The sequence below is a fragment of the Coffea arabica genome, chromosome 9c, assembly GCF_036785885.1.
Source record: "Coffea arabica cultivar ET-39 chromosome 9c, Coffea Arabica ET-39 HiFi, whole genome shotgun sequence".
Lineage (NCBI taxonomy): Eukaryota > Viridiplantae > Streptophyta > Magnoliopsida > Gentianales > Rubiaceae > Coffea > Coffea arabica.
The window spans coordinates 7,023,724-7,167,902 of record NC_092326.1 but is presented as its reverse complement, the minus strand read 5'-3'; the positions used below and the strand labels follow the sequence as shown (position 1 = coordinate 7,167,902).

At 36.9% G+C, this 144,179-nt stretch overlaps 5 protein-coding genes and 2 long non-coding RNA genes across 8 annotated transcripts; 3 read left to right on the top strand and 4 right to left on the bottom strand.

The window, feature by feature from the left end:
* The first annotated feature begins 57,344 nt into the window (after positions 1-57,344).
* Positions 57,345-61,620, top strand: LOC140014364 (uncharacterized). The gene is made up of 4 exons (XR_011821138.1): positions 57,345-57,483; positions 57,626-57,670; positions 61,118-61,198; positions 61,326-61,620. It is a non-coding gene; the product is annotated as an uncharacterized lncRNA (long non-coding RNA).
* A 9,795-nt stretch (positions 61,621-71,415) lies between these two features.
* Positions 71,416-73,119, bottom strand: LOC140014096 (probable LRR receptor-like serine/threonine-protein kinase At3g47570). The gene is made up of 3 exons (XM_072064491.1): positions 72,243-73,119; positions 71,794-72,131; positions 71,416-71,692 (listed from the first exon to the last, which is right to left on the bottom strand). The coding sequence occupies exons 1-3, from the start codon at positions 73,117-73,119 to the stop codon at positions 71,627-71,629; spliced, it is 1,281 nt and encodes a 426-aa protein (XP_071920592.1). The 3' UTR covers positions 71,416-71,626.
* A 625-nt stretch (positions 73,120-73,744) lies between these two features.
* On the top strand, positions 73,745-74,488 carry LOC140014095 (uncharacterized). Its single transcript, XM_072064490.1, has one exon. The coding sequence runs from the start codon at positions 73,745-73,747 to the stop codon at positions 74,486-74,488; it is 744 nt and encodes a 247-aa protein (XP_071920591.1).
* A 16,942-nt stretch (positions 74,489-91,430) lies between these two features.
* Positions 91,431-97,403, bottom strand: LOC140014094 (uncharacterized). The gene has a single exon (XM_072064489.1). It carries the CDS (start codon positions 97,401-97,403, stop codon positions 91,431-91,433), a length of 5,973 nt encoding a protein of 1,990 aa, XP_071920590.1.
* Positions 97,404-100,677: 3,274 nt separating this feature from the next.
* LOC140014002 (uncharacterized) lies at positions 100,678-106,806 on the bottom strand. Of its 2 annotated transcripts, XR_011820853.1 has the most exons (4): positions 105,593-106,806; positions 104,523-104,622; positions 101,755-102,957; positions 100,678-100,941 (listed from the first exon to the last, which is right to left on the bottom strand). It is a non-coding gene; the product is annotated as an uncharacterized lncRNA (long non-coding RNA). The 2 variants fall into 2 exon arrangements; XR_011820852.1 differs by lacking the exon at positions 100,678-100,941 and having other exon boundaries at positions 101,338-102,957; positions 105,593-106,797.
* A 20,680-nt stretch (positions 106,807-127,486) lies between these two features.
* LOC113709145 (uncharacterized protein ycf23-like) lies at positions 127,487-133,722 on the bottom strand. Its single transcript, XM_027231899.2, has 9 exons — positions 133,383-133,722; positions 132,034-132,099; positions 130,607-130,681; positions 129,684-129,746; positions 129,491-129,550; positions 129,063-129,152; positions 128,871-128,978; positions 127,875-127,997; positions 127,487-127,788 (listed from the first exon to the last, which is right to left on the bottom strand). The coding sequence occupies exons 1-9, from the start codon at positions 133,602-133,604 to the stop codon at positions 127,657-127,659; spliced, it is 939 nt and encodes a 312-aa protein (XP_027087700.1). The 5' UTR covers positions 133,605-133,722; the 3' UTR covers positions 127,487-127,656.
* On the top strand, positions 133,606-139,032 carry LOC113708371 (cation/H(+) antiporter 15-like). The gene is made up of 4 exons (XM_027230833.2): positions 133,606-133,698; positions 135,650-136,030; positions 136,332-137,333; positions 137,797-139,032. Exons 1-4 carry the CDS (start codon positions 133,606-133,608, stop codon positions 139,030-139,032), a joined length of 2,712 nt encoding a protein of 903 aa, XP_027086634.2.
* The last annotated feature ends 5,147 nt before the right edge of the window (positions 139,033-144,179 follow it).

Sequence of the window (144,179 nt, the reverse complement as noted above, 5' to 3'; positions counted from 1 at the left end):
TTGTGTTTTGAAAGAAAAAAGTAAACAAACCCTTTTAAAGAACTTTTAGGTCTACGTAACCAAAGAAAGGGATCGGGGGTCACATTTGATAAGGGAGAAGGCAAAGGCAAAGCCTAAGGCACTCCCTTACCCTAGCCAAAGTTAGTTGCGTGACTTAGCCCCACTTTTCCTAATTCTTCTACCCAAAATATGCATTGCATGTTGGATGTGACTAATGGATATGAAAAGGAAAGAAAAATGCAATCCTAAATCTAAAATGTCTCTTATGAGGCTTTTTGGTCTCAACCACATGAGTTGTGGTGGCCAATAAGGAAAGTCCTCACAGAGGTCGCAAATGTGCAAATGAAGACTCAAGTATGAGTGCAAGTGTGAAAATGTAAGAAAACGTGCATGTGTGCAAATGTAAGACAAGTGCATGTGTGCAAATTGAGAAAATAAAGGTGTTTGTGTGCAAATGGATGAAAATATGATAGTAGATACATATAAATGCAATTGGGTGCAATTTGTGAGGTAGAAAAACAAGTGACAAGAAGAAAAATGTGTGAACATGGCATTTGTATTGAGAAAGATATAAGTAATGAGAAAATATCGATAAAGAAAGTGAGGAAGTGATATGATAAAAATGAGAGTGTATGAACCCATAGGAATGCATCAAGTCGGGTACGGGAATGACTCCTAACTTCACGACTTTAATTTTTCCTTTGATTAGAAGGAAGAACTAGCGTGCTAAGGCTATTTTGTAGCCACACTCGCTCGTTTCCCTTACCAAAAGGGGACTCTCAAGCAAATGTACCCTATAACTAGCATGAGGATGCAAAAACCTAAAATGAAGGGGAAAGGATTGGAGGAGCATGCCAAATGCTAGAAAACTAAGAAAAATGTATGAAATGTAGTGAAACATGCAAGCATGTACTAACGAGAGGGGACGGCCTATTGGGTTTAGCATTGGACTAGCCCTTTTCTAAAATTCTCTCACAAGCATTGGACTTGCGAGAGTTCAAAGAGAAAGACCCTGACCAGCGTTGGACTAGCCACGGTGACGCCACACATTCATTATAAACCAAATAAATCATGTGAAGGCTAATAAAGCAAATAAACACATAAATCACATATTGCACATAACACATAAGCATGGTATCTAGATGCAAGACCCTAAAAAAGCAAGTAACACGTAGCACGTAGGCATGCAAATCACTAATGAACCTATTACATTGGCTAACTAAAACAAATGGGGAAGGGGAAAAGTGAATAAAAATGCTCTCCAAGCCCTATCTATTACAAGCCAAGAGGTGTACACATACCCCATAAAAGAATAACTTAATAAAGCTAAAGTAAATGAAATAAAGGAATTAAAGAAAGGCAAGGAAAGCAAAGTAGACATGCAATTCTCACTTAGCACGTTGGATCACATAGAGGAGAGACAAAAAAAAGGATAAAAGAAGTTATACCTCCCCATTCATGACGTTAGTAAAGTAAACAAGACTCAACTTGGGCTAGAGTCACCAAAGAAAGGGATAACTTGGGCTAAAACCATCAAAACAAGGGATTAATGCACCACTTTAAAGATAAGTAAAATGAAAGGCAAAAGGGAAACTCAGAATCCCTTAGGAACTTCAAAAGGGGTACTAACAAACCACCAAATCCTCCCTAATTGTGACTTAAATGTAATCAAATAATGCTTAAAGACCAAGAAAACGGAATGACCCATCCAATTCCCAAATATAGCATCTACTAGGGACCCAAAAGCAAACCTTAATCAATCATTCGAGTCTAATCGAAACATTTAAGAACTTCAGAGGTTCAAAAGCAAAGACGAGTCAAGTAATCACAAATAATCACATACATGTTGAAGCAATTAAATAACTTAAACAGCCATGTTCGCAAAGCTAGGGCCTAATTGAAAGGAAAAAGGAAGTTTGAGGGGTCAATTTGATCGATTTTTCCAATTATTTGGGCCACAGTGGAACAAAAGAAAATTTGAAGGGTTAGAATGCAAGTTATGAAAATTTTTCCATGCATGCAATGGAATTCTCTTCGTTTCTGCTGGTTCCTTACCAGGTTTCTCAAATGCAATCCTAACGTAGCTAGAATATCAGCCAAACAATCAAAACCGCAACACTAAACCAAATCCAACCACAACCCAACAGGTCCACAACTAAAAATGAAATCATGCAAGTTCTGGCAATACAAAGAAAATTCGGAACTTTCTTGTTCTCTGCTGCACTTTTCATTCAACAATTTTTGCAACTCCAAGAAACTTTCGGCCAGCCAGATTCATGCCAAGCCTTGATTTCCAACATGGCTACAACTTAACAACAATGAGATTCTTGGAAGACTTTCATGCAAGTTTTATGCAACAAAAGAAAACAAGAAAGTTTCTACAATTAGAGCTCACAGATTTCTGCAACCGAAAAATCATCACGGCAACCCCATTTTCATGCGCAAAACAACAATCTTAAACATGAATTTGATCAGAACTTTTTCGACCAAACATCCCAAAACTTAATCTAAGCAATAAGGCTCACGATTTCAGCATCTAAACAAACCAAGACATAGAAGGGAATTTGCACAAAAATGCTAGAAAATGGCTCGGTCAATCCTGGTTTGTCCATTTTTCAGCAATCATCTGGTCATAGTTCAAGTGTTTAAGACCCAAACATGCAAACTCCAGCACCAAACTTCCACTCACTCCCTTCTACACAAGACTGACTAACAGATTAGAAAAGGCTAAAACTCAGCGCATGGTTACGGCCAAGGAAAACGCCAGAGTAGGTGCGGCAACCTTGCCCTGCTGCAAATTTTCCAAACATAAATCTTAACATGTCTTAAGCATGACTACCTATCCCCTAACCATCCCAACCCGCAGGAACCAAGCCAAGAAAAACGAGGAAACACAAAAGAAATGCAGTATGGTCCGAACTTGGCTTTCCTATTACGGGTTTCTGGGTTTGCAGAAGGTCATTTAAGACTCAAACAACGCACCCAAAAGGTTTCAACAGATCCCCGGCAAACAAAAATGAATGCGAAAGAAAATCAGCAAGATCGAACGAATACAAGCTGTACAGAATAAAGCAGGAAACCATCGGAGGGCCAAACGGATAGAAGGAGAACAAAACAAATCAGACAAAAATGAACTCAGCAATGAAAGTTTCTAACTTTTGGCAAAGTCATCTCTGTAAGCAAGTAAACCTGACCAACTCGACTCAAATGAAACTTTATCCAACAGCACCTTCAAATAACAGGCGACAGCGATCTCTAATGCACTCAGGAAAAGGAAAAAAAATGCATACAGATCTCCAAGATAATCATACCCAGAAGATACGCATAGCACTCCATACCAGTTTCCCGGATAGTAATGAAAGAACATGCTGATATAAACGAAACGTGAGTCAAGAAAACAATAGCTACCTTCAATCCAAATCTGATGCACTGTGAAGACGCTCCCTGGAAAAAGGTCCCGACTTTGAAAGAAATTCTTCTAGGTTGCTCTTTTCCTTCCATTGATTTTCGTCTCCGGCCTCCTTCTCCGAATCTCCTCAGTTGCAGCGCTCTCCTTAGCGCTCAGCCTGCGGCTCTTTCGGCCCGTAAGTTTTCCTTTCCTCTGTGTTGTTTTAGCCCAGCCGCCAACCTCAGCTCTCCTCCGACGCTAGTGTTCTTAGTTGTTCCTGAAACCCTCACTCTTTCTTCCTAGCTCTGCCCCTTTTCAGCCACAGGCCCCCCAGCCCGTTCCTCTTTTTTTCCTCCCGGCTCTCCCCTCTCCGAAACTCTCTCTAGCCCTCCAACTTTTCCCTTCACTCTTTTCTGGTTTCTTTCTCGTCCAAAGCTTCCTCTGTGTTTTTCCTACCGCCGTCAACCCAAGAACCCCCCTTCTCTGCTGTTTTCTTTTCTTTTATATTCAACACATACTCTCAAACCCTCACCTGAAAGGTGAGGATGAGAGTGGAGGTTTTTGCTGGGCATCCGATGGGTGGCACATCTGCCGCATGCAATTTTGTTGCGCGCAGTTTTTTTTTTTAATTGATGATTCAATAAAAACAAAAATAATATTTTAAATAAAAATCAGATAAATAATAAAAAAACTCGGAATAAAAGATAAAAATAAAATTCCTAACAACAAATGATGTTTGATTAATGATTTTCTTTTCTTTTTCTTTTCTCTTTTTTTTTCTTTTTTTCTCTCTTTTTGTTCTTTTTTTCTCTCTTTTTTTTTAATTAAATAGTGAAAAGGAAAATAAAACATATTTTAAGGAAAATTTTTCTCTTTTCACAAATTTTATGCTAAAAACAATCTTGCAATAAAATAATTAGTTAAAAGGGTAAAAACGAATACAAAATAAAAATAAAAATAAATAAATAATAAAAAATAAAAATAAAAAATAATAGGCCATAATAATTTGAGACGTACCAAAAGTCTAAACCTAAAATCATGGAATCAGATACGAATAACAAAGAAATGAAATTAGGACAAAAATAAATAAAATAAAATAAAATAAAATAAATGAAATACAGAATAGTTAAAAATTTGGTGTCTACAGTTTGCCCCTCTTTGTCTGAGTTTTGGAAAAACTTGAGACAAAGAAGTAGACACCAAATACTTACCTGCCTTATTCGGCTGCGAATGATTCCAACGATTGCCGCTCTTGAAACGAGGACTGACCTCTTTATCAAAATGTTGAAATGGGATTTACCCAAACAGAAATTTAAACGGGACTGACCCGAACAGGAATTTAAACGGGACTGACCCGAACAAGGAATTTAAAACGGGACTGGCCCGAACAGGAATTTAAAACGGGACTGACCCGAACAGGAATTTAAAACGGGACTGACCCGAACAGAAAATTTAAATTCGTGAAATGCTCACTAGTGGGACTGACCCACTGCTAGTGTCGATGCAAATGAAATGCTAGTATGTATGAAAAAACTGCATAAGACTTGCTCGAAAAATTCTCCAAAGAATTGCCACAGTGTGTTGAATTGGTCAGTGGGATTAAACCCGAGCCTGCCATGAAAATCGGGTGGTCAGTGGGATTGAACCCGAACCTGCCTTGAATTGAGCGGTCAGTGGGATTTAACCTGAGCCTGCCTCGATGGTGAGTCGGTCAGTGGGATTGAACCCGAGCCTGCCTTGAATTGAGCGGTCAGTGGGATTTAACCCGAGCCTGCCTCGATGTTCGGTCAGTCAGTGGGATTGAACCCGAGCCTGCCTTGAATTGAGCGGTCTGCGGAATTTAAAGTAACGACTAATAGAAATATGTTTTCCTTGTCACTTCGACTCAAATGGAGATTTTAAAGTTTAATCACTTCAAAGTTTCAAAATTTTAAGAGCGAGCATGAAGTTTTCAGAAATTGATAAGTATCTTAAATACTACTTAAACGAGTTGCATTTACTTGATTTTCTTGAAGCGAAACTCCTATGTTTTGAACTCTATCGAGTTTTATATTCATAAATGATATTTTATTGCAGATTTGGACTCTAACAAATGAGTTGGATCTGAACGTGACTTTTGAGAGGCACTAGACCTTTGGTGAGTGCTTCCAAATACCTGATTGAATTGGACACTTGTTTTCAATACTTGACCAATGTGATCGAATGATATGTGATTGGTATGACCGGGCAAGGGTATACTTTATCGCACTTGTCCTAATGTGATGTGTATTCGTTATTATTGCAATTGACTTGATATACTTGTGCATGACTTGTAAGTACTGAGGGGCAGTATGTACCACACTCGATCTGAGTGGGAGGTACTTCTTATTCCCGTCTCTGTACTTTTATCTTGATTCAGTCGATTGGAGATGTTATCTCATCGAATTCTTGGGGACCCAAACCCCATTGACTAGTTAATAGAGTCGAGCCGGCAAGGGCTTGGTCGATTTGATAACGAATCATGGGTATCTAGTGTTGTTGAGTGGAGTGTTATCTCCTCGACTAATCGGTATACTCGAGTATTACCACCAGTGTTTAGTTGGTGTTCGGGCCCGGTAAGGGGGTTGAATGGTGGACGGATTGGAGTTAAGCGAAGTACTATTGGATTGGTTATTTTACTTGAAAGTTGACGGAGTGTCAACTAATATTTGATCGAACTCTGGTGAAGCAATGGGAACTTGGCTCCTGAGAGCCATCCGTATCCTTATACTTTGAAACGATTATTGCTTATTGGATTATTGTTTCTTTTGAAAAATAAAAGCACTTTACACTCGCTCATTTTGAGATGTGCTACTTGAAGTGTTATTGCTCGCTTTTATGAACTTTTCATGCCCATTATTTTGCTACGTGATATTTGTACTTTTCAATAATGGTCAACTTGCTATTTGGAACCTCACTGGGCTTTTCGTACATTCCATACCATTTGTTTTCCTTACAAGGGGTACGAGCGAGGCGTGAGGCTGGTACACGCTAGCGTAGTCTAGTAGTTTTTTAATTTTGTGATTGTACTCGCGCTAGCGCTCGACTAGGGTTGATTGTACTCGCATTGTAAACACTTTGAAGTATTTTGGTGTGTAGAAGTTTTGTATCTGGATTTAAGAATCAATATATATATTAAGTTGAAATGGATGTGTTATTTATTTTCTATGGATATACGTTATTTTTCTTGAGTTATGAGTGAGTGAGTCCTGGTGAGAGTTGGACAGGCGACCCGCCGAACCCTGGGGTACGCCCCAGAGAGAGGTGGGGCCGTCACACTTGAACACCACTTTATTACCTTAATATCCTTGTTATTATTTCAGAAATATCATCCCTCAATTATCCTAGAGAGGGCCGAAAATGTTGACTAAAAATAAAGGAAAAAGAAGAAAAATGAAAGACTTAATCTTGTAGTGACAAGTGGCAACCATCTAAGGATTGTTTGACCAAGCAATTTCCTTTATTTTTATCATCAAATTCACTTCATTTCCTCTTCATTTCTGCACATTTTGGCTGAGTTTGAAGAGAGAAAACACCAAGTGAGAAAACTCCAACTTCCACCTTGAATCATCTTAGTTTGAGAGAAAACAACCAAGCCAAACCGATTAACCTTTCCTTTTAGTGCTTGGAAGACTTGGGGTGCTGAAAGTTTGGGAAGAAAGGGGTGTGGTTTGCACTTACAAGCAATTATTGGAAGGTATCATGGCTGCCTTTCCTTTTCTCTTCTTAATCTTGCTAAAGTTTGGATAGAAGCTCTTAATCTTAGTTTATGATGGTTAATTAGTGAGTTTTGCATGATATGGTGGAATGTTTAGCTAGGGTTTGATATTTTCAGTTGTGATTCTTGTTTTTTATCTAGTATATGATGTTGATGAGCTTGGATAGGGACTTGGGTGGTGATTCAAGACATAAATGTGATTTTCAAGTATTGAATCATTAAATTTCAGAAATTATAGGCCAATCTGTCCTGTTTCTGACCTGTATATTCGAGTATGATAGAAGCTGAATCAGGTCTAGGTCAAAACATGAAAGTTGTAGGGAATGGAGTTATATAGCTGTTTGTAAAATTTCAGTTCAATCAGAGCACTGTAGCATATGAAATGACAAAATTATCCCTGACTACCAAATGCCCTATTGCCAGGCAGTGTTCTGTTTTCTCTGAGATTGCACATTTTGACCTTGAAAATGAATGAATGGGCTATCGATGTCTTCATAAGACTTGTAGGTCTATGTCTTACCTTCGAAACGGCATAAAGTCTACCCCTATCCGATAAGCGTAGCTTCATTTGTGACCAAAATTCTATAAGATGTCAAATCTACTGTTTAGCTATTTGCCTTTAAAATTGGTTTTCGGTCGCATTGCTAGACTTGTCTTGTAATTGTATGACATCGAGCCTAGTTGAAGGGCTATTGTGTTAAGTTGCTTATGTGTGAATTTGGATTGAGTTGAGGAAAATAATGAAGCCATAAATGGCTTAAAAATAGCGAAATACAAAGGGCATGCTGCCCAAATTTCTATTACTTGCTTTTATGAATATTAGTGAGATGTAAGGTTTGAGTTTATGGTTAGTTAGATCTTAAGTTACATATGTATCCTTGAATGCATTTCACTATTAGTATATGAGTTGTTTTGACCAAGATTTGGTATCAACTAAGATGAAAAGTGTTAGTTTTCTCTCGAAAACTTTGAATTACCTTTGCTCACTTCAATTTGGGATTGGTTATTCTTAGGGTTTGTTGGTGATCAAGGGCATTTTGTTTAAACTGTTGAGTGTTCCTTGTGTGCTTGTACAATAAGTGACTATGTGACTATTTGTGAATATTTGATTAAATGTTAAATGTTTTCAATGATTACTAAAATGAATTTTTGCTAGGCGAGTGTGTACTTTATCGCACTCGACCTAAATGAACGTGAAATTTTCAATGCTTAAATAATTAAATACTACTTGTGCATGAATGTAAGTCTTTTGGCTGAACCGGGCCCTTGCCATTCGTTGCCAGTCGACTCGAGCCAGAAGCGGATTCGGTCGAATGGCTGGTGACCCTGGGATAATGCTTGGTATATTCGAGTATGACCACGAAGAATGGTGGAGACTGGCTAGTGAATTGGCTAGTGGCGGGAAATGAAATCAATGAATGAATGTCAAGAACATTGGAGGAGTTTTCACTTGCAAATGTTTTTTAGTGTTGGAGGAATAAGGAAAATGATTGGCAAATGAATGAATGAATGGCTCCACGTGAGCATATATCCTTTTAATGAATGTGTTATCATTGCTTTTATATGTTAAATGTTTTCTGGATTATTTGCTATTACATGTTTAATGTCCTAGATTTAATTGCTCGATTATGTGTATGGAACCTCACTGGACTTTTAGCTCATTCTTTTAGTTTTGTTTTTCTTACAAGGGATACGAGCGAGGCGTGAGACTTGTACAGGCTAGCGTAGTCTAGTTTTTTTTTTTTTGGATTTTGCAATTGTACTCGCGCTAGTGCTCGACTAGGGTTGGTTGCACCTGGATTGTAAACACCTTGATATATTTGGGTGTGTATAAGCCTTGTAGCTGGATTTAAGCATCAACATATATGTTAAGGTTGGAATCGTTGTTTTATTTTTTTTCTATGGTTGTAAGTTCTTTTCTCGAGTTAAACGTGAGTGAGTTCTGGCGAGAGTTGAGCAAGCGACTCGCTAAACCCTAGGGTATGCCCTAGGGGGAGATCGGGTCATCACAACCTGAACATAACAAGAAATATCAATAATCTTCTAGAAAACAAGGCCAATCAAAGGGCCAAAATTAAGTAAGAAAAAAGGGTTTTCATCTCAACCCTTGGGAGGAGGGTTTGAGAAGTTTTGTTCCATTTAAATAGTTGAGAATGTAGTTTCAGGGTTAAGAGAGGTAAGAAACAAAGAGCAAGCAGCGGAAAAGCAGAAGGGGATCGAAAAAGAGAGAGTGGAGAGAAAAAAGAGAAAAAAAGGAGAGCAGAAAATTTTGGTGAAAACCTTGAGTCAGCCTTGAGTGCCTTGCCTACTTCGGGTGCAAAATCCGACTTTAATTTCAATCCCTTGGATGATTTTTTTGTTTCTGCACCATCTTCGATCAAAGAGGAGGAACTTTTGTTTTTTAAACTCCCTGAAAAAATGACTCTAAGCCTCTCAAATCGCAGCCCAAACTTCCCTACCAGAAAACTCTTTTCTGCAGAAAACATGTGTAGGGCTGATTGAACAGCGTTGTTCATCATTAATTTCCAGCTTCGACTAAGACTTTCGGGGTGATTTCTTTGTTTCTGCACCTTCTCCGACCATATTGGAGAAACTTTTGTGTTGGGTGATTGCAGGAAAAACAACTCCAAATCCGTCGAATCGAGGCCCAAAGTCGCGGAACTGTCAACCCTTGAAGAAATTTTGCAAAAAGAACTGGGTTTCCAGTTGTGACTTTCCTGCGTCTAGATCCGCTTCTTTTACGGTGTAACACATTGTTTCGCTTTTTTAAGCATCAAATGTAATCTTTTTTCATCTTTTTTCGTTCACATATCGCTGTACTTTTGAGTAATTTTATTGTGGCCCTAAAAACTTTAGATTTCTTTTAATTAGGTCCCTAATTTAATTATAATTTGGACCCTAAATTTTATTTTCTTTTAATTTTGACCCTTAATCTTTGTAATAATTATATATTGACCTCAAAAACTTTCTCAATTTTTACAATTAGGTCCCTAATAGCTTTGATTTCTCAAATATAAGTTATTTATCTTCTTTAATTGTTAATTATACTTCATTTAAATGTTTTAATTGATAGATTTCATAGTTATTTCCACTTCTTTATAATTTATTTGTTAATTAAATTGGTGTCTTGACCATTTTGTTGATTTTGGAGTATAAATAGAGCAAATTCAACCTCAATTAACCACTACTTCAAGGAAGGTATCTTCTAGTATTATTTTAAATGCTCTTATATGCTCCTATATGCTTTTTATATGTGAATGTATGTTTTGAGTGCTTTTTCTTGTATTTAATCATTTTTATTCGTTTTTAAATTTTATTTTCATTCATTATATTTACTTTTTGATGATTATTTGGAGGGCATTTAAGTGCCATGTTGTAATAGATAGATGTTCAAGACATGTATTTAGTTAGGTTATGTAATAGATAGATTTTAATTTTGCCAAAAATATAATTAGTTAGATAAATGTAATAGTTAGGTTATTATTTTTTAAATTTCCTTTGTTAGATTGTAGTTAACGTTCCAAATATAATAGTTAGTTCTTTGTGCACGATTCTTTGCTTGTGTGCTTATATGTTTATTCGCTTTCTTTAGGATCTTTATATCTAAATATTATACTTATGTGTTATGTGCTCTGTGTGCTTTATATGTTTACTTGCTTTAATTATGTTTTATATAATTTATTTAGTTATAATAAATGCATGATGTCACCACACTAGTCCAACTCTAGTTGTGGCCTTTTCTCCCAATTTCTCACTAGTTTAACACTAATGATAACTTGTAGAAATGGGTTAGTCCAATACTAGATTTTTTAGGCCGTTTAGCAATAAAATCACCTGTTTGTGTAACATTTATTGCATTTCATGCATATTTTTCATTTTTAGGATATTTTCTCATCTTGCATGATATTTTCTCTATATATTATCTATGTGTGCGAAATATGACATTTAGACTTCCATTCAATTTAAGAAAATAGAAATATGATATTTCATTTGCTTGATTAGGTTAGGAGAGTCACCCTTCAAATATAGGAAATGAACGAGTATGCTTTCTTAGACTTAGCACGCTCTTTTTTTCTCTATAAAAAGGAAAATTGAGTCACGAGTCTTAGTCCCCCATATCCATTATGTTTCATTTACTTCTTTTAGATCATGCATATTTACATATTATAATTTTTCTTTTCTTTGAATCTCATCTTTTGCATATTCATGGCCTCTTTTAAGAATCACTTTAGGTATCACAATTAATGTGATTTGCACTAATTAAATTTTGAAGAGATATTTTGACGCTCTCGATATTCTTTGGATCTAAATTTGCAGCCATGTAGAAACATCCAAATGTGATAAGTTTTATAGGTTAGATTAGAAAAATTTTCGACTAAATTTCACAACTAACCTTGGTTAGGTTGAAAGGGTGCCTCAAGTTTGATTCTATTAAATCTTTGCATTCCCTTTCTTCAATCGTGATTCCCGAATTCATTTATCTTATTTTTAAAAATCTAGAGTCGTCAAAAAAGGTTTTATCTTTTTTTTTTTATCAAAAATACATTTTTAGGTGATTTGGTACACCTAAATTTAATACCAAGTGGTGAATCCTATTTTTTTCTTAAAAATCCTTTTTATACTATTATTTTGAACCCAAATCATCGCATTTTTTTAAGTCCCATTTTAGGCCCTTTTTCTTTATTTATTTTATAAAATCAAAAACTCATTTTTTCAACCTTATCATTTTATTTAAAAAAATGTGGTGCTACAGCTGGCGACTTCGTTGGGGATTTTCAGAGAGTCCAAACACTTGGTTTAATCGATCCTTTTTTTTCTCTAACATTTTTACATATCACATTGGGATGTTTAGGTTACATTTTTCTTTTCCTTTCTTTTTTCTTTTTTTTAGGATTATTGCATTTCACACATGCAACCGCCTCTCACTCTCCGTATATGTGATGAATAACTTGTTTACTTTCATTTATATTATCGCACTCTTGCATTTGGGGTGGGAGAATGTCGCCCTAGAACCTTCGTGCATTCTTGATAATGTTTATCCCTCCTCTTAAAGGAGCACTTCATACATGCATACGTTATTTCTTTAAAATCCTTCATATTATTTTCTTTTTAGTGGTTGTCACACTATTCCTTCCTATTAGGATTATGATCGATCCATTTGAACATGTGACCATGGCACGACGTGCACGTAGTAATGTCTAATGGATCACTTGAACCCCCGACTGAAGGCCTTGGGATTGATGACCCTTAATCTCTTGGTCTAAAAGTTTGGGAGTCTGAAACCTTATCGAGTCAAGATGCATTAGTAAGTCCCAACTTCATGCATCCATATTAGAAATTATCTATGATAGATCCAACCTTACTCAATTAGGAACACTAGATATGAGAGGAGGGATTTTATCTCTCTTTCTTTGCTTTACATTTTTGTATCATTTTATTGTTTCAACGTGTTATGTGTTCTTTATCTATTGCACTAACCTCTCTTTCTTTTCTCTTCTCGTGCATTCACCAACTTTAGAAAATAAAAGTCCTGGTATGGTATTCTTTTAAGAACCTGCCAAATTAGATAGCTTGTTGTACATCTAAATTACAAGTTATTACATTTTAGTGTCCTAATATTGCACTTCATCTTAGGCCTACCCTAGTATATAAAAAGAGGGTTCCTCCAAGTCATGTTTAATTTCCGTTATTGCATATTTACTTGATTTAATAAACTAGCATCATGCATTAACCTTAGAGGAAATGCCACTTAGGGAATCCTGCATTAGTAATAAACTATCCTTTTGTCTTGGATACATAATCCAAGGAGACTTGTATATTTATATTTTTGTATCATCCAAAAGGGTAGTGCACAAGGTAAAGTAGGATCTGATCCCTTCCATGATGATGGCATTGAAGATGATGGACCAACTTTTGCACATTAGAACATGAGTCTCTAATATTCACTTTTTGGTCATTTTGTTAAAATTGGTAAAATTCCTTGCGTAAAGGACGCTAAGCTGAAGAAATTCACAAATGATTTCTCATTTTGAGATAATAAATATATCGAGGCAAAATCTTGATTTTAGAAGACTCATAGACTAATGGATTTCAACGAAATTTGTGAAATATGGAACTACAAATGGGCTGGCAATCCAATCGATTTTCGAGTAAATTGTCAATTTCATCCAATCCATTTGATTAGTTTATTCACTTTTAGGACAATCCAATTAATTTTGAATAAACCATCAATTTCATCCAATCCATTTGACCAATTTATTCATTTTTAGAACGATCCAGTTAATTTTAAATAAATCATCAATTCCATGCAATCAATTTGACCAGTCTATCCATTTTTAGAACAATCCAGTCAATTTTTGAATAAATCATTAATTACATCCGATTCAATTGACCAATTTCTTTTCTTTTAAGGTTTCAATCTATGGTTCACTGAAAAGACTAATCGAGACATTGCAATCCTCTCAAGAGTAGGTTATTTAATACTAAATTGACTTTTAACATCCCTTTATGTGTTAATCAAAGTAATCAACCTATTCGAACTTTGTCCTTATCCTATTAAGTCATATGTCTCCCACCATTCCAATTAGTCAAATTTTCAAATTGATTTTCACTCGAATGTTAGTAAAATGATTGAATCTGTCAGGTATTATATGGTGCATACCCCAAAGGATTGCATTTTTCATACTGGGTCAACCCTTGGCACAAAGGGCTCCCCCATAGGACATGCATACTGATTTTACAATTTTGCTTATTAATTCTGGGTATTTTTTTTATTTTTTTCCCTCCCTTCCATTTATAAAAGATGTTTCAATAAGGTAGAAAATATTTTTTCTATATCTGATAATAATTTTGGTCTAATAAAGTTTGAAAATTACAAGTATTACTTAATTTTTGGGCAGATCCGACAATATGAAAACATGAAAAATCTATCTGAAAGCACTAGTCTAAAGCATCTAAAAGATTTCATGATATAATTGTTCATAAAAAAAATCTCTTGATTCATTGTTCCTAACACATTTTGTCTTAAAAGAAAAAAAGAGAAAAAATGTGTATATGTATGAAAGCGTGTCCTTTAGAGAATTTTTCTTTTCTCATTTGTATTATAGTTGAGTAAAAAATTTCATTTCAAACATTTGCAATAATAAAGTTTTTCATTTAGATAATTATTGTTTTGTATATATTCACGTACGTTTCATTTTTTATTTGCTCATTAGGAGATTTCATGATGAATTTTAAGAAATAAGACTAAATTGAAATTTTTTAATTTCTTGCCCGAAAATTCACAAGTGTATGTTTAATTTTCTAAAATTTTTGCATACACTAGATTTGTGGTCCAAACTATTCAATGGGAGCTCTCAAAATCAAAAGAGGTAACTCAAACCTGTTAGTTTGTCTCAAAAGACCAACTACAATATCTTCTCTTTCATTTTACAATTCATATTTTGTCTGCTTCTACCAAATCTTCAAAGTCAGTCACACTGGTTGACAAATTTCAGAGTGGGACAATTTTTATTCTAGAAATATATCCACTGTGTCTAATCAGACTCAACCCCCATCTAAATGAAAGCAAAAATATACATTACTCTTGTTTGTTTTGAAAATTTGGAATGATACTTTAGGTGTTCGTTTATCTATGTATACAGATTTTATCATTTGTTCTCCCATTTAAACTTTTAAAACTACAATTTCGTTTCAAATAAGAGTCTTAGTAATCATAACCCCACATTGAAAAAACTTTCAAATTTTAAAAGGGAATAGATTCTCCTAAGGAGCTATTCTTTACTTTGGTTGTCATGCGAATTAAGAATAATGTTTTGGTCATCGTTTTTATTATTTAAATACTGTTTATCCTTTGCATCCTGATTTGAGATTAAATGGGTGGTTCATTTCAAAAACACTTATGATCGCACTCCATACTGGAAAAAGAGATTTGAGAATTTTTAATAATAACAAAGATACTAAAATTTTATTTTTGAAAGGGGCACGAAGTATTCAAAAAAAAAAGAGAAAGAATAAAGAGGGGGTATCTATATTTTAGAAGTTAGGAGGTTTTCAGTTCTATCATTGATATTTGAAATTTTGGTATTGGGAAAAATATATATATGTGAAAAAAATTCATCATGGAGTATTCTACATGAGTTTGAACATAACATTTAAATTTCTTCATTTGAAAAATACAATTTCTATTGTACATCAATTCACATTCTATGTTAGTATGTGATTATTTTCTAAATTTTAGAAAACATGGTTTTCTTGTTTTGTCCAAATAATGGATAGTCATTCAAACAAAATTTTTTGCAATTAAAATATGTCCAAATTAGGGCAAATTTTTATAATACATTTGTGAAATTTCGCCCAAGAATCAGGTAATATGCCTTCAAATCTATTGTTCAAAATTTCACTTTGATAAGACCGCTCCTTTCATGAGTAGTAATTGCATAATTTTTCAGAATGAAATAAAAAATTTTTGTGAAAATTCAAATACTTGTTGTCTTTGAAAAATCCATTGGTACAGGTATTTATGGTTGAAATCAACAAAAAAAATGAAAGTCAAAATCTTGTAAAATTGAAGGTCAATCATGAATAAAAAGGAACAATAATACTACATGAAAAAGTGAAAGATTGGCTTATTCATTCAGAAGGAGCATATACTTCAACAAAAAAAAAGCCCTACACTAAGGCAAAGTTCAAAAAATACAATTTTAAAAACTATCTCAAATCTACTGTATGATCTACTTTCATATGCCAACCTTTTATTTTATTGAATTTGAGTTTATCCCACTATCCGTTATTTTGTTGGATTTGGATTTTATCCTACAAACTTTTTTTTTATTAGATTTGAATTTTATCCCACCAATTGTTATTTTGTTAGATTTGGATTTTATCCCATTAACTGTTATTTTGTTGGATTTGAATTTTTCCCACCAACTGTTACATTGTTAGGTTTGGATTTTATCCCACCAATCTTTTATTTTATTTGAATTTTATTCCACAAACTGTTATTTTGTTGGATTTAAATTTTATCCCACCAACTTTTATTTTATTGTGTTTGGATTTTATCTCATCAGCTGGTATGTTGTTAGATTTGGATTTAATCCCACCAATCGTTATTTTGTTGAATTTGGATTTTATCTTACCAACCTTTTATTTTGTTGGATTTGAGTTTTATTTCACAAATTGTTATTTTATTGGATTTGAATTTTATCCCACAAACTATTATTTATTGGGTTTGAATTTTATCTCACAAACTTTTATTTTATTGGATTTGGATTTGATTCTACCAACTGTTATTTCGTTGGATTTGGATTTTATCCAACTAACTGTTATTTTGTTGGATTTGAATTTTATCCCACCAATATTTATTTTGATGCATTTGGATTTTATCCTACCAACCTTTTATATTTTTGGATTTGAATTTTATCCCACCAACGATTATTTTGTTGGATTTAAATTTTATTCACCAATTCCTATTTTATTGGATTGAATTTTATCCCATCAACTATTATTTTGTTAGATTTGAATTTTATTCCACCAATTATTATTTTGTTGGGTCGGATTTTATCCCACCAATATTTTATTTTACTAGATTTGAATTTTATCCCACAAACTGTTATTTGGTTGGGTTTGGATTTTATTCCACCAATCGTTACTTTGTTGGATTTGGATTTTATTCCACCAACAATTGGGTTTGTGTTTCGTCCCGCTAACCTTTTATTTTATTGTGTTAGGATTTCTTCCCATCAATCGTTATTTTTTTGGGTTTAAATTTTATTCCACTAACTGTTATTTTGTTGAAATTGAATTTTATCTCACCAACCTTCATTTTGTTGGATTTGAATTTTATCCTATCAACTTTTATTTTACTGGATTTAGATTTTATTCCACAAACTGTTATTTTACTGGACTTAGTTTTAACCCACCAACTGTTAGTTTATTGGATTTGGATTTTATCCCACTAATCATTATTTTGTTGGGATTGGATTTTATTCTACCAACCTTTATTTTATTGAGTTTGGATTATATCACATCAACAATTATTTTGTTGGGTTTGATTTTTAATTCCATAAACGGTTATTTTATTGGTTTTGGATTTTATCCTACCAACCATTATTTTGTTGGGTTTGAATTTTATCCCACCAACCTTTAGGAAGCTATGAGAAATTGTTTAATTTGAATTTTATTCAACCAACTGTTATTTTGTTGGGTTTGGAATTCATCCTACCAGCCTTTATTTTGTTGGATTTGACATTTGATTTTATCCCATTAACTGTTATTTTGTTGGGTTTGGATTTTATCCCATAAATCGTTATTTTGTTGGGTTTGGGTTATATCCCACCAACTTTTATTTTGTTAGATTTAAATTTTTTCCCACAAACAATTATTTTGTTGTGTTTTGATTTTATCCCGCAAACCATTATTTTTTTTGGGATTTGAGTTTTATCCCACCAAACTTTTTATTTTATTTGATTTGAATTTTATCCCATAAACTGTTATTTTGTTGAGTTTGGGATTTATTCTACCAACTTTTATTTTGTTGGATTTGAGTTTTTATTTTATTTTACAAACTGTTATTTTGTTGGATTTGAATTTAATCCCACAAACTTTTATTTTGTTGGGTTTGAATTTTATCCCACCTGTCGCGCCCAACTTTTTTAGGTGTGGAAGTAGTGTGTAAGATATGTATGTGAACGTGTGTGAAAGTGAAAATAGAAGACCGTGGGATTGTGAAATGCGACGGTTTGGCCAAATAAAGTTCAAAAAGGATTTTTTGGATGAAAAAATGGAGTCGCCACTTGGTATAGAGTTAGGGTGTACCAAGTCACCCAAAAATGATTTTTTGTGTTTTGAAAGAAAAAAGTAAACAAACCCTTTTAAAGAACTTTTAGGTCTACGTAACCAAAGAAAGGGATCGGGGGTCACATTTGATAAGGGAGAAGGCAAAGGCAAAGCCTAAGGCACTCCCTTACCCTAGCCAAAGTTAGTTGCGTGACTTAGCCCCACTTTTCCTAATTCTTCTACCCAAAATATGCATTGCATGTTGGATGTGACTAATGGATATGAAAAGGAAAGAAAAATGCAATCCTAAATCTAAAATGTCTCTTATGAGGCTTTTTGGTCTCAACCACATGAGTTGTGGTGGCCAATAAGGAAAGTCCTCACAGAGGTCGCAAATGTGCAAATGAAGACTCAAGTATGAGTGCAAGTGTGAAAATGTAAGAAAACGTGCATGTGTGCAAATGTAAGACAAGTGCATGTGTGCAAATTGAGAAAATAAAGGTGTTTGTGTGCAAATGGATGAAAATATGATAGTAGATACATATAAATGCAATTGGGTGCAATTTGTGAGGTAGAAAAACAAGTGACAAGAAGAAAAATGTGTGAACATGGCATTTGTATTGAGAAAGATATAAGTAATGAGAAAATATCGATAAAGAAAGTGAGGAAGTGATATGATAAAAATGAGAGTGTATGAACCCATAGGAATGCATCAAGTCGGGTACGGGAATGACTCCTAACTTCACGACTTTAATTTTTCCTTTGATTAGAAGGAAGAACTAGCGTGCTAAGGCTATTTTGTAGCCACACTCGCTCGTTTCCCTTACCAAAAGGGGACTCTCAAGCAAATGTACCCTATAACTAGCATGAGGATGCAAAAACCTAAAATGAAGGGGAAAGGATTGGAGGAGCATGCCAAATGCTAGAAAACTAAGAAAAATGTATGAAATGTAGTGAAACATGCAAGCATGTACTAACGAGAGGGGACGGCCTATTGGGTTTAGCATTGGACTAGCCCTTTTCTAAAATTCTCTCACAAGCATTGGACTTGCGAGAGTTCAAAGAGAAAGACCCTGACCAGCGTTGGACTAGCCACGGTGACGCCACACATTCATTATAAACCAAATAAATCATGTGAAGGCTAATAAAGCAAATAAACACATAAATCACATATTGCACATAACACATAAGCATGGTATCTAGATGCAAGACCCTAAAAAAGCAAGTAACACGTAGCACGTAGGCATGCAAATCACTAATGAACCTATTACATTGGCTAACTAAAACAAATGGGGAAGGGGAAAAGTGAATAAAAATGCTCTCCAAGCCCTATCTATTACAAGCCAAGAGGTGTACACATACCCCATAAAAGAATAACTTAATAAAGCTAAAGTAAATGAAATAAAGGAATTAAAGAAAGGCAAGGAAAGCAAAGTAGACATGCAATTCTCACTTAGCACGTTGGATCACATAGAGGAGAGACAAAAAAAAGGATAAAAGAAGTTATACCTCCCCATTCATGACGTTAGTAAAGTAAACAAGACTCAACTTGGGCTAGAGTCACCAAAGAAAGGGATAACTTGGGCTAAAACCATCAAAACAAGGGATTAATGCACCACTTTAAAGATAAGTAAAATGAAAGGCAAAAGGGAAACTCAGAATCCCTTAGGAACTTCAAAAGGGGTACTAACAAACCACCAAATCCTCCCTAATTGTGACTTAAATGTAATCAAATAATGCTTAAAGACCAAGAAAACGGAATGACCCATCCAATTCCCAAATATAGCATCTACTAGGGACCCAAAAGCAAACCTTAATCAATCATTCGAGTCTAATCGAAACATTTAAGAACTTCAGAGGTTCAAAAGCAAAGACGAGTCAAGTAATCACAAATAATCACATACATGTTGAAGCAATTAAATAACTTAAACAGCCATGTTCGCAAAGCTAGGGCCTAATTGAAAGGAAAAAGGAAGTTTGAGGGGTCAATTTGATCGATTTTTCCAATTATTTGGGCCACAGTGGAACAAAAGAAAATTTGAAGGGTTAGAATGCAAGTTATGAAAATTTTTCCATGCATGCAATGGAATTCTCTTCGTTTCTGCTGGTTCCTTACCAGGTTTCTCAAATGCAATCCTAACGTAGCTAGAATATCAGCCAAACAATCAAAACCGCAACACTAAACCAAATCCAACCACAACCCAACAGGTCCACAACTAAAAATGAAATCATGCAAGTTCTGGCAATACAAAGAAAATTCGGAACTTTCTTGTTCTCTGCTGCACTTTTCATTCAACAATTTTTGCAACTCCAAGAAACTTTCGGCCAGCCAGATTCATGCCAAGCCTTGATTTCCAACATGGCTACAACTTAACAACAATGAGATTCTTGGAAGACTTTCATGCAAGTTTTATGCAACAAAAGAAAACAAGAAAGTTTCTACAATTAGAGCTCACAGATTTCTGCAACCGAAAAATCATCACGGCAACCCCATTTTCATGCGCAAAACAACAATCTTAAACATGAATTTGATCAGAACTTTTTCGACCAAACATCCCAAAACTTAATCTAAGCAATAAGGCTCACGATTTCAGCATCTAAACAAACCAAGACATAGAAGGGAATTTGCACAAAAATGCTAGAAAATGGCTCGGTCAATCCTGGTTTGTCCATTTTTCAGCAATCATCTGGTCATAGTTCAAGTGTTTAAGACCCAAACATGCAAACTCCAGCACCAAACTTCCACTCACTCCCTTCTACACAAGACTGACTAACAGATTAGAAAAGGCTAAAACTCAGCGCATGGTTACGGCCAAGGAAAACGCCAGAGTAGGTGCGGCAACCTTGCCCTGCTGCAAATTTTCCAAACATAAATCTTAACATGTCTTAAGCATGACTACCTATCCCCTAACCATCCCAACCCGCAGGAACCAAGCCAAGAAAAACGAGGAAACACAAAAGAAATGCAGTATGGTCCGAACTTGGCTTTCCTATTACGGGTTTCTGGGTTTGCAGAAGGTCATTTAAGACTCAAACAACGCACCCAAAAGGTTTCAACAGATCCCCGGCAAACAAAAATGAATGCGAAAGAAAATCAGCAAGATCGAACGAATACAAGCTGTACAGAATAAAGCAGGAAACCATCGGAGGGCCAAACGGATAGAAGGAGAACAAAACAAATCAGACAAAAATGAACTCAGCAATGAAAGTTTCTAACTTTTGGCAAAGTCATCTCTGTAAGCAAGTAAACCTGACCAACTCGACTCAAATGAAACTTTATCCAACAGCACCTTCAAATAACAGGCGACAGCGATCTCTAATGCACTCAGGAAAAGGAAAAAAAATGCATACAGATCTCCAAGATAATCATACCCAGAAGATACGCATAGCACTCCATACCAGTTTCCCGGATAGTAATGAAAGAACATGCTGATATAAACGAAACGTGAGTCAAGAAAACAATAGCTACCTTCAATCCAAATCTGATGCACTGTGAAGACGCTCCCTGGAAAAAGGTCCCGACTTTGAAAGAAATTCTTCTAGGTTGCTCTTTTCCTTCCATTGATTTTCGTCTCCGGCCTCCTTCTCCGAATCTCCTCAGTTGCAGCGCTCTCCTTAGCGCTCAGCCTGCGGCTCTTTCGGCCCGTAAGTTTTCCTTTCCTCTGTGTTGTTTTAGCCCAGCCGCCAACCTCAGCTCTCCTCCGACGCTAGTGTTCTTAGTTGTTCCTGAAACCCTCACTCTTTCTTCCTAGCTCTGCCCCTTTTCAGCCACAGGCCCCCCAGCCCGTTCCTCTTTTTTTCCTCCCGGCTCTCCCCTCTCCGAAACTCTCTCTAGCCCTCCAACTTTTCCCTTCACTCTTTTCTGGTTTCTTTCTCGTCCAAAGCTTCCTCTGTGTTTTTCCTACCGCCGTCAACCCAAGAACCCCCCTTCTCTGCTGTTTTCTTTTCTTTTATATTCAACACATACTCTCAAACCCTCACCTGAAAGGTGAGGATGAGAGTGGAGGTTTTTGCTGGGCATCCGATGGGTGGCACATCTGCCGCATGCAATTTTGTTGCGCGCAGTTTTTTTTTTTTAATTGATGATTCAATAAAAACAAAAATAATATTTTAAATAAAAATCAGATAAATAATAAAAAAACTCGGAATAAAAGATAAAAATAAAATTCCTAACAACAAATGATGTTTGATTAATGATTTTCTTTTCTTTTTCTTTTCTCTTTTTTTTTTTTTTTTCTCTCTTTTTGTTCTTTTTTTCTCTCTTTTTTTTTAATTAAATAGTGAAAAGGAAAATAAAACATATTTTAAGGAAAATTTTTCTCTTTTCACAAATTTTATGCTAAAAACAATCTTGCAATAAAATAATTAGTTAAAAGGGTAAAAACGAATACAAAATAAAAATAAAAATAAATAAAAATAAAAAATAAAAAAAAAAATAATAGGCCATAATAATTTGAGACGTACCAAAAGTCTAAACCTAAAATCATGGAATCAGATACGAATAACAAAGAAATGAAATTAGGACAAAAATAAATAAAATAAAATAAAATAAAATAAATGAAATACAGAATAGTTAAAATTTTGGTGTCTACAGTTTGCCCCTCTTTGTCTGAGTTTTGGAAAAAACTTGAGACAAAGAAGTAGACACCAAATACTTACCTGCCTTATTCGGCTGCGAATGATTCCAACGATTGCCGCTCTTGAAACGAGGACTGACCTCTTTATCAAAATGTTGAAATGGGATTTACCCAAACAGGAATTTAAACGGGACTGACCCGAACAGGAATTTAAAACGGGACTGACCCGAACAGAAATTTAAACGAGACTGACCCGAACTGACCCGAACAGGAATTTAAACGGGACTGACCCGAACAAGAAATTTAAACGGGACTGACCCGAACAAGGAATTTAAAACGGGACTGACCCGAACAGAAAATTTAAATTCGTGAAATGCTCACTAGTGGGACTGACTCGAACAGGAATTTAAAATGGGACTGACCCGAACAGAAAATTTAAATTCGTGAAATGCTCACTAGTGGGACTGACCCACGGCTAGTGTCGATGCAAATGAAATGCTAGTATGTATGAAAAAACTGCATAAGACTTGCTCGAAAAATTCTCCAAAGATTTGCCACAGTGTGTTGAATTGGTCAGTGGGATTAAACCTGAGCCTGCCATGAAAATCGGGCGGTTAGTGGGATTGAACCCGAGCCTGCCTTTAATTGAGCGGTCAGTGGGATTTAACCTGAGCCTGCCTCGATGGTGAGTCGGTCAGTGGGATTGAACCCGAGCCTGCCTTGAATTGAGCGGTCAGTGGAATTTAACCCGAGCCTGTCTCGATGTTCGGTCAGTCAGTGGGATTGAACCCGAGCCTGCCTTGAATTGAGCGGTCAGCGGGATTTAAGTCCCAATTTGATAAAAGTGGTGAACAAGTGATTGAATTTGATTTGTCAAGAAATAAGAAATTAAACTTGATTTTTTATTTTTGACCTATCTGATTTTTTTTTCTTTTTTTTTTGACTTTTCTTTTCAACTTTTTGACTTTTGATTTTCAGGAGAATCTTTTCAAAAAAAAATGATTTGCCCCAATTTAAATAATTGTCACCGATCTTTCGATCTGCTTTATTGTTTTTCCTCAAAACTTTGCTTCAGTTCCTTTTCTCAGCTCAAACCATGAATATTCAATTCTTGGACGACATCTCACAGTTCAAAATTTGCCCCAGTTCCGTTATTTGAAACGAGCATGGACCTGCAAAAGAAATGAACAAATAATGCCACCACCATCCGATCAATTCCTCCTTCAAGAAATGTGTAAACATGAGTACTTTGATGTTTTTCTCTTGATGCTTTGAAAACTCAACTTTGCTCTGTGATCTGATCAAATTCCATTTACCTCCAATGCTAATAAGGCCCTTGGTGGTCAGGAATTTTTAATAAATCACGGGGATTGCCATCTGATGAACCCAAAGAGATAAACAAGACCATGAAACTCATGAAAGAACATTCTATTTACACAACAAATGATGAAAATTTCAGTAATATGAAAACAATCATTTATTTTTACTGAAAGAAAATGAATTTTAAAGAAATGAATCTATAAATTTGACAAATTACGCTTGAGAAACCAAAATATTCCGACTTCAAACAAAATGCCCCGCTTGACCCTTTAGACATCATCCGCCCGGAATTCAATGTTGGCAACAGAAAATCCACAATGCGAGGGGGAATCCCAAATGAACCGAATCACCAGCTTTCTAATTCCAATCTCACTTTTTCTCGTGAAACTCTACATTAGCGCCCTTTCAGGTTTTCACTAAAGCTACTCCCACTTTTTGTTGTTTTTTTCCATTTTTCATTCTTTTTGCCTTTCTCTTCTTTCTTTTCTTTTCTTCTTCTCTTTTTCCTTTTCTTTTCAAAAGTGCCCTTTTCGAAATTTCACCTGATGAACAAATCTTGCCAATAGCCTTTATCAACTTAAAAAATGTGTTTTAAGAAATAATGGCATCAGTACGACAACCCTTCCCTTACGAAATGAGTGAAGGCGTATTGACATCATTTGCCATGTGACTTAGAAAATTTCCTTGAAAGAGGTGATACCAAGAACGGAAGCCAGGTCTTTTTGGTTTTTATAATGGGGTCTGGTGAGGTGTTAAGAAAAAGGTTAAGGCTTGAAGGCAGATTTCTGAAAGTGTTTTAAATGACCTGAAATCGCATTGTTGCATCAACCCTATTTTATGGTTAAACCAAAACTTGTCCCAGTTTATTTTCAACTGAGATTCTTTGTTCTTTCATTTTCCTTCCTTTCTTCTGTCATTCCACTCATCTTTTGAAATATTCACAATTTGTCCCAGTTCATTTTTAACTGAGGTTTTCTTTTATTCATTTCCTTTTTTTTCGGCTTTCCTTCGAATATTGAATTTGCCCCAGTATGGGATTTTCTTTTCTTTTCAAAACTACAATTGCCCTAGTGTGGGGTTTGCAATTTTCAGGGGTTGGCAAAGGAAATAATTTATTCTGAAGGTTCAAAAGGAAGAACTAAGGATAAAATGTCTCAATGGGAAAGGAAGAAGGCCTGACTTTTATTCCATTCTTTGCATCAACCCTTGAAAGGAAACTTTCATTTATCAGATGAAGAATTTCTTACACATATCCGAATTGATCGGTTGAGGGAAAATTTGTCCACCCCACTTCTGCGAGAACTAATACTTTGCCATGCAACACCTTCTTGATAATAAAAGAACCTTGCCCATTCGCGGTGAACTCTTCTTTTAGCTTTATTTCATACCAACAAAAGCTACCACAATGACAAAAGCTCATTCTCTTTTGATAGCACTTGTAATGACAAATGGCATTCAGATGCTTCTTATCAATTGACCACTGAAATTGTGCTCCCACTTCAGCTTAAGTTTCTCTTTATATCATTTGTGTTCCTTTGGAAACACTCTCTGATGTCTCTTCGCTATTCCCTCATTTTGAAGTCCAAATTCCCATTCATTAAACTTTGGAACAGTGATATCCAAAGGGTCAGAGCATTTTATTCTTGGTCATCTGAAAAGAATGGGTAAGTAATACAGTATATAAAAAACTGTATATTTTAAATTTCAAAAGAAGGACAAAATGTCATAATACGCTATTTAACAAAAGACACGCTATAAGATTTGTATTGAAAAGACATTTGAGTTAAAACTATTTACAAAAACGAAAATGCAACAGATGAACAATGCAAATGATTTCTCCCATAATTCATAAGCAAAGGCAATCCCCTAGATTTACCAAAATTCCCTTCGGGAGGAAATGTGATTTGCAATTCAATTTTAGATGGCTATGTCGAGAACAAAAGGCTTCTGGACTATTTTGATTATTTCATTCTCCCCCACAATGTGTTTGGCAGACTGTTCAAACTCCTCTTTAGTGACAATGGCCGCTATAGTATCCTCGTGCGCAGGAAAAGGGTTTTCGCTGACACTTGATCCTTGTTCATTTCTCATTCTCAAAATTATGTCTCCACCCTCGATCATGTCTTGAATTTCATGTTTAAGTACCCGACAATTGGCAGTAGAATGTCCCGGACCTCCAGAATGATAGGCACAAAAAGATTGAGGATCATAATCAGGGGGAACTCCTTTAGTATAGACTTTAGGAGTTATTGTACCAATTTTCCCTGCGGCCTTGAGCTGCGCATATAGTTGATCAAGGGGCTGACCTAGATTGGTAAAAATTCTATATCGGGCCGGGTCTTGGGTGCCAGCAGTTTGTTGATAGTTGTAGTTCTGGTTGATGGGTAAAGTGGGTCTTGGATGATAAGAAGGGCGAGCTCTAGTTTGAAGGTTAGGTGGAGAAATATGAAATGGTGTAGTGGGTGTGTTTGGGTACTTTGGTCGGGGTCGAGGGTGGTTAACGGTGGTATGATAAACAAATCGAAGGTGTGATTGGTACGGGTAATGGGGTGAGTAGGTGGGATTTTGTTGGTATCTAGGTCGGAAAGCAGGGTCTCGGTTCGAAACAAATGAAGCTTCCTCTTCTCTCTTTTTAAACAGGGATTTCTTGCTATTGCTGCCTTGACTTTGCATCGCGTCCAATTGTGATTTCAGAGCCGACACGTTAACAATCTTTCCTGCCCTCATAAACTCCTCATATTCTTCTAATTTATTTACAATTTCGGCAAAAGAACACCCAGTCATTTGAAAAATTTCCTCAAAGTAAGGCGGGTCATGAGCTTTGATGAACGTGCGAATAATCTCGTTTTCCGTCATAGGAGGCTCCACCTTGGCGGCCAATTTCCTCCATCTCTTCGCGTACATCTTGTGGTCCTCAGATGGTTTTCTTTCAGTCCCCTCAAGTGTGGCCCTTGTTGGAGCAAGCTCGCAATTGTATTCGTACTGCCTCATAAAAGCAGTTGACAAATCCATCCAAGATCTCATACCCTCAGGCTTCAAATTGGAATACCAATCCAACGCGTCGCCTTCTAGACTTTCGGGAAATAAGCGCACAGGTAGATTCTCATCATCTATCGACTTCCCTAACTTGTTTGCAAACATCCGGAGGTGAGTCTTGGGATTGCCAGTTCTATCGTACTTGCTAAATTTGGGTGCTTTGAAACCCGTCGGCAATTGCATATCCGAAAACAGGCACAGCTCGTTGTAGTCTAGACCTCCTTGCTTGCTCACACCTTGGCTTTTCCTTATAAACTCCTCAAACCGATCTAATCTCTTTAGTAAATTCTTGTCCACTGGTGCGGATGACTCCCCGGCTTCAACTTTCCCCTGAGCAGCGATATCTAGGGTGAATGGCTCAGCAGTGGAGTAATAATGAGGCCCATGTGGTTTGAATGGCATGCTCATAGTGATTGACGGATAATTTTGGGGAATTTGGACATGAGAAGGGTTAGTTTGGATGTGAGGTGCATAAGTAGGCTGTGGGTCATGAGTGGGATAAGTAAAGGCTTCTTCGGGTGGATTTATGACATTTGAAGTAACAGGAGCTGGAATATAAGGTAAGAGTATTGGTTGAGGTTCAGATTGGCCAGGGGGTAAGGGCTCATGTTGTTGCTCACCGCTAGCACCACTAGTGACTAATTGGTCGATCACGCGCCGTTGGACCATCATTTCAACGCTTAGCTCATTAAATCGGTTGAGAACTTCGTTCAGCTGAGCTCCCAGATTTGCCAAATCAGTTGATGATGTTATTACGGGCCTATCAGATGGTTCTGGATGGGTACTCATGTTTACACTTTCTCTTGAAATTCGGCTATGTGATTGAGTAATAATGGGGCTTCTTTGTGTAGCAATATTTGTGATTACTACCTGAGAGTGTAAGAAAACCCTTATTAGATGCCCTTCTTGATTGACTGTTGTCAAAAAGAAAGAAAAAAGGAAAAGAAAAAAGATAAGAGTTAGTAAAAATTAAAGTAATTCGGATGCATGTCCTATTGGGGAACCCTTTTAGTGCCAAGGGTAGGCCTAGCATGAGAATGCAATCCTCTGAGGTAGGCACTATACCATACCTGATGAATCCGATCAACTCATTGACAGTTGGTTGGAAAGTAATTTGAAAATTTTTTGGGCCAATTGAACAGCAGGAAACATCTAAATGAAGGAATGGTTTTGGTTGGCACCGGAATTCGTACAAATCAATTTAATTTTGACGAACTTTATATTGGACATTTTTTAACATGGGTCGAAACCCTAATCTATCCAAATGCAATGAATGTAATGGGTGATTTTCTTAACAACAACTAGTTCTAATTCTAGATTTGACATAAAAACCCTAATTGGTCAAATGGATCGAATGAAATTGATAAACTTTGCTAGATTGCTCTAAAAATAGACACACTTGATCGAATAGATTGAATGAACTTGAAGATTTATTCGAAAATGACTTGATCACCCTAAAAAGGGTAAACTGGTTAAATGAATTGAATGAAATTGATGATTTATTCAAAAATCGACCAGATCACCCAAAAAGGGTAAATTGGTCAAATGAATTGAATGAAATTGATGGTTTATTCAAAAATGGGTTGAATTGCCCACCCATTGGTAATTTTCAAAAATTCATTGCGATGCATTAGTCTATGAGCCTCCTAAAATCAAAATTTGGCCTCAATACATTTATCGTCTCAAGAATGAGGAATCATTTGTGAATTTCTTTAAGTCAATGTCCTTTAAGCAAGGGATTTTTACCAACTATGTTAAAAATGGCCAAAAGATGATTGTTAGATGCTCATATTCCAATGCGTAAAGATTGCTTTGCCGTCTTCGAAGAGATCAGGTCCTACCTTACCTCGTGCACTACTCCTTCAGATAATACAAAAAATATAAACGTGCAAGTCTCCTTGGATTAAGTATCCGAGACATAAGGTGGTTTTATTCCTAACACGGGATCCCCTAAATGACATTCCCTTTCTAGGGTTTAATGCATGATGCCATTTATTAAAACGATGTAAATATGTGACAAATATGGCCTAAAGGGCATAAATAATGCATCGGGGGGAAAAGGTCTAAAATGAAATGTACTTATTGAAAATTAAGTGTAATGACTGAAATTTAAACATGTGAGTTATCTAGTGGGTAAGTCACTAAAAGAGTGCCAAAGAGGCCTTTTATTGCTAAGGCACATGAATGCAAGCCAAGAAAACAACGAAATGGTTAGTGCAATTGATAGTACACGTAACATATTGGAAGCAATTAAGAAAAAAAATACAATAAAAGCAAGTAAAAGGGGTGGAACCCCTTCCCTCGTGCCTAATGTGCTTAAAAAAAGGGTGAGACTGACTCTAACCTAGGAAAATTCTACAATGGATGCATGAGGCTGGGGCTTACTAATGCAACTAGATTCGATAAGGTTTAAAAATGTCCCCAAGCCTTCAGACCTAAGGGAATGGGTCATCAATCCCAAGACCCTCGGTCGGTGGCTCGAGCGATCCTCTAGGTACTGCTATGGGCGCAGAGCACACCATCCACATACCTAGAGAAATCATTCCTAGTCCTACAAGGCGGTGTGGGAAAGAGCCCACGAAAATAAAATAAAATGGGATAACAGTAAATAAACGTGCACGTATAAAGTGTTCCCTATTTTGAAGGAAATGGTTGAGAACCAACGCGAGACTCTAAAGGTGACACACTCCCCCCCCAAATACAATGCAAAGCGCGAGTAAAATATACATCCAAACAACCAATCATACATATGTGAGTGAGGGAGTATTTTGATACGCGCGCGAGGCAAAAGGTCCTAAAATGGAAAATGCAACCCTAATATCCAAATGCTATGCATAAAAAGGGTAGAAAACGAAAAAGAATGGCTAAATCAAATGCTTGGACCCATTTAGAAAGTCCCCAGTGGAGTCGCCAAGTTGTCGCGCCCCACTTTTTGAGGTGTGGAAGTAGTGTGTGAGATATGTATGTGAACCTGTGTGAAAGTGAAAATAGAAGGCCGTGGGATTGTGAAATGCAATGGTTTGGCCAAATAAAGTTCAAAAAGGGTTTTTTGGATGAAAAAATGGAGTCGCCACTTGGTATAGAATTAGGGTGTACCAAGTCACCCAAAAATGATTTTTTGTTTTTTGAAAGAAAAAAGTAAACAAACCCTTTTAAAGAACTTTTAGGTCTACGTAACCAAAAAAGGGATCGGGAGTCACATTTGATAAGGGAGAAGGCAAAGGCAAAACCTAAGGCACTCCCTTACCCTAGCCAAAGTTAGTTGCGTGACTTAGCCCCACTTTTCCTAATTCTTCTACTCAAAATATGCATTGCATGTTGGATGTGACTAATGGATATGAAAAGGAAAGAAAAATGTAATCCTAAATCTAAAATATCTCTTATGAGGTTTTTTGGTTCCAACCACATGAGTTGTGGTGCCCAATAAGGAAAGTCCTCATAGAGGTCGCGAATGATGCAAATGAAGACTCAAGTATGAGTGCAAGTGTGAAAATGTAAGAAAACGTGCATGTGTGCAAATGTAAGACAAGTGCATGTGTGCAAATTGAGAAAATAAAGGTGTTTGTGTGCAAATGGATGAAAATATAATAGTAGATACATATAAGTGCAATTGGGTGCAATTTGTGAGGTAGAAAAACAAGTGACAAAAAGAAAAATGTGTGAACATGGCATTTGTATTGAGAAAGATATAAGTAATGAGAAAATGTAGATAAAGAAAGTGAGGAAGTAATATGATAAAAATGATAGTGTATGAACCCATAGGAATGCATCAAGTCGGGTACGGGAATGACTCCTAACTTCACGACTTTAATTTTCCTTTGATTAGAAGGAAGAACTAGCGTGCTAAGGCTATTTTGTAGCCACACTCGCTCGTTTCCCTTACCAAAAGGGGACTCTCAAGCAAATGTACCCTATAACTAGCATGAGGATGCAAAAACCTAAAATGAAGGGGAAAGGATTGGAGGAGCATGCCAAATGCTAGAAAACTAAGAAAAATGTATGAAATGTTGTGAAACATGCAAGCATGTACTAACGAGAAGGGACGGCCTATTGGGTCTAGCATTGGACTAGCCCTTTTCTAAAATTCTCTCACAAGCATTGGACTTGCGAGAGCTCAAAGAGAAAAACCCTGACCAGCGTTGGACTAGCCACGGTGACGCCACACATTCATTATAAACCAAATAAATCATGTGAAGGCTAATAAAGCAAATAAACACATAAATCACATATTGCACATAACACATAAGCATGGTATCTAGATTCAAGACCATAAGAAAGCAAGTAACACGTAGCACGTAGGCATGCAAATCACTAATGAACCTATTACATTGGCTAACTAAAACAAATGGGAAAGGGGAAAAGTGAATTAAAATGCTCTCCAAGCCCTATCTATTACAAGCCAAGAGGTGTACACATACCCCATAAAAGAATAACTTAATAAAGCTAAAGTAAATGAAATAAAGGAATTAAAGAAAGGCAAGGAAAGCAAAGTAGACATGCAATTCTCACTTAGCACGTTGGATTACATAGAGGAGAGACAAAAAAAAGGATAAAAGAAGTTATACCTCCCCATTCATGACGTTAGTAAAGTAAACAAGACTCAACTTGGGCTAGAGTCACCAAAGAAAGGGATAACTTGGGCTAAAACCATCAAAACAAGGGATTAATGCACCACTTTAAAGATAAGTAGAATGAAAGGCAAAAAGGAAACTCAGAATCTCTTAGGAACTTCAAAAGGGGTACTAACAAACCACCAAATCCTCCCTAATTGTGACTTAAATGTAATCAAATAATGCTTAAAGACCAAGAAAACGGAATGACCCATCCAATTCCCAAATATAGCATCTACTAGGGACCCAAAAGCAAACCTTAATCAATCATTCGAGTCTAATCGAAACATTTAAGAACTTCAGAGGTTCAAAAGCAAAGACGAGTCAAGTAATCACAAATAATCACATACATGTTGAAGCAATTAAATAACTTAAACAGCCATGTTCGCAAAGCTAGGGCCTAATTGAAAGGAAAAAGGAAGTTTGAGGGGTCAATTTGATCGATTTTTCCAATTATTTGGGCCACAGTGGAACAAAAGAAAACTTGAAGGGTTAGAATGCAAGTTATGAAAACTTTTCCATGCATGCAATGGAATTCTCTTCGTTTCTGCTGGTTCCTTACCAGGTTTCTCAAATGCAATCCTAACGTAGCTAGAATATCAGCCAAACAATCAAAACCGCAACACTAAACCAAATCCAACCACAACCCAACAGGTCCACAACTAAAAATGAAATCATGCAAGTTCTGGCAATACAAAGAAAATTCGGAACTTTCTTGTTCTCTGCTGCACTTTTCATTCAACAATTTTTGCAACTCCAAGAAACTTTCGGCCAGCCAAATTCATGCCAAGCCTTGATTTCCAACATGGCTACAACTTAACAATAATGAGATTCTTGGAAGACTTTCATGCAAGTTTTATGCAACAAAAGAAAACAAGAAAGTTTCTACAACTAGAGCTCACAGGTTTCTGCAACCGAAAAATCATCACGCCAACCCCATTTTTGTGCGCAAAACAACAATCTTAAACATGAATTTGATCAGAACTTTTTCAACCAAACATCCCAAAACTTAATCTAAGCAATAAGGCTCACGATTTCAGCATCCAAACAAACCAAGACATAGAAGGGAATTTGCACAAAAATGCTAGAAAACGGCTCGGTCAATCCTGGTTTGTCCATTTTTCAGCAATCATCTGGTCATAGTTCAAGTGTTTAAGACCCAAACATGCAAACTCCAGCACCAAACTTCCACTCACCCCCTTCTACACAAGACTGACTAACAGATTAGAAAAGGCTAAAACTCAGCGCATGGTTACGGCCAAGGAAAATGCCAGAGTAGGTGCGGCAACCTTGCCCTGCTGCAAATTTTCCAAACATAAATCTTAACATGTCTTAAGCATGACTACCTATCCCCTAACCATCCCAACCCTCAGGAACCAAGCCAAGAAAAACGAGGAAACACAAAAGAAATGCAGTATGGTCCGAACTTGGCTTTCTTATTGAGGGTTTCTGGGTTTGCAGAAGGTCATTTAAGACTCAAACAACGCACCCAAAAGGTTTCAACAGATCCCCGGCAAACAAAAATGAACGCGAAAGAAAATCAGCAAGATCGAACGAATACAAGCTGTACAGAATAAAGCAGGAAGCCATCGAAGGGCCAAACGGATAGAAGGAGAACAAAACAAATCAGACAAAAATGAACTCAGCAATGAAAGTTTCTAACTTTTGGCAAAGTCATCTCTGTAAGCAAGTAAACCTGACCAACTCGACTCAAATGAAACTTTATCCAATAGAACCTTCAAATAACAGGCGACAGCGATCTCTAATGCACTCAGGAAAAGGAAAAAAAACGCATACAGATCTCCAAGATAATCATACCCGGAAGATACGCATAGCACTCCATACCAGTTTCCCGGATAGTAATGAAAGAACATGCTGATATAAACGAAACGTGAGTCAAGAAAACAATAGCTACCTTCAATCCAAATCTGATGCACTGTGAAGACGCTCCCTGGAAAAAGGTTCCGACTTTGAAAGAAATTCTTCTAGGTTGCTCTTTTCCTTCCGTTGATTTTCGTCTCCGGCCTCCTTCTCCGAATCTCCTCAGTTGTAGCGCTCTCCTTAGCACTCAGCCTGCGGCTCTTTCGGCCCGTAAGTTTTCCTTTCCTCTGTGTTGTTTTAGCCCAGCCGCCAACCTCAGCTCTCCTCTGACGCTAGTGTTCTTAGTTGTTCCTGAAACCCTCACTCTTTCTTCCTAACTCTGCCCCTTTTCAGCCACAGGCCCCCCAGCCCGTTCCTCTTTTTTTCCTCCCAGCTCTCCCCTCTCCGAAACTCTCTCTAGCCCTCCAACTTTTCCCTTCACTCTTTTCTGGTTTCTTTCTCGTCCAAAGCTTCCTCTGTATTTTTCCTACCGCCGTCAACCCAAGAACCCCCCTTCTCTGCTGTTTTCTTTTCTTTTATATTCAACACATACTCTCAAACCCTCACCTGAAAGGTGAGGATGAGAGTGGAGGTTTTTGCTGGGCATCCTAGGGCCATCCGATGGGTGGCACATCTGCCGCATGCAATTTTGCTGCGCGCAGTTTTTTTTTTTTTGAATTGATGATTCAATAAAAACAAAAATAATATTTTAAATAAAAATTAGATAAATAATAAAAAACCTCGGAATAAAAGATAAAAATAAAATTCCTAATAACAAATGATGTTTGATTAATGATTTTCTTTTCGTTTTCTTTTCTCTTTTTTTTTGTTTTTTTCTCTCTTTTTTTTAATTAAATAGTGAAAAGGAAAATAAAACATATTTTAAGGAAAATTTTTCTCTTTTCACAAATTTTATGCTAAAAACAATCTTGCAATAAAATAAATAGTTAAAAGGGTAAAAACGAATACAAAATAAAAATAAAATAAAAAATAATAGGTCATAATAATCTGAGACGTACCAAAAGTCTAAACCTAAAATCATGGAATCGGATACAAATAACAAAGAAATGAAATTAGGACAAAAATAAATAAAATAAAATAAAATAAAATAAATGAAATACAGAATAGTTAAAAATTTGGTGTCTACACCACCAACCGTTATTTTATCGAATTTGAATTTTATCCCACAAATTATTATTTTGTTAAGTTTGAATTTTATTCCACCAATCATTTATTTTGTCAGATTTGTATTTTATCCTGCCAACTTCTGTTTTGTTGGATTTGAATTTTGTCCCATCAACCTTTATTTTGTTGGAATTAAATTTATCCAATCAATTGTTATTTTGTTAGATTTGAATTTTATCTTACAACCGTTATTTTGTTGGATTTGAATTTTATCCCACCAACTTTTATTTTGTTGGATTTGAATTTTATCCCACCAACCGTTATTTTATCGAATTTGGATTTTATCCCACAAATTATTATTTTGTTAAATTTAAATTTTATTCCACCAATCATTATTTTGTTAGATTTATATTTTATCCTGCCAACTTCTATTTTGATGGGTTTAAATTTTGTCCCATTAAACTTTATTTTGTTGGAATTAAATTTATCCAATCAATTGTTATTTTGTTGGATTTGAATTTTATCCCACCAACTTTTATTTTGTTGAATTTGGATTTTATCCTCCCAACTGTTAATTTTTTGGGTTTGAATTTTATCCAATCAATCTTTATTTTGTCGAGTTTGAGTTTTATTTTACTGTTTATCTCAATTCATATCTTTTGATGATTACAAAACAAACGGATGTTACTAATACTTTTTGTAGAGACTCTTTTCAGAAATGTCACTAATCAGGTCTGAGGGCTTAGAGCAAAAAGAAAATCAAAAAGGGTAAAAAGTGCTGAGGAAGATGTCGGACGCATAAAAGGAGAGTATCGGACGTCTGACATCCATTGAGTAACTTCGGACGTGTGAAAAACTCAGACTCGAACGTCCGAAGAAGACAAGCCAGGGCTTCTACGATTACTGATCACGATCGGATACTCAACACCTGAGCATCAGACGTTCGACAAGCGTTGCTGCACTTCGGACGCAACACATTGGACGCATCGGCCGTCCGAAGGAATTGAAGAGGAACCTCCAAGTCTGCATCTTACCCTCGGACGCATGGTGAGAGGGGATCGAACGTCCTAAGATGTTCAAGAAAATTTCTCGAACTCACTGACCTCGTTCAGATGCATAAAAACTGAATATTGATGTCCGACACACCAACGGCTAGTTGACTCTTCAGATGCCTTCTATCCGTTGACAGCATTAATTAAAGAATTTTTTGGTCTCCTATAAAAGGAACAAAGTCAACCACCTCAGAAAAATTTTGCACATCAAGTCTACATCAAATCGTGAGTGATTCAAGTGTTAGAATACTCCAAAAAGGAACATTTGTATTCTCAACTTGTGCAATTTTCTTGTAGCTTTTCAAGTGTGACACAACTTCTTCAATAGTGTAACATTGTGAGGGTTATCTGAGTGTTTGTAAAACTTCCTTGCTTGACCAAGTGTGGTTTGGGACAAGAAGGAAGTGATCCTTCCCTTGTACACAAGAAATTGGTTGCAAGATTGTTCAACTTGAAATAGCTTGTTATATAAGGTGTTGTTCAAACTCAAGTTGAGTTTGAAACCTAGTTTGTCTCTCTACTTTCGTTTACAACTTTAATATATAAACTGTTCATTTTTTCATCTCTCGAACACCTGTACTTTCTTGTAATCTGATCTATTGAGTGGTTTTCGAGAAAAGAAAGGTAGGCTTGAAAAGAGTGACCTATATCTTAGCTAGTTTTAGAAAACCTAATTCAGCCTCCCTCTTAGGTTGTCCTCGATCCTTACAATTGGTATCAGAGCTTGGTCTCCTAGAGATTAAGTTCAATCGTCTTGGGAGTAAATATGACAACCAACAATGCCATGTTCTTTGAGGGACAATCTGTCACTAGACCTCCAATGTTCAATGGATCAAACTATGTGAGTTGGAAGGAAAGGATGATTATATTCTTACAATCCATTGATATTGAGTTGTGATTTATTGTTAGTGAAGGTCCATATGACGCGACTATTGTTGATGAAACTACTCATAGGCTGAGACAAAAAATAAGAAGTGAGTTGACTGCTGAAGATAGAACTCATCTCACTCTAAATGCCAAGGCTATGAATGTTCTATAGTGCATTAAACTCAAATGAGTCCATTAGAGTCAAAGGCTGCAGATCTGTAAAAGAAATTTGGGATAAATTTAGAGAGATCTATGAGGGAAGCGAGAATGTAAGAGAGCAAAAGAAATCCATTCTGGTCACTAAGTATGAATCTTTTAAGATGGAGTCTCATGAAAATATTGATAAAATGTATTGCAGATTTAATGATCTGATCAAGGATTTAGAGGTGCTTGAGAAGGAGTACTCTCTAGGTGAAAAGAACAGAAAAATTCTGAATGCTCTATCAAAGGACTGGAAAAGCAAAGTGACTGCCTGTTGATCTTGATCCCTATCTTTTGATGTTTTACAAAACAAATGGATGATACTAATATTTCTTCAAGATATACTTTCAGTTTTGAAGTTGTTTGATTCCATGAACAAGTGCAATTAAAAGGCAAAGTTTGCTGAAGCTGTCGGACGTTCAAGAAGTCAGGATCGGACGTCCGAAAGGATGAAGAACATCAAGAAGGAAACTCTGTCGGATGCTCGTGAGGAGCATCGGACGTCCGAAAGCATCCGACACACGCTTCGGACACACATCGATCGCATCGGACGTCCGAGAAATTTCACAAAGATTTGATGACTCTCTGACGACATTCGGACGCAGGGTTCGGACGTCCGACAGGTGGTTCGGACGTCCGACAGGCCAACGGCTAGTTTTGACAGCATTTAATATTTGACCGTTGGAGAGTCTTTTGGAGCCATTTCTCACCTTCTATAAACACCCCAAAGCACAAGAAGACACAAGACTTTTGCCAACACAAAATACAAGCTTACAAGTGAGATTTTTGAGTAGAAAGATTTTTTGTTGGTTGTATAAGGGGTTGGGGAAGTTGGGTTGTGAGGTTGCTCAAGTGAAGGTTACTCTCTAAGAGGAGTAAAACCTTGGTGAAGGTGAACCTATCACTTGAAGTGGTAAAACCTTGGTGAAAGTTGCCTCATTTGTATAAAATAGTTCTTAATTTGGTGAGTGATCTTTCAAGTGTAGGTTGTTGAGGGTTAAATTGAATAGTTGTAAAACTCCTTGGCTCAACTAAAGAGTGTTTGGGGTGAGGAAGGAGTGAGCCTTCACTTGTACATCTTGGTTAGCATCGCCATCTATTGAAGAGGCTATTGGATTGATATTTGGTTTGCATTTCTTATCTTTTCTCTTTAATTAAGTTTTCTTTATTGTGCTTAAATTTGATATATCTTTGTGCATCATTGTGAAATTGTTTGTACTCATTGGGTTGCACCGGGACCTTACAATTGGTATCAGAGTTTGGTCTCTTTTGATCAAGCTTAACCGCTTAGAATAAAGATCATGACAACCATAAAAGTTTCTATTTTAGAAGAGCAATCTATTGATAAACCACTTATATTTAATGGTTCTCATTTTAGCATGTGAAAATAAAGAATGATGATTTTCTTACAATCCGTTTATATTGAATTATGGTATGTGGTAGAAGATGGTCCTTATGAAGCTAGAATAGTTGACTCTACCACTAATTTGAGTAGATTAAAGACTAGACAAGAAATGAATGAAAATGACAAGAGATACCTTTCTTTGAATGTCAAGGCCATGTATATATTGTACAATGTATTAGATGTAAATGAATCTAGTAGGATTAAAGGTTGTAAATCAGCTAAAGATATTTGGGATAAATTGTGTGTATTTCATGAAGGTAACCAAGATATTAAAGAACAAAAGAAATCTTTGCTTGTTTCTCAATATGAATTTTTTAAAATGCATCCTCTTGAAAATATTGATAAGATGTGTAGTAGATTTTGTGACATTATTCAAGATCTTAAATTGTTTGGAAAAGAATATTCTTTGGGTGAGAAAAATAGAAAGATTTTGAATGCCTTGCCAAAAGAATGGGAAAACAAAATAAATGCTATAGAAGAGGCAAAGGATTTAAATTCTATATCCATTGAATCTCTTGTGAATTCCCTAACTTCTTATGAATTAAAGCTGAAATTCAAAGTGCAAGAGGAAGAAAATGCAAGAATGTATAAGAGAGGCATAGCTTTTAAAGCATCTCAAGTGGGGGATAACCCATTCTTCATGGGTAATGAAATCATGGAAGTGGACAATGATATAACTCCTCACATCAAAAGTTTCGAGAAGATCTTCAACAAGAGATGTTCAAGAGGAGATTGCAAAATTACATGGGATGAATGCAATTCAAAAAGAGAAAAAGAAGAGTTGGCCCAAATGGTACTAATGGCCGTTGGAGAAGGTGAGGTAAGTTCTTATCACTCTTCTAGTGATGAAGATAATGAAGATGATGATGTGCAAATTTTTATGATTAAAATGCATAAAAGTTTGAAAGGATCTTATGCTAGAAATAAGGAGTTAAAACAGAAAATTAGTTTTTTGCTTCGAGATAATGCAAATCTTTTTCAACAAAATAAAACGTTGAAAGCTGAAAATGATTATTTCAAGAAGAGTGAGACTGCTTTACATTTTGAACTTGATAGAAAAACAAAACTTTGTGATTTGTTCAAAAAGGAACAAGGTGATTTGAAAAGAAGAATGGATGGTCTAAATGAATTGGTTAAACACAAGAAACAAGTCTGTTTTCAAAAGAATAGGTTGAATTCTAATTCCAACGAATTTGCCATCCATAGGAGAAGACAAGTAAGATTTATTAAACCTTTTCATGTAGATAACTCTTTGGTTATGTGTAATTTTTGTTGTCAAAAAGATCACATGAAAAGTGATTGTTATGTGAGAAAGAATATGAGAAGAGGCATGAAATGCATGTGGCTAGTTAAACATGATGCTAACTTTAACAAATAGGAGATTTTGTTAATCATTGCAGTGATTCTTGTTCACAATTTTTTTTTTGATATTTCTGATACTTTGATCTGAGTTTTCGCTGATATTTTTGAATACTACTGAATTTGTATGATGACAAAAAGGGGGAGAAATAGATGTTATGTGTTAGGGGGAGTTATTCTGAAATTATAAGTTTGGTTGCAATGAGTGAGGGGGAGTCTATGCTCATATGCTTAATTTTTTTTCCTTCCTTCCATCCATTGTTTTGTCATCATCAAAAAGGGGGAGAATGTTGATCTTGATCCCTATCTTTTGATATTTACAAAATAAATGGATGATACTAATATTTCTTCAAGATATACTTTCAGTTTTGAAGTTGTTTGATTCCATGAACAAGTACAATTGAAAGGCAAAGTTTGCTGAAGCTGTCGGACGTTCAAGAAGTCAGGATCGGACGTCCGAAAGGATGAAGAACATCAAGAAGGAAACTCTGTCAGATGCTCGTGAGGAGCATCGGACGTCCGGAAGGATCGGACGCACGCTTCGGACGCACATCGATCGCATCGGACGTCCGAGAAATTTCGTAAATATTTGATGACTCTCTGACGACGTTCGGACGCCCGACAGGTGGTTTGGACGCAGGGTTCGGACGTCCGACAGGTGGTTCGGACGTCCGACAGGCCAACGGCTAGTTTTGACATCATTTAATGTTTGACCGTTTGAGAGTCTTTTGGAGCCATTTCTCACCTTCTATAAACACCCCAAAGCACAAGAAGACACAAGACTTTTGCCAACACAAAATACAAGCTTACAAGTGAGATTTTTGAGTAGAAAGATTCTTTGTTGGTTGTATAAGGGGTTGGGGAAGTTGGGTTGTGAGGTTGCTCAAGTGAAGGTTACTCTCTAGGAGGAGTAAAACCTTGGTGAAGGTGAACCTATCACTTGAAGTGGTAAAACCTTGGTGAAGGTTGCCTCATTTGTATAAAATAGTTCTTAATTGGGTGAGTGATCTTTCAAGTGTAGGTTGTTGAGGGTTAAATTGAATAGTTGTAAAACTCCTTGGCTCAACCAAAGAGTGTTTGGGGTGAGGAAGGAGTGAGCCTTCACTTGTACATCTTGGTTAGCATCGCCATCTATTGAAGAGGCTATTGGATTGATATTTGGTTTGCATTTCTTATCTTTTCTCTTTAATTAAGTTTTCTTTATTGTGCTTAAATTTGATATATTTTTGTACATCATTGTGAAATTGTTTGTACACATTGGGTTGCACCGGGACCTTACACTGCCATTGAAGAAGCCAAGGATCTGAATACTTTACCCATTGAATTTCTGATTAACTCTCTAATTTCTTACGAACTGAAACTTAAATCTAAGATGCGGGATGAAGAAGACACCAAGGTAAGAAAGAGTATTGCTCTGAAAGTATCACAAGACGAAGATGAAACAATCTCACAGGATGGAAATGATTTAGAAGGTGATGACAGTGATATTGCACTCATCACACGAGGTTTCAAAAGTATACTCAACAAGAGAAGATTCAGGAAAGGTGGATCCTGCAATTCCTTCCCAAATCAGTCTAATGACTTCAGAAACAAAAGGAAACTGGAGTTCAACAAGAAACAGATTGATAAGTGTTTCGAATGTGGTCAATCAGGATACTATGCAATGAGTGTCCAATGAAGAAAAAGAAGGAGAACAAGGTTGAACGAAAATCAAAGTTCAACAATTTCCAGATCACCTGGAATGATTGTAACTCAGAAGGTGAAGTTGAGGAAGAAGAAGAATCTGTTCAAATGGCTTTCATGGCCATTGGTGATGATGAGGTAACTGCTTGTACTTCCCAAACTGATAGTGACAATGAATCTGATGATGATGTCAATTCATTTTTGGAAAAGATGCACAACAATTTAAAAGAATCTTATATCAGAAACAAAGAACTAAAACAGAAAATTAATTTTCTGATTCAAGACAATGCAAATCTTTTTCGACAAAACAAGTGTCTTAAGCATGAAAATGAAAACCTGAAAAGGACTAAAACTGATGTGCTTGCTGAACTTAACAAAAAGAAAAATTTCTGTGACATACTCAGAAATGAACAATGTAGTCTAAGAAAAAGGATGGATGATTTATGTCAATTGTTACATCATATGAAACAGAACCGTCTTCAAAAGAATGACACTAAACCTCATCTTAACGCTCATCAAATAAGACTGAATCAAAATGCAAATGAGTTTGCTATCCATAGGATAAGGTAAGTCAGATTCATTAAACCTGTTCATTTGATTGATCCAATGTCAGTATGCAACTTCTGCTGTCAATTTGGTCACATGAATAGCAACTGTTATGTTAAGAAAAACATGAAAAATGGCATGAGATGCATGTGGATGGTTAGACATAATGCTAACTCTCAAGGACCCAACATGTAAAGGATACCAAGTATTATTTTGTGGGTTTGTGTGTAGGTGAACTTGGATAACATTGCTAAAGAATCAAAATAATTCATTGATAGTGGATGTTCAAGACATATGACTGGTGATACATCACAATTCATTAAACTCAAGCCAAAAACAAGTGGAAAGGTAACGTTTGGAGATGATAACAAAGCCAAAACTGTTGGTATTGGTGATGTTGGTAAGAATGGTCAAACCTTTATTCACAATGTTCTTCTTGTTGACAATCTGAGCTACAATTTATTAAGTGTTAGCCAATTATGTGATAGGAATCTGTTTGTATTGTTCAAGAAGCTTGAATGTCTCATATTTGACTCAAAATTCAACATTATTTTTAAAGAAAAAAGAGTTAATGATATCTATGTAGTTGTTCTTGAAAAAATTAATTCCTCCTATCTCAAATGTCTCAAAGTAGCAAATGAGGGCCCATGGTTATGGCATAGAAGGTTTTGTCACTTCAATATGAATTTGCTAAAAGAAATTTCTAAAAAGGATCTTGTTAGAGGTCTCCAAAAATCAGATTTAAAAAGGACCGGATATGTGATGCTTGCCAATTTGGAAAACAAGTCAAGATATCTTTTAAACCTAAGAAATGTGTTTCTACTTCAAAGTCACTAGAACTTTTACACCTTGATCTGTTTGGTTCTACACAAACTACAAGCCTTGGTGGTAAGAGATTTTGTTTTGTTATTGTTGATAATTATTCCAGATATACATGGGTGATGTTTCTTGCACATAAAGATGATACTTTCAAGAACTTCGTATCACTGTTTGCTAAAGTTCAGAATTTGATTGGATTGAAAATTATCAAAATTAGAAGTGATAATGGCACTGAATTTCGTTTTTGTGGATTTCCAGACTTTTGTGATAACAATAGCATTACACATGAATTCTCTATTGCTAGAGTCCCCCAACAAAATGGAGTTGTGGTAAGAAAAAATAGAACTTTCCAAAAGACTGCTAGAACCATGCTTAGTGAATGCAATTTACCAAAGTATTTTTGAGCTGAAACCATAAACACAGCATGTTATACCATGAACAGATTTCTCTTAAGATCAATTTTAAATAAAACTTCTGTAGACACCAAAATTTTAGTATGTTTTCATTTACTTGTCATGACTGTTTTATTCACCTTTTAGTTTTTAGTTTTTATTTTTAAGTTTTAGCATAGAATTTCTCGGAAAAGAAAAGGAAAAGCATTCAAAAAAATATGTTTAATTGTTTTGATTTAATTCAATGTTTTCTTAAAAAAAATGAAAAGGAAAAAAAGAAAAGAAAAGAAAAAAATGAAAAAATGAAAATAGAAATGAAGGAAAATTTGAAAAATGGCAACTTTGTTTTTAATTTGTTTATTTCGATGCGATATTACTTAAATTGTTGTTTTTTATTACTTAGTTTTATTATCAATTTTGTAAAATTATTAGTTAAAAAAATAATAATAAAAAAATAAAAAAATAAAAAAAAACGCAGCATGCAAGAGCTGCGTGTTGTTGCAGCTTGCAAGAAAGGGGCTCGGGCAGCCCTTAGTTGCAAATGTAGAGGATTGCTGAGTTTTAGGATTGAAGTTCCATATAAATAGCCAAGAGAGTGGGCAGCCGCAAGGGGGATGGGGATGAGCAGAAGAAAAAAGAAAACAAACAGCGGGGGGAGGAAAGAGACAAAAAGAAAACTAAGTGCCGGCTGAGAGGTTTTAGGGCATTGGCTGGGGTCTGAGATTTTGGTGAGGGTTTTGGGAAAGTGAGCGGAGGAAAGGGAACTGGCGTTTGAAATCAGAGAGAGAGAGAGAGGTTACAAGAGAGACGGTCGGCGAAAAGAAAGAAACAGAGCAACGGAAGAGACAAAGGAAATCTGGAATTTGGGGGAAAGGAAAAAAAGAAACGCACGGCAAAAGGGCTGAGGTTTTAGAGGATAGCAACAGAAGAAACTAAGAAAGGAGAGAGCTTCGTTTGGGCAGCTAGGGCGAGACACTAGCTACGAAAAGAGAACAAAGAACAGAGGGTTGCGGGGAGAGCTTGCGAAGGGAAACTGCAGAGAAAGGATACAAGAGGAAGGCTACGGGAGAAAAGGAGGAGGTTGAAGACCTGAAGACTGGAGACGCACAGCCCTCCATCAGAGTTTGCGAGTTGATTTCGGTGAAGTTCTGCTCATCCTAGCATATCCACGGTCTTTTGATTCCAAAAGACAGAAAAGAGGTAGTCTTAAACTCTGCTTTGTTTTGTTTCTTCTAAAACTAGACGTGGGTTTTCTTGTTTGATTAGCGTGACTAGTATCTAGGCCATTAGAATACATGATTTGTCTGCAGAATGCATTGTTTGTTGAACATGTTTGATTGGGATTCTGTCAACTAAAAGGCTATCAGTTTGTGTTTTCCTCCTTTAATGATTCCTGATGCTTTAAAGACTTGATTTTTAATGATTGCCTCCTTGTTGCCGTTAAGATTCGTGGCTGTTACGTGTGTTTGCTAAACATCCAAGAATCAAATAAGTTTCAGAATTTTGCTAAGGCCCCACGGAATGTTTTAACTTGGGAATCTGTCAAGATGATGTCTGAAATTCTGGGTTGCATGATGATAAGCTGCATTTGTCCTTATGCTCTACGGTTTCCTTTGCTGTATTTTGTCCTGTTGCTTTGATTGGATTTTCCGGAATAGATAATGGTAGAATCTGTTTGAGCTTTTTCATATGAGACTCTTTGTTGGGTGATGAAATTTCATTTCAAGAAATCACAAGGCTAGATTTACTTTTCTATCACTGCACATGTCTTCCATTTGGTTCATCATTTGCCTCCATTTGATCTTAAATGGTTCACGGTTCATGAATGGACCCTACGAATGAAAGTGCTTATATGTTAAGTGATGTTGAGTGATGCTTTTTGCTAGCTTATGTCCGAAATCTTGCTGCAGCTTTTCTTCTTTCTTTTGTTTTTCGATCAAACCAGGTTTACCACTTTGATTTTGCAAACAAAGGTTCACATTTTGATTTAGTCGACAATTTCTGGTTTTGATGAACTTGTTTGGAAACATAATGCGGCAAACTTCATTTTAGGTTGCCGAAAACTTGCGGCACTTTTCCTTTTTCCTCTATTGCTGTTTTTGTTGTTTGCTTATATCATTGATGATCATCTTCATTGTATGAACCCAGAATTTGCAGAAGTTCCTTTCCCATTCCCTCGCCCTTGCATATCCTTGTCTTGTTTCTGTTGGCCAAATGGTTTGAGATTTTCTTTTGGCATGAAGTTGACGTGAAGTTTGGGCTGCAAAAATTGCAGCAAAAATTTGCTGGAGTTGCCTTCTTTATGCTAAGTCTTTTAGTTTATTTGGATGTTGAGTTTTGGTGATTTTGTTGTTAAGGTCAAGGTGGTGATGTTTGTTTAAGAGTCTAGCTAAGTTGGGATTGGAAAAGTTGCATTAGAATGAACACAAGCTGCAAGGAATTGCGGATGAAAAATGTCGAATCTTTTGCATAAAACTCTCCAACATTTGCATGATTTTGTTTTTCTATGTTTGGGTTTGTTGAATGTTAGATTTGTCTGTCATGTTTTGCATGTTTGGTTGAAAGGATTTTGATCCAATTTATGTTGAGATCGATAGTTGCTTACGAAAAATGGAAGTTGCGGTAATGTCTTGGCTGCAGAAATGTTTTTGGGTTGCAGAAGTCATTCACGTAGATTGCATGAAAATTTGCATGAAAATGCTTTCTAAAAATTACACTTTGGCCCCTCAAGTTTCTCTTTATTCTACTAAGGCCCAAGTAATTGGAACATTTAATCAATTGGATCCCTCTAAGTTTCTCTTTGTTCCACAAAAGCCCAAGCATGTTCTAGTATCTTGTAATTAAGTCCTTAAATCATTGCAACTTCAATCATTATTTGACTTTTTTCTTGATTTTTGGGATTTTTGAAGTGTTTAAAAGTTTCAATTGGACTTGAATGTTTGAGTAATGCTTGTTTTGGGTCTTTAGTAGATGCTATACTTGGAAATTGGACAGGTTATTCCGTTTTTCTTGGTCTTTAAGCACCTTTTGAGTTCATTCAAGTCGCAATTAGGAGGGCTTTGGTGATTTTGTTTATGTTTTACTTTTAAATTGATACCTTGACCATTTTATTGTTTTGAAGCCATTTTTTCTTCATTTGCTTACCATTGCGAGGAGGTATAATTTCATTTACCTTTTTTGTCTCTCCCTATGTGGACTAATGTGCTAATTGAAATTTGCATGTCTACTTGCTTTCCTAGCCTCTCCTTATTTCCTTTCATTTATTTCATTTACTTTTGATTTTTATTAATGGGGTATGTGTACACCTCTTGGCTTGTAATAGATAGGGCGTAGCAAGTAATTTGGTCCATTTTCCCTTTCCCTTTTTGTTTTAGTGAGCAAATGTAATGGTTGCATGCCTATATGTTAGATGTTAAATGCTTTATTAGGTCCTTGCATCTAGTCAAGCATGCTAAGTGTTATGTGCTACGTGTTTATAAGTGATTCGCATGTCTATTCGCTTTTTTATAGTGTGGATGAATGGAATGGATGAATGTACGTCACCACACTAGTCCAACGCTAGTTGTGGCTTCTTTTATCGTTTCCACTAGTCCAACGCTAGTCGGAATTCATAGAATGGGCTAGTCCAACGCTAGACCCTTAGGGTTTTTCCCTTGTTAGTACATCATTTGCTTGTTCACCACATATCACGCATTTTCCTTAGTTTTATCATTTGGCATGAGCCTCGAACCCCTTTTCCTTTCACTTTAGGACTTGCATCTCATGCTAGTTAGGGTTCATTTGCGTGAAAATCCCCTCTTGATAAGGGAAACGAGCGAGTGTGGCTACTCGATAGCCTTAGCACGCTAGTTTCGCCTTCTAATCAAAGGGAAAATAGAAGTCGAAAAGTTAGGAGTCAACCCCCGTACCCGACTTGTTGCATTCCCCTAGGGTCATACTTTCATTTTTATCACATCCATACACTTTTAACCACAATTTTGCACATTTCTCAAACCATACTTTCTCACTACATTTTCCTATCACGTGCTCATTTCCACCTCACAAATGAAATTCCACTTTACCTTATATATCTATTATTCTATTTTCACACATTTGCACACAAAAAACACTTGAATTTTATACAATTTCACACATGCACCTTTTTATACATTCGCACACTTGCACTTACATTTCTTGCATCTTTCATACACTTTCACACTTGCACACTTGAATTTGAACTCTCATTTGCATTAATCGACCTCTATGAGGTTTTCTTTTGTTGGCCGCCACAATTCATGTGGTTTGGGACCAAAAGCCTCACAAGAGACATCGTAGAATTTAGGATTGCATTTTCCTTTCCGTTTTGCATTCATATAGTCATATCCAACGTGCGATACATACATTGGGTAGAAAATTAGGAAAGGTAAGGTTAAGTCGCGCAACTAGCCTTGGCTAGGTCAAAGGGGTGCCTTGGATTCTATCCTTGCCTTCCCCTTTGTCAAACGTGACTCCCGAACCTTTTTCTTTGGCTTACGTGGACTAGGAGTCGTTTTAAAAAGGGTTTATTACTACTTGGCTTTAAATCTCATTTTTAGGTGACTTGGTACACCTTAAATCATTACCAAGTGGCGACTCCAAACTTTTCTTTTCAAAACCCTTTTTTAAAACTATTTTTTGGGTCAAATCGTCGCTTTCCAAGTCCCATTGAGACCCATGTCTTTTCAACTCACAAAAATCATTTTCCAATCACAATTGAATTAAAAACATCTTTCTCAAACCATTTATTTTTCTTATCAAAAAATGGGGCGCGACAGTTGGCGACTCCACTGGGGACTTCCTAAGTGGGTCCAAGCATTTTTGACTTAACCATTCGTTTCCTTTTTCTACCCTTTCTATGCATGGCATGTGGATATTAGGATTGCATTTTTTCATTTTTAGGACCTTTTTTCTTATGTACGTAATCAAACCAATCCCTCGACTCACGAATGTATGTTTGAATGAATGTTTACTTGTTATCTCGCGCTTGCATTGCATTTTGGGAGGTATGGGTCACCCTAGAGCCTCGCGTTGGTTCTTGACCCTTTCCCTCCAAACGAGCACTAGCATACGAGCATACGCTTTACTTCTTTTATCCCTTTTATTTTTCTTTAGTGGCTTGTCACGCCACTCCACCCTATTAGGATTAGGTGGCTCACTTGGACATGTGATCACGACACGATGTGTGTGTAGCATGATCCAATGGGTCACTCAATCTTCCGCTTAAAGCTATTGGTTGATAGCCTTTAGCTTTTTGTCGAAGATTGAGGTTTTGATAGATTCACTCAAACACGTAGCCGTGACACGATGTGTGAGTAGCGGTGTTTGGGGAATCGCTCGAGCCACCGACAAAGAACCTTGGGATTGATGACCCTTGGTTTCTAAGTCTGAAGGCTCGAGGACCTGAGCTTATCGAGTCTAGATGCATTAGCGAACCCCAGTCTCATGCATCCATATTAGAATTGCCTAGGGAAGAGTCGATCTTACCCTAAATTAGGAAATACTGTTCACGAGGGGAGGGGTCCCACCCCTCTTTCATTATCTGTCTTTGTTGCTTAATTGTCCAATGTGTTATGTGATTACGTGTTGAACTCACATTTCCTTATCTCTTGTCTTTTGCATTCACAAACATTAGGGAATAAGAGGTCTGGCATGACTTTCTTTTAGAACCTATCTTTGTAGACAGGCTATTGCACGTTTAAAGATTTTGGTATATTGCATTCATAGATTTTGGTAATTGCATAGCATTTTAGGCCTACCCTGGCAAATAAAGGGTTCCTTAGGTCACGTTTCATTTCGAATTGCACATTTTATCGCTTTAATAACTGGCATCATGCGTTAAACCCTAGAAAGGGAATACCATTTAGGGGATCCCATATTAGGAATAAACCGTCTTGTGTCTCGGATACTTAATCCAACGAGACTTGCACGTTTACATTTTGTACCATCCAAAGGGGGAGTGCACAAGGTAAGGTAGGATCCGATCATTTTCATAGAGTGATCTTTGGAATATGAGCGTCTAATAATCACTTTTTGGCCATTTTATCAAAGTTGGTAAAAATCCCTTGCATAAAAGGACATTAATTTGAAGAAAATTCACAAATGATTCCTCCTATTGAGACGATAAATAAATTGAGGCCAAAATCGTGATTTTAGAAGGCTCATAGACTAATTCTTTGAAATAACCAATGGCCGGACAATTCAACCAATCCATTTTGCCAATTTATTCCATGAATTTCAATTCATTTGACCGATTTACCCTTTTTAGGGTCACTTGGTCGATTTTTAATAAATTGTTAATTCATTTGATCAATTTACCTTTTTTAGGGTCATTTGACCAATTCACCATTTTTAGGGTCACTTGGTCGATTTTGAATAAATCTTCAATTCATTTGACCAATTTACCCTTTTTAGGGTCATTTGACCAATTTACCCCTTTTAGGATCACCTGGTCGATTTTGAATAAATTGTTAATTCATTTGACCAATTTACCTTTTTTAGGGTCATTTGACCAATTTACCCTTTTTAGGGTCACCTGGTCGATTTTGAATAAATCGTCAATTCATTTGACCAATTTACGTTTTTAGGGTCATTTGACCAATTTACCCTTTTTAGGGTAACCTGGTCGATTTTGAATAAATCGTCAATTCGTTTGACCAATTTACCCTTTTTAGGGTGATCTGATTAATTTTGGATAAGTTAAATTTCATTCAATTCATTTGACCTGTTTCCCTTTTTAGGGTAATCCGGTCGATTTTAAATAAATGGTCAATTTCATTCAACCCATTTGACTAATCAGGGTTTCAATGTCAATTTCAAATTGGGAAATTTAGTCGATTTTGAGAAAACCATCCATTGCATCCAGCCATTTGATCAGTTGGAGTTTTGACCCGTGCTCCACTAAGAAAAGTTGTCAAAACGAATTCCAATCTCTTCGATAGGAAGTTCGTCAAGGTCAAACCTGTGCGTTTTTGCAAATTCTTGTATCAATCAAAAGCAATCAATCCCTTCGGACGATGTCCTCATTTTGATAAACGTCTCTTCTCACTTCAATTGACCAAATTTTTCAAAATTACTCCTCACTCAATGAGTTGATCGGATCCATCAGGTATGGTATAGTGCCTACCCTAGAGGATTGCATCCTCATTCTAGGCCTACCCTTGGCACAAAAAAGGGTTCCCCCATAGGACATGCATCCGAATTTCCTGGATATCTACTAACTCTTGCCTTTTTCTCTTTCTTTTCTTTATTTTCTTTGGAATAACTAAGCGAGGATTGAATCTAAAGGCAATTTTTCAAAAATTCTCAGGTAATATTTAAACATAACTTCTCGTCGAAGCCCCATCATAACACGATCCCGTAGTCAAGTCCAAAGGAATCGTGTAAACATGAGTTCACAACCAGAACAGTCAGATAGGTCTGCTACTACCGCTCAACCCGAGACTGTAAGTTTGGGGATTCAGTTGACTGAGATGCTTACCAAATTCGGAGAGATGGCGTCTGAGATGGCCGCCCAAGGGAAGTTGAATGATGAGCTAATTAGCAGCGGAATTCAACCCGAACCTGTACCCGCCAGACAGCCTGAACAAGAGCCATTTGTCCTACCTTCGGCCCATGCCACTGTTACTCCATCATTTCCTATTGCACTCGAAGAAACTTTCACCTATCCCACCACAAATTTGCCATACACTTACCCTCCTCATCCTTCATCTTTTCTTACTCACATGCGAGGTCCACAACCCCAACTTACTTCAAACATACCACCAGAGCTACATACTTTTTATTACCCTGCTGCTGAGCCATTCCTGCCGGACCATACTTTTCAAACCAAGCCAGAAATGGGGGAATCTTCCGCTCCCGTTGATCTGAAGTTGCTTAAGCGCCTTGATCGTTTTGATGAATTTATAAGGAAGAGTCAGGGGTTGAACAAGCAAGGAGTCCTGGATTACGATGAGCTTTGCCTTTTCCCGAATGTGCAATTGCCTGAGGGGTTCAAAACTCCGAAGTTTAACAAGTATGATGGGACGGGCAATCCCAAGACACACCTCCGACTGTTCGCCAACAAGTTGGGTAGGCCAACAGATGATGAAAATCTGCCTTTGAGGCTATTCCCAGAAAGTCTGGAGGGGGATGCACTCGACTGGTACTCCAAGCTAAAACCTGAAGAAGCAAAGACCTGGCTGGACCTGTCCAATGCGTTTGTAAAGCAGTACGAGTATAATTGCGAGCTGGCTCCAACACGAACCACGTTGGAAGGGACAAAGAGGAAGCCATCTGAAGATCACAAGACTTATGTCAAGAGGTGGAGGAAAATAGCTGCAAAAGTCGAGCCACCAATGACGGAGGACGAAATCATACGCACTTTCATTAAGACACATGATCCGCCGTACTTTGAAGAAATTTTTCGCATGACTGGATGCTCATTTGCCGCAATTGTTAATAAACTTGAGGAATTTGATGATTTCGTGAAGGCTAGAAAAATTGTTAATGTGTCTGCCCTAAAAACTCAAGTGGAAGCTTTGCAAAGCCAAGAAGGTAATGGGATGAAGCAGCAATTCAAAAAGCAAGAGGGGGAAACTACCTTCACCTGGAGTCAAAACCCTGTCCCAAGACCCAGACCTCAACAATACCCTACCTACTCAAACCCTTACTCTTACTATTTAAGCCCTCATCCTGTTTACCACACCAATATCACCCATCCTCGACCTCGCCCAAATTATGCCAACCCGCCTACAACTCCTTTTCAAATATTTCAACCAAGTTTCCAACAAACTCGTCCTCGACCCCCTTACCACCAAAGATTTTCCCCACCAAATAGACCCACCTACAACTATCCCCGACCCACTCAGACCTACAATCAAAGCCGTACCCGAACTTTCACTAACCTAGGCAGGCCTTTAGACCAATTGTATGAGCAATTGAAAGCTGCCAACAAAATAGGTGTGATTCCCCCTCCAATTTACCTTCATGGCATGCCTGTTGGGTACAATCCACATGCTGTTTGCGCCTATCATTCTGGAGTACCTGGTCACTCAACCGTCGATTGCAGGGCACTCAAGCACAAAGTCCAAGACATGATCGAGGCAGGGGAAATAATGCTAAGGAAAAGAGGTGAACAAGGGCCGAGCATAAGTACAAATCCTTTCCCTGAACACAAGGACACCTTCGAAGCATCCACCTCCAATGACAGAATTTGAAAATCCTGAAGGAGCTTTGCATAATTTGAATGACCGAGTATCTTCCCTCTCGAAGGGAATTTCGGTAAATCTAGGGGTTGTTATTTACTAAGGTTCACGAAAACCATTTCTTGCATATGTGAATAGCTTAATGAAAACATCTTTTGCAACTAAGTTTTTGTCTTGTTTCCGTTTTGATTAGTTTTCCATCAAATGCATAATTTGTTTTTTCTGTTTATTTGATTATTGTCCCGAATTTTTTAATTCTGTTAGATGGCCAAAGATGGAATTATTTGACCATTTGAATATCACTGTTCTGGATTCCGATAATACCATTCATTCAAAATTTTCTTCGTGAAAAATTCCTTTGTTGAAAAGGCCAAAAATCCCTTCGTTTGAAAAAGCCACAAATCCCTTCGTTTGAAAATGCCAAAAATCCCTTCGTTGAAAAATCCCTTCATTGAGAAAGCCTTCATTGAGAAATCCCTTTATTAAGAATTCGTTCATTGAGGAAGCCTTCATTGAGAATCTCTTCATTGAGAAAATCCCTTCTTTGCCAAGTTCGAAGCTGATTGATTAAAGCAGCGTCACCGACAATTGATTTTGATGGATGAAAAGCAGCTGAACGCCATGTGCCATGGCTAATGTTATCAAAGTGTGTGGCCTGTGTTCATAACAAAAAGGTCTGCCTCCGAGCCTTTAGAGAAGGAGGACAAAGAGTTAAAGCGAGTTTTGCCAATGCAAGATGAAGTCAAAAATGAATTTGATCTAAACGTGTAAGGACATTTGTCATTCAAAAAGGTGCCACCGAGTGGAGCACTTATCCTTGAAGAGATGGATGGGCAAACGTTCTCTCAACCTATCAAATCAGACATGTGTAAGAAGTCTTTATTTTTTATTATGCAAATTTCTTTTGGGAAATCATGCAAGGGACGAGGTAAAAGTCAGGCCATCTTCCTTTCCAATCAAAACATTTCATCCCTAGTTATCCCCTTTGAGCCATCAGAATAGTAATTTTCGTTTGGCAGCCCCTGAGAGTTGCAAACCCCACACTGGGGCCAAGTTATTTTGGAAAAGAGATGATCAAAAGAAAAGAAAACCCTACACTGGGGCAAATTTATTTTGAAAGAGAAAGAAAAAGCAGAAAACCCTACACTGGGGCAAATTTCCCTCAATTTCGTTCGAAATTGAAGATGCTTTCAAATGATGTAATCTCAAGTTATTTCACCTCTCATAAGAACAAATTGCGTTCAAGCCTTAACTTTTCTTGAAACACCCCACCTGACCTCATTACAAAAGCCCAAAAGTCCTGGCCTTCGTTCTTTGCTGTATTTCTATCAAGAAAATTTGCTAATCAACTGGCAGGTGATGTCCGTAATGTTTTCGCCTAATCTCATAAGGGAAGTACATTTTACTGATGCCAGAAATCTTCAAATCATGTTTTTAAGTCGATCATGGTCGAGATATTTCTTTGTTCTTTAGGAAAAAAAAAAAAAAAAGGGGGTGAGGGCAACCTTGGTGAAAACCCGAAAGGGCGCCAAGGCAGGTTTTTGGCAGCAAGCAAGCATGAAAAGGAACAGGTGAAGACTTGGTTCATTTGGATTTTCTCCTTATTTTTGTCATACCTCAGCCAACATTGAATTCCAGAACAAAGATATCCAGAGAATTGAATATGACATTTGTTGGCCAAAACGGTGTCATTTTGTAAAACATTCTTTTGCAAATACATTCTTAGGAAGCTCATTTTTCCAAATTACTTGCATTCATGGCATTTTTGTAGAATTTAAGCACAAATGGTTATGTGTGCATTCTTGTGCATATTCTTTCTTACATGACATGTGAATTTTCTTGCATACCTCATTCTTTATCTTTGAATTTTGGTGAATAACAATCCCCGTGGTTTATTCAAAGCACACTTGGGTTCAGTCATCTCTTGAAAAGGGTTAAGGTTCAACAAAGTCAGTTACGCAGACTTCGCAATATGGCAAAGCACATACCTGATCAGTTTGTAAATCGAAAAAGCCTTAGGGTGAAAAATCCAACTCAATCGACTGCCGCAGCAAAAGTTGATAAAGGCCTTGAAAGACTCATGTTTACACGATTCTCAAAGGAAAACGGATCAAATGATGGTGGCAATTTCTTTCTTTTTTCTCTCTTTTGCAGAAAATTGCATACACAGATGAAAGTAAGCACACCTCGCACTGGAATCGGTGTCGGAAAGAGTCCTCCGGTGAACAAAGGCAGATTGAAAATGTCGCAAGCAAATTTCATCAAAAAATGCAACAGCATGGCGATACAGAATCAACTCTGGACTCACATTGGAAAAATTCATCATACTGGGACAAATTAATTTTTTGGAAAGATTTTCAAAAGTCAAAAAGAAGAGCAAAGGAAAAAATCATCAATCAAAAATCAACACAAATTTTATCACGGCAGGCTCGGGTTTAATCCCACTGACCGATTGTCAAAGCATTTTCGGGTCAGTCCCATGATCAAGAGATTATTCGGGTCAGTCCCATGATCAAAAGCATTTTCGGGTCAGTCCCATGATCAAAAGCTTATTCGGGTCAGTCCCACGATCAAAAGTATTTTCGGGTCAGTCCCACGATCAAAAGCATTTTCGGGTCAGTCCCATGATCAAAAGCATTTTCGGGTCAGTCCCATGATCAAAATCTTATTCGGGTCAGTCCCACGATCAAAAGCATTTTCGGGTCAGTCCCACGATCAAAAGCATTTTCGGGTCAGTCCCACGATCAAGAGCTTATTCGGGTCAGTCCCATGATCAAAAGCATTTTCGGGTCAGTCCCATGATCAAAAGCATTTTCGGGTCAATCCCACGATCAACATTTTCGGGTCAGTCCCACGATTCAAAGTTTATTCGGGTCAGTCCCGCGATTCAAAGCCTGGGACTGATCAAAAGCATTTTCGGGTCAGTCCCACGATTCAAAGTTTATTCGAGTCAGTCCCACGATTCAAAGTTTATTCGGGTCAGTCCCGCGATTAAAATCTTATTCGGGTCAGTCCCCACGATCAAAAGTATTTTCAGGTCAGTCCCACGATTCAAAGCTTATTCGGGTCAGTCCCACGATTCAAAGCTTATGCGGGTCAGTCCCACAATTCAAAGCCTGTTCGGGTCAGTCCCGCGATTCAAAGCTTATTCGGGTCAGTCCCGCGATTAAAGCTTGTTCGGGCCAGTCCCATGATTTGAATTTCCCTCTCTAGTCAGTCCCAATTTTAATTTTTCTGTTCGGATCAGTCCCGTTTTAAATTTCTGTCTGGGTCTATCCCATTTAAATTTCTGTCTGGGTCTATCCCATTTAAATTTCTGTCCGGGTCTATCCCAATCGTTCGAGACGCTCGTAGCCAAATAACACAGGTGAGCATTTGGTGTCTACTTCTTTGTCTCAAGTTTTTCCAAAAACTCAGACAAAGAGGGGCAAACTGTAGATACCAAAATTTTAGTATGTTTTCATTTACTTGTCATGACTGTTTTATTCACCTTTTAGTTTTTAGTTTTTATTTTTAAGTTTTAGCATAGAATTTCTCGGAAAAGAAAAGGAAAAGCATTCAAAAAAATATGTTTAATTGTTTTGATTTAATTCAATGTTTTCTTAAAAAAAATGAAAAGGAAAAAAAGAAAAGAAAAGAAAAAAATGAAAAAAGAAATGAAGGAAAATTTGAAAAATGGCAACTTTGTTTTTAATTTGTTTATTTCGATGCGATATTACTTAAATTGTTGTTTTTTATTACTTAGTTTTATTATCAATTTTGTAAAATTATTAGTTAAAAAAATAATAATAAAAAAATAAAAAAATAAAAAAAAACGCAGCATGCAAGAGCTGCGTGTTGTTGCAGCTTGCAAGAAAGGGGCTCGGGCAGCCCTTAGTTGCAAATGTAGAGGATTGCTGAGTTTTAGGGTTGAAGTTCCATATAAATAGCCAAGAGAGCCACAAACTGTAGCATCATACTGTTCATCGCTACTGTAGCATCATCCGTCTCATCTCATGTCAGTTGGTATCAGAGCAACTGACATGAGACGGATCTAGACGAACACCAAGTTGGGGTTAATTTACGGAACTTTGACCCTTCTAGAATCACGAGCCACGAACTAAGGAGATTCCTTAACCCACGACTAGCCACTTTAGTGAACCAAAAGTATAGATAGAAGAACGCCACAATCAAGGAGACTACTTGATTGATAAGTTCAATGAACAACTTGAGATCAATTCTCAAGTATTCAAAGGAAATTCTCTTGAGACAAGAGAGAGTGAATAAACTCACGTATATTTTATAAAATCTGAAAACTCCCCTAATGAATGAAAACCTAGGCTATATATAGCCTTACAAGACAAAACCCTAACTCGGCTAGGCTAGGCCTTTGGCCCGATTCCACTACTCAAATCCACTATCTAATGGTCAGCTTATAATTGATCCAATGAAGGCTTTAAGCTGGCCCAACATAACCCAATAAAAGCTAATTAACCAACTTAAGTTATAGTGAGCCTAGACTCTATAAATCGGATCCAACTCAACATGAGGTCTTGGACCGAATTTAGTCCTAGCAAATAAAATAGAAATCTAGAAAATAAACTACTAACTATTACTAAAAGATTCAATCTCTTGCAGCCCAAAACATGGCCCATAAGCGGCCCATATTTCGTATCAAACACCTTCCAAAACTCTCAGGTTACATTTATACGTATTTGATATCTTGTCTTGTAGCAGTTATAATGATCTATAATCATTTTTTCCCCAAGAAAAAGGGGTAGTTGATAAGCTCATAATGTAGTTACATTTAATGTATGGGTTTTTCTAACGGATGTCCTTAGGTTACTCGTCAACACATCTGGTATTCACCTAACCTATTATATATATACACATACTAATAATTATTATCCCCTCTTGCATTTATATACTTTTCTTATTTAATCTTATCCAAAATCATATGCTGCACTCTGAGTTTAGACTTTTCGAGTTTGTGGTTGTACTCTTCAAAGACAGTCTATGTTATCCAACCAATGTACAGTTGAATGTTCCGATTATCTCCATCCTATGGAATAAAGACAGCAACTAGGAAGCAATCAAGAACAGCTTGTAGCTAGTTTGGATTATTTCTTGCAGAAACTCAATTGAAATCTGTAAAGTATGACCCAAGGATGAGGACGTGCATATTTGTGCCTTTTTAATGTTGAAGTAGTTTATGTGGTTCCCAGTTTCAATCTGCTATTTCTGTTTACTGTGTCGAAATTTGTTATAGTATTGCAGAGTTTTCAATGTTTTGGTTTGTGGTTGTGTTTAACTTTTGTGAATTATCAGAATCATGCTAACTTTATCATGTGGTCTTTTGTTGTAGTCTAGCATCTGGGAGTAGTAGAAAGAGTTATGTTGCATTTCGTGTGTTTGAACTGTATCTTCTGCTCTGAATATGAAGGGATACAATCCTTGAATTACTAATTGTTGCTTGATTATTATGTTTCTATAGGGAGGATTTTCGCAAGGAATTTCAAGAGAAGAATCCTGATATCAAAACTATGCGTGATGTATATTCTCTATGGCATTTTTTTTCTTTCTTTTTCTTTTTCTTTTTCTTTTTCTTTTTCTTTTCAATTTGGTTCAACTGTGGTTACTTAAGCAGTGTTGTTTCTCTTGTGCATGAATCGTGGCAACATTTGCTTGCATCAGATTGGCAAGGCATGTGGAGAGAGGTGGAAAACAATGACATATGAGGTTTTTGAACTCTTATATTTCTTTACTTTTTTATGATGCTTTTTCGTGATCTCTATATTTTTTTCTAGTCAAATTGTTTTGGTACGCAGAATAGGGAAATCGCATGAGCACATAATCTGGTGATAATGTTGGGGCAAAATATGTTCAATGGCTGGTAATTTCTTTAGATTAACAGTAAATCTGAAAGAAGGAACTCTGTAGTGTACTGGAGTATGTCTAATGTTGTATAATATGGTAAAGCATTTGAAGTTCATAACACACAAGATGTTAGTGTGGAATCTTAGAAGTGATTGAACTTTTTTCTCTGAGGATTGCAATTAAGCTACGAAATTAAAGATTCTAATGGCCTTCTCATGACAGGCTTGACCTGTAATAACTTAATTATATTGAGATCCTGAAGGTGGCAATATGTATCCAAGATCAGTATCCTCTTACATTTGGTTTTGCATCTTGTAATTCTTATCTGAAAGTAAAAGTCATCCAGAGAAGTGGAAACAATTTGATCTGTCGTTTTAGGTATTATTGCAGGACAGATTTTGAAATCTAAAAAAAAAAAAAAGAGGCTGCCAATGGTGATGGGTGGTAATTTTTTATGTTTTGTAATTGCCAAAGGGCTAGAATTTGTTTTAGGAGAAAAGAAACTTTTTAGAAGCCAAAAGGATGGTGAAATAGGGGTTGTAAAGTGACACTTGGAATAGTAAATGTGGAAGAAATTCATAGTGTCCACCTGGTTTTCTAACAAACAGCCTTTCTATAGAACGTTAATCACAAGCTTCAAAATGTTCATATAAATCTTATCCCAGTTGAAAAAACTAACTAATTCGATTAAATGAAAAAAACACATCTAATGCTACTTATTCACAGTGATGTCTCGTGATCAGTTATGGTTATACTGACCCAACAAGCACATATTCCAGATGTGAAACCAGATAGTCCACACAATAAGTTCAACTGAAAAGCCTAAATCTCTTTGAAACTATGCTTTAGTATATCCTAAGGTTGATCCTGCTAAATCATCTCCAAAAGGGAATCTGGAAGGACTTGTGAAACTCTCATTACATTTGCTCTTTCATGACCACGTAAAGAACTGGACTGCTGCTCTAGCCTGTTTAAGAATTGTAATAGCCACTTTGTTGTATTGAGAAGCAGGACCTTGATAAATTTCTGTCAGTTGAAGTATATTTTTTACTTGGGTTTACGTGTCTCTTTCGTTTATTGCCTCTACCTTTTCAGCCTTTCTCATTTGTTGAATCTGAGATCTGATCCATTATTTTTGAACTACTTTAGGTTCTCATCTAGGTAGTGGTGGCATCCCATTCAACTGTACTTCCTAAATGTGGAAGTCAATTTGGAATATATTTCAAGCCACATCCTGTGCTTAGTTTGGTGGTTTTTGCATCCATTAATTGACCTTCAATTCTAAACAACTTCAAGAGAATAACCAATTTGTTATGTTGCGAGCATTCCTGTATCATTATACTGAAAGAAGAATATTAATCTCCAGGAACAAATAATTTATTGGAGTGACATAGTAATAAAGAAGAACAAAGACTAATAGTGTCTAATAGATTTTATATGGCACTCTTTGAATAGATTTACACTATACAATTACCATGAATAAGTTGATTTTTACATTTAGAAGCACTCCTAAACCTTACAAACGTATTGAACAAGCTTTCTCACTTTCTAAATGTCCATTTTTGCAAGTCCATCTCCAAATTGGTTTCCATTCAAAGGGGTATGCTAAACTGAAACCTGAAGTCATGTGGCCTGAAATAGTATCCATAAAAGTGGATTGTACATAGTTGCAGGTGCAATTGGTAGTAGTGTAGGGATAGCTGGCAAAGAGTTAACTCTGGAAAATAAGAAAACAAAAGGGACGTAGTAATTTGAGAGGCCCCGGGGAGGGGGGGTTGTCAAATGGAATATAACATCCTAGTTTTCATAGGATAAATTTGTAGCACCTGTTTCTAATCATGAGGAATGAATAGATAAAGCACAGAAAATGCTGAAAAAAATTAGGAATGTTGTTAAAGTAGTTTGTCCCTATTCTTCAAAATGGTTGGCAGTATGTTTTTTACCAATGATAATAAGAAAAGTTTTCCATGTCTGTATCACCCAGTAAACTTTGCGTCTCTAAAATGAACATAATGCTTGAGTCCAGATTTTGTTGTGTATATTGTTAACAGGTAACAGTTAAATGTTTGCCCTAGGAATTCATTTGAGTAATTGGGGTATAAGTACTGGTTTTGGTAGCTGTGGCAGCAGCAAGGATCTGGAGACATGCATAAGAACAGAATGAAATCTGTATTTGAAAGAATTATAGATAGCGCCATACCTGGTATTCTCAAAAACTTCAGCTATGAGACATCCTCCTCAGATTTATATCCTGAGGTGAGAAATTTATCCATTGTAAACACCTCATCTAACTGTCTAGAGTTCCACGTCAACACTTCATATGTTCTACAAGATCCGTCTAACAAGCTCGAATTGATGGTAGATATCACTGACTCTTTCTAGAGGGACAATAAGAGTAGGGCATGCCCATGTGTATTCAACAGTATTCTAAATCCAAGTAAGCAATTGTGATATACATATTTTACCATCGCTTTCTAAGGAGATTTTGTCTGTGTTTGTGAAAGATGCTTAATCAATATAGTGCTTTTACCTAATTAATAACCATTAATCATATTCCATAGGACAAGTTTTAGTAGTTGACAGGTGAACAAGTCATGATTTACCTATGAAATTTTAATCTGGGGTGTTTTGGGGATCATCAAAGTGCCTTAAGGGTTTCAACTCTCAAGTTGATTACTGTTACCCACATTTGACTGGGGACACTTTCTTTTGAGTGTATGGGAGTAAAGGAAAATGTGGTGCTGTTATTTGTATTTTCACCCTTTACATACTGAGATTGGGAGGGTCAAATGAACTTCAGCTAGTTGTTTCACTCTAGTCAATCTTCTCTGAACAAATTTAATTGAAAAAAACCTTAGAAATATGCCAAGATACAAATGTATTTATGTGGAAGGAGCAAAATGTTATATTGGGGATCTTGTTAAATTCTCCTCCTGCTTCAAACTGAAAAGGTAACCGGTATACTAGGGATTCTATAAGGTTTACTGAATCTACTAGCTTTGGCTTGTATTGCTAGATCAAAAAAGAAGAAGAAAGCCGTTATCCTTCTAGAATGATCTTCATCAGATGGACTCTATAGTGGCTTACTTGATCCTGGCAAACTTAGCTCCTGTTCTTGTGTTTGATGGATCAGTGATGCACGCTGAGGTGTCAAAATTGATTTTTTGTCACCAGAAAAAAGGCAATATGTTCTTTAATGATTTCAACTGTTAAATGGACCTTATGGTGTTCTGACAGAAAAGAAGTTTATGAGCTGCCTGCTTATGGAATAAGTAGTCGTTCACCATCCACTGTTTTGGTTGTGTGTAGGAAAAGGTTCAATATTATGATATAGCCACAGAGAAACGAGCAGAGTTTGACAGAGCAATGGCAGAATATATGAAACGAAAGGTTAATTTCCACCAATCCTATTCTGTTTAGCCACTTTTAGTTTCTTCTGTGCACGTTCATGCAATAGCTTTCCTAAGACCAAAGCATCCAGCAGCATTTTCCTTATAATGCGTTAAACATTTTGCAGGAAAGAGGGGAGTATCAGGATTATGAAGATGATTCTGACTTTGATAATTAGGACTGCTAGTATTGCTTCTTCTAAAAAACTTTTAGTAGGATGTCTGTATCTAGTGTTCAGGTCCCTTTAATTTATGGATCATGTAAATTGCCTTTTACCCGTTTCGCCTTGATTAATGGTTCTTTGCCAGCCCTATTTAATCGCGAACTAAAAGATGAGGAAATGACTTGACAACTCAAAACTGTCTGTATTATCCTTATGTACTCTTTATTGCCGCAAATGATACTTTTCATTCTTTGTACTCTTTTAACTGTCCAGAAATAGCATTTGACTTGATATTTTGAACCAGTTTCAGAAATGACGTTTGGTTTGATGTACTATTTCTCTTCAGTTATGAGCTTATTTGAATTGTCAACAAATAGTTGACAAATTGATTTTAGCTGAAGCTTTTTTGTCTGAATCTTGTTTTATTCTAGATCTCTTTACAGTCCTTTCTTATGGAAATTTTAATTCTGTTTGTTACCTTTTCTCCTCTCTAAATTATTCAATCTGAAAATGAATGGAAGAAGGGATTAAGCTGTGCAATATAGAACACCACCTTCCACGTTGACTTTTCGTTTTCTTAGATGGTCTTATGATCTTGGACTCCAAGAAGGAAATATCAAGAGGAAAAAGCTGCAAGTGAAAGAAATTATTCTTACATTGCCATACATGTAGTTCAAGATTTTGGATGAAAATGTTAATTGAATTGTAAAAATAAGGAGTAAGAGGCATTTACATTCATGCATGCTACAGCTAGTATTTGCATGTCCTGTTAGGGGAAAAAAAAAAGGCACATTGAAAATTCAATGTCGGGCTAAAACAATGTGGTCAGACTCTCTCACGCCAGGTAGTAGAGGGAAAGCGGGTTCTATATGGTGTAACAATGTTTATTTTATAACTAGCTATTAATCAATGGATCGATAATAATTTTTACCACTCTGTTTAAATGCCTAAATCGACTGTTTCATTTTGTTGAGCAGCAAATTTATGTTGATAGTATGTCCCTTGGACCTGAGTTTTACCCTTCGGTGTTCATTTGCCTAAAGCAACAAAATGGGGTAACAGAAAAGAGAAAAGAGTGAATGGCCCAAAAGGTCATTAAACTATTAAAAATGGCATCCTCTGGTCACTAAACTTTTTTTGTGGCCGAAAAGGTCACTAAACTCGCAAAAACTCTCCAGCAAAGTCATTTTACCGAATTTCAGCGGTTTCTCATCCGGTGGCATGGGCAATGTAGATTGGAGGAATATAGTCAAGGGGCAAAAATGTCCCAAAAAAATGGCAAAACTATTTCTTCCTTCCTCGCAAGTCGCAAGTTGTACCAAAAGAATATGCTGATCTTTTCCAGGCTAGTTTCTCTGCTGTTCTTGCATCAGAGATCCGCTTCGCCATCACTTTCTCCTGCTCTTGGGCTTCCTCCTCGATTCTCACCAACTGGGCTTTCAATTCCTCATCCTCCAGCACAAAACAAACCCTCAACCTGGGCTTCCTTCGACACCTCCAAGTTGTGCTGAATCGTTGGGCTAAAGGGGAAAACGTCAGACTATTTGCGACTAGGGAGGTGGGTTTTCGGGAACCGGTGCGACGGCAATTCCAGCAGCCATAGATGGTGGTTGTACTTGTATCCGGTGTTTGTGAGAATTAATATACACATGGGAGGAGCCCGTTGCAAGGCTCAGATCTAAAATATCCAGTGTTGTTCAAGGTAAAATTATATGAACAAAAATAAAAAATAAAAAAGGCTCGGATCTATCAAAAAATCAGGCAAAGACGGAGGAGCCCATTGCGAATAATGCCATCAAGAGCCAAGTTACAAACCCATAAGCTCCATACCCAAATGACAACTCAGAGAGGAAAACAAGAATATCATAGCTTGACATCACACTAGAAGACAAAGAAGAAGATAATGACGATGGTGATGATCTTGATGCAAGGAAAGAGTTAAATAATAAGTGGAAGGGAATCTTGCACTTTATTAGAACCGTGATCTTGATGCATGGAGAAGAGTACAATTTTGCTTTACTCTTTCTCACACTAGAAGACAATTTCCCCATACCAATAGGGCTTGCGAGAAAGGAAGAAACAGGTTTGCATATATTTTTTTTGGACATTTTTACCCCTTCACAAATATTCCTTCACTCTATATAACCTTGTAACCGGATGATTCACCTGTAAAAATCGGTAAAATGACTCCGCTGGAGCGTTTTTGCGAGTTTAGTGACTTTTTCAGCCACAAAAAAAGTTTGATGACCAAAGGATGCCATTTTTAATAATTTAGTGACCTTTTGGGCCATTCACTCAAGAGAAAACCTCAAGTTTGTTCCAAAAATAAGCTGATTTTATTTTATTGGTGTTTTGAAAACGACCTAAGATAAAGCTATAGGCCCTTTGTTCGATTCCTGAACTCAGAATCTGGGAGTCTGGACTGAAGTTGTCAGATAAAATTGGCCAATTTTAACATCCATCACTTGCTAAAGAGCAAAAATAGAGCTTCCGAGCAAACTACTAAGAAAGGGAAATAGTTTTGAGAGTCCATTGTATACCTCTTTCTTTTTTATTACTAGGCAAAAGATGCACATAAATAATTAGCTTAAATAAACTTATGAACCTAATCACCATTTGTATTATCAGCTTCTAATAATGCTTTAATAATGAAACTGATCCAATTTTTAGTGTCTATTTGTTGATTTTTTTTTTTTAAAAACGCAGCTTTAATTTATTTATAACCGAAAAGAGTATAGCGAATAAGAGGGGGGCCAAACCTGACCTCTATTAAAGTAAAAGAAGCATCTAAGTAAACGCACATATGAAAGAATTATAAACACATAACAGATCATCATCCACATGAGGGTGCCTCACATTTGTGTGACTGTGAGTGAGCCTGAGAATTTGGTTTAATATCTTGATGTATTTGCATTGTTTTACCTTTTTTTGAAAGCTGTTTTCTCCCTTTCTTTGAAATTACTTGGGTAAATTGCTCTTGAATTAGGTACCCCACATTTGTGTGTCTATTTGTTGACTGATTAATGCTTTTCTTTGGTAGCAATTGCATCAATTGAAGTTTGCATGCTTAAACCAGTCTGTTTTTCTAAGGTCCTTCTATTAATAAATTTAATACCAAAATGGGACTGCAGCCACTTAAAGCTGATCCCGCACCAAACTTTCTTCAATTTTCAAAGTAATTCATTTTTTCGTGTATGTTTTTCTATGAATTATGGACCATAGAGAGAGTGAATGAAGGTAGAAAGAAAATCATATCCATTTGAAATACTCAACCACCATTGGTTGCTAAAGCTGCATATGTCTATGAGAAAATGAAGACCATGATTAATATAATATTCTCTCATCTCCAAATATATATATTTTTTATTTTTATGTTTTGCCAAATACAAACCAAATTTTATGATAATAGAGTTATTGATTCTTTGGAACTCAAGCTTTGGCAATACAACAAACTTACTTTACATACAACAGAAATCAACATCCAAAAGAGACACTCAAGAAAAAGAGGCAAAAAAAAAAAGAAAGAAAAGAAAACGAATATCGGCTAAAGAAGGTATGAGTGAAGTAAAAACCATATGTTTCATCCACTAGTAAAAAGATAATAATATGTTACAAAAAAATAAAAATAATGATAGTACAAATTAAGCAAGTATCATTTCAAAAACACTGATACGAAATATGGGCCGCTTATGGGCCATGTTTTGGGCTGCAAGAGATTGAATCTTTTAGTAATAGTTAGTAGTTTATTTTCTAGATTTCTATTTTATTTGCTAGGACTAAATTCGGTCCAAGACCTCATGTTGAGTTGGATCCGATTTATAGAGTCTAGGCTCACTATAACTTAAGTTGGTTAATTAGCTTTTATTGGGTTATGTTGGGCCAGCTTAAAGCCTTCATTGGATCAATTATAAGCTGACCATTAGATAGTGGATTTGAGTAGTGGAATCGGGCCAAAGGCCTAGCCTAGCCGAGTTAGGGTTTTGTCTTGTAAGGCTATATATAGCCTAGGTTTTCATTCATTAGGGGAGTTTTCAGATTTTATAAAATATACGTGAGTTTATTCACTCTCTCTTGTCTCAAGAGAATTTCCTTTGAATACTTGAGAATTGATCTCAAGTTGTTCATTGAACTTATCAATCAAGTAGTCTCCTTGATTGTGGCGTTCTTCTATCTATACTTTTGGTTCACTAAAGTGGCTAGTCGTGGGTTAAGGAATCTCCTTAGTTCGTGGCTCGTGATTCTAGAAGGGTCAAAGTTCCGCAAATCATCCCAACTTGGTGTTCGTCTAGATCCGTCTCACATCAGTTGGTAATCAGAGCTAGTCGACAACCACCAGGTTATATCCTTCTTTTCTTTTGTGTTTCGAGTCACATACTCTTGTTCCAAATCAGTTTGTGTGTCAATTCAAAAAAAAAAAAAAAAAAAAAAAGGTACTGTAGCATCATACTGTTCATCGCTACTGTAGCGATCTGTTCACACAAACTGATTTGGTGTCAGACGGATCTAGACGAACACCAAGTTGGGGTTAATTTACGGAACTTTGACCCTTCTAGAATCACGAGCCACGAACTAAGGAGATTCCTTAACCCACGACTAGCCACTTTAGTGAACCAAAAGTATAGATAGAAGAACGCCACAATCAAGGAGACTACTTGATTGATAAGTTCAATGAACAACTTGAGATCAATTCTCAAGTATTCAAAGGAAATTCTCTTGAGACAAGAGAGAGTGAATAAACTCACGTATATTTTATAAAATCTGAAAACTCCCCTAATGAATGAAAACCTAGGCTATATATAGCCTTACAAGACAAAACCCTAACTCGGCTAGGCTAGGCCTTTGGCCCGATTCCACTACTCAAATCCACTATCTAATGGTCAGCTTATAATTGATCCAATGAAGGCTTTAAGCTGGCCCAACATAACCCAATAAAAGCTAATTAACCAACTTAAGTTATAGTGAGCCTAGACTCTATAAATCGGATCCAACTCAACATGAGGTCTTGGACCGAATTTAGTCCTAGCAAATAAAATAGAAATCTAGAAAATAAACTACTAACTATTACTAAAAGATTCAATCTCTTGCAGCCCAAAACATGGCCCATAAGCGGCCCATATTTCGTATCAAACACCTTCCAAAACTCTCAGGTTACATTTATACGTATTTGATATCTTGTCTTGTAGCAGTTATAATGATCTATAATCATTTTTTCCCCAAGAAAAAGGGGTAGTTGATAAGCTCATAATGTAGTTACATTTAATGTATGGGTTTTTCTAACGGATGTCCTTAGGTTACTCGTCAACACATCTGGTATTCACCTAACCTATTATATATATACACATACTAATAATTATTATCCCCTCTTGCATTTATATACTTTTCTTATTTAATCTTATCTACCATTCCTTGTATTTATTTACTTTTCTTAATTAATCTTATATTTTCAAAATTATAACACCTGAAATATATCTTAATAAATGCCTTATGGGCACCCGTTAGACAAACTGTTTATGTATTAATTTACTCCATTTTAGTTAATTACTAGCATGATTATTATCACATTTGTTACATTAATGAGTTATTTTGATTTTTGTAGGTCGTTGCCTAAATTAGGTTATTTCCTTGAAGTTTTTGGAAAATTTCGCATGATTTTGTTAATCTGAAATTCCTAGAGTTTATCCGTGCTTAAATGGACTTAAAGGGTTGTTAAAGGAAGGTTTGTAGATGCCAAAATATGTTGGGAAAGCTGTGGAAAAGAAAGAAATCGCGTTAGCACTACCATAGAAGACTTATGGTAATCAGTTTTACAATCCAATCGCGCTTGAGATTCAGATTTGGCAGGTTTCAGTATTTTGAATATATCTTGAACTACAGATATAAGATTGAGATTATTCTTGATATGCATTAAAAACTAATATCTGGAGCTACAATTCTTATGAAAAATACCAAAATCCAGTTCTATCATTTTAATATTGAAAAAAGGTTGAGTTACAGTAGCGATTCCTGCTGTCAAGTTTTTGAAAACTTCCTTAATAGGCTTCTGACTGGTAGGTGGTAATTTTGACGTATCTCAATAACCTAAGCTTCCAATTGACTTGATCTGATCTAACCTTGGATCAATATCCTACAACTTATCATGTTTTAGTCCAGATCTGATTCGATGTGCTTTAATGCAATAGTTCAAGTCGGTGCAGATGCTGTCCAAATCCTTCAACAACTATATGATTTCCTGATTTGACTTAAACTTCTTTTGTGGGCTGGATCTTTTCATGAATTATCATCCAAGCACTCAAGGATATCCTACGAAATCGATGCAAATACCGAGAAGCAGCGTCATCTTCTTAATGGGCTGGATCTTTTTGTGAATTATCATCCAAGCAATGACAGAGTCAAGGATGGCTAAGTTTAGAAAATTTTAAAAGGGGAATTCGTTTAAAATATCTCTCACATTTTATAAAATAACTTTTCGTCCTTCACTTTTAAAGATATAATTTTACGTAATTTACAAATTTATATTTGTCAAATTTGGTCTCTATCGAGGTTTTCGATTAATTTATGGTCGGAATCTATCACGTATCTTGCACGTGATTATTTTTTAAGGTAAAATTGTCAAATCAAATTTTATATAATTCGATTTATAATCTTTCACATCTCATAAAATAAAATTTTATTATCCCTTATATTTTACAAAATTAATTTTTTCATCCTTCACATTTTTCAAAATAAATTTTTTCATCCTTCATTGATCATATGTGCGAATAGTTTTTTTTTTTAAACCCATATACATATATATATGTGTGTGTGTGTATATATATAGCTATTTGATTTCACTTGAGCAGTACAAATAGCACATACGAATAGCATGTAATATATCTCTATTTGATTTCGCTGTATATATCTATTTGATTTCACTTAAGTAGTATGAATAGATTTAAATTAGAGTCAGGCAAAGGCCGCTTTGATACTTGAACGACTAATTCCTGTGAAAACAATTAGGACTTGTTCTATACCGCTTGGTAGACCTAGTTCTCTTGCTAGAATTGTTATCATCAGTTTTTATCATTCATTGTGTTTGATGATTTAACTCCTACCTGATTTCCTTATTGGAAGTACGTTTTCTTTTTTGGAAGTGCAATAATGCATATTTTCTAGTCCTGCATTAAGTAATGCGCATGATTAGTTCATATAAATAAAAATTGACGAAAAAGTCATTAGATTAATTACTATAAAATCAGTGGTCACAACCTATTTTTCTGTCATTACTGTAAGAGTTTACTAAGATTTCTTAGGGTATATCACTTTTTTTTCAGGGGAATATCCCATCTACATTACTTTTTTTTTTTTACCCATAAATTAATTTAAATCGCATTCAAAATGTACAAGTAGCTATGTTAGTTAAATTGCACTATCCTTATGAATATTTACACCTTAAAGTTACATTTTTACATCGATGTAATATAATTGGCTAACATAAGTAAAGATAGGTCAAAAAGTGACATAATTAAATTAACGGCCACTTTGATATTATTTTCTAGTTGATTTAAGAATGTACTCTTTCTCATATCCCTTATTACCTACAAAACATTTTAACTACGTGCAAAATGTATTGGTAGTTATGTCCGCTAAATTACAATAGTATTATGAATATTTACACATTATCACTATGATTATACACCAAAGAAGTGTAAATTAGTTAATATGGCATTATCAAACTGATAGACCACCGCATTTTCATTCTCTCATTGGTATAATTACTTACTCTACCTTGCTTTAGCGCATGCTGTTCCATGAGGAACATCCAGCAGCCCTTGTAAACCATCCATGCATCATTCTGAATTGAAAATATATAAAAAGGAACCTATGTAAGCTAAGTCAAACTATCATTCTCTGAATATTTACATTCAATTTTTATATTCTATGCTGAAAAGGGGTAACTTGGCATACATGAGTGAAAACATAACATTAAATTGACATGAACCTCGGGTATTGTTTGTAAATTAAAAATAGTGATTACCACGTTTGACTAAAAAAAAAAAAAAAAAAAAAGAGGCGATTACCGTGTTATCAGTAAGAACATGTTTTTTTTTTTCGAAGACTAATACACTTTTGAATTTTAAATAGTACATTCAGGATAGGATTCATTCAATAAATCAAAATTATAGGGGGGAAAAAAGAATAAAGCATTAGAAGCATTATAGTTGATTTAGGCTAAACACCCCATGAAAAATACATATACATAGTTTTGAGTTCTTATTATTGCATTTGATTCCTAATGTATAGGTCATAATAGTTATTTTTTCACCATTACATTAGATTCTTCATATACATATATATCGTGGTTGACATGAATTGCTCTCTTCATATATCCACGTCAATATTGTTATTTTTTTGTATACACGAAATTTCCAGTTGCCTTAATATGGAGTACATTATCTACCAATTGTTGTACATGTATAATACAGCGGCAACTTATTTTATACTTGTGCTTAGCGATCATATTTCTTCGTAACTGTATTTTACCAATTGGCACAATTGGCTGATATCTCCACATCAATATTGTTATTGTTTATATATACGAAATTGGCAATTGTCATAATATGAAGTACATTATCTACTATTTTTGAAAGTGAATGATATGCATTTGCTATTCCAATTTATGGTAGGGAGCATTTATTTGGACTCTATTAGCAGTGGAAAAAGTTTTTATAAGGTCAAAAAAGAAAACTTATAAAGTGTTAACCTCATATCTTTTCCTCAGGCTTTATATATAGTATAGATATTAAGTTAACTACTAATTGTTCCAAACTTAATTAGGAGTAGTATCTTTCTAACTAAAAACACCACACTCCCACTTACTTTTATAAGTTTGGGCACGCTGTAAGTGCTATCATTTGTAATTCCTAATAATCAGTTAATCACATATTGTTTTTTTAGATTTCAATTAAATAATTTTTTGAAAGGACTATTATATTTGCTGTAAAGGTGTGACATTCTTCCCCCTTATTCCAATGTTAAAATATATATATGTAATTTTACTATTAAAAAAAATATATATATATAAATATATTCGAACTCGCAAGCCGACTCGCAAAATAACGAGTTTAATATTTTTGAATTTAAGTTCGATTTGGCCAACTCGAACTCGACTCGAGTTCGATATTGATCGAGGTCAAGTCGACTTTTAACTGGAGCCGCTCGTGAGCGATTCGATTCGTTTGCAACCTTAGTTTAAACTATGACATGAATTCTAAACAAAATAGCTCTGCCACAAGAATAAAGAAAAGAAAGCAATAGTATAACAAAATGCTCATGTGTATCCTCATATTATCTACATGAATTTCGTTAGTCTCATACTAATCAAAGGATATTGGAGAAAAGTCCATATATAAGACTAAAAGACTCCAAGAACAAGAACATGACTGCTAATTTTTCCCTAGTAATTAATTATCTCATCAACGGCCTCTATATGGTTGTTACCCATCGTTTAAAGTAGAACTGTACATTACAAGAATTTTACACACAAGAGGCCAATTCTTTAAGCAGCATTAAAGACCGATAGCTGAAGTTTGATTAACTATTCTATGGTAAAATGCTTTATGAATTCTTAGATACTTCATGCTTGTATACCTCTATTTCTTTACACTCCACACCCAGAGTCCAGCAGGCAGCAGAGCTCTATCATGACCAAATCCACTGCACACAATTGTCATTGCATTGAAAAACAGGTACTTAAAATCGGATATTTGATGATTCAAGAATTCCATAAGACTTGTGATGTAGGAAAAGGGAGGTGAGACAATTGCCAACACAAGTCAGCTTTCTTCATTGAGCTCTTTGGAGGCATGTAAGATATATCTGTTGTAAAGGAGAGAGAACAAACAGCAGCTGCTATTCTTTCTATAGTTTAGGAGGAGCTCAAGGAATAGTTTAGGAGGAGCTCAAGGAACATGATATATTCATTTACCGAAGAGAAAGATTTATTGCAAGAATAGGTTCGCTCTCATCATTTTGCAATCTTAATACAAGATTAAGATTAAAAGATACATAATCAAAATGTATCCAAGAAATTAGTCAGAATTAAAAGATAGAAAACGAAAAGGCAAAAAAAAAAAAAAATGCTGTGCAATGTGATCCTTAACTGAAAGTCCAAATATGATGTAGGAGAAACCTATGGAATCTAACTGAAAGTCCAAATGTGATGTAGGTGAAAACTATGGAATCAAGTATTTCTGTCTCCAGCATGCACAATAAATCAAGATTCAGAACTATACAGCAATATCTGTTTGATGTGGTAAAAAACGTATCTGGGCCACTCGAGGTCTGACAGTTTGCTGCAATAAATAGTAGGTTATGAGCTCAAATGGACAAGGAAAGTAACTTCCTACATTGAAAAGTAAAATTTGCTTTAAAAAAAAAAATGCAAGGCACTTACTGTCATAAGAAGCTGGCGCTTAATATTCTTCAATTCTGCTAAAACATCTTTCATGTTCATCCTTTCTCCTGGAGATTCTCTACAGCAGTTCAAAGCCAATTTCAGAATCAATATAACACACTTCAGCTTGCCAGTGAAATGCTCATCCTCTGGCCTTATTAAGTTTGCGTCAATGACCTGAAGTGCATTAGGAAGAGAATCTTCTACCCAGCTTTTAAGGCTCAAATCACTTGAAAACATTTCATCGCTAGGCTTCACTCTCGAAAAAGTTTCCATCAGAACTATTCCGAAACTATAAACATCGATTCTTCTCGAAACTAATCCCTCCGATCCATACTCTATCATAAGATTACAATAGTTAGAATAATAGAAAGAGCCAAAAGAATAAACAACAGATGGAAAAACCTAGAAGTAAAGGAAATATAGACAGCGAAAGCTACAAGATTAACCTGGTGCAATGCATCCCAGTGTTGCCAGGGTGACGGTATGCAATATACTTTCTCCTTCGCCAAACATTTTTGTGATACCGAAGTCACTTACAGAAGCAACCATATCTTCATCAAGCAAGATGTTACTAGGCTTCAGGTCACAATGTACCACGGGAGTATAATAACCATAATGGAGATATTCTAATGCACAAGCAACATCAATCATTATGTTTACTCTTTGAAACAGATCTAAAAAATGGTTGTGGGAGTACAACCACTTCTCAAGATTCCCATTAGGCATGTATTTGAGTACCAAGGCTTTAAAATCAGGGTTCGAGCAGTTGCCGAGCACCTTTGTAAGATTTCGATGGCGTAAACTCTTTAGTACCTCACATTCTCTATCAAAACTTGTTGATGCACCTTCCACTTGCAAGTTGAATACCTTGACAGCCACAACAATGCCATCACTTAGGATCCCTTTGTAAACAGAACCAAAGCTCCCTTCTCCAAGCAAATTGCTTTCATTGTAGTTATCAGTTGACTGCAAAAGGTCATAGTATGAAAATCTTTCATATTTTGCCACTGACATCAACTCTGTTCCACCTAAACCTTTTCGTTTCTTCAGCCTCCTTAGAGTCAATATTGCTCCAATTACTATTATCGGTATTGCTGCAATTCCTGACAGACTAATGACAAGTAGAAGCACCTTCCTTTTACTTGACCTTCTAGTTGAATTACGCTGACATGGTGGAACATTAAGCCTTGAGTCACCACAGAGTGCTTCATTGTTAATGAAAAATTGACCTGTAAAGTTTCTGAAGGAACCACCTTGAGGAATTTCGCCGCTTAATCTATTAAAAGAAACATTGCATTCCTTAAGATTTTTGAGTGCCTCCATTGACTTGTTGGAAAAATGGCTATATTCATTGTAGAGTGAATGAGAAAATTGTTCTCATAATGGCACTCTTGAAAGAATTCAGGATAATTATCTATCATTCATGTATATTAATTATTGATACATGATTTTGGATAGGATTCCTTTGGGGTTATCTTATTGAGATACATGTATGTACATGAATGTGGTCCTTTGATAAACGTGAAGATAATTATCTGGAATTTAACACTTGTTGCCAATTTCTAACAGTCACCCTTGGCCAGCATCTATAAATATCTCCTTTTGTTTCAAAAGCAAGGGCGCTCTCTCTCTTTTTTCCTTCTTGCATCTGCATCTTTTATAGTGTTCCATATTGCTCTAGTTCGAGTTCGCTGGGGTGAAGAACGTTTGGTGCTGACATATTCACCTTTTAATCCGTTGTATCCTGGGAGACAGACGCCTACTCAACCTCAAGCACTCTACCTGGAGGGGGCGAATCTGTTTTAAGGAAATTGTGTTCACAAGCCTCGGATTGTTATTATTGTTATTTTCGATTATTACTTTCTTTTTGGGTTGTATTTATTCTTCTCTTTTGTATCAGCCTATTTTATTATTTGGCTAACAGTCTTAAAACAGAATCCGGTTCTCAATGGCTGACAATACAGGAAGAGACACCAATATTTCTACTTCTGATGCTGCTGCCTCTGGCTCAATTGTGAAACAACCTGAAGGAAAGATTACTCCTATGGTGTCTACCAACCATAGTGAGAAACCTGAGAAGTTCTATGGCCTGAACTTCAAGACATGGCAACAAAAGATGTTGTTCTATTTGACAACATTGAATCTCTCGAGATTCTTAAGTGAGGATGCTCCAAAGCTGTCTGAAGGCTTAACTGATGCACAAGCTGTCAATGCTATTGATGCTTGGAAGCACTCCGACTTCCTTTGTCGAAATTATGTCATGAACTGCTTGCATGACTCGCTGTATAACGTGTATCAAATACACAAGACGGCGAAGGCACTGTGGGAATCCTTAGATCGGAAATATAAAACCGAAGATGCCGGAGCAAAGAAATTTGTCGTTGGAAAATTTCTAGACTATAAAATGGTGGATTCCAAAACTGTTATCAGTCAAGTGCAAGAAATTCAGATTATCTTGCATGAGATTCTAGCTGAAGGCATGATTTTGAGTGAAACCTTTCAAGTAGCTGCTGTTATTGAGAAGCTACCTCCTGGATGGAAGGATTTCAAGAACTATCTCAAGCACAAGCGCAAAGAGATGAGTATGGAGGACCTTATCGTTAGACTTCGAATTGAAGAAGACAACAGGGGTTCTGATTGCAAGGCAACAACTTTTGTTGATGCTAAAGCAAATATTGTGGAGTATAAGTAAGGGCAAAACTCCAAAGGCAAAAAGCCAACTCGAAATCTTGGGGCAAAAGGGAAAATCTCTAAGCAGAAATTCCAAGGTAAGTGCTTCAATTGTGACAAAAAAGGTCACAAGTCCACTGAATGTAAGCTTCCAAAGAAGAAGAAGCATGAAGCAAACTTGCTTGATAGAATCGAGGGAGACATGGAAAACATGAACCTGACTGCTATGGTCTCTGAAGTAAATATGATAGGGTCAAATCCGAAAGAATGGTGGATTGACACTGGAGCTACAAGACATGTTTGCACAAACAAAGACTTGTTTACTACCTTCGAAAAGGTTGAAGGTGAAAAAATGTTCATGGGGAACTCTGCCTCATCTGCTATTGAAGGTCAAGGGAAGGTGTTACTAAAGATGACTTCTGGCAAAACATTGACTTTGAACGATGTTCTGTATGTGCCAGAAATCCGCAAGAACCTTGTTTCTGGATCGTTGCTGAACAAGCATGGCTTTCGCATGGTTTTTGAATCGGATAAAATTATATTATCCAAATCTGGGATGTATGTAGGGAAAGGATATACAACCGATGGGTTGTTCAAATTGAATGTAATGACTATTGTGAATAATAAGAATAAGTCTTCTGCTTATTTGCTTGAGTCTTCCAATTTATGGCATGGTAGACTAGGTCATGTTAATTATGATACTTTGCGTAGACTAATTAACTTGGATCATATTCCTTCCTTTCACATCAATTCAAACCATAAATGCGAGATTTGCGTAGAAGCAAAATTAACAAGGTCATCGTTTCAAACAATTGAAAGAAACACCGAACCCCTTGAATTGATTCACACAGATGTCTGTGATTTGAAATTTGTTCAAACAAGAGGTGGTAATAAATATTTTATCACTTTCATTGATGATTGCACAAAATACTGTTATGTGTATTTGCTCAAAAGTAAAGATGAAGCCTTGGAAAAATTCATTCTCTACAAGAATGAAGTTGAAAATCAACTTAACCGGAGAGTTAAAAGGTTAAGAAGTGATAGAGGTGGTGAATATGAAACACCTATTGGTGATTTTTGTGCAAAATATGGAATTGTTCATGAAGTAACTGCATCTTACTCACCACAATCGAATGGTGTTGCTGAACGGAAAAATCGCACATTAAAGGAAATGATGAATGCGATGTTACTAAGTTCAGGATTGCCTCAAAATATGTAGGGTGAAGCTATTTTGTCAAGCAATTACCTTTTAAATAGGGTACCCCGGAAAAAACAAGATAAAACTCCTTATGAGTTATGGAAAGGTAGGAGACCATCCTACAAATACTTGAAAGTGTGGGGGTGTCTTGCAAAGGTGGCTATTCCAGCACCAAAGAGAATAAAGATAGGTCCTAGAACTGTGGACTGTATCTTTATAGGCTATGCACATAATAGTACTGCTTATCGATTTCTTGTGTATAATTCAGAAATTTCGGATATACACAAAAATACGATAATGGAATCAAGGAATGCTTCATTCTTTGAAGATGTGTTTCCTTGTATATTGATTGGTGCATCAAGTTCATCAAAACGAACACATGAAGTTATGAATCAAGAAAAACATGATCATAACTTGATTCAACAAGATGAACCGAGACGTAGCGAAAGGGCTAGAGTGGAAAAATCATTTGGAGATGATTTTACAACTTTTCTATTAGAAAAGGAACCACAAACCTATACAGAAGCTGTAAATTCTTCTGAAGGATTTTTGTGGAAAGAAGCAATAAAAAGTGAGGTTGATTCTATTTTACAGAATCATACATGGGAGTTAGTGGATCTTCCTCCTGGTTGTAGACCTTTAGGGTCCAAATGGATTTTGAAAAGGAAAATGAAACCTGATGGCTCTGTCGATAAGTACAAAGCCAGACTTGTAATCAAAGGATACAAGCAACAAGAAGGTTTGGATTATTTTGATACTTATTCTCCTGTTACGAGAATAAATTCTATCAGAATGATACTTGCTATCGCTGCATTGAGAAATCTGGAGATACATCAAATGGATGTAAAGACGGCCTTCTTAAATGGTGATTTAGATGAAGAAATCTACATGGAGCAACCTGAGGGTTTCATAACTCCGGGAGCAAGAAATAAAGTTTGTAAATTAGTCAAATCATTGTATGGACTAAAACAAGCGCCAAAGAAATGGCATGAAAAGTTCGACAATGCAATGATAACTAATGGATACAGAATAAATGAGTGTGACAAATGTGTCTACACTAAAGAAACAGACAATGGCTATGTCATCTTATGTCTTTATGTAGATGATATACTTATTGTTGGTAGTAATGACAAAATGGTCAAGTCTACCAAGGATATGTTGAATTCAAAATTTGACATGAAAGATATGGGGCTTGCTGATGTAATTTTAGGAGTTAAAATTACAAGAATATCAGACGGGTTGGTCTTGAGTCAAACTCATTATGTGGACAAGATTCTAGAAAAATTCAATAAGGATGATTCTGGAATTGCAAGAACTCCATTAGACAATTGTTTCCATCTATCTAAGAATAGAGGAGAGAGTATTTCTCAAGTAGAATACTCAAGAATCATTGGCAGTCTAATGTACTTAATGAGTTGTACTAGACCTGACATTGCATATGCAGTAAGCAAATTGAGCAGATTTACAAGCAATCCGAGTGCTGATCATTGGAAAGCAATTTTAAGGGTACTTAAATACTTACGGTACACTTGGAACTATGGACTGCATTACACTAGATACCCTGCTGTTTTAGAAGGGTATGCAGATGCAAATTGGATATCTGATATAAAGGATTCAAAATCCACAAGTGGATATGTGTTCACACTTGCCAGTGGGGCAGTATCTTGGAAGTCTTCTAAACAAACTATTGTAGCTAGATCTACAATGGAATCTGAGTTCATTGCCTTGGACAAATGTGGAGAAGAAGCTGAATGGCTCCACCATTTCCTTGAAGACATTCCAAAATGGGAGAAACCTGTGCCACCAATTTGTATTCACTGTGATAGTCAATTAGCAATTGGAAGAGCACAGAATAACATATATAATGGTAAGTCTAGACATATACGTCGTAGGCATAATACCATTAGACAACTACTCTCAACAGGAGTTATCTCTATTGATTATGTGAAATCAAAGGATAACATAGCGGATCCGCTAACTAAAGGATTGAATAGAGAGTTGGTTGCAAAAATGGCAAAGGGAATGGGACTAAAGCCCATGGAAGGCTAAGTGTTATAAAGGAAACCCAACCTAGCTGACTGGAGATCCCAAGATCTAGGTTCAAAGGGACAACCTAATTATAAGGACTTAGCGTAGTCATTGTGGGGGGATACCCCTAAACCCATTCCGTAATGAAACAATGACGCAAAGGAGAATTAAGGATAGCACAATGTGTGCTTTAATGATTCTTAAGTGAAGTAATTTATTACTGATGTGGGGCCGCTTCAAAAGAGAATTGTTTAGGGCTCAATTCTTAAAAACTCTTGCTGAACCAGGTTGATGTTCATGGCCAAAACGAACATAACTATGAGAACTGATCTAATGGAGCATGATTCCTGTGTGAAATATATGGTTCATTTACACTAAAAAGCGAGACAGTTCAAAGACATCATGTCTACTGGATTGCTAGTAAAGTAAGTGTATTTCACAAGAGAAGGTTCAATGGGTAACACCAACCTATCTTATGCAGGTTTCAGTTGTGGAACACTACTGTAGAGTCAAATCAAAACAAATTTTCCATTCATGTGGGGGATTGTTGGAAAAATGGCTATATTCATTGTAGAGTGAATGAGAAAATTGTTCTCATAATGGCACTCTTGAAAGAATTCAGGATAATTATCTATCATTCATGTAAATTAATTATTGATACATGATTTTGGATAGGATTCCTTTGGGGTTATCTTATTGAGATACATGTATGTACATGAATGTGGTCCTTTGATAAACGTGAAGATAATTATCTGGAATTTAACACTTGTTGCCAATTTCTAACAGTCACCCTTGGTCAGCATCTATAAATATCTCCTTTTGTTTCAAAAGCAAGGGCGCTCTCTCTCTTTTTTCCTTCTTGCATCTGCATCTTTTATAGTGTTCCATATTGCTCTAGTTCGAGTTCGCTGGGGTGAAGAACGTTTGGTGCTGACATATTCACCTTTTAATCCGTTGTATCCTGGGAGACAGACGCCTACTCAACCTCAAGCACTCTACCTGGAGGGGGCGAATCTGTTTTAAGGAAATTGTGTTCACAAGCCTCGGATTGTTATTATTGTTATTTTCGATTATTACTTTCTTTTTGGGTTGTATTTATTCTTCTCTTTTGTATCAGCCTATTTTATTATTTGGCTAACATGACTTGGGTATCACACCTGAGAGATTATTGTGGGAAAGGTCCAAGAATTCCAAGCTTACCATATTGCTAACTGATTTTGGTATAGAGCCCTGCAGATTATTTTTTGCCAATGAAAGATTCTGTAAAGCTTGCAGCTCTCCAATAGTAGTAGGAATAATGTTTGACAATTGATTAATTGAGAAATCCAAATTGTATGCCGCTCTGAGGTTCCCGATCTCTAGAGGTAGCGAACCACTCAAGAAATTTGATGAAAGGTTGAGAACTTGGAGATTTTTCATGCTCAATAGGTTGGCAGGTATCATAGAAGTCAAGTTGTTGGAGTCCAAAAAAATCTGAGTCAAATTTGACATATTTCCTAAGCATTCTGGAATTCCACCAAAAAATTGATTTTGGCTCAACTGTAACAACCCCAAGCTATGTAGTTCACAGAAAATATTCAAGACATCCCTTATTTGATTGATGCCCAAGTAGAACACCTGAAGATTTTTCAATCTATTGAAACTTTTGGGGATAGATCCAACCAATTCATTACCTGAAAAATCTAGATGCAGTAAACTGCTCAAATTGCCGATTCCAGTGGGGATGTTTCCTTCGATTTTACAATTGCTTACAGTAAAATACACAAGAGAGGTTGAATGGTTAGAGAAGGAAGCTGGAAGGAAACCGTTCAGAGGATTGTATCCCACTACTAAATATTTCAAGGATCTGCAACCCGTCAAGAAAGTGAGAAAGCTTAATTCTGGAGATGAGGATTCACCTGACAACCTGTTGAAATCCAAGTTTAGCAATTCTAGCTTTCCTAGACTTCCTAAAGAGTTGGGGATTGAACCTGTGAGCTCATTATCATGAAGCGACAAAGCAACGAGCTTTGAAGCATTTGAGATGGAGGTAGGTATAATTCCAGTCAAGTGATTCTGTTCGAGAGAAAGAAACTTCAGATTGCTCAGCTTATTGCCCGTTGTCAAAGGAATTGTTCCTGAGAATTTGTTCTGGTCGAGTGCAATATATTGGAGAGATGAAATATTGAAAATTGCTGTAGGTATGTAACCCGATAATGTATTATTGTCTAAATAAAGCTGCTCTAATCTGTGAAGGTTCCCAATCTTTTCGGGTATTGCACTTGTAATATGGTAATTATTATTGTGTTAGCATACCATTGGCACTGTCTAGCAAGGCTCCAAGATTAAAGAAAAATTTTAAAAACCTTTAGAATAAATGAGGGTTATAGGTCCTCTCTAATCCCTCTATTTGCAACTTTAAAATCCACCTCTTTAAACATAAAATAAAAGAATTAATCTTTTATACACTGATAATGCATACACCATTATCATTGGATGCATGACAATTCATCTGAATTTAAATTTAAAATCCAAATTTTATTCATGTATCGTGTATCTAACCGTCAATAATGTATACATTATTGGTGTATATAATAATAAGAAAAATGACCTGTTTCATCCCTCACATTTCAAAAAAATATTCTTTTCGTCCCTCACATTTAAAACGAAACAAATTGGTCCTTCACATTTAAAAATCCAAACTTTTACATCCTAGAAATAAACTCTCAGTTGTGAATCAAACCATCTAACAACCCGGTTACAAATTTTGGGGGTAGAATTGGTAGATCACGCGCAAAAACATATTTCCAACAAATAAATTAAAGCAATTAAAAAATCTTAATTAAAACCCATTTGTTTCTTCAAAAGAACGAAATAGTGCTAAAGCTCTCAAACACTAAACCCTTAGTGCAACAAAACTGAGGAATATGTTTAAGGGTTTAGTGCTTGAGAGCTTTAGCACTATTTCGTTCTTTTGAAGAAACAAATGGGTTTTAATTAAGATTTTTTAATTGCTTTAATTTATTTGTTGGAAATATGTTTTTACGTGTGAACTACCAATTCTACCTCCAAAATTTGTAACCGGGTTGTTAGATGGTTTGATTCACAACTGAGAGTTTATTTCTAGAATGTAAAACCTTGGGTTTTTAAATATGAAGGATCAATTTCCTTCGTTTTAAATATGAGGGACGAAAAGAATATTTTTACAAAATGTGAGGGATGAAACATGTCATTTTCTCTAATATTTACTCAAAATAAAATCCGTTAAAATGAAAAGTTGATTTCAATCAATCGAACATGGGCCCAAGTTATCCTATAGATCAAACTGATGCCGAGTTTTAACCACGGTCTATGCAATTAAGACCACGAAATGAGGAACCAAGCATGCCTGCCAATTTGTTGTTTGGATTTGAAAAATATGAATCGCCAACATAGCTAAATTTTGTATTTCAGTCGGAATTGCACCAGCAAAATTGCAGTTTTATGAGTTTGATTTGACTTGTAATGGAAAACTATAGTAACATACAATGATAATATTTTGAACTTTCCAAATGCATTAGTTGGAAATGATTGTGTTTCTTTTAATCCTATAGATCAAATGCATGCCAAGTTTTGCCGACGGTTTAAGTAATTAAGGACTTGAAATTAGGAAATTTGACATACCAGTTAATTTGTTGTTGCTAAAATCTAAACCCGTCAACATAGTTAGATTCCATATCTCATTTGGAGTTGCACCTGCAAAATCGCAACTATTATGAGTTTGATATGATTGGTAATGGAAGGATACAATAACAATTAATGAGAATATTGAACTCTCCAAACGCATTAATTGGAAATGATGCCTAATGGGTGATAAAGTTATCATAATTGATAAATTTTAGCATTTAAGAAGTGATGTCTTTGGTTTTGAAAAACTTTTGGCAAGGAAAGAGTTTTAGCATTTAAGAAGGAGTAAATCTTATATACACTGAAGCGTATATACTATCACCATTTGATTCATGATATGTGTGTAAAAGTTGAATTTCAAATTTAAATTTTACATAGTTGTCATTCATCCAACGCTGACAGTGTAAAAAGGAAAAATTAATCCTTTAAGAAGTAATGTCTTTGATTTTGAAAAACTTTTGGCAAGGAAAGAGTTTTGCAAGTGACAAAAAACACCGTTGCAAATAAATCAACAAAACTGGGGCGAAAGTTTAATTGTTTGTGCTTCAACTACATCTATTTTATTTTTCCTTTTTTTTAGTTGTCATTTTTTTTTTTGGCAACAAAAGTTTAAAATCTAATAATTCACTTTCATAAAACTAAAAACAAAAATGTGGCCAACTTTATGCTATTATTTTTCTTTATTTCTTTTTGTCTGAAAGATGCATAATACTTTCAAAGTCCCTAAAGTAACTTAATTTTACTACAAAGAGATAGTGGGTTTCCAAATTCTAAATCAAACCAAAACATGACTATCTTAGCTTTTTGAGAGAGAGAGAGAGAGAGACTATTATGAATTTGGAACTTTTTATCCGCAGAAAATGATAAATTGAAAGGAAAAATATAATTTACTATTTTAGAAGAAAACATAGAATAATAAATTTTTAAGACCTGTGAAAAAAAGAAAATTCAAAAATGATAAATTCAAAAAACATCAACGAAACAAGCATATCAGATATGATATTCTAATTCTCTTAATTAAACCAATTGTATATGCTTAGTTTACTAGGTTTTCTTTTTCTTTTATTTGATAAATAAACACACTTCTCGTGACTTTTTACAGTACTAGTCAAAACTAAATTAATGATTTGGGTGTAAAAACTTGTCAAAAACTAAAATGGTTCAAACTTCCAATACAAGAGCATCGTCATCTAAAATGATAATTTCTTTCTTAGGAGTAAATTTGTTTCCTCAAGACCTACGGACTTTTTTATAATAGCCATTTCTACTCTCATTATTGGATAGAAAACTAAAGGTTGTGTAACTACTTAAGAAGTAAATTCAAACTTATCCCTTCATTAGTTCATACTAATAGCTTGCAATAAATCAATACTATCACTTTACTAATTATTTCTAGGTCTAATTGACATGAAATTCTACACATTTCCTTTTATTTTGGTTTCTCGGTCATCAATTCCTACTCTAGTATTCAACACAATTAATCGTTACTAACTCAATGAAATCTCATAAAGAAACCATTACCATTAGCACACTTAAAATGTATTCCGTAGCTTATCAAACATAAAGAGTTTTATAACCACTACATAATAAATTCAAACTTATCTCGTTCTTAATAATTGCATCCTTATCACTTTAGTTAACTCATACTTATCATTCCTTATATTTATTTCTTCTCAATAAACTTATTCAATAATATTCTTTAAAGTTTACAACGATGCACACCTTTATCGAAATATATCATAAATTTGCAATTAACAAATTTTTCCCAAATAAAATTATGGCAAATTTCAAACTAATGTATCTAATTTCTGGAACAAAAAATTGCGGGGTGTCACAAAGAGAGATGGTAATTTTTTGTTTTGAGAAATTTGGGTTGCTAAGGGTATTTTATGTCCTAAAATTTAGATTATTTATGTCTAAATTTGTCCATTCTTGCTCATGAACTTCTCAGACTAAAGATTCACTTCACTAGGAAACAGACGGACATGAAAGAGAGAATTTGTTGGTAATGGAAAACTTAGGTTGAATAAAGAAGGGCAAATTACATTTTACCCCCTTATGGTTTAGTATTTTTGTACATAACTCCTATGGTTTCAAAAGTTATACATAACCCCCTGAAAATTTGGATTAAAGTGTCAAAGTGATGGAAATGATCATTCGTAACGAAACCTTTAAAATGTCGAAATTACCCTTATTTATAAATTAATATGACTATAATGACCAAAATATATAAACATAATATACATGATGCACTAAACTTGTCACAACGATGGATGGCCAATTAAAGCTGCCACATATAGTGGCAAATTGATAGGAGGTAAGGGTTGAACCCTTGACCTTCCAAGACTTAAGTCTTGTGTAGTGACCACCAGGCCAAAGGCCTAGTGGCGAATGGTGAGGCTTCGGGGTAATGAAAAACTTTTTTGAATAAAGAAAGAGAAGAATAGTGGGGCCTCGGGGTATTATCGGACTTTTAATAAAAAATAATGTTGGCATCAATAGAGAGAATATAACAGATGGGTTAGGCCATTTAGGGTGTTTCTGTTATAAATATGTTTGGATGTAGGACCTTTGGTAATATTGACAAACCTCAGGATCTGATCTGTAATTTGGTCAAACCGAAGGGAAGTTGTAATCAACCAAAGAATATATGCAGAATCCGATTACATGATTTGCATGTTTAAGGTTGCAATTTTGATTTGCATACTTGTTAAAGCATGATCCACAACGAACTGTCTACCAAATCCAGGAAAAGAAAATGGCGGTACAGTTTTTCTTTTTCTCTGAAGCGTCCATATAGAAGAACAGAAGCATAAGTTCAATATATACTTGCAAACCATATACAAGAGCACAAGTATAAGCTTAATATATATTTATAAAATAGGAATAGAAACAGGGCACTAATACATTTTACCTCGTAAATTGTTGGACTCCAGGGCTAGTGTCTCGAGCATTGTCAAGTTCCCAATGGCCTTAGGTATGGGTCCCCTTAAATAGTTCAGAGGCAAGGCAAGCGTCTGGAGCATGGAACACTCAGACAATGTTGAAGGTATTTGGCCAATCAAATTATTGCCTCCTAGACCAAGATATGTAAGTTTATGAAGGGCGTGACAGATGGTGTCTGGAAGAATGCCAGATAGACTGTTTTGGAATAGAGAAATGATTTGCAATGAGGAAATATTGAAAGTGTGGAGAGGCAAAGGACCCGAAAGCTGATTCCTATCAATAATCAAAATTTTCAAACTATGAAGATTCTGAAATTCTATTGGAATGGTCCCCTCAATGGAATTGTCTGTCAGCCATAGACTCTCCAATTTTGACATGTTAGAGATGGAAGGCGGGAGAGAACCCGAAAAGCTATTATTGCTTAGAGTCAGCTGTTGGAGTTTGTGTAAATAACCAAACCAGGAGGGAAGCTCTCCACCAAGATTGTTGATCCCAAGATAGAGGTATCTTAATCTCCGCAGGTGAGCTAACTCACGAGGCAGTTCTCCATGGAAATTGTTGCTGCTGAGGTCAAGGGAAACTAGAAAAGATAGATTCCCAAGTTGAGGAGGTAAGTCGCCAGTAAGTTTCATGTTTGAGATATTTAAGGCAGTCACCCGACGGTGTCGAGGGCCGCAGGTGACACCCATCCAATCACAGACGGAGGAGGTGACTGACCAGTTTTTTGCCAAGATTTCTTGAGGTTCTGATGAAGCGATCATGCGATCTCTAAGCGCAAGAAGCGCTGATTGATCCGTAGTAATATTACTGTTGCTGGCAGCCCCCACCGCTAGGAAAACCATGCTAAATTTTAGCAAGAAAAAGTAGTGAATTTTGCCCATTGATCAAGTTCAGATTAAAAATCACAAAAACAACAGAAAAACTGTAACTCACATGAAATGGTGTCAACTGCAAAATCATATATAGGGGAGGCGAGCATGGAAGCGTCTTAACGCACTAACACACATGGAGGTGGGGCCAGCAATTAGAGTCGTCGTCTCTTCTCTCTAGCTATGATAACATCAATATAGCAGGAAAAACATCCCCAGTCAATATAAATGTTGGATTTTCCTACTGAATAACTATCAAATGATGCCCCAAGTTAGACTCAGGAAACCCCTTGAATGTTTGAAAGTATCCAAAAAATTTTCTTCTTTTGAGATAAAGTGCTTGCCCCAGTACAAAATTTGCAAGTTCATTTTATTGTACCATCTAGTTGATATGAAATCAAATTTGCCCTCCCAATCAATGTAAGATGGTCTGCCTCGGGCCTATGCATCAAATCAAGATAGAGGCTTCTACGACCAACTTGTATAGATGTTGATAATTTTTGTATAAAACATAGGTATCCACGTCTGTTAATAGTTTGCAACTAATTCTGTTCGAACCAGATTGGACCCCTTACGGTAGAAAACTCTTCTAATGTTGTTAGTTACATTCTCATCAATTTCAAATTTGAGACCTCATGATTAAGGAATACAAACCTTTTCTACTTGCATCAACATTCATCGGTAGATGTTCATAATTTCACAGGGCCATTTACTAGCAAAACAGGCAAATTAGAATTAAGGAGTGACACCACTTGACCCCTCCAAACTTATATCAAATTTATACTTTACACCCTAAAATTTAATTCTGAACTTTAATTAGCTCAACTTTTGACACTCTGCAACCTAAACTCTCAAATTAGTCTCAATTAAGTTCAATGAGCAAAACCCCTCTCGCACTTCAGTTCCATATCAACAATAGCATGTGCTTTCTTTTTGAGGGATTTATAGTCACGATCAATCAGTAACTTGTAGTACTCGTCAATGAGTCCAATAGTCAATTTGAATCGCCCAAGCATTCGTTTAATTTAACCCGGATTCCGGAATCTGTTTCATTTTTCAGAAGTGAGCCGATCAAGTCGCATGTCCAGTCGGCGGCACCATTTGACACGTACAACGTAAATTTGCGAAGAACCTCACGAGTATAACCACCCTGAGGTTTAGGATATGATCTGAGAATATATTCACAAAACGTTATGTTTCATGTATCATAACAGATCTCACTGATAAAGGCACCTGAAGGCTCAGCCGACGAAGGAAGGCAGAACTGTTGAAATCCTACGGAAAGAAAAAGCTGCTAAAAATAAGCTTCTTGAAGGCAATTCCATCTCTCTTTTTCTCTTTGCTACTACTATAATTCTCGTCCCCAATGTTTGAGCATGGACCAATTAGGGCCCATAAGCATTAGAGGAAACACGAGGCAGTTCTCGATGGAAATTGTTACTGCTAATATCAAGGGAAACAAGAAAGGACAAATTCCCAAGTTGAGGAGGTATGGTACCAGGCTACCAGCAAGGTTCAGATTTGAAATATTCAAGACAGTCAATCCGCGGTGCCGAGGGCCGTAGGTGGCTCCTATCCAATCACAAATGGAGGAGGTAACGTACCGATCTTTAGCCAAGATTTCTTGAGGCTCTGAAGCAGTCAGGAAAAACTTAACTTTTCGTTTTTAAACTTTGAGATAAGGACACATTTCGCCTCTAAACTTTTAGGCACATCACATTTAATATATGAATTAATTATTTTGGACCACATTTAGTCAAAAAACGATAAATTATTCATTTTAGATGGAGAAACTGACGTTGCTGTTGATTTTGATTGAGAAATTGTTTTTACTTAATGATCACTTACCAAGCACGTGACTTTCCCCATCCAAATTAAGCAATTTACTGTTTTTGAACTAAATGTGATAAAAAATAATTAATTCATGTACCAAATGTGATACGTCTAAAAGTTTGGGGATAAAATATATCCCTAACTTAAAATTTAGGGACGAAAAGTGAATTTTTCCTAAAGTGATCATGTGATCTCTAAAAGCATGAACCGGTGGTTGATCCCTAGTAATATTACTGTGCTGCTGGCAGGTGCCATCATGGCAAACGAAACTAAGCTAAAAGTTAACAGTTTACTTGGATAGCTTATTATTTGCAAAAAATTATTTGATTACATTATAAACATATTTTAATTATTTTTTTTATTTCGTACACATCACATCAAAAGAAATGCTACAGTGCTTTTTCGAAAAATTTCTCAACTAATCTCCTAGCCAAACACAATGAGTTTTGCCATGGCCATGCTTATTGACCAAATCCATGCCTTTTTTTAATGGTAGCTCGCATGAATTGGTGTCAACCGCAAAATCATAAACACTGAAGACGAGCATGGAAGTCCTCTTAACATGGTAACACACACAAGAAGGTGGGGAACATCAATTAGTGTGGTGGTGTCCAGCTCTGACCAAAAAAAAGTATCACCAATCAATATCATTGTTGATTTTCCAACTTATTAACTATCAAATTATGGCAGACCAGCGTAGGGGTTTAGGAGAGGAGACTAGATAGGAGTCACCGCCCCAACTTAGATTCATCAAAATTTTTTCACCCCTCAAATGTTTGAAAGCATTCAAAAAAATTTTCTTTTTTTTTTTTTAGCTAAAATGTTTGCCTCGGTACAAAATTTTGCAAGGTCTTTTTATTATACTATCTAGTTCATGTGAAATCAAATTTGCCCTCCCAAAGTAAAGGTTCTGCCTCGGCTCTAGGCATCAAATCGAGATAGAGGCTGCTATGACCAACTAGCATAGATGTTCATTATTCCACAGGGTCATTTTCTAGACAAACAGGTAAATTAGAATTAAACACGGCTTTTAAATCTTTTGTTGGTTACTTGGTGATGCGACTGCCAAAAACTGAGTCCGAGCTGGGCTGTAGCGAGCCGAGCTGAACAGACGCGATTGACCTGCGAGAGGAAGCCGAGCTCGTGTACCTACAAAGAAAGATCAAGTACGGGACAGGTGTCCCCGGTATATCTCCGACGATCAAGTCAGTTAGCTTGCGCACGGAGCTATAGTCTAGAATACTTGTGTTTGCGTACCTTGTATTGTCCCTAGGCATGGTTTATATAGGGCAGAGTGGGTTGTAGTTTCCTTGTGGAAGTCAGAATCCCCGTAGGGTTCGGAGTCTTCTTAGGGTTTCGTGCGGCGGCTCCTACAAGTTCGGAGACGGCGGCCCATAAGCCCATCTCAAGGATCGATAGGTAAGGCCGAGCTGGCCTCCATATGCCGAGCTAGCGCCTGCGAGTTGCGAGGTCTCACAGCCGACCTGACGAGCAAGACCTGCCGAGCTGACACGTGGCACGCGCAGGTTCACCCCACTACACTAGCCCCCTTGAGTCTAGAGTCACTGACGAGCCATGTGGGTCTGGACCAAATTTCGAAGCGTCACGTCGGCTTCGTGCGGGACCCACAATCCCACGATCACGTATCTCCTCCGAAAAACTGCCACGTCCGCCGTCGTAACCGTCACTTCAAGGGTCACGTCCTTCATGATGGCGGTTTGTCAGCTCACGCGTCTTCCAAGGTAACTGCCCCCTAGCCATAAATTCGAACTTCTTCCCCGGGACTCTTCGGCTTCCCGCCCAGGGAGCCTATAAATAGGCCCCACCAAACGTCACTCTCAAGCCTTCCTTCTCATTTTCTCTTCTCCTCCAATCTTCTCCAGCTCGCTCCGCATTCAGTGAGGTCGTCCGAGAGTAGGATTACCCTCTAAGCACACCTCAGTTCTTCCCCCTCATTCATCAGTAAGTTCTCCTTTCCTTTTATGTCGTCTTCCTCCACACACTCAGACCTTACCAGCTCAGCACCTAGGCGTAGGATTACCCGACCTGTATTCATAGAAATACCCGACTCCAGTCCTTCTCCTTCCAGCTCGTCTGGGTCTGAATATCTTCCTCCCCCAATCCCAAGCCTTGCTATAGCCATGAACCGACCTGGTCCATCTGCTCAGCCCGAGGCTGGCGCTGCTGACCCAGAGATTCCTCTGGGGGTGGCTCCAGCTCGCGCCAGAGCAGGTCCCGTTAGGGGACCAGACATCGACTTTGGGGAAGTCGAGATTATCCCTCCCCTCCTCGACCAAGGGGATGTGGATGAACTGGTGGGGAGGTACGACATTCTCCCCCAGTTCGAGGCTCGGGCAGCCCAGCCAGGGGAGTACGCTTGCCGACCTCCCCCTGGGTTTGTGGCTATCTACAGAGATCAGCTCGTGGCTGGTTTTCGCCTCCCCATTCCCCAATTTCTTTACGACATCCTAACCTTCTGGGGCATTCGAATTACCCAGGTCGTTCCCAACGCCATTCGGTCCATCCTCGGCTTCTTTATTTTGTGCCGAGCTCTTGAAATCCCCTATTCTCTGGACCTATTTAGGTCTTTCTTTCAGATGAAGGTAAGTGGCCCGGTTCATGGTTGGTTCTACTTCGCTCGCAGGAGCGGAGGGGAACTCCCTACCCGCGAGCTGTTCACTCAGATGCCTTCTTCCATCAAGGGCTGGAAGGCCCAGTTCTTTTTTGTGAGGAATACTGGGTTTCCCCCCCTAACTTGGAGGGAGGATACCCAGGTAACCGATCCAATCCCTTCTCCCCTGCCCGAGGCCGAGCTAGACCGCTTGGTCAGCTCGGAGGCTCAACTGAAAGTGAAGGAATTTAACAATGCCCAGCTCTGGTCGGCGGGGCTAATCCGAGCAGAGGTGAACGACCCTGCCCCCGATCTCCGACCTATCACCCCCGAGGAGCTAACAGCTCGTAATTTTCTCGACCTGCTCCTATCCATGAGCCCCCATCATCCTGACTGACCAAGTGTTTCTGTCCTGCAGTGAAGAGGTTTTCCCAGCTGCTGAACATCGGCGGAATAGGCAGTGCGAGCACGCCAACTCCTGCGCCTTCCACAGCGCCGAGCAGCACGGTGCCTCTACCTCCACCTGTGTCCACTCCCCAAATTGCCGCTCAGTCTTCACTGGGGGGGGGATCAAAGAAGAAAAGAAAGAAGTCCACGGCCAAAAAGGCCAGGACAGAGGCGGCTTCCCCCCAGTCCCAGGAGGAGCCCTCTACGGCCATCGCCTCTCATTATGGGGTGAGCTCCGCCGAGCAGCAGGCTTCGTCACAATCTCCCCCCGCTATGTGGCGCATGAGGAATGTGATTCCCCTGAAGCCCCCTACCGAGCTGGGCTCACACCCGCACCCCCACCATTTTTGCCCGAAGTGGGGGTTGTCGGTGAACGACCGAGCTCAATTCCCTGAAGTGGCGAAGGAGCTCGTCAAAGGCGCGGTACTCCCCCGCGATCACCACTTCATCCAACTTGCCTCCAACGCTGAGCTGTTAGAGCACTTCTACCTCAGCACCACCCAGGTAACTTCTTAACCAGCACTTTCCCTGACATCCTTTCGAGCTTTGCCGACTACTTACCCTGTACCTAATATGCAGCTCAACGTTGCGGGGGCCGAGCTGGCTCAGCGGTATGAGAACATGGGGGTCAACCTGTCCCAGGTTGATGCTGCCAAAGAGAAGTTGTCGAGCCAGCTCGAAGCTGCAGAGTCCGAGCTGGAGACCCTGAAGAAGCAACTTGCAGATGCCAACTCCTCCTGCGAACTGGAAAAGAAGAGAACGGCCGAACTGGCTGCGACCCTGGAGGCAGAGCAGAAAAAATCTGCCGAGCTGGTGGAGGCGGCAAGGGAAGAAGGGCGCCAGCTAGGCGTCAAAGAGTTCAAGAAGTCTGAAGTCTTCATGAACGACCTGGCCCTCCTCAACGGCCCTGTCCTGCAACTCGACTACACGAAGGCCTTGGTGGATGTGGAGTCCCTGAAGTTGCCAGGCTTTGACCTGAGCAAATGGCCTGACTTCAACCCCCAATCTACCAACCAAATTGACAGGCTCGTCACAGGTTACTCCAATGGGCGCGACCTGGCTGCCCTGATTGCCGATCCTAATCTTCCTGCCCTCTCCCCAGAGCCAGAGCAAGAGCAACAAGGGGAGAGCTAAGCTGATAGGACTTAGACTAGCCTTGTAGGATGTTAGGCTAGAGTAGGGTCCGAGCTGGCCAGCTCGGTTTTGTATGGCCCCCTACCTGTACATGCTTTTTGATTTTGAATATATGCGGCCTTTTCCTTTCCCAATACTTATAAAAATTTCTATTTCATTTCAAAGCTTTGAATACATTCATAATTCCCAATGCCGAACTACTAAAATAAAGGCAGACCTGTCCAGCCGACCATTTTCAGCTCGGGCAGGATTCTTAAAGAAAAAGCCTTAAATTCGAGTTGTGCCACGTGCGTGGGACTTCGCTTCCATCCAGACGAGCTAGTTTGCAATAGCCTGCTCGGCCAACATCCTTTACTTCGTACGGGCCTTCCCAGTTCGGGTCTAACTTGCCTGTGCCCACAGCTCGGCTGACTGAATTTCTGCGTACTACCAGGTCCCCTGGTTTAAAAGAAAGATGCCTTACCCTGGCATTGTAGTAGCGTGCAACCTGGCCCTTATACTTTGCCATTCTTATAGCCGCTTCTTCTTTTCGATGCTCGAGCAAGTCTAGATCGAGTCGCATCTCTTCCTCATTGCTTTGGGCCACGAAGTGCTGTACCCTGGCCGAAGGCATCCCAATTTCCGCAGGGATTACTGCTTCCACCCCATATGTTAGGACAAACGGAGTTTCCTGTGTGGCCGTCCGAGGCGTAGTCCGGTAAGCCCATAGTATGGTGGGCAGCTCATCCAGCCAACCCGTCCGGGCTGATTCGATTCTTGTCTTTAAGCCGTGCAGGATGGTCCGGTTCATATTCTCGACCTGCCCATTGGCCTGGGGGTGCCCTACTGAGGTGAAGTGCTGCTGGATACCGAGCTCAATGCACCACTCCTGAAGCGAATGATCTGCGAACTGCCGGCCATTATCCGAAACGAGAACCCTGGGAATGCCAAATCGGCAGACTACGTTCCTCCAGAGGAACTTATGTATCGACCTACAACTGATCGTGCTAAGTGGCTCAGCCTCTATCCACTTGGTGAAGTAATCAATCGCCACCACCAAGTACTCATGGCCACCGGGAGCTCGGGGAAAAGGTCCTAGCAAGTCGATTCCCCACTGGAAGAACGGCCACGGGCTATGAAGAGGGATCATTTCCCGAGTTGGGGTATGATGAACTGGAGCATGTAGCTGACAAGACTTACATCGAGCTACCAGCTCGGTCGAGTCCCTGAAGATGGTGGGCCAATAGTACCCGGCCAGCATTCCCTTCTTGGCCAACACCCTGGAGCCAACGTGATTGCCACAGATGCCCTCATGCAACTCGCGCAAGACATAGCTCCCCTCCTCAGGTGTCATACACCTCAGCCAGGGCTGCAAGTAGGACTTCCTATACAGGACTCCCTGCACAAGCGTGTACCTCTGCGACTTAAGGAGGATTTTGCGGGCCTCTGTCCTGCTCGGGGGGAGTTCCCCCTGCGCCAAGTATCGAACAATGGGGTCCATCCAGGAGCTCACCACCTGGATGACCGCAGTACTGACCTGGTCATATGCCCGATTCCTGACGACCTCCACAACTATCTCCCGACCTAGGGTGCCAACCGAGGTGGAGGCCAGTTTGGACAGGGCATCAGCTCTCTTGTTCAGACTCCGCGGGATCTGCTCTAGCACAAACTGTTCAAACAGGCCCTTCAGCTCATGTGTCTTGGCCACGTATTTTCTCAGCGTCCCCTCTTTGACCTCGTAGCTTCCCCCTACCTGGTTAACTATCAGCTGCGAGTCGCTATAGACTTTCAACGAACTGGCCCCTAACTTCCGAGCCATCTCCATTCCTGCAATTAGAGCTTCGTACTCAGATTCATTATTAGATGCTCTGAAATCAAACCTTAACGCGTAAGGCAGCTCCTCTCCCGTAGGGCTGATTAGGAGAAGCCCTGCTCCGCATCCTTCTTTGCTGGACGCGCCATCCACATACAGCGTCCACGTGGGCTTTGTTTGCTCCGCTGTTTTCCTAGCCTCCCCGTCTTGGGCTGCTGTCCCGACCAGTTCGGCCTTGGCAGTTTCTTCGGGATATGCGACCTCGGCTGCGTCTCCGACCTGTCGGACCTCCGCTGTGTCTACGACCTGCCTGGCCTCTGCAGCCTCTCGGGTCGGTCTGGTCTCCCCAGCTTCTCTGGCCGATCCGCCCTCTGCTACCTGACTGGCCTGGGCGACCTCAGCAGCGTCTCTGGTCCGTGGGACCTCGGCTGCCTCTCTGATCTGTACGGCCTTGGCAGTCTCCGGGGTCTGTATGGCTCTGGCGGCGCGCGCGTCCTCAACCTCCTTATTCGTTCTGGCCTGGTCTGTCTCCCCTCCAGTCGACCCAAAAGAGATGCCATCTGCTATGAAATCTGCTAGTGCTTGAGCTTTGATGGCCGTCCTGGGCTGATATCCCAGGTCATACTCAGACAATTCCACCGCCCATTTTACCATTCGACCTGAAGACTCGGGTTTGGACAAGATCTGCTTCAAGGGCTGGTCCGTTATGACTACCACGGGATGAGATTGGAAATAAGTCCTCAGCTTCCGAGCTGCGTGAACTAGCGCCAAGACATATCGTTCTATCGCCGAGTACCGGGATTCGGCCCCCTGCAGGGCGCGACTGACATAATACACTGGCTTCTGTAACTTGTCCTCCTCTCGCACCAGCACTGCGCTTACAGCCCCCTCTCCCGCAGCTAGGTAGATGAACAGGGTCTCCCCCACCTCAGGAGAGGTCAGAGCTGGCAACCTAGCGAGATGTTCCTTAAGCTCGTCAAACGCCTTCTGGCACTCCGGGTTCCACTCGAACTGCCGACCTCCTTTCAGGGCCTTAAAGAAAGGTGACCCCCGAACTGCCGATTTGGACAAGAACCTGTTCAAGGCAGCCATCCTTCCTGTCAGACGCTGCACCTCTTTAATATTCCGGGGTGGAGCCATATCCATGATGGCCTTAACCTTGTCCGGGTTGGCTCTCACCCCCTCTTTGGAAATCATGTACCCCAGAAATTTTCCCGACCTGACCCCAAAAGTGCACTTCTTTGGGTTTAGTCGCATGCGTGAGTGTCGAAGGATCTCGAAAATCTCCCTCAGGTCGGAGACGAACTGCTCCTGGGTTCGACTTTTCACCAACATATCGTCCACATAAACCTCCAGGTTTCGACCGATCTGATTCCTGAACAACTTGTTTACCAGCCTTTGATAGGTTGCGCCTGCATTTTTTAAACCAAACGGCATGGTGACGTAACAATATGTGCCATCCTCGGTGATAAACGAGGTCTTCTCCTGGTCCTCCTCGTCCAAGGCTATCTGATGGTACCCCTTGAAAGCATCCAAGAAACAGAAGATCTCATAACCTGCCGTTGAGTCCACGAGCTGATCAATCCGGGGAAGTGGGTAACAATCTTTAGGGCAAGCTTTATTCAAATCTGTGAAATCCACACACATCCTCCAGGCTTTCTCCTCCTTTTTGACCAGCACAGGATTAGCCAACCAGGTCGGGTAGTAGACCTCCTTAACGATCCTGGCCTCCAGCAGCTTACCCACCTCGCTTTTGACGACCTCCTTTCGTTCAGGAGCAAAGTTCCTTTTCTTCTGTTTCACGGGTCGGACGCTGGGATCCACCTGTAGCCTATGAACCGCCAGCTCGGTAGGGATTCCTGGTATGTCATCAGCACTCCAAGCGAAGATCTCAGCATATTCCTCCAAGAGAGCTTCAAATGAGCTCTTGACCAGCTCGGCTAGGCCCGTGCCGACCTTCACGGTGTGCTCAGGTCGGCCCTTCTGGACGGGCAGATCGGCTAATCCCTCGTCAGTTTCCAATCTCTCTCCCTTCTCCATGGGCTCCCAGGGCTCCAAGCAAACTGTCTGGGCTACTAACTTCTCTTTACCCTTGAGGGTAGCAATGTAGCATGCCCTGGCCACTTCCGGATCCCCGAGCACCTCAGCCACCCCCTCGGGGGTGGGAAACTTCATGCTGAGGTGCAACGTAGAGCAAACAGCTCGGAGGGCATTCAGTGTGGGCCGTCCCAAAATCATGTTGTATGACGACGGCTCCTTAACCACCGCGAAGTTTACCGGCACAGTTCGGCACTTCGGGGATACCCCGACCGTAACCATGAGGGTGATCATTCCTTCTGGCCTCACGGGAGGGCCTGCGAACCCGATCAATGGAGTCCGAACCGGTACCAGCTGCCTATCCTCCAGCTGCATCTCTTTAAAAGTCTTGTAATACAGCACGTCTATTGCACTCCCATTGTCTATGTATACCTTCTTCACCTTGTAATTGCAGGTGATGACCTCAATTACAATAGCTTCGTGGTTGTTGGAGGCCAAAGGGACTGCGTCCTCTGGTCCGTAGATAATTTCCTCATACATCTTCAGACGCTTGGCCGAGCTCTCCCCCGCGGGGGGAGGCCGATTGTGCCGCCGAGCTGTATGACTATCCCCGCCAGCCGGTCCTCCTGCAATGGTATTAATCACCCCGGCCAGATTCTGCGTTTCCTGTTCAGGAGCTCGGCCATGAGGCCCCTGAGGCCGATCCCGGAGGTAGCCGGGTCGTTCTGACCGGGACCTCCCTCGTTGCTGGTCAGCTCGGTCCTCTCGTATGAACTGCCCGAGGTGACCTCGTTTGATTAGTTTCTCAATGTCCTTCTTGAGATGACGGCAATCCTCCGTGTCGTGCCCCACATCTCGGTGATAGGCGCAGAACAACCCTTGGTCCCGTCTGCTTTTGTCCCCTCCCAAAGGTCGAGGAGGTCGGGAGAGCCCCTCCTGTTCCATGACAGCCAGCACCCGAGCTCGAGGTGCAGTGAGGCTAGTCCAGGGCTTATCTCCTCCACTTGGGCGGCTCCTGGGGAAGCGATCGTAAGTGCTCTTTCTTCCCTGGTTGGGACGAGTCTCCACCTGGTCGGCTCCTCTCCTACGTTTGTCATCCCTCAGCCTTTCTTGCGCGCTCTTAAGGCGATTAGCCTCCTCCGCATTGGCCTTCTCATGAGCTCGGTCCAGCATTTCCCGTACCGACTTGGGAGGTCTCTCCACGAGCTCGGTGTAGAGCTTCTGCTTGCGCAGCCCGTTAATGAAGGCTGCCATAACCACCTTGTCATCACGATCCCTGACCTGAAGGGACTCGTTATTGAAACGCACCATGTATTCGCGTAGGGATTCCTCAGGCCTTTGCTGAATGGTCATCAGATGCGCCGTGCTCTTGGAGAAGGCTCGTGATAAGACAAACTGGGCCGCGAACAGCCGAGCAAGCTGAGCAAAGGACCTAATGGACCTGGGGGGGAGCCCCTGGAACCACTGACGTGCCTTCCCCTCCAGAAACATGGGAAAAGTCTTGCACCTGACTGCATCTGCGGCAGTTTGCAGACGCATTTGGGTCAGGAACGCAAACAAATGATCCTCCGGATCCGAGGTCGCATCGTAAGGCTTCATGTGGGGTATCTTGAACTTCGCGGGCAATGGATAGTTCTCTATATCAGGCACGAAAGGGGACGCGATGTACCTGTCTGCCTCGGCATCCAAGAGCAGGTCCAGCTCGTCCTGCACCTGGAGCTGCTCTTTCCGAGGTGAGGGTTCATCCCTAGAATACCTCCGGACAGGCTCCGGGTGCTCAGTTCGGGAGTGCTTGTGAATGGGCTCCCCCCTGTCGGTGTGCTCACTTGAGGGCTCCCGGCGCACGCGTTTGAGCTGGGGGTTGGGGCTCCCCGCCCTGGACTCGGTTGGGCCTTCCGAGTTCTTCGGCTCCTGGCCCAGGGGCCCTCCTGTCTGCCCCCTAAGATAATCCACAATGGCCTCGAAGGTGGGCAAGTTTCCTGCTACCGCCTGGACCAGTTGCTCCGGTGGAATCCGCGAGAGTCCCGTCCCCTCACCTCCAGGGGTCGGACTCCGGGCAGACTGTTGGGGGCTGCTTCCTCCGTTCCCCTTAGAGCCACCAACATTCCTCTGAGACCTCGTTTTTGGCATGATTCGCAAGAGAAGAAGAACGTGTTCCCACAGACGGCGCCAATTGATGCGACTGCCAAAAACTGAGTCCGAGCTGGGCTGTAGCGAGCCGAGCTGAACAGACGCAATTGACCTGCGAGAGGAAGCCGAGCTCGTGTACCTACAAAGAAAGATCAAGTACGGGACAGGTGTCCCCGGTATATCTCCGACGATCAAGTCAGTTAGCTTGCGCACGGAGCTATAGTCTAGAATACTTGTGTTTGCGTACCTTGTATTGTCCCTAGGCATGGTTTATATAGGGCAGAGTGGGTTGTAGTTTCCTTGTGGAAGTCAGAATCCCCGTAGGGTTCGGAGTCTTCTTAGGGTTTCGTGCGGCGGCTCCTACAAGTTCGGAGACGGCGGCCCATAGGCCCATCTCAAGGATCGATAGGTAAGGCCGAGCTGGCCTCCATATGCCGAGCTAGCGCCTGCGAGTTGCGAGGTCTCACAGCCGACCTGACGAGCAAGACCTGCCGAGCTGACACGTGGCACGCGCAGGTTCACCCCACTACACTTGGTTACCTGAGCATGAAGCCAAGGTTGGTCCAATGTGAATGATAAACCGAATGCCTATCTTTTGTCGCTTAAGTCGTCTCTTATTAACCACTTGCCAGGTCAGGATTGACATTACTTCTGGTAGAATAGTCTTTCGAGACTATAACTTCAATATGTGGACGGGAAATTGATGCAGCTCAACATCTTAAGTCGCTTAAGTCGTCGCTAAAGTCTTCTCTGAAAGTGAGCTGAGGACTTCCGCACTTCCAATTTATTGACTCGTCCGATTTTGATTGATGACATTGCTCCTAACTCTTTGAATATCAAGTCGTTGCAAGCTAGGAAACTATACAATTTTGTGGTTTCTTTTTGTGGTTCTCTGAGATGACAATTAATTTGGAACAAAAAAAATAACAACTATGATAAATTTTATGAAACGAAGAAATAATAAATAAATAAATTCACTTTTTCACCTTTTTTTTTAATCTATTTTCACCTTTTTTTTTTCAGCTTTTCACCTTTTCACGAAGAAATTATATACGTTTTTCGCTGTTGAGAATAGTAAATTTAAAAGGGTGGTATTTTTTCGAGAGCACTTTCTATAGGCCAAACCAATTTTGTTCAACTAATAGAAATGCCCCCCTAGCGGTCAAGAAACCGGCTGCGGCACTATAAAAAGTACTCCGGCAATAAGTTACTGTCCCTAAATTTGTGTTTTTTCTTTTGGATTTCAAGTGTGTTTTTTTCAGCTTGTTTCATGTAAATTTCCTAGGGTTTGTAGTGGACAAGCGATATTGTCAAAGCAATTATCTTCCCACTAAAGCGTATTTTATTCAAATATCAAAATGACTTTCAATCAATTAACTTTATATATGTTCGTTGATTTCTCTAGGATTCATTATGCATTAATTGCTACTTTTCCCTCTCTCTAATTAAGTATTTTGTATTTGAATCTCCCACTCTTCTTCCTATTATTCTCATTTTTCTCTTTTTCACTCGCACTCTAATAGATCTATTATTTTATAATTAAATTTTTGCCTTAATCTTTTCTTGTATCTTTTTAGTTCTATGCATTCTTGCTTTTTTATTCAATTCTAGAACTTTTATTTATTCATTTATTTAGTTTTTGTAAATAGAACTTCATTTAACTCTAATAAATTTCATTTTAAAATAATTATTATTATTATAATGTCATTGTAATTCAACACTTTAGTATAAAATTTTTTTGACATGCAACATGTATTTTTCTACTTATAGTATAAAAAAATTAATAAAGAAATGCATTTTTCCTTTTTTATCATAACTCTAAGCAACTAATGCTATTAAAACTTTACCTTTTTTTTTTTTGCTCTTTTATACTTGTCATGTAAATCTTGACTTTTATCCTTTGTCAAGTATTCATATTTATCATGTAAGACTTGACTTCTATCAAATATTCATATTCTCTAATAATTAGATGAAAGTAAGTTTAAATTACATTACATTATATAGTACATGAACATTGAAGGGAAAGTAAGGCTATTTTTTGGAATTATTTTTCATGTTAAACTATTATTTTCTTTGACTTAAATTACATTGTGTTTGAAAAAAAGAACCTTTTGAGTAAAATTTTAAAAATAGAAAAATATAAGAGCATGTAAAATTAGTATACTAGAAATTATTAAAGCCAAGACCAATTTAGTAAATCATGAAAATAATTGATGAATTAATGTGTGAGAGAGAGAGAGAGAGAGAGAGAGAGAGAGAGAGAGAAATGTGAGTGAAATATGAAAAAACTTTAATTGGAGAGAGAAGAAGAGGAGTAATCTATATATATATATATATATATATATATGAAAGTAATTATTTTAATTAGAATTATTTCTCACTCTTATGTGGCATGCGTAATTGACGAGAATTAACGGGTTATGAGTCATTTGAATTTTACCCATATTGAATATTATATTGTATGTTTAAAAATTATCCCTAATTTTAAAATAACTTTAAAAAATAGTTAATCTTATCTTAATGATATCTAAAATAACTTTAAAAAATAACTAATCTTATCTTAATGCTTTCAATGAAATTATTACATAGAACTATAATAAAACCTTTTTCAAATCACAATTATTAAAATCTTACATATTTCATAAATTACTTTCTTTCACCACCATATCATTGATTAGTTTTTAAATTGTTCATCATTTCTTTCCTTAATTTTGAATTAACTTAGTACAAAAAAGAGAATTAACGATTATACCAACAGATTTACCAATATTGTTGAAAACTAAATATTTATTGATGAACAAAATTGGATTGCTAGATCTTTTCTACTTAATTAAATGTGAATATATAGTTCTAGATTTATGGTCATTATAAAAATTTAAATTATCTAAAAGAATATTTATAAAAAAAATATCTCCCAAGTTTTTGATATGGGATACATTATTTGATATATATTATCATTATAGTGAAAGTATGTAAAGAAATATTTAAAAATTAGTAAATAATTGGACATTTAGAATACATTAACTTTTAAAAGTTAATATGAATGAACATGTAGGATTATTGTTAATTTTTATATTTAAATTATTTATATTTGTATAAATTCACAATAAATAAGAAAAGAGACCGTGCTAAGGCACAGATAAAATTCTAGTTATTTCTTAATAGATCTAAAAAAAATCAAGAAGAATATATGAAATTAATTAGTTGAAGGTAATCTTGGCATTTAAGAAAAATTTGCTCTGGTGAGAACATTATTATTTGGGAAATATTGCTAGCCTAAGTGTGAAATAATTGTGCTAAGATGTCTAAGCATGACCATAGCTCATGTTTGCACCGGCATTGAATTTGACTAGACCAATGGTTTCTTAAACACTAGGAGGATAAAATCGTGCCCATAAATGCCCAATTATTCAAATTTAGATATTAAATATGAAAAGTTACATAAAAGTGCATCAATATCTTTACAGTTATGTTTTTGTAGTTTTATTAAATAGTGAAAATAAGCTACAGTTTTAACTTTTTGTAGTTTTGGAAGTTTTTTTTGCATAAAAGGAACTTTAAAATAATATGCAATCATATCGAGATACAAAAGGAGAATAAAATCCCCAAACAGTCATCTAGCTGCAACTAAAAATGGTAGGGCATAACATCATAATAAAAGATACCCTGTTGTTAGCATCCTATACATTAGCTAAACAATCTACCATGTTAGCATCCTATACATTAGCTAAACAATCTACCATCTGATTTGCTTCACTGCTTATATGCTTTGATCAAGACTTGCTGCCAAAATACGATAAGATACCTACAATCAAATATAACCATAGCACATTGTAAATACCAGTATCATATTGGTTTAAAAGATTAAAAATATTAATAGCATCAACTTCAAATTCCGGTTTGTAGCAATAATGATCTATAGTTATCCTTAGTTCTCCTCTCAATCCCAAAAGTTTAGCTAGAAGATTGGAAGTTATTCCTAATCTTTTACTGATCCGATGGTTCAAAACCCATATCAATTCCTTATAACTCCAGCAACTCCAAGAATGCCTTTTGAAACCCTACCAGTGATAAGTTTTCAAAAGTCATCCTTAGGACGAGTCTCTATACAATCATAACCTCATATTTTTTCCCTAGTTATGGTTTGCTTGGGTTCTAAAAAGGAGTAATCAGAGGTATTCAAAAGAGGAGAGGATTGAGGTTTGCCAACATAAAAAGATTAGATTTGTTTTGATGATTCAATAAGGACCAGCCAGTGAAAGAAATCACAATGCCCCAACGAACTCGAAAAAAGGTGAAGGGTTTTCTGCTTGGTATGTTTTTTTTTTCATTCATTCCTCATAGCTTAAATGATGATCAATACCAATCTCCCAAGACAAGCGTCCATCTAATAAAATCAATAAACAGAATAACCTTTTGAATAACCTTTCAGATTTTATAAGGCTGACAGCCATGAGAAATAAAAACCCAAAAAAGAGACTAAATAAGAAAAAGTTTTGCAAATTCACCAAATTTCACATACAATACATAATTAAAGCTTTCTAAATCTGCAATTGAGTTTCTTAATCTGAGAAGTGACCATGAAAGAAAAGTAAAGCCTGAGTTTAGTCCGATTTACCAGTCCGATATCATCATTCCTGATGATGGAGTGCTTCATTATGCAGTTGCGGATATCAGAGCAGTCATAGCAGAATGGAATAGAGTAGCTCACATAAAGGTCAATCGCAACTTATGTACTGCACTTGGAATTGATTTTTCTATCTTCCAACCAAATAGTGTTTGCTTATTAGTGTATTTCAGGTAATATCTTGATGTATTATTGTGGGTATTCCCTTTGATGCTGATCAATCGAAAGGAAGCTCATTAGAAAAAAGGGATAATAAGTATAGATATGTACATGACCTTGTGAGGTGAATCGTGCACCATTCCAAAAAAAAAAGTATAAAAACCATCCCTTGATTGTATATCTCAATTCCTCATCTTGTAACTAGGAAAAATGGATATGTAGAAACCAAAAAAAAGGGTTCCACTATATACAGTTTATAGACAGCACAAAACCAATAATTTTGAGTGAGGAATTTCTACGAGATCACGAGAGAGTGAAGCAAAAAGACAAAAAGAGAAAGTGGAGTTATACAGTACCCATACTACATGGCCAAATCTAGTTAATATTTTATTTTCTTGACTGTAGCAAACTGAGAAATATTCTCAAGGGAAAAAATTTTCAGAACATAACATAAACTTTATAAATACCAGATCTCTGAGAAACAGAACAACAGACCTGGAAAAGTAAAAATCAGGGTGAAGGATAAAATTGACTCCAAAATTCTGACTGCTATCAGCCAAGACTTGAAAAAATAATAAGGTAGTACTTCCAAAAAATAATTATTGGCTGATTATAATTAGCCAAGAAAAAAACCACCAAAAAAGGCCAAAATCCTAAACTTCCAATTAGCAACTACATATTGTTTATGCTTGATTTCCCCCCTCCCCCCCAAAAAAAAGATAGGCTAATGCATTTCAAACATTAGCAGTCATGTATTAGAAAAGCAATAAGTTAACCACAGTATGTGACATTAAATGTTGGCAAATTCACCTGCTAAACACTCTAATTCCCATCCTACTTAGTAAAATAGAATAAAACATCATCAGAATGAGAAAAGCATCAATTGTGACTACAAAACTATGTACAAGTAGATGGAAAGTAATAAAAACTTTAAGAATTGTATACAACCATCCATAAACCACTCACAATTTGAAGAAATAGAAGCTCATTTAAGTATCTTGTTTAAATCCACAAGAAATTTTTAGCACCATCAACCTGCAAATTACATACAAACAAGCTCAGATTTGGATGGAGTCAACCATAATTAATGCAAACTAAGTACTATATTTCATAGTGAACTAAACTTAATAGAAAAATAATTACTACTATCACCTTTTTGGACGAAAACGTTATGCATTGTTATCATTTTCATATCCAAATAAATACCTTTACCAAACATCCACCTCAATGTAATATAACTCCTTTTCCCTTTACCCAACCCTTATAGCATTATGTAACTCGCTTTTTACATTATCATCAAGTATATTAAAACAGGTCATTAATTGAAGTCATCTCACTTAAGGAATAAACACTTACATTACAGTTCCCTACCCATGTTAAACTTGGCATCAGACCCCATCAATTTGCATAAATGATTATTGTAAGCAATTATTTCATGTTACCAGATACAGGGCATGAATGTACACACGTAACAAAACAAAAAATTGCATTTTTCATGTACAAATGTGAATATGGCATTTTTCCCAAGGACAAATACTCAACCTTACCATAATTTAGTGGAAAACTCATTTTATTCTTGCCTAAAATGTAATAAAAAAAACCTTTGGCAGGTGTTGTAGGTAGGTTATATAGTACATTGCTGGCATAATAAAGCTCTGATAGCTTAACAAAATTGTAAACCCGCTAATAAGTATTCATTAGCTAAAATAAGTCTCACTTTGAAAATACTCCAGAATATTCATGTTTTTGCATAAATGTACCTTGGCTCTGCATTTTCCAGTAATTATTGCAATAGTAAAATGATAAGAAATGTCTTAAAAAGATCCTCTCATCTTATTTAAATAAAAAAAGAAAGGCAATCTGTTCCAATACAAATCTAGATTTGCTCACAATGAACGAGGACCAATTTAACCAATTTATCAAGGCATCGACATAAAAGTATATACGATCCAGAATAATCAATTCAAGAGAATTAACCAACTAATTAAAAACATTGCCTGCAATTCATCAATTTCTTATAATAGAAATAAAAAATTCACCATAATTGCATTCACAAAATAGTCACACCAAGGACAACCTCAAGAAAATATGCGATACCGTATATTAAAGAACAGCATATGGTAGAATTTGTTGATTCACATACCAATTCAAGTTCAATGGCAAATTAGAACATCCAAAATTGTTCAAAATTCAAACCAAATAACAACTTGGGATCCATTTATCTCTAATGGCAGCTTGCTCAACAAAATCAGCTAGCAAGGAGGCAACGACCTATTCTTTCAATTATATTGCAATGACAAATGCAAGAAAATTCAAAATGATTTAGTAATTTATTCAAGAAGGACCCAAAAATGGAAAAACAAGACCCATAACTCAGTACCACAACGTGCCAACAACCAACTACAAAATTCTTAAATTGGCATATACTCATATCTAGAACCGCAGGCACAAGAAAATTTAAATGCACAATCAGATCCTAACTTGAATATGAATATTGACATGACAATGAAAACAACAGCCACGGCATAGTAGCTCTATTATTTTTTTTTAAAGAAGGTAACAATACGATCATTCCTTTCTTAAAACTTCAAATCCATTACCTTAATGAATCCAATCTCCTTAGCATTACTGCAGAAGTATTGTCTGCAGCACATCAGGCCATACTTACTAATAATATCATGGAATTTTCCACACACACGGCTGTCAAAACAAACCAACGTATAACCATAAGCAACAAGTCAAATCATCAAATAGTTGAATCAAAAAAAGCCTCCAGGTATTTAAAAAGGAAAAAGCACCAAACCACTAGGAGGAGAAAATATCCATGTGGTCAGGTACAATTCTTAAAATGCCATAGTGAATAATACCATTATCACTAAAAAATAATACTCACAACAGCTTACTAAACTCCCAAAAATTATCGAGCCATCAATGACACAAGACTTTTTTAGCATGAAAATCACATTGGCCCATCATTAGGACCAATTTAACACCAATTTAACTTGAAAAAAAGATTATATACCAAATGATCTAGTATACAAGGCAGTACACCATAAACCTACAATTTCTTGAAATCCAATCAAGGACTCCAACATCACTGATACAAACACCAGATTGTACTGGTAGAAAACCACAATAAATGGGACTAAGAATGATAAAATGTACGAAAACTCTCACAAAAATCAGTTTAGTTTCATGGAATTAGATTTCACGGAGGATTTTGAGTATTTGAAATCCAGGTTAATCCAAATAAATTGTTTGGTAAAAAATTTAATTGTAGGGGAGAACTTTTGAAATACAAAACAACTTGAAAAATTCTTCTTAGAAATACTTCCGTGAGGTACTTTCTCCAAAACCACCAGGAGGGCCAACAATTTTAAAGACTCATTTGCCTTCCACATACTCCAAAACTAAACAAGAAATATATAGAAGTGGTGAACCAAACTACCCACAAAATAAACCCCACATGATAAACATTCAGACAAAAATCCATAAAGGTAAAGCAAGATGAAGAGGAAGTGCTTTATTTCAGGAACACTGATTTACTTTTTCTATTTTCTTCCTTAAACCGAGAGGGTTCGAGAGGCATGGGAAACAATGTTAAAGAATACAATTTTTTAAGAAAATAACCTTATAGAATCTACCTTCAAAATGAAAAGACAAAACTTACAAAACCGCATGAAGATGGTGGAGGAAATTTCCAAATTATGTACCTGCAACATGACAACATCAATTTTTTTTTTTGCAGAGCAAACTGTAATTTTGTATTGATTTAACTTCATTCCTCAGTGTACCCAACCAACAAAAAAAAGCCCAATTTCTTGAAAGTGAAAAAAAACGTGCTTTTATTTTCGGAAAAATAATGATGCCATCGAGGGGGGAAAATGATCAAGGTTCAGGCTCAGATGTATCATCTTAGGTTAGGCAAAGAGAAAGTGACACCGCCATGGCTGCAACGCCGGTTGCAATGTGATGGATCATCTTCTCTTCCTTCCCATCATATATGCCATCTGGGTTGCCCAGCCAAGATACGGGTCAGATTTGGCTCAATCTACTGACCCATTTGCTCTGATAGGTAAAGAATCATCACAGCCTTCAGACAAGCAGGCTTCTCGAGAAGATGAGCAGAATCAATAGTAGTAGTAGTAATGCTGCTATTTATGAAAGGTCTGGTTCAAAAACTTTAAGGGGGGTTTCTGTGATTAGTCATAAGCAGAAAACTACATTTGAAGGGCTGTTAGTTTCTGATGGTCGATGATGAAAAAAAGAAATCATAGGCTAAATATCAGAGAGGGGCAACCACCCTTGAAGAAATCCCCAGTCTCTCTGACAGCCTCATTCTTCAGAGAGCCGAAATCTTAAGGCACCGTTTGGATCGAAGCAAAAGGAAAGGAAAGGACTTCTAGAGTTCCCATCTCCCTCACAACTTGATCCTCAAGTCGACAGCACTGGCTTTTATCCTTAACTTGATCAACATCACAACATCATAAAAGGGAAAAATTAGACAATTAATCTGGTAAATAATAGAAGGGAAAAAATAGGCTAATAAAGATGCTTTGGAAAAAAGAAGTAAGAAGAGTTTTTGAAGCAAAAAAATTCCAGCCAACTTTTTGATTTTGTTGTCATCTATCAGAAAAAAATTGAAGAGAGAAAATGCTTCTGAAATTGAAGAGAGAGAAAAAGTGCAGCTTTCTTTGTGAGGATGAGGGAAAAAACGAGAAAAAAGAGAAAGGAATGTTGGAGAGAGGGAGTCGGATGGTTAATGAAATGAGTAGAGAAAAGGAACCCGCTACCGTCACTAAAAAGTTGGGAGCAGGTAACCTTCTCCCATCAATCACATCTGCATTTGTTTGTTTGAAAAAGAGGAGAAAAAAAAAACCACACACACACACAGACGGACGAACACACTCCAGCCAATAACTATTGGCCACATCAGCAAAACAACCATCGCTTTTGAGCCATGGCATTCGCTCTTTTATACATATGTTAAAAAATTGGAACAGCATACGCGGAAGTGGAACCAAGACTGGAACCTTGGCTGAAGGTTCTAAACTGGGCTCTTAAACTGTTGGAACTGGTGATCACAATTGGGTTTGAACCGTCTATTGAAGAAACAAACCAACGTCAACTCTGAGTCATTTCGGCCCAGCCCATCTTCCATTTCTATTTCCATTTTTGTAATTAGATGATTGACTAGTGAAATGTTATCCCCATTTTCCTTCCAATAAGAAAATTATGTATCTTTTGTTTTATTCAAAACAATAAGTATATATATTTTGTCAATAAATTTGCAACCATCCTTCTTGTTTCCTAATAATAATATGAAAGTTTTATTTTTATTCTAAATCCATTATTGTCTTTAGTTCTCCCTTTTTCTAATCTCATTGTCGTAATTTTTTTAAAAATCAAGTTTATAATCATTAGTGGCTCTAGTGGGTAAGATTGAGATGCCAAGAATTAAAAATTCCGAATTGAATTCTCCCTTGCTCACATCAAATATAAAATCTCCCTTGCTAGGAACAAAAAAAAAACCAAAGCTTGTATCACGACATAAAGGAACCAAAACCACAGATGGAATCATGGAAGTTCCAAAACCGTAAGCATAAATGATAGAACTAAAATTGATAGCTCTTGAACCATGGCCATGCCTAGTCACAGCAATACAACTAGAACAGGAACTTAACTTTTTCAAAAGCAATTTTATAATCATAAGTGGCTCTACTAGTTAAGGTCGAGACTCTAAAAATTAAAAATTCTAAATTCAAATGCCCCTTCTCCTTCAACACTTTTTAATCCTACATGTCTCCTGCTAAAAAAAAAACTCATAAGTGGATAAGTGTAATTGAAAGAAACAAAGCCTAAATCACAACAAAAAGGAACCAAGACCGTAAATGTAAGTTCCAAAACCATAAGAGTAAATGTCCCCACAATGTTTGGTTACGATTCCTCTTAAGAGAACTTCACAACAAAAAGGAACCAAGACTATGGATGAAAGTTCGAGAACTATAAGCATAAATATCCCTACAAAATTTGAAACAAACAATTCTTGAACTGTGATAATACCTAGTCACAGCCATGCAATGAGGATAGGAACTTAACTCTGTTTATATTCATTTGTATTGAAGACTATTTGGGGAATAAGATTTTTATTTATTATAGCACTTTTTTTTAAAATTTAATCTGTATGAGAAAAAAATAGTTAAAAAATGTGTTTTGAGATTCAATAGAACAAAATTTTCTAAATAATTATTCTCCAAACAACATTTCTTTCCTTGCTTGAGTTACTTGCAATCAACTTGCTAGTGGTTCACTATTATCTGTAAATCCATGATCAGTTTGAACGTCACCAATACAATTGTTCACGCATGCAAAGTATGGATACACTGAATTTTTAGGTTTGATCCCAAGAAATTGATCAATAAGAATAATAGGATTTTTGGCAACTATGGGTACCACCTCGGCTCGTTAAAACCGAGGTAGTTACCCAAGCTCGCTTATCTCAGAAAGACCTTATTTTACAGTCCTAAGATGGATATCTCCTCGATCAATCCCACCAGTTGGACTTCACCCCCGCAACTATTGTGAACCCAACATAAAATACCATAGGGTAGAACTGACTAGTGATTAATGAAGACTCCCGCCACCCTAATGGTTAGAGCTACAACTAAGCCCGCCGCCCTAGCGTGTCATTTGACCATTAGCCAAGCGTAGGAGTCACATCTTGTCTTCTAAATCCCTACTATAAATACCCTCACTCTCTAAATGCCAGGTAGATAGAACTAACTACCCAATTACCTATTTTTATTTCAACTCTCATCCCGTAACTGACTTTATCATCGGAGAGAGACCGGGGGACAAGACCCCAGCTATTCTCGTATATCGGTAGTTGTGCTTGTGCTGTCAACTTGGCTTGTCTACCTGTTCATTATTTCGTCAATTGGCATCGTCTGTGGGAATGACAATTTTACTAGTATAATACCCATGCATTCTAGAAGTTGTCGAGTTTCTCGAAACGATCCCGAAGTTGACACCGAGATTCAGCAGGAAGTAGATCCAAACCATGAAGAACTTCGGCGAGACCCTCAAGCCACGAATGAAGAGGCCCTCACAAAGATGATTGAGTTTGTGGCCAAGAACCCTGGCATCTTCGAAGAGCTAGAGAGGTTCTTCAAGAGGAATGGAAAGGAGAAGGTCGAATCCTCAAAATGAAGGTCAGTTACCTCTCCTAAGATCCTATCTGAGAAGGAATTGGATGATAGACATCTCGGATGGAGTTATTCTAAACGAATTCCCTCCAAATCTTGCTCTAGGAAGACCTCAATATTGAGGACTCTTTCTCAAGGCCTTCTCGGGCAACGGGCCAATGAAGTATCCCGACGCCGTGAAGGGTTTACGCTGATTACATGAAGGCTTCTCCTTTCACTGATGAGTTAAATGAAGATTTGGTTTCACTAAATTTTAAACTCCCAGTCTTGCAAGCTTATGCCGGACGAGGTGATTCGGAAGATTATCTCCATGCTACTGCATGCCTAACCCAATTATTTGTCGAGCCGTTGCCTTCTTCCTTCAGGAAAGTGCTAGAAAATGGTTTTCAGTCTAGAACCTAGGAGCATATCCTCCTTAGGGAAGCTTATAGATAAGTTCATACCTAGATTCGTCTTGTCTCGCCCGATGACGAAGATCTCGACATATCTGATGAATATCCAGCAAGCCCCCAGTGAATCCTTGCGCTCTTACGTCTAGAGGTTTCATGATGAAAGCGTTCAAATCCTTGACCTTAATGAACATGTCACTATTATGACTTTCACTAATCGGTTGGTGGTCGGAATCTTCAACACTAAAGTACATGAGGAATACACTCGAATCTTGAGGGAGTTTTGGCAAAAGTCGACAATGGTACTCAAAGTGAGGATGTCAACAGTATGAAAAGGGAAGCCCAAACATTTAGGGTGGTCCCTAACCCGAGACGAAGAAAGAATCGGGTTTTAGCCGAAGTTACACCTATTAGTGGTGGCACACAAAGTGCATGGGATCGTTGTAGGGTATTGGATCTGATAGTTAAGGAAAAACAACCTATCTATGAGTCCGAACTAACCCCCCTCAACACTGACCAATCACACGTCATCGCCATGATGACAGAACACCATCTTGGCAGAGCTCCACCCAAGATGGGAGGAAAAAAGGAAACGAAGAAGGCCAATCTTTTTTGTGCATACTATAGGAATATTGGTCATAAAATCGAAAACTACAATGATCTCAAAAAGAAGATAGAAAACCTAATCAAGCAGTGGCATTTAAAATAGTTCATCTAAAACTAGGACCGTCGGCAAGATCATCGAGATGATTGTCGAGATCATAGACGAAATGACTGGCATGATCAGAGAAGCTATAATAGGACCCCTCGGGACCCTAAAGAGCTTGGTCAGCTTTCTCGAGATGGATTACCTGACTACGGGTCCAACATAGTGAGCGTCATCAGTACCATTATAGATGGATCGACAAGGGAAGATTGCCAAAGCTCTCAAAAAAAGATTTATCGATAGGCCACCCTTGACAAATGGAGTCTAGTTCTTAGCTCACACAAGTCGTGGTCAACGGCCTGAATAATCCTATACCCACTGCATCAAATAGCTATGAGGCCCTTGTGATCGAAACTCGCATCAACAACTTCATTGTCAAGATAAGTTGACCTTGGAAGTTCAGTAGACGTATTGTATTACCGAAGCTTTGGAAAGCTGCAGTTGATGGATGATCAACTAATCCCAATATGGACTCCATTGGCTGGGTTCGAAGGACATGTAGTTTACTCTGAAGAAATGATCACCTTGATGATGACTATTAGGAGCCATCCGTATTGCTAAATCATTCCCATTATTTTTGCTGTAGTGAAGGTAGCCTCCTCATACAATCTGTTAATCGGCCGACCTACCTTGAATGTCCTGTAGGCTGTGTATTCCACTTATCACTTGAGTTTCAAATTTTTAACTTCAGCCGGAATGGCCGAGATCACCAGCGATGAATAGGTGACTCATGAATGTTACTTAGTCATTTTGCAAGTTGCAATCTCCATTAGCTCGATACCAATATCTAAGGTAGAAAATTAGATGTTTTATCTATCGATGCAATTGAACCTCACGAGTCCAGAAAGCCAAAGAGGCTAGAGATTGAAAAAATTGCATTAAATATCATGTGCCTAGAACGGAGTTTCCAAGTCGGCATAAGCCTACTCCCCTCTATCTGAAAAGAACTTATTGACCTCCTTAGAAAATTCAAAGATATATTTGCCTAGACGATCGAAGAAGTGATTGGCATTCCGATTTTTCATATGACGCATATGTTTAATATCGATCCTCAGATTCGTTCTATGAAACAAAAGAGGAGACATTTTGACCTGAAGCGTAACCAAGCCATCTTGGGTGAGGTAGACAAATTTCTTTCAGTAAGGATAATACAAGAGGTCTAATACCCAATCTGACTGTCTAATCCAGTTATGGTCAAGAAAGAAAATGGAGCATGGCGTATGTGTGTAGACTTCATTGACCTCAACAAAGTCTATCCAAAGGATTGCTACCCCTTACCGTGAATAGACACCCTGGTTGATTCACCTACAAGATTATGAAATCGTCTATTTCTTAAATGTTTTCAAAAGGTTATCATTAGATAAAAATGAATGAGGAAAACCAACAGAAAACGGCTTTCATCATTGACTGAGCTATTTCTTGTTACACCACCATGTCTTTCGGGTTAAAGAATGCGGGCGCCACCTATACGTCTAGTTAACCGCATCTTTCCCAAACAGATCGAATGAAACATGGAAGTATATGTTGGTGATATTCTCATCAAAAGTAAGACCACTGATGTCTTCCTCTTTGACATGCGAGAGGTTCTCAAGATCCTACGAGAAACTAGGATGATATTCAATCCCAAAAAGTGTGTATCTGGAGTCACCTCGAGAAAGTTTTTGAAATATTTGATATCCCATCGAGGCATCGAGCCGAATTCCAACAAGATTAGGCAATTTAGGACATGACAGCTTCAAGTAACGCTTGCAAGATCTAGAGACTGACAGGACAACTAGCGACGTTGAATCGATTTCTTTTTCGGTCCGCTTAGAAGGCGTCGCCCTTTTTTAAGATTTTGAAAAAGGCATAGAAATTCTCTTGGGACGAGAAGTACCAACAAGCCTTTGATCAAATAAAGGACTATCTACAGTATCTCCCAACCCTTGTCTCGCCAAAGTTGAGAAAGATTCTTTACTTTTACCTCATTTCGGTTAAGGAAACCATCAGCACGGTACTAGTGCAAGAGGAAGGGATTCAATATCCCATTTACTATATTAGCCGGACCCTTTGTGGGGTTGAAATCCGATACCCTTAGTTGGAAAAGCTGGCATTGTGGTTAGTACATACTGCCCGAAGATTGAAACCCTATTTCCTGACTCACCTAATATGTATCAAAAGGGATCAGTCCATCCAACAAATATTAACTCGACCTAAAACTTTGGAAAGGTTGACGAAATGGGTTATTGAGTAAGGATAGTATGATTTGACTTGTAAACTTAGAACTGCAATAAAGGTCCAGGCTTTAGTCGATTTCTTAGCCGAGTTCACCCCTACGGTGAATCAAGATGCTTCTAAGGAAATGCTGACATCCTCTACCTAGATTCTTTATCTGGACAGCTCTTTTAATAATGAAAATTGTGGAACCAGACTACTCCTTATTGGGCCAAGCGGAGAGGAATTTTTATATGCCTTGCATTTTGATTTGCTTCTAACAACGAGACCGAGTATGAAGCGATAATTGCTGGCTTGCGCCTAGTATGAGAGTTGGGAGGTGGGCATGTTCAAGTATATAGTGACTCCCAATTGATAATTTGGCAGGTCCTTGGAAAATACGAGACTAAGGAAAAGGCCATGCAAAGGTACCTTTTGCAAGTCTAGAGACTAGCCAATCTTTTTGAGTCGTTCGGGATCCACTGCATATCTCAGTCCTAAAACAAGTGCGCAGACGCTCTTTCCAAATTAGCCTCTACCTCATTCTCTCAGTTGAACAAAATAATCTTAGTGAAAATCTTAACTAACTTGATTTACCAAGAGGAGTTTGCGTACCCTATCTATATAGGAGAAATTTGAATGGATCCCACTATCCGATTTTTGGACCAAAGAGTTCTTCCCGAAAATTAGTCTAAGATGAGGAGGATCCAACATAAGTCGGCTCATTAGCCTCTGTATAATGAGTCACTGTACAAAAGGTCTTACTCTGAGTTGTGATTAAGATGTATCACCGTGAAAACAGGAGAGAGAGCACTCGAGAACATACATAAAGGACTCTGCGGAGCTCACATTGGGACTAGGATGCTGGCCAAAAAGGCCCTATTGCTCTGGTATTTTTGGCCATGAATTCAACGGGATGCCTAAATTCTTGTACTGAACTGTCATTCTTACCAATTTTACGCTCCTGAACACCATCAGCCACTAACCCTATGGTCCCTATCACGTTCCCCTGATTTTTCAAGCAGTGCAGAACGGATATAGTTGACCCCTTGTTTTGGGTCCCGGAAAACCTTGCCTATCTAGTGATAGCTATTGACTATTTCACCAAATAGGTGGAGGTTGAATTGTTAAGCAGCATAACAGATCGAGTCAATCAGAAGTTCTTTGGAAGAGTATTGTTTGCTGTTTTAGAGTATTTCAGATCATCATTTCAGATAACGGGAAATAATTTGTTGACAACCCATTCAAGAAATGGTGTGAAGATCTCAGCATCAAATAACATTTCACCTCAGTAGGACATCCCCAAGCTAACGGATAGGCCAAAAACTTTAATAGGACTCTCTTGCACGGCTTCAAGACACGAGTTAGAACATCCTAGGTGGACAAATTATCCAGCGTTTTATGGGTTTATCAAACTATTCTGAAATCGACTATCCTGGAAACACCTTTTTTCTCAACTTACGGATCTGAAGCCGTTGTCCCTGCTGAGTTCCTCACTTTGAGTTCTCGGATGATCGCTTATGTCATCGAGACAAATGATGAAGAAAGGCGGACCGATTTGGAGTTGCTAGAAGAAAAAAGAGAAACTTCGGTAGCGAGAGTCGCTCTATACAAAAATATCCTATCTCATTATTACAAAACTCGGGTTAAGGACCTTCGTTTTGAGCCAGGTAATTTAGTTTTGAGAAAAAATTCTGTTAGCCGATCTGAACCCCAAGGAAAATTAACTTCTAAATGGGAAGGATCTTATCGTGTCATTCAATTTAGTCTTAATGACTATTGTACACTAACCTACTAAGATGAGACTCTTGTGCCTCCAACTTGGAATGCAAAAAAAGCTCAAGTTATATCATCCATGATGTTATAATAGTTAATTTATTTTTAAAAATAATATTGACTATTGTTATTGCTAATAAAGAGGGGATGGGGGTGAAGAAGCTGATGCCATAAATATTTGATATTATTATAAATTTTTATAAAAAATAATACAATGGATCATGTGAATCATAGAAAACAAAAAAAGAAAAAAAAAATCAAGTCCAGGAACACTTCTAAGTGTCTCCTGTCTCAACCCCGTCATCACTCTCAGCTATCTCAGCATCCAATGCAGCCTCATTGCTGTCCTGATCCTCTTCATCTTCCTCCTATTCGAGCTTCTGAATATCGAACTCAACCAACCGTTGATTGAACTCTTCTAGTACCTCAGCCAAGTTTTGTCCCTCCTGGATATCTGCAGCCATGCGATCGCATAACTCCTTAGCATCCTCATTGTAACTATTTTCAGCCTTGAAAATATTTAGATTTTCTTCAGACAGCAGTGGGCTTACCTCGTTTATAGCCGAGATATAGCCGAACATGAAACTCGCTAGGGTCAGTTCGCCGAGGTCTTTGTTGAAGTTTTCAGACTGGAGAAAGACCTCCATAGCCGAGGCCCCCTCCTTCTCGATAGCCTCCTTGTGGGACAGCTCCTCCTGATGTCTTCTTTTTTTGTTCCTCTTCAAGGGCTGTCCTATAGGAGTTTGCTTCAGCCATGACCCGATCTCTCTCTTCTCAGGTACGATCCCCTTCATGAGCGGTCACGGCCAACTTCTTCTCCAATAGAGATGTTTTCTCCTGGAACTCAGCTGTAGACTAGTGCGTCTCGAGCAAGAAATTGTAATGCCTAGTTATCTCGATGGTAAAAGCTGATGTCGAGGCCCAAGCAATAACCAAGTGATCTACCAGCTCGACAGGCGGTAAACTACTTGGTGTATTCCATGTCCCGTGGCAAGGTTGAATTCACTAATAGCTTCCGAGACAGCTGCGGGTCCTGGTACCAATCATTCACATTAATGTCCTAATCCAAACAGTAGTGCTCACCAGGATGCCTTGTCTTGTCACCAGCAGGGCAAGGTACCACTGGATACCTATTCCACAAGGACGCGCCCATTATAACTAGAGGCGATGTGGTGACTTATTTCTCTCTTATCCTACCGAGACTATGAATAATGCCTCAGATAGTTACACCCTGCGAAATTAGTGGAATATCCGAGTTTTCCTCCTCAACTATGATTACAGGAGGTTGGATAAGGGCGGAGCTATGGGCCAAGCCACCCACCAAGGGCCGAAGTGTAGTTGTACTGTCTTTCTTCTTTTTTTTTTCTGCTCTTGACGATTCAGTTGAAACTTTGCATTTTTGCCTTTTGCATTGTTCCATCCCCCAAGGTTATGAAATCGGACACCTTAACCACTACAAGAAGTGACACATTATTATTTAGTTTAGTAAAAAAGACACAAAATAATGGAATGAAAGTTACAATTTTTCTTCAGCTTAGAAGAGTAGCAAGAGGGTTTGTTGGGATTGAGAAGAGCTCAGCTGATTCCTCCATCCACTAACACTGTTTCTGGGAAGAATCAATGACCCCTTTATTTTTTAAAAGTTTTGCTCCTCGATGAGCCCTGGGGACGGATTAGCCAAGGCGTTATGCGGCCTCCACCAGAAGCCCTCAAGAAAGTACCTAACTGGGATGAAAATAAAGTTATTCTTCTATGCTTTATTGAGGTCGAGGCGTCCACCACTAGTTTCGACGTATTCTTGTTCCGATTTCCAAAATAAAACCACCCTATTTAGTACATACGATACTCAGACTGGTGCCCTTAGTATTGGTGCATACAATACTCAAATACTCAGACTAGTGCCCTTAGTACGATACTCAGACTGGTGCTCTCTTGTATTGGTACCTACGATATTCAGACTGGTGCCCTTAGTACACTTAAACTCATTTAAACCCTCTATATTTATAACTACTATAGGGAGTGATTTCTTTGTAAAACTCCTGATGAGGGATACAAAGACAAACTTAACATAGATATCCTTGACCAATCAGACCGAACGTCACCAATATGATTGTTCACTCTTGCAAGCTATTGATATACTTGATAGTCTTGACCAATCAGGCCGATCGCTTTTGCACCAATAGTTAAGTAGCTGATAATCTTGAAAATAACACTGTAGACACCAAATTTTTTCAAAAAAAATCTTGTTTATTTGTATTGTATCTTTATTTTATAAATAATCATTTTATTTTGTGTTATTCTGTAGGAAAAGAAAAAAAAATGGAAGTTTAAAAATATTCCTCATTCCTTTTAGCCCAAGCCAAAACTCCACAAAAACCACCCAAAATCCAACCAAAACCCAAACAAAAACCAACAAAAGCCTGGAAAGAAAGAAAATAGAAAAGGCCCATCGAGCCCAATTCTTAAAAAAAAAAAAAAAAAACTTTCACGCGCGTGCAACTCATGCGTGCGATACCCCTTCTTGTTGCAGACGAAGGAACCATTAAATCAACAAAATCGTGAGGAATTTTTCTTCTTGGCTGGATTTTTTATTCTTTCTTTCTCCCCATGACTGGGATGGTACAAGGGATAACTCATCACTCAAATTTCTATTCAAAAAACAACTCAACAAATGGATCCAAGAGACCAAAAATAAGCCACATAAACCCATTCTTATCCCAAACATACATCTCAGATTTTAGGATTTTTGTGCCCATTTAAATAGTTAGCAATAAGCCTCTTAGCAAAGGGGAGAGTTTTGATAAGTCGACCAAGCAACGAAAAAATAGAAAAGAGAAAAAATGAGGAGAAAGAAGTTTTTTTTTCTCGAAAAAGCTAGTAACAGGGCCGATTCGTCAGCCCTGTTTCTCATCAAAATCCGACTTCGGTTGTAGCCCTTTAAGTGAGAAATTTATTTCTGCATAATCTATGCACTTCAGTGAACAACTTTTGCTTTGAAAATTTCCTGAAAAAGCGTCCCTAAATCCCTAAAATTCAAGCTCAAAGTTGCTGGTTCATTAGCACTTGAACCTCCACGATAGGAACCTCTTTGCTTCGTTTCCGAAATTTGGGGTGCGTTTTCTTGAGATTTCCGGCTTTTACTCGAGTTCGCCAGCGCTTGTAGGTAGCTATAGCCTCCTCTTTTGTAGGTAACTATAGGTAACTATGGGTTTGCAACTTAGATTTTGTTTTTCTCATGATTTGTGGGGTTTTATGGATTGGTTTGGTAGTTTAATGAACTCATGAGGCTATAGGGAACATGTATTCGGTCTTTAATACCCTTGAAAATGTCCTTGGGCGAAGTTTCGGCCACTTTGGCCGGAATTTTTTCAGATTCCGGCGAGTTGTGTTCTTGACCCACCGGAAACTTCATCTATTTTTTCTTTTCTTTTGTTTCTCTTTTTCTTTGTTTTGTTTGTTATGTTTTGATCTTTTAAGACATTTAGGTGTTGTTAATTTATGTTTGTGCGTTGAGAGTTGGGCCAGAAAATTGTTTCAGGTTGGGCTTGTGTGTGAAATTATTGGATTTAACTTTATTATTTATAAGTGGGCTTGTGTTGGATTTTTTGTTTGGGGCCTTTGTGTCTTTATATTGGATGTTGTTGTTAGTTTTGTTTGGATCAAGACACTAAAACCCAAGTCTATGGCATGATTAAATGGGATGGGTTTTATGAATTGGGTTAAGAATTTTGTTTTTTTTTTCTTTTATCTTTATTGGGTGGATTTTAAACATTTGATAGTGCTGAAAATCAGATGAATTCACGGAATGTTATTTGCTGATTTAAGTTTATGGGAAAATATATTTGTAATTTGGCCTCCAAATTTTTGCATAATTATAATATGGCCCCCAAAATTTGTGAAAAAAATGAATAAATTACTCCTTTTGGAGGTCTTGGCTTCCTCTATATGTTTTATGCATATTGTTGGTGAATTGATTCTAGTCTTTAGAGTATAATTAGGGTTTGAATAAAATTTGTTGGATTTAGATTATTTAATTAGATGATTTTAGGAATTTAAGAAAAATGATTTTAATAAGAAGTAGGCTGCTGTTTTATTTTGTTTAGATTTGTAACGTTGGGTTTTGGAGTTCAAGTCCAAATTTTATTAGGTTTAAGGTTGTAAAAATGAATTGGGTTGGACTATTTTTTAAATAAAATGCATCTATTTATTTTCCTTGGGTCGAAGTCATTTCAGCCCAAATGCATAAGATGGCCCAACGTTGTTTCCTCGTGAAATTAGAAATGAATTATGTAATTTAGCCCCTAATCTTTTGAGTAATTTTACTGTAGCCTTAATATTTTAGATCTCTTTCACTTAGGTTCTTAATTTAATTGTATTTCGGTCCACATACTTTATTTTATTTAATTTTAACCCCTAATTTTTTAAAAATTATAATTTGACTGCAAAAAACTTCTTAATTTTTGCAATTGAGTCCCTAATTTTTATTATTTCTCAATTACAATTATTTCTCTTCTTTAATTGCTAATTGTGTTTCATTTAGATGCATTTAATTTGTAAATTTTGGTTACTTTATGTTTATTTACATTTTTGACAATAGAAAGGGGAGTTTAGTATATGTTTATATTGTTTTTTAAACTTGTCAATCAAATTGGTACATTAACCCGTGTGTTAATTTTGGAAAAATAGACAACTCTCCCTTCCTCTCATTTAGCCATGATTTCAAAAGGGAGGTACCTCTATTATCCTTTAAATTTCTTTTATGTGCTCCTACATGCTTCTATGTGTTTATGTGTTTTATTTATTTTTTTATTTGTTTGTTTTAAACTTTCATTCATTTTATGTTTGTTTAATTTAAGTTTTATGATTATTTGGAGGCATTTAAATGTCCAAATTGTAATAGATAAGTAATATCCTTTCGTGTAAGAAATGTAATTAGATAGACGATGTAATAGATAGGTTTATTTTTTGTAAGAAATGTAATTAGTTAGATAAATGTAATAGATAGGCTAGATAGGTTTATTATCTTATATTTCCCCTTTTAGATTGTAGTTAGAGCCCCCAATATAATAGTTAGATTTTATGTATTTGTGTGTTTATATGCTTATGTGTTTTATTCACTTTCTCTAGGGTTTTGCATTTAGATATTATGCCTATTTGTTATGTGCTCTACATGCTCTATGTCTTTATGTGTTTATTTATTTTGATTATATTTTATATGTTTTATTTATTTATAATGAGTGCATGACGTTACCACAGTAGTCCAACATTAATTGTGATTTTTTTCTCCAATTTCTCATTAGTCCAATGCTAGTAAGGACTTGTAAAAATGGGCTAATCCAATGCTAGACCCTTCTATGCCATCTTCACGCTAAATTCATATTTTGTGTGGCATTTATCGCATTTCATGCACTTTTCCTTTTAGGATATTTTGATGATATGTCCTCTTATTTTCTTATTTCTATGTGCATGAATTATATTATTTAGACTTGCATTTCATTAAGATAATTAAAAAAATAGATTAATCCATTTGTTTGTCTAGATTAGAAGAGTTTCCTTTCGAATATGGGAAATTGGCGAGTATAACTTTTTTTTAACCTTAACATGCTATTACCCCTCTATAAGAAGGAAAATTGTATCACGAATTTTAATCCTTCATAACCGTTGTGTTGCATTCCTCTTTAGGTCATGTATATACCATAATTTCTTTTTTAAGTATCATCTTTTGTATATTCGTGATCTCTTTTAAGGGATCATTCTTGAATTTCACAATTAATGTGATTTGCACCAATTAAGTTTCGAAAAGGCATTTCATCCCTTTCGATACCCCATAGGTTTAGTTTTGCATCTATATAGGAAATATCCAAATGTGATAAGTTAAGGGTTAAATAAGGAAAAATTTTCGACTAAATCTCGTAACTAACCTTAGTTAGATTGAAAGAGTGCCTTAGATTTGAATCAATCAAATATTTGTCTTTCCTTTTTTTAACCGTGACTCTCGAACTCTTTTCTCTCATTTTCAAAGATTTAGAGTCGTCTAAAAGGATTTTATTTGTTTTCACTTAAAATATATTTTGAGTGATTTGGTACACCTAAATTTAATACCAAGTGATGATTCTCCTTTTCTAGAAACTCTTTTTCAACTATTATTTTGGACCCAACCGTCACATATTCTAAATTTCATTTTAGGCTCTTTTTCTTTATTTTCTAAAATAAAATCAAATATTCATTTTAAACACTTTCTCTTTTATTTCAAAAATGGGGTGCCACAAGCCCAAATCAGTAACAAAGGCAGCTTAGACTTGCATTGATTAGCATAAGTCAATTCGACCTTTAAATAAACCGCAGGTAGTAAGTACCAACATAATATAATACATAAAGGAGCATACAATGGATTTTTTGGAGTACTCGAAGAACCAAATTTGGAGATTACTGTAATCGAGCATGCATAATTGATACATTAACGGAGTATGCTTTAATTGATCGGCCTAAGTAGGCTAGGTTCATACATATCTGACCTCCACAGCAAGAAAACAAAAGAAGTAATGAATCTTAGAAATTTAAAGTCAAACAATCCGACTAATATTCTTGTTAATATTATTAAGTTTTTATTTAGTAAAAAAGGTCGCCGACTAATACCAAGTAAACATTTTTGTCACTCAACCAGAAAAAAAATACTTTTTTCATTCAACTAATATAAATGTACATTTTCGATCCAAAAATGTATGTTAATATAAATATACTAGTTGAGTGATACGACTCCCAAAAAAAAATTTGAAGTTCAAAATAAGAAATTTTCAATAGTTTAAAACTATTTGTGCCATTTACTCTACAAAAAAATAGAGTACCATTGTCAAAAAGCAATGCGGTATATGACAACCACTTCAGAGTTCAGACCTAATCTCCTGATGGTCGCATATTCGCATAGATTATGGCAAGAGTATCCAGCTGGGGAGGATTGAGGCAGTACCCAAGTAGATGGATTGACTTTCCAAGACCACAAAGAAAACCACAAAAGGAAGTGACAGGTGAATTAGACATTGCATTTCGAAAATACAATAATATCTAATGCAGGTTGGGAATGCATTGATACATAAGGTGGTATCATAAATCAACAAGCGGTCGGTAATGCAGATTGATATATAAGACGAAGGACATATGATTCGCAAAATGACAAGAATTAATCAAAACCCAAGAAAATTCAATCCCTGACTAAAACTTTTCGTTGTTAAAACTTAAATTTTAATTGTGATTAGACATACAATAAACATTTAAAACTAATAAACTATATATGTATGTATGTATGTATGTATGTATGTGTGAGGACTTGAAAATTCTCTTATATTTTCTTATAATTTCCTTTATTTTTGAATAAGTTAATTTATAGTTTCCCTAATACTAATTTACTTGTCTTAATATTTGTAACTATTTTTAACGATAGAGTCTAGAGTTTACTTTTACTTTTATAGTTTGGTGCATGCTAGGTTTTATGGTGCATTATGGTAGTGTGATCAATTGATGAGGTGTGTTTATTAAATTTGGTGGATAAGAGCGGGTGTTAAGTAAGAGGAATTACATGATTAAAAAGTGTTAAGAGTAAGTTAGTGACACATAAGTTACAACACAAGCCAACTCGCACCGCTTGTTACCGATTAGAGACACTACTTGACCAAGATTTTCTTTTCTTAATCTTCTTGTTTTTCTTTTAGTTTCCTTCCCCATATTTTTTTAGCATGCTGGCCGAAATTTAGAAAAAAAACAAGGAAACCGTTGGATGATAAGTGTTGGCAATCAAGCCAACTTTGACCAAAGATTTCTCTAGTCTTTATCTTGTAAATTTTCCTCAAAATCCCTTCATTTTTCTTCCTTCTTTGGCCAAACTCAAGAGAGGAAAAAGGAGAGGAAAGCCTTCAATTTTTCATCTTGATTCTTGGTTGCTTTGGAGAGAAATCAACCTAAAACCCTAAATCAATCCATAGAAAGGTGCAACAAGGTGACAAGGAAGCTTGAGGTGGAGTGATTTTGGATTGGCAACCTTTGTTTTTTGCATTTTCCTATAAGGGTTTGAAGGTATGAAGCTAACTAACTTTATTCTCTTTCTTATCTTGCATTTTATTGGATAGATGACTTGAATATAGAAGTTTTATGGAAGATGTCATGGATTTGTGAAGTGGAATTTTCCAACTTTGATTTATATTTTCCAACCATAAAGTGATGATGTCTAGCTTTGATATGGACTTGAGAGTGTTTATATGAAGATTTTTAGTTTTAATATGACTTTTAGCTTCCAAATAAGGATTTTCTAGCTTTAGTTCCAAATTTCCAGCTTAGAGTTTGAAATTTTCAACTTAGATATATTATGTTTAGATGCTAGAGATAAGCCTAAATTAGTTGGTTTTATAGCCAAGACATAAGAACCCTTAAATAACCTATAACTTGTGGAGTTGTTTTGGGTAGTTTTGACATGAAATCCAGCTTTGGGATTGGAGGAAAATATTAAAGAAAAACAGGGGAGTTGCTATCCATTTCATTTCTTGTAGAATAAGTGACTGAAAGTGAACATGGAGGTGTGATTTGTGATCGATTTGGACTTAGCTTGCTTAGAAATGTTTGAATTGACCTTGGTAGTGATATGTAAGTTGAAATTTTGCCAAAAACTATATATTTTTCAAGGAGAAAGTAATGGCCACTTTAAACAAGATTTTCCAGTTGCATATATCAAGTTATAAACTTAAAAGTTTCAATCGTTTCTTTACCAAAATCCAAAAGAGCGGGCATGTATTTTTCAGGGTTTATCAAGCATTATGATTACTATTTAAATGAGTTCTATTTACTTGATTTTTTCTTAATATTAATAAGCGAAGGTCGTATATTTTGAAACCCTATTTAATTACATGTTGTTATACGACATTTTATCGCAGATTTTGACTCTGGCCAGAGGGTTGGACCTGAGCTTGATTTTGATAAGCAGTGAATCATTGGTGAGTGTCTCCAACTGTATGACTGAACTTGATACTTGAATGCAATGCTTTCTTAATGTGATTGGACAGTACTTGACTTGTTTGGTTGGGCAAGGGTGTACTTTATCGCACTTACCATAATTTGACTAATTATTGTACACTGGTCACAAATGGTTTGATGTATATGTGTATGACTTGAATACTTTCTCGGATCCCAACCCTATTGGTTAGTTGGTCGAATCGAGCCAACAAGGGTTTGGTCGAGCAGACTGGCGAACCATAGGTACTGTTTATTATTTATTGTGTAATCCACTGGATATGGACCACTGGATTCAATATACTCGAGTATTACTACCACTGTTAATGTTGAAGTTCGAGTCCGGTAGGAGGTTTGATTGATAGATAGAGATTGGAGTTAAGTGATGCTCTACTAGACTTGTTACAATACTTTGAGAGTTGACGGAGTGTCAACTGTTTCTCGACAAGCTGCGGCCGAATTAGCTTGCAATAGCTAATTGTATCCTTATACCTGGAAGTGTCGAATACTTAATTAACTTATTACTGGCAGTGCTATTGCTTACTTTCATGAACTTTTGCGCTCACCCACTTTGAGATTTCAAGTTTTATATAATGGTCAACTTGCGACCGGTTTTGCATGATGTTTTGGAACCTCACTGAGTTTTAACTCACCCTATTAGTTTTGTTTTCCTTACAGGGGGTGTGAGCATGGGCATGAGGCAGGGACTGACTGATTTTGTCTAGACCTTTTTGACCATTGTATTTGTAACAGCATTAGTGCTCTCAATTAGGGTTAGGAGTTCAACTAGAATTTGAATCTTTTGTTACATTTGGGTATGTATGGATATTTGAAATAGTTACGTGTGTAAATATACATTTTAAGTTTGGGAACTGCTGCTTCTTTTACTTTCGACGTTATAATTTATCTTTGAAACTGTGTGAGTGAGCTCTGACGAGAGTTAGGCGGGCAATTCGCTAAATTTTGGGATACGCCCTAGGGAGAGGTGAGGTCGTCACAGTATGTATGTATATATGTGTATGTGTGCAATGCTCAATTAAATTTTTATTTTTTTAATGGTTGATTAAGCTTGACCGTGTTTTGAGCATCACAGACATACGCTCTTGTTTGAACGCTAGGTTCCATTTCTATTTCAGTTGCTCAAATTGGACCTAAACTCAACCGATCCCAAGATTTGAATAACACACATACAGAGTAAATTAGAATTTTAGTTTTTTTTTTTCATATTCCTAAAACACTTGCTTTGTTTGTCCATTACTTGCCAAATTCTAGCTCTTTTAGTCCTAGAGTAGCCTTAGTTTGCATTCCTTATGTTGAGAAACAAGAAAAAAAATTTTCAATCCCACTTTCTCGTGCGTCCCACAGGACCCAATACCACTTAAACCCGTAGTTTTTCTACCCTAACCCTCTACTATTTTTCGTTTTGACCGGGTCAATTCCAGCCCGGCATTAATTTTGCAGCCAACCAACTTAGTTGTCAGAAACTTTTCAGTGTCAACGCACCATTGTTGCATGGCTATTAATGCTCTATGAAACTAGCTTTAATAATAAATTACAACTTGTTTACAAGATATTACATCATTCATAAACACATGGACTGACATTTCTTGCCCCTTAATGGAAGCTTGGAGAATAGTTGGCCACCATGGAGAGTTGCTTCAAAGAATTGAATCTGTTGACTGTATTCTTATCTAGAATTTTTTGAAAATTTCACCAACGGCTCCAAAGGCACTCGTCTAGTCCTGTGACGGTCTACCCCTTCCCCTTAGTGTAGAATAGGAGTAGGTCTAGAATAGAATTAAGGAATAATTTCATAAACCTCCCCTTAGGTTTTTAGCTATTTCATTTAGTTCCTTTGACATTTTAAAAAGTACATTCACCTCTCTTGATTTGATATTTTAGTAACCAAAATTTAAAATCGAGTAAAAAATTTAATGAATATCCTGAAATGCCCTTATTTTATAAAGTTTAATTTATTTTCTAAACAATTGTACAGTAATTTAGCACAATTATAAAAAAAGAGGGTCAAGTTCTTCATAAAAATATTTGTTATTTAAAAATCAACTATAACAATAAGTCTATTGCTATAATAGGTTTTTTTTTTTATAGAACCTTATTGGGGGATATAGATTCTTTTTAAAATAGAGAAGAAAGTGTTATCTTTTTTTTTTTTTATAAAGTTTGTTGACTATTTTTTAATAAACATTTTTGGATTGGCTTAGTGATAGAGCTACCATAGTTTGGTAGTGATTTTGGGTTATTTTTTTTAATTCTTGTTGATTTATTCTTGATTTTGATATAAAAAAGAGTTACAAAAAAGATGGATGATGTTAAAAGTTATAAAAAAATATTACTAGTTTAACGTTTGATTTGGATAGATATGAAGGACAATCTTGATAATTCTTCTATGCTTCTAATGAAATATAAGAGAAATGAATAAGAAGGAAAAAGGAAAAAAATTATAAAATGCATCCTTTGTTTAAACATGGCAACAAAAGGGTTTTATTAAAGTATTAAAGTTAGTATTGTCATTTTAAATGGATAAGGGAGGTACGTGTAATTTTTGAAACTTTAGGGGAACCAAGTGAAATTATCAGGTTTCTGAAATTATTGGTAGAATTTGTCGTGTCCAAAAAAAAAAAAAAAATAGCAGCTAGGCATGCATGTCGGGATGTTGATAAAAATTATCTTGAATATTGTTTATACAGCATGATTGGAGGAATTGGCAATTTACCTTATACCCCATCTAAGCACCACATACGGCATAAAAGGGGTAAAAAGGAGCTTCGACATCCTCTAGTGGCCATCAACGCAAGATTACCGGTTGGAAATACTGAATCGAATATGTTCATAGTTGAGCATGTGTCCATGCTGCATAGGAATTTGGTATGTACTTGAACATGTACAGACATTGCAAAATTATTTACAAAAATTCCATAAATTATCCCTTACAGGTAGTGGGGTTTTGGTTGCAAATTGCATTCATAGTCAAAATTAGGGCAGGGGAGTCACCCAAGTTGGTATGGTTTAGGCTTTGGTAACTGTGAACCTGTTCATCCATAACTTGGTTTTCTTAACATTTTTTTTTTCAAAGTTTTCTTAACATGCTATGAGTACATAAAACATTGCAGCACCGATTTTTAAAACAACCGCCCAGTCCACTCCTCGCATCGTTGAAGCTTGTTTTTACAGATTTTGGGTGATCCCGAGTTCATCCTCATCCTGCAACTTGTGCTAGTGAAATGGGGGCATAATTAAATCCCCTATAACAGGGAATCACTTGCCCTTCATCCCTTGAGTTGATTTTGTTAAAACTATACCCACTCGGACTGCCGGTCAAGTAACTTGAAGAGGTGAATTGAAATCCAAAGATTTGATACAATCATATGTTTGAACATTACCAATTCATTGGTACCTTATCCTGGGAATTGTTTCAGTGAACAGCTATTCTCTTTATTTGTGCATGGAACTGTCTCAGTCATTGTTGAACTAATGTCTCGGCAAGATCTCTTTAAAGTCCGGTGCTTGCAACAACAGAAGAAAGCAAAGCAAAGAAGAGGCAGGGATGAGTCCCGGACCGCTCCGATGCTTAAGTTAGTACCGAAGCAAGGAGAGTACTGAGCCAGCGAACGGAAAAATTATTGCCTCATTAGTGAACGAGAGGAGGTATTTATAGTGGCAAGGGGTTATGAATTGTATTCAAATAATTTTTATTTAATTATTTTTATGAATTTCAATTGTAAAGTTACAATGAATAATAATTTGATGATGTGTTAATATTTTAGTACTTGATTATTTACTAAAATTTAATTATAATGAAATTATATAACAAAATTTTTGTAACTTCACGGATGCCCTCGTGGGAGAAGCAGGGCAGGGTGAGGACGGGGCGGGTCCGTCCCATTGCCACCCTTAGCTCTGACATAGAACAGAAGATTCCCTGGACAAATCAGGTTATCCCATTATGTCAGTGAGGTTAGTCGAGGCTGACTAACCTCGAAAAACGCACCCTAAGCTAGGGGGATGGGATGCTGAGAATCCCTTTTGAACGAGCCAAGGTGGAGGGAGGAAGCCGAGGTTCTGTGCCGTGCCTGAGATGTGTCCCAAATTGGGGGAGGATTCCACAACAGTCATTCTGTTTCAACATCCTATTGTTCATCATATGCGTGTCATCATGGCAAGTACAGCTCAGCAGGAAATATGAAAGATTATGGCGGCCAGTATGTTAAATCATACCTCAATGTTTATGCAGATACTTGATACTTTTCCAAGCACAGTTTGCATATATCTAAACATATATGTTTTGCAGAATTTGATTGATCTAGGAGGATGTCCACGTTGAGTTTTTGGGTAAATATGAAAAAGCCATAACTAAATTAAAACAAATTATTTCACACGTGGAATTATTTTTTTTTTATAACAATCATATATCGCCCAGAAACCGTTTATATATTTTTGTAAATGCAGAGATTTACAGTCTTAGAGTTCTCCCGTCCAACGCAAGTTTTTTCTTGCTCAGATTACTCAGAGATTCAGCAATACTTTTGACCTCTGCAATCATAGCTACCACATCATTTAGCTTGTTAACTGCTGAGCCTACCCCCTGCATTTGGATTAAGACAAGAAGTTTAGCAATTTCCTTTGCATGACTTAAAAAATAACAATAATTATTCAAGTCTGAAAGCATACCACGCCAGCAGCTCCAGCTGTGATTGCCATGGGGGCAGTGACAGCACTAAGTCCTGATGAACACATAACAGGTATCTTTACTGCATGTGAAATAGAATATGCTGCTGCTAATGTAGGGGTTGCCTAAGAGGTAAACGAAACAGAAATAAGTTAGCACACATTTCAATTTAGTAAAAATATACAGAATTTATGAATTTTAACAATGTTTCCAAGAGATTAGAAGAAAATAGTTGAACCAATCCACATTAGGTGTTTAGTATGATGAACATGAGCACATTTTAAGGAGTTAGTGTTTTTCTGACGAGCCTAAAGAACAAACAGGAAAGTCAACTTTGAAACTGATGGGAAACGAGCAAAATGCAGATTGCTAGAGCAAGTGCCTAACTAGGTAAACAATTGTGTTAAGAGATCTCTGTCAATATTGTTGCCTAAGTTACTCAGACTCTGGTATGGGAGTCCCTTGGACACCGGTATACTAGTGCAAAATGAAAGATCTGACACATGTATGTCAATACAAAGTGAAGAGTTTGAGTAAATTGGATTATTGCAGCTCAAAAATGAAACATAGATTGTTGCTTTCCCAAATCTGCAAACCTGTTAGTACCAACTTTTAATTAAAATGGGCATGTGCAAGGACTCTTTCACTTCAAAGAGTTGATAGTAAATGATAAGATGGAAAAGTAAATGCCAAGCATAGTCAGTGATGCAACAGCTCAAAAAATGCCACCAAATACTGCAAGATTTTCACAGATTTGGAATTAAAAGTTCCATGGTATGCTGATCACCAGAAGCTTTGTACAGAAAGATTGACTTTATCACGACCAAAGGTCATCAAGATCGACTCCTGAAGATATGAATGTAGATCCAAACCACACTGATTGACTTTATCAGCTATTGCCGCTTAGATTCTGCGGGCCCTATCGAAAGCCTAAAGTCCCTAAATATCTGGTTATGTCGATGCTTGTATATGTTAACTAGTGTATTGAAGTACCGTACCTTTTCTATTAGACCAAGTATTCCAGCCTTGGAAGGACTAGAACATTTTCCTCCTTCAGTTTGTATGATGTCCACACCTTCATTCTCCAACTGCTCAGCTAGCTTGACCTGTTCATTGTCAAGTCAGAATGTGTTTTAGAAAATTTTTCCAAGTTGATTTGACATCTTTGCTTGATAGATACCAATATTCACCTGATCAGGAAGGCTCAGTGAGTGAGGTACAGTGACTGACAATGGCACTGATGGAAGAATCCTTCTAGTCTCCTTTGCCAGATCTAAAATCTGTATACACGAATAGTAATATAAGAAACAATGTGGAAGCATCAATGAATGCTCTTCAACCAAAATGAGCTACCTAATGCTAGTTTTTTCTTGGAATAGGATCAAGAGAAAATTTGGTCAGACCCATTTCTGCAGAAGTCCCACAAATTATTAAAACGTATACGTTCATGGAAATCCATAGAGACAAATACCATCTGCTATCATGCTTGGATATTTCTCTATTCTTATCTCATTAAATCCCTGGCTTTGCAAGTTTAGGTTATATTTTAGCACTTCCATTTTAAAGCGTCCTTCAACTTAACTACATTTTCATACAATGTCCCAAGGTTTATTTGTACCTGCTCTGGTGAGAAAGTCAAGCCCATTTCATAGAAGGAGTCATAGTTACCAATCTCCACCTAGAAAATAAAGATATCTTTTAGTACTCAACTCTGAAACTGTTACAAGATAGTGATATTTTTACAAAATGCTATAGAAGTATGTATTAGCACAGGCCAACACGTTTAGAATAAAAAGAAAATATTGTCTAACCATTGAAGCTCCTGCTTCAACAGCAATGGGAAATGCTGCAGGATCCACGGAAGAAACACAAACCTACAAATACAGGATAAAGCTATTTACATTCTCCAAATATAGGTTCCAAGTAAGTAAAGCTATCTAGTTAGTCAATAGGCAGACATCTAAGCAAGAACACTTTAGAACTCCGAAGTATTGACTTATATGCATCATAACAAGGGCTCAATGGTTAGAAGTAGAAAAAGGATAACCGCTGGATTACCATAATGTCTAGAATAGATGTGTTAATATCCCTAAACAAGAAAATCCACAGCTTCAACCATATTATCATTGTCTTGCGAAAGGTTTGCACAAACTTAGATGAAGTTAAACATGCTAAATGAGTAAGTTTTAAAATAGCTTTGACCGAGTATCTAGGAATGTAGCAAAATGTTCAAACATGAAAGCCAAAAACAAAATGGGCTTTGACCGAGTATCTAAGAATGTAGCAAAATGTTCAAACATGAAAGCTCAAAATTCTTGGAAATATAAGCATCGATAGATTTCTCTATTACTCAAATCCAACATTCAGTTTATTGGCATTGTTATGTGTACAATTTCTTTATTACTGAAATCCAAAATTTACAGCTCCAACCATATTATCTTTGATGTGTAAGATTTCTACAAACTTACATGAAGTTAAACATCCTAAATAGTGAGTTTTAAAATTTACTTTGACTGAAAATCTAAGAATGTTGTAAAACAATCAAAGATGAAAGCTCCAAAGTCTTGGAACTATAAACATCAATAGATTTCAGTTTCTGCATTCCCAGTAGCTACCATATCTTAAAAACTGGGAGCCAAACAGATGCTGTAAACTATATCATCAAATACACTTTTCTCCTCTCAAATGATGACTTGATATAATGCTAGATCTGGACTATATGCTTAAAGTTTACCGGGATGGAAGTCAAGCTAGTTGCAAGCTTCACCAAGTCTGGGTCACAAGCTATATCTACATGAGTTGCTCCACCCTGTTTCATCAATGGGAGAAAAAGAAATGTGAAATGCAGTGATTAAAAAAGGAACTTGCATCAGAAAAATTCAACTTAGGGGAATGTCACACCAAATCACAGACTTTAATGATTGCAGCTAAACAAGAGCTCAAGCTTTTCTTCTTTCTGTTTTGATGATGAACTGATCAGTTATCCTGTTACCTATCATCATATCTTAGAGGGAGTATAGGTGATTTTTGTTTAACATTGGTTGCGATTGGTCAGGTATCTTGAGTATGGAGTATAAGTATGCTCGTCATCTATTAAGTTGGACCAATTAAAGTTATTTCAAGCAGTTTCTTATAGAACTAAGTTCCAAACTTTACTTTGAGAATGGATTATCCTTGGGTGGTTTTGAGGTTTCCATCACCATATATATATATATCACACGCATGTATATACACACACACATGTATGTTTGTATGTATTTATCTATATATACACACACACACATCCTGCATAGTTCTAGTGGACAGTCAACTGTGGCAATATAATCTTCACGTTCACCCTTCTTTCTGTCAGTCCAATTGCCATGTTCAACCATCTTTCTGTCAGCATCAGATTCTTGATTCTGCTTGTTAATTTTCTGGCTGATGAAATGTAAATAAGTAACATTTTCATCTAAGCACATAAATTGTGAATTGAAGTACAGAGTAGATAACAAAAGGCAACAGAAAACAAAAATTTTCAAGAAAAGACAAGTAATACAGTTATTGATCTGCTTGGTTTAAACAAGAAAATAATGTTACAAGGGGAAAAAGGCATTTAGACCAATTGGAAAGACCATAGTTCAGGCTATAAAACAGATGATTCAACAGTTCAGTCCATTTTGTGCAGTAGCTGGTGTTAAGATAGGAAAACAAACTACGCAAACATCATCAGATAAACCTTACAAATTTCGTTAGCTAATTGGCCATTACTGTAGGTGAAACAAAATCAACGAGTTGATCAAATTAAAATATCCAAAGCATATATCTGATCAAGCAAGACAGAACTACACAAAATTCTGTTAATCTAAATCGTTAATCCCCTAATAGATTTTAACAAGAATATGAGGATCATCCTAGGTCAAAACACTATCTGTTGATTGGCAGAATTTCTTCTTTCGTATTACTACACCATTTAACCTCTGAGCAAGATAAAAGCTCTAAATTATGAAATTTCCATATGTTGAAAATGTATCATACTGGTCAATAAACAATTCCACCAGAAGTATTTGTAAACACCTTGGTCATCCAAAGAACACATTAGCACACCAAATGAGATGCAAGTTCAGTGTATCCCATTCATTCACACACAGCTTAAACAGAACTGATAGTAATGCTACAAACCTTCTCTGCTGCAGTAACAACAGAAGCAACATTTTCTCTGTTGAAATTCTGTAAGCCTGAAATTATCTGGAAAGAGAAGAAAATAACCACCTCAAACAAAGCGCAAGAACATAATCTGCCCCTTACAACAAAATTAACAAAATATCCATATCTATGCATACATATATAAAAGAAGAAAACAAGACATTTCTTTTCATGATGCTTATTTCATTAATATAAATTGGCTTTAATCCATTCTAAATATTATGACATTGAATATCTCAGCAGACAAATAAATAACATAGTAATTTGATTGTAAGCATAGTTATTAAACTCGGTCCGGCCCGGCGGTTCGACCAGTCAACCCGGTGAACCGGCCATTGAGCCGGGCCGATTAGCTAATTGAATCGTTTTGACAACTAAACCGTTAACTTTTCAACGGACCGACGGTTCAACCGGTCAAACCCGGAGAACAGTCCGGTTTTATAGGAAACCGAGTTTGCATGTTAAAAATGTTTAGAAGGTGCTGGAGTGAAGCTTCAAACCAACGACCTCTTGTATTGAAGGAAATGCAACAACCGCTGCACCAACAGCTCACTTGTTTAACATTTAGTCTTTTTTTATATTGTATATTAGACTTATTCTTATTTTAATTTTCCAAAACATAATTTATTTGGAATCTTTTAATAAATTTTATTACTCCCCAGACTCTATAAATTATGAAATGAATTTAAAAAATAACATATCACATAATTCATTCTAAAGGCAAATATTGTTCCTAATAATTCTTTGCATTTAAAATTCATAAATAAACTAGATAATTATACTTAGATAAAATTTTATTCTTGAAATTTGATGGATTACTAATTGCATTTAGGTTTTGTTAATTCTTATAAGAATTAATGATTCTATAATAAATTAGACTAATTGAGCATTTACTATGACATAATTTATTATAGTTTTAACCATATCAAAAATTATGAAACATAATATTTAAATATATTTCGTGACCTACTGATTGAACCACTCACCAATTGGTTGAACCAGTAACCCGTTCACCCACCTCTTTCGCGGGTTCCCTCCGGGCCGGATTTAATAACTATGATTGTAAGGCTTTAGATTTAAGCTTTAATTATTCCAGTTAAGTCTTGGATGACATCTTTTTACAAGAGTTTTCAGAAATAAGATTTTTTGCAGATAAGCATGCAGTGTTACCTTAGATAAACGTGTTAATGCGGCAAAAAAGTAATTGAAAAGCGTGTCTGAAAATTATTTTCTCAAAATATCACTGACCAAGAATCCTAATTATTGGAGAAAATGATGTGCAAAGCTAAAACGTCTTACTCTTATAGCTGGATTAGATACAATACCTTTAAAGCGTTTCTTTCATGAAAGTCTCTCAAAACTGCCTCTTTGGACGGTGAAAGCACAGCCTTTATCGATATTTTGGCAGCTGAAGTTCTTCTTCTAGATGTAGATAACGAAATAATGCTTCTGGGGAAAAGAGAATCACCAACAAGAAATGGGTTTTTCCCGGGTTTAAAATGGGTTTTGGGTGTGGTTGAAACGGGTGAACAACTGCAGCAACTCATAATGCTATTCAGATTTCAGTGCGTGTGGGTGTGCTTTTGGAGGGACCTCAGGGAAGTTTTGAGGGATAAGAGCACCAGCATGAAGGGGACGACTGTTTGTTCAGTCTCCCAATAGATAAGATGCTTCGTTTTTTCTAGTTTTCTGCCAAAAAAAAATCAAAAGTGACGTGATATATATAAAATAATAAAAAATAAAATATATGACATAAAATATTTTAAAAAATTTACTATGAAAACTCACAATTCAAACAGGTTCTAATATTCTTCCTCCCTAAAAGGAGGAAGATTGACTATAGAATTTATTCATGCAACAATCTATATATGTGCCGATGTAAAAGTTAATTTGAAGAAAATAAATTGTAGAAGAAAAAAAGGTGTGAATTTTATTTTAGGTTATTTCTTGGTTGTTAACTACGATTTCGTAAAACTGGCGTCACAATTGTTTATGTAGTTTTTCCTTTCACATTGATAATATTTTTGTCTGTTATTCATACTTGTTATTTGGCCTTATAAAAATATTGAAAATGTGTGCAAGAAATCATTTAGGCAGAGCAAATAAAACTCCCCCTAATTTTTTTTATAATTTTATTGAGTAAAAGCCTTTAGGTTGTGCTTGGATGATAGAAATTTTTTGGGTAGTGCAATATCATTCCCCTAAATTCTATATATAAATAAATAAAATATTTCTTGGATTATTCATGAAGAATAAATTATGTGTTTGGCATCAAATTTTTAGGAACTTTTACTTCATAAAGTGATATCAAATCTTTGATTGGAAAGTAATTATTATAAACTTTTAAATTTTACGAAAAGGGAGTAGAAAAATTTATGAGGCAAAGTAAATAGAGGGAGTTTTACAAGAATTAAATGGTGAATATGGTCTACAAATAAAAATTTCACACACTTAAATAACTAAAAGTTAATGTGGCCCGCCAGTTGCCATTGGAATCTAAAGCAAACTTGAATAAAAAAAATCTTACATAAAGGCTTTATGATAAAGCACATCTTGCGTGTGAATAATTTCAAACAATAGGTTAAAACTGAAATCTGGGTTTAATGAGAATTATTCAAGTTATTTCCTTGTAGCTCATCCATTTTTGCACTTAGTTTAAGCGTGAATATTTAAATTTGAAACCTCTCATGTACACTTTCTCCCTTAAACCATCCAATTCATCTCCCTCCCAAATATATTTTTGTGTTTGATAAATCATAATGATACGCATGCTAAATATGAAGTTTTTATTTGCCTTAGTTTAGAAAAATATTTGATTTTTATGGATAAAATAGATAGTGCTCTATTAAAGGTTTTTTCCCTAAAAATTTTGACTAAGCATAAACGAAAAATGAACCAAACCAAGGTTCTAGTATTCCACTAGATGCTAGAACTAAACAGGTCTATCACGCGAAGGAACTATATTCCAAAGTTGCTTGAAAAATTCAATTTCAGAATTTTTAATCTGTTCATATTTCGGTGCATAAACCGGATTACTTGGTAGCAGTTTTATAAGCTTTTATGATTCAATGCTGAAGAATAAACCTTCAATTCCATATATGTGTGTGTAATTATCGACTTATATAAATGATCATTGTTCTCATGGAACAATTTTTTTTGGTGGAACAAAATGGCCCATCACAATTTCCTTGACAAAATTGGGAGAGAAATTCTATAGAGATTTAGAAAGGTTAGCGGATTTTACAAAATTAATAAAGAAAGAAGCAAAATGATAAATTGTTAATTAGTGAATCACAAAGACATAAATGATACGCTGCTTGGACTACCTAAGACTTTTGTGATCAAAACTGTGTCTATATATGCATGTCACGATAATGATCACAGAGTCATCAACAAAATAGTGCTAAGACTGTCATGTCCCCAAATGAAGCGGAAAACCATACATTTGAATGTTGTCCTAAATCCTCGCTTGAATTTTCAACAAAAGAAACAATGACGAATATATGGTTTAGAAGGTCGCAAGAGTCATCAAGAGATGAAATTTTCTTTCTTTCCCATAATTCTTGCTATGCCATTGTCTTGTTCTCCTTAGAAGCAGCTTCAGTTGTCTTCACCGTGGCAGAGGCGGAGCCGGCAAGGCCGAGGAAGAAGTGGTGGTACTGTTGGTGGTGGTGGCGGCATTGAACATCATCTACGCAGCTTCAGAACAAAAATCAAAATGCCTAACAAGAATTTCTTGAACAATCCACAAACTTATTCTCTGGATGGTATTATTAGTTCAAAAGAAGGGCAGAGTCAAAGCTGTTACCTGACCAAAGCAACCATAGACCGTGGTGTATGGACAGATATCAATCCCTTGAACCAAAAGCTACCTATGTTTGTTATGCAACTCGTTATTGTCACATCCGTCACCCGCCTCCTCCTCGTGATTGCAAAACCTCTCCGTCAGCCTCCTTTCGTGGCTGAGTTTTTGGTAAGTTTTATGCCCTGGCTTTCATCAGCTTTTCTCTTTCAGGTGGTTTAGGGGTTTTAAAGGGGTCGATGTCTAAACGCTTCATCACCTAAAAAAAAATTGAAAAAAGGTTGTTGAGTCCTTTCCTCAACTAGGCAAAAGAATTCTATTTGATTTGGGAGTTGATTTACTCTATTAATTTGAACTGCATATAAGATATAGTCTGTCTTTGTCAAGTCATCTCATTTATCTGTTTTGGCATTAAGTTAAAATTCAAATATGGAAAGCCAGACAAGCTTTTACAAAGTAATTTCATTTGCAGGCTGGTTTATTGATCGGGCCATCTGTAACTTCTCATATTAGTGGTTTGCAAAAATTCATTTCGGATACTATATTTGCTACCCCTCGGCTGATGATGATGGAGACAGTTGCAAGTTTAGGCCTCAATTACCACGTCTTCTTTCTTGGATTAGAGATGGACATAACTGCAGTAACCAGAGTTGGACGCAAAGCTCTCAGCATTGGCATATCAGGATCTCTCTTCTCCTTCATTGTTGGTGCTGCATTCTATATTTTTGGCGTCCCACAATACCTTCAGAACTATAAAATGGGATTCCTTTATTGGGGTGTTGTTCTCTCGGTCACAGGCATACAACCTGTTGGTGATTTACTTGTAAAGCACAAACTCCTCCAGTCTGAATTTGGAAGGGTAGCCATGTCCTCAGCACTTGTGAATGGTGTAATTTCCTGGCTACTTCTCCTCATCAGCTCTGCAATAACTTGTAGTAAACAATTGTTCTTCGTGTCACTGTTGATGGCAGTTTTGTTAGCAGTCTTCTTTTGTTTCGTGGTCCGTCCAGCCATTTTATGGGTGATTAAAGAAACTCAAGAAGGAGAAGAGTTCAGTGAGTCTACTGTCTGTGTTATTCTCACAACGGTTTTATTCTGTGGCTTATTAACCGATGTGTGTGGCCTTAGCTCCTTTTATGGTGCATTTATGTTTGGACTAATCATTCCAAAAGATGTTCTTGGGGACAGATTCTTAACTGTGCTTCAGGGTTTTGTCTCAGACCTATTACTGCCGCTTTTCTATTGTAGTGTTGGAATGAGAACTCATGTTGATAGCTCGACCATCCATGATAAAAACGATTGGACGTTGATGTTGCAAGTGACTTTTCTGTCTTTTCTACCCAAGCTTATTACCACTTTGGCTGTTTCCTACTTCTACAAGATCCCCTTCAGAGAAGGAATAGCGCTTGGTGTCCTTATGAACGCCAAAGGCATTCTTGCACCAATGGCATTGAATTGGGGATACGACCATTTAGTAATACCTCTCTTTTCCAATTAGATTATGTTTGTTTTTGTGTTTGGGGGTACGCAGGTTGTGGGTGAAAGTAGAACAGCAGATACAAATTTGCATGTTTAATAAAACCGTGCATTCGCTGCTCAAGTTGAACCTGCAGTTTTTGTGGCCCCAAATGCCTATGATGTTGTGTGTTCAAGTCTAATTTCGTACCTAGTATAAATTTATACTATTAGAGTTTCATGGCTTCAGAATCTCTATCTGATCACTTCCAGCGCCAATCTATATCCGACTCTATTTTCTTGCCACTTATTACTACACATGCAATAGAATTGTCAATATACGGTGTAACATATTCACACTTGGCAAGAAAATAGAGAACAGGATAAGGATTGGCAAAAGAAGTGTCATAGAGGATCTTGAGGCATTTTATATGGTAATTTTGCATCCTAACTTTGTATTCTGAATCTGAAAATCTGTCCAGGCTCTGAACCGACAGGGATATACCATGATGATTTTGCCCATTGCTCTGATGACTGTTGTAGCATCACCAATACTGGGATATCTCTACAAACCAACAAAGCATTTCTTACCAAGCAAGCACAGGACTCTTCAGAAATTGAGGCCAGATGCAGAGCTACGACTCCTAGCATGCATTCATGAATTACAGACTGTTCCAGGGATCATAACACTCCTTGAAGTTTCTAATGCAACAAAAAGATCTCCGATTTTCTTGTTTGCCGTCCAACTGATTCGATTAGCCAAACACACCACAGCTTTGCTAATTGAGCATGGTCCTGGAGGTTTTGGCTCTCAAAGTAGCCGCAGCTTCGATGGACAAACGGACCAAGTGATTGCGGCCTTCGAGAAGTTAGAGGAAGCAAACAACATGTTCTCAGTTCAACCACTAACTGCCATGTCTGATTATGGGTCGATGCATGAAGATGTCTGCAGCATTGCAGAAGACAAACGAGTCACCCTCATACTTTTACCCTTTCACAAGCGTCAAACGATCCACAACCAAATGGAGGATGTGAACCCTGCCTACAAAGACATGAACGATAATATACTAGCAAATGCACCATGTTCAGTTGGCATTCTTGTCGATCGTGGCATTGGGATCTCGTTCAGGAAAGAGGACGACAATGATGATGGGACAATTCGTGTTTGTATGATATACATTGGAGGAGATGATGACAGAGAGGCTCTGACCTACGCCTGGCGAATGGCAGGGCATCCGAGGGCAACACTAACAGTAATTCAATTTTCAGCCAGTGAAAGTGCAGCCAGCAATATAGAACCTCATGATTTTGCACAAGATGGTGGTAAGGTTGCCTCAGCAACAGTGGATATTGCAACAGAAAAGCAGCTAGATGCTGATTTCATTTCTGATTTTAGGCAAAAATCAGTAGAGAAAGAGAAGGTTACATATTTAGAAAAGGAATCAAACAATGGGGCAGAAACTGTTTCAATCATAAAATCTTTGGCTGAAAGCTATGATTTATTTGTGGTAGGAAGAGGACTTGGAATGTCATCCCCTCTAAAGTCAGGATTAGATGACTGGAGTGACTTCCCAGAATTGGGATCAATTGGGGATCTTCTCATATCATCAGATTTCCCGTCAACAACTTCTGTGTTGGTAGTGCAACAACATGTTGAAAAGAATCCCAAGAAAGGTCGCCAGTCCTCATCAATCACAAGTCGTGGGCATAAAAGATAGAAAAAGATATGGATGAAGCTACTTGACTGAAATTGATTGATTTCAGGTCAGCATTAGGATGGTATAAGATGGACTGGCCAGAAACACATTAAAGACAGTGTCTCTCCAAGATGGACTGACTAGAAATACATTAAAGATAGTGTCTCACCAAGTTCAAATCCTTCTTTGTATGAAAATGGCTTGTCCTAAGTGCTTGCATAGGTCAATGTAGGATTCTAAACCAAGTCTATTTCCTATTCTTGTTAGGTTTATTGTTTAGGAAACTTTTGGTGTTAGATTACCAGTGTGATTCGGTAATCTAGTTCTTATAGGATTTGTTAGTTGATGGTCTATATAGAGACTAGGGGTGGACGTGAGTCGGGTATCCGCATCATTCACCACTTGGCTGACCCGACCCGCACCTTGCGGGTCAGCCATTTTTTGACCCTTACCCGCTCCGCATATCAACAGGTACCCGATTATAGGATAACCGCTAAGACAGGGTCAGGTCAGCGAATGCCCGCCCCGTCCCATTTATCATTTAATTTTAAAAAAAATGATTTATACCAATTTAATTTTATATTTTACACATTCATTTAAGATTTAATAATTTTTTTTTCTAAAAAAAGGTTTCCCATCAAGAAACAAAGCTTGTGAAGAAAATATAAGATAAAGGAAAAAAATTAAAAGAATTCGAAATCAATAAAAGTTTGAAATAAGTAGCACAATTTTTAATATATATGTTCCACATTAATTCAACTTTTTTCTATAAAATATAAGATCATGGCCGCTATAATGAATCTTGTAAATAAACTATAGTCTCTCATATTTGTAATGCAATTTGTTCAATAAAATTACTTATTTAGTTCTTATTATTTTATAGTGTGTGTATAAAAATAAAAATAAAATAAATAAATAAATAAATATATATATATATATATTTGCGGGGCGGATCGAGTACCCGCGGGTTTTTAATTATATGACCCTAACCTGCCCCGCATCTTAGCGGGCACCCGACCCTCTTTTGACCCAATCAAATAATAAAAATCAGATATCCTAATTTTCGAATCGGATCGGATCGGATATAATGGATTTTCGATTAGCGGATAATTTTGCCCACCCCTAATAGAGACCATATCCCTGGTTCGTTTGTGTAAGAAGTCCAACAAGTTCCGTTGCTTTGTTTCTTATTTTCTGGCCTGAGGAATTCTTTTGTCTTTCCTTGCATTATTGAATTTGCATTTTAACAAAGCCCTGCAGCTCGTTCCGATTGCCGTCTTTGCCTGTTAGCTTTGTTCACTTAATAAAATATTTTGAGGGCTTACGTCTTGGTATTCAAAGCTAGGTTTATTAAAAAGACATGTATGCATCAACTGCATCAACTACATCAACTAATATTACTTGTGCAGTATCATAACTCACTAAGAAAAGATCACAGGTTTTTGTAGAACTCAGATGGAAATCCATTTGCTGTTCAGTAAGACATTGCTGCAGATGTTGATGCAAGCACCAAGAGGCAAGGAAGTATGGCGTTATTTTAAATCCGTTAGGCAATTGATGCTTCAATAGTTGGAAAAATTGCAAATGCTAAGATTGTAAAATAAGCATGGGATATTTTGCCGAAAACAAACAAAGAAGTTGATAAAATCTTGAAAAATAATCTACTGACGTTGAAATAGAAATTTGAGTTGATCACCATGAAAAAATAAAAACGACCAAGTTGATCAACATAAAAAATGAGATGGAGCTCAATGGTCATGATTTAGTAATGGGGTGCTAATAGAAAAAGCCATTAATACTTTATCCACTAAATTTGATCATGTGGTAACTATGATTTAGGAAACAAAAGATGATTCAATTATGACCATTGAAGAATTGCGGGACAAGGAGGTAACAATAATCCTAATAGTGAATAAGAAAATAATAATAATTCTCGCAAATGTAATATTTAGTGCCATAATTGCAAAAAATTAGATCATTGTAAAGTGTTGGTACAATTTTGACAATAAAGTTGGGCATACCAATATAGCAGAGAATAATGGTGAAAAGAATGTAACCATTTTTTGTCTACCTCGAGGATGGAAGAAAATAAGAAGAATAATTGGTTTTCAAATTCTGATTATAGTAGCCATATATGTCACGATAAAAAATATATTTATTGATTTGGATGAATATTTCATATCCTTCATTAAATTTGGTAATAATGAAAGGATGCCTATGTTTGGGAAAGGAAAAATTGATATTATTTTGAAAAACGGTAAATCTAATTTTATTTCTCACATTTTTATGTGCCAAGCCTTTATCATAATTTGTTGAGTGTTGGACAACTTTCTAAGAAGGGATATGATTTGTGATTTAAATATGGCATTGATACTATCAATAATGATTGTCTTGGATAGATAGCAAAGGTATATGTGAATATTAATCGTCTATAGCCTATTTCTCTTAATTATCATGAGTTACTTTGCTTTAGTTTTGTTGTATTTGATGATATTTGATTGATTGTGACACATGCACTTTTAACAATTGAATTTTGGGGTTTCGAGTTTTTTGGCCAAAAAGAATATGGCATATAGGCTGTTTTCTATTAATTTTTCTGCTAAGCACCACCGGTCTTGTATTTTGGGGAAAAAAACATTTTGGAATAGCTGTTTTTGGGGGTGTTTTTGAAAAATTTTACTGTAGCAGAGTTTTTAAAGTATATTTTGGAATATTTTTAGAAAATATTTTGGGATATTTAAGAGTAGAAGAGTTTCTAAAATATATTTTGAGATATTTTTTAAAATTTTTATAAAAATTTAAACTAATTTTTAGATTACCTTTTAGAGTACTTTTTAAAAAATTTTATTGTATTTGAAAAACACTCCAAAAACAGGGGATCCAAATAAAGTTCACTTGGAGGACTGATCAACCAATGGAGTTGATATATTCTAACATGTGCTTAGTTGAGATCCCTTCCAATGATAGTAGTAAATATTTTATTTCATTCATTGATAATTTTGGTAGAAAAACTTGGATATATTTTTTGAAGAATAAATATGATGCCTATGATATTTTTAAGAGTTTTAAAGTGTCTATTGAGAAATGAGAAGTAAAGTGGTCATTTTATTAAAATTCTGAGAGCTGACAGAGGCACTGAGTTTACTATTTGTTATGATATTTTGGGTAAAGAATTGGATTAAGTACCAATTGATAGCCAAATACACTTCTCAGCAAAATGGAATGGTGAAGAGCAAGAATCATTTATCGTCATTGACGAGGTTTTTACTTCACACCAAATTTTAGAAACCTAAATGTCTCATTTTCTACAAGTATATAGACCGCTTATCGTTTGTAAAGGATATTAGGTATTGATTTTATAGGAAAAATTTTCAATTACCAGTGGTTTAGTGGATTTCAAACTTCTCTATTATTAAGACTATCATAAATAAAATAAGTAAATCTACACTATCAACATGCAACAAAAGTATTAAAGTAACAAGAAAGAGCTTCCTAGAATTACGGAATTCCTAATTACTCTTGGAAGTAAAAATTACTAGTTAATTAAGTTTATTTATCTTAACTAAATATGGCATAATTTTCAAATGTACGTGATTTATGCTTTCACAAATATACCAATCACATCTATTATAACTACTATGTGCCTACTAACATGATATCAGACTAACCATACCTATAGGATTTGAGTTGTTTATACAGTGGGTAATATGTTAAGAAAAACAAGAATACTAAATAGCTTGGGAGAAGAGAAAAGTAAGAAAAGAGCTATTCTTTCATTCGCTCAAATGAAACATCAGTTTTCTATGACTTAGATATAAAGAGGGTAATCCCTATTTATAGGGGAAAGTACACCAATTAATTTCTTTAAGATGTTGATATAATCTTTTCATAAGTTATGATAACTTTATCGATGGTCGTGTCAATTTTATCAAAAGTCAGGCCAACTTATCACCTTGAAAGTCATGATAACTTTATCGTCTCGAATAACATGAAAGAAAGGTTTGTCACTATATAGGAGATAAGATAAATGTGATAGATATCCATAATATTTAATTATTTCATAACAATTCCCTTTAAATGTCTATTACACAAAGAATATGCTGCATTAAAACCTTATTAGGAAAAAATTTAGTGCAAAAAAACCCTAATGAAAGAAAAAGAGTGCACTATTCTTGTGTTTAAATTTCTCCCCCGGATTCAAATATCATTTGAGATCTTTTAACCGATGCATTTCAATATTCTTCACTAATTTTTCAAATGTTGCAGTCAGCAATATCTTGATAAATAAATCTACTAGATTATTGCTAAATTGGATATGTTGCACATAAATTTCACCATTTTAATGTCGTCTTATAGGAGAGGAAGTAAATCTTGCTAATAGATTTGTAGTAAATGATATATCTGATCTTGTACAATTAGCAAGATACATTAGTGCACCCATTGCACTGAAATATGGTACTTCAAGACCAAGAATCTCTTTATCTTCCTCTTTTGGTGTAAAAGAATTCTTATCCAGATCAAAAAACCTTACGATCATTAGGGTACTTAATGGATGTATTTTATCTATATAAAATCGCTTTAATACCTTTGGGGTATAAACAACTTGGTGGACAAAAATTTCACCTTCTAAATTCTCAATTTGTAAACCAAGGCAAATTTTAGTCTTTCCAAAATCCTTGATCTCAAATTCTTTTTTCAATTACTCGACAGCCTTTTGGAGCTCTTCAAGTGTTCTAATTAAATTAAGATCATCGACATATACTATAATAATTACAAAATTTGACACATTTCTCTTTATAAAAAACACATGGATATATTGGGTCATTGATATAATCTGCTTTAATTAACCATTCACTGAGACGGTCATACCACATATGTCTAAATTATTTAAACCCATATAAAGATCTTTGCAATTTAATAGAATAAATATCTTTGGAATTTGATTTACATGCTTTAGGTATATTAAATCCTTCAGGGATTTTCATGTAGATATTGTTATTAAGATTTTCATATAAATAAATAGTGACTACGTCCATTAGATACAAATCTAGTTGTTCATGCACTACTAAACTCGCAAGATACGCATTATAATCGCATCCAGTACAAGTGAATACGTCTCATTATAATCATTTAAAAACGTCTAGCAAATTATTTCTAGGATTAAAGCT

Coding starts and splice junctions, on each gene's coding strand:
- LOC140014096 (XM_072064491.1), bottom strand. CDS start 73,119: ATGGAGGCACTCAAAAATCTTAAGGAATGCAATGTTTCTTTTAATAGA. Junction 72,132..72,242: donor ACTGGGATGCATTGCACCAG/GTTAATCTTGTA, acceptor ATCTTATGATAG/AGTATGGATCGGAGGGATTA. Junction 71,693..71,793: donor AGCGCCAGCTTCTTATGACA/GTAAGTGCCTTG, acceptor TATTTATTGCAG/CAAACTGTCAGACCTCGAGT.
- LOC140014095 (XM_072064490.1), top strand. CDS start 73,745: ATGGCTGACAATACAGGAAGAGACACCAATATTTCTACTTCTGATGCT.
- LOC113708371 (XM_027230833.2), top strand. CDS start 133,606: ATGCTATTCAGATTTCAGTGCGTGTGGGTGTGCTTTTGGAGGGACCTC. Junction 133,699..135,649: donor CCAGCATGAAGGGGACGACT/GTTTGTTCAGTC, acceptor TGTTCTCCTTAG/AAGCAGCTTCAGTTGTCTTC. Junction 137,334..137,796: donor ATTGGGGATACGACCATTTA/GTAATACCTCTC, acceptor AAATCTGTCCAG/GCTCTGAACCGACAGGGATA.
- LOC113709145 (XM_027231899.2), bottom strand. CDS start 133,604: ATGAGTTGCTGCAGTTGTTCACCCGTTTCAACCACACCCAAAACCCAT. Junction 129,551..129,683: donor TTGAAGCAGGAGCTTCAATG/GTTAGACAATAT, acceptor TTTATTTTCTAG/GTGGAGATTGGTAACTATGA. Junction 128,979..129,062: donor CACTGAGCCTTCCTGATCAG/GTGAATATTGGT, acceptor GACAATGAACAG/GTCAAGCTAGCTGAGCAGTT.
- LOC140014094 (XM_072064489.1), bottom strand. CDS start 97,403: ATGCCTAGGGACAATACAAGGTACGCAAACACAAGTATTCTAGACTAT.